This window comes from Puntigrus tetrazona, chromosome 8 (assembly GCF_018831695.1).
Source record: "Puntigrus tetrazona isolate hp1 chromosome 8, ASM1883169v1, whole genome shotgun sequence".
Classification (NCBI taxonomy): Eukaryota; Metazoa; Chordata; class Actinopteri; order Cypriniformes; family Cyprinidae; genus Puntigrus; species Puntigrus tetrazona.
Genome location: NC_056706.1, coordinates 5,503,978 through 5,648,156, shown reverse-complemented (window position 1 = coordinate 5,648,156; position 144,179 = coordinate 5,503,978). Strand labels below are relative to the sequence as shown.

The window sequence follows — 144,179 nt, the reverse complement described above, 5'->3', positions numbered from 1 at the left end:
TCTTTTGTCAAAAACTCTTCATTTTGGTGCCATCCTTCTATCGATCCAAAAAAAATTAACAAAACGCAAAACATGAATCTGGCAGATCTTCCAGACAAATAAATGCTACAAATAACTCAAAGAAGTACATATTGGTTTTTTTTTACATACATACAGTGCATTCGGAAAGTATTCATAGCGCTTCACTTTTCCCACATTTTTTTATGTTACAGCCTTATTCCAAAATGGATTAAATTCATTTATTTCCTCAAAATTCTACACACAATACCCCATAATGACAAGGTGAAAAAAGATTTTTTGAAATTGTTGCAAATTTATTAAAAATAAAAAACCTGAAAAAATCACATGTACATAACTATTCACAGCCTTTGCCGTGAAGCTCTAAATTGAGCTCAGGTACATTCTGTTTCCACTGATCATTCTTGAGATGTTTCAGCAGCTTAATTGGAGTTCACCTGTGGTGAATTCAGTTGATTGGACATGATTTGTAAAGGCATACACCTGTCTATATAAGGTCGCAGGGTTGACAGTGCATGTCAAAGCACAAACAAAGCATGAAGACAAAGGAATTGTCTGTAGACCTCCGAGACAGGATTGTCTCGAGGCACAAGGCTGGGGAAGGTTACAGAAAAATTTCTGCTGCTCTGAAAGTTCCAATGAGCACAGTGGCCTCCATCATCCGTAAGTGGAAGATATTTGGAACCACCAGGACTCTTCCTAGAGCTGGCCGGCCATCTAAGCTGAGTGATCGGGGGAGAAGGGCCTTAGTCAGGGAGGTGATCAATAACTCACTCTGTCTGAGCTCCAGCGTTCTTCTTTGGAGAGAGGAGAACCTTACAGAAGGACAACCATCTGTGCAGCAATCCACCAATCAGGCCTGTATGGTAGAGTGGCCAGACGGAAGCCACTCCTTAGTAAAGGGCACATAGCAGCCCGCCTGGAATTTGCCAAAAGGCATCTGAAGGAGTCTCGGACGATAAGAAACAAAATTCTCTGGTCTGATGAGACTAAAATTGAACTCTTTGGAGTGAATGCCAGGCGTTACGTTTGGAGAAAACCAGGCACCGCTTATCACCAGGCTAATACAATCCCTACAGTGAAGCATGGTGGTGGCAGCATCATGCTGTGGGGATGTTTTTCAGCAGCAGGAACTAGAAGACTAGTCAGGATAGAGGGAAAGATGAATGCAGCAATGTACAGAGACATCCTGAATGAAAACCTGCTTCAGAGTGCTCTTGACCTCAGACTGGGGCGACGGTTCATCTTCCAGCAGGACAATGACCCAAAGCACACCGCCAAAATATCAATGGAGTGGCTTCACAACAACTCAGTGAATCTCCTTGAGTGGCCAAGCCAGAGCCCAGACCTAAATCCTATTGAACATCTCTGGAGAGATCTGAAAATGGCTGTACACCGTCGCTTCCCATCCAACCTGATAGAGCTTGAGAGGTACTGCAAAGAGGAATGGGCAAAAATTCCCAAAGACAGGTGTGCCAAGCTTGTGGCATCATATTCAAAAAGACTTGAGGCTGTAATTGCTGCCAAAGGTGCATTAACAAAGTATTGAGCAAAGGCTGTGAATACTTATGTACATGTGATTTTTCAGTTTTTTTATTTTTAATAAATTTGCAACCATTTCAAAAAATCTTTTTTCACCTTGTCATTATGGGGTATTGTGTGTAGAATTTTGAGGAAATAAATGAATTTAATCCATTTTGGAATAAGGCTGTAACATTGAAAAAGTGAAGCGCTATGAATACTTTCCGGATGCACTGTACTGCCATTGAAACAATACAAATCTGGTTGTGTGTTTTCATGCCTTGCACATTTGGTTTTCTATATTACATGAAAGAAGCAAATTCTGATCATTTAGATATTCACTGCAAAAAGTGATATAACTGGTTATTATAGTAGTTTTAACATACCTCGTCTCCACGGATCAGCTCGGCTCCACCCCGCTCTCGTGCCTGACTGCTCTTCATGTTCAGTTCTTTCTCCACAGCCGCCAACTCCTCACGGGCCTCCTGTAACTCCTCCACCTTGCTTTCCTTCTTCCGGACTATAATAGCAGCCTAAACACACAAATGTACTTTTTACACATTTATTTATTAAGCGCCCCTATTATGGATTTTTGTACATGACCTTTTATGAATAAACAAATATTGCAACACACAATCCTGCAATGTTTAGAATCTGAAAGAGCACAGTGTATAAAGTTATTGTATCAAGAAAGATCTGATTCTGAAGTCGTTTTCGAAATGAACCCCAAGCCGAACCTATTGGAGCGGTAAAAGCTAACAAACACTGCTTTAAATGAAACTGACCAATCACCGGAGGGGTTTGAAAAAAAAATAGCATTTGGCAGTCATTGAACAAATAAGGTAAAAACAAAAATGCATGCTATAAAAAATGTTAATGCATGTTAACCTGTTGTTTAGGACTCCCAAAACCAAAATATGAACCTTTCATAACCCATAATAGGGGCACTTTAATAACTTTTTGCTGTTTTCCTAATTCAAATTTTAACAAGGATATAAATAGGTTTTAGTAATTTTATTTTTAAAATATTTTTAATATATTAATAAAAATGAAATTATAAAAAAGTTAAATTCTGCACTATTTCTTACTTTCATTGGAGATGAACAAGACACTAAAGACTAAAATCATGCAGGAGCACATTTAAATAAAAGTGAGACAAACTCCACACATTCTGTAATTCATGTATATTTTTATATAAACCCTTTTACCCAAATTGGCATAGTAATAAACAAATGCAATTTGTTTAAATAATGCTTTAACGTTGTTTTTCTATGTAAATGTGCTAGATGGCTTGTTTGACAAGATAAGACATTCAAAATAGAAGACTCGTGTTTAAAAAAATTTCCCAATATTAAATGCAAAATATGTTGTGTGCGAGTGGCTCCATAGACCCTTGTAAACCACTGTCTGTAGGAAGATCAGTTGCCTTGAACAAAGGTCAATTATACAGTCTTGTTGTTATACAAAAATATTTGACATCAGAATGTCGCCGCTGTCCATTCAGAATCAAGAGAGACGTTTAATAGTCTATGATAATGCACATCTGGCAACTACATATGAAACAAATGCACATTGTTGTATTAGCAAATCAGAGAACATCAAATATTCTTTCAAGTTCAAAGACATGCAGGACAAGTGCATCATGGATGCGAAGGTCACATGGTCACCTATACCCTGCGCTTCCATTCTGGGCACGCTGGGCTTCAAAGGGCTTAAGGGGCATATAGTAAAATCACACAGTACTCAACTCTGCATGAATAAAGATTGCATGCAAAACAAAGTTTGGGCAGAAATCTTCCTGCTCAAAATAAAACCCGACCTCTCAGGTAAAAGAACAACACCTGCTCAAGCAAATTTAATTTAAAACATTTACCTGCTGTCTGAACAAAGAGAGTTTATCATCCATTGGGTCGTCACGCATCATCCTCTTCTCAATCAGATGGTTGATCTCTGTGTTGGTTTCTCTGATCTAATGAACAAAAGACAATTCATTACTCTATACACTACTTTTAAAAGTTTCAGGCCAGTAAAAGAAAGATGCATTAAACTGATCAAAATTGAGAGTGAAAACATCTATATATTTCAGTGTGTTTTATTCCAAATCAATCAATCAATCAATCATTTTTATTTATATAGCGCTTTTAACAACACAGGTTGCATCAAAGCACTGTATAAAGCAGAAGAATACAATGACAGGGATGTATAATGACGAGAGTGAACAATTTGTTATTAAGTGCAGAGACGGTCTCTGTAATCAACTGGACGATAATCGCTAGAAGTTAAGTGTCCCCAACAAAGCAGAACAGAGGCGACAGCGGCAAGAAACCAAAACCCCATCCATACAGAATGGAGAAAAAAAAAACCTTGGAAGAAACCAGACTCAGTGGGGGCTAGTTCTCCTCTGACCGGACGCCCAGCACTTAACTTTCAGTTCAATTTTAAACGCAGCTGTGTCAGATAGTGTAAACGACTTTGTGTGTGTGTGTGTGTGTGCATCAGGATCTGGTGATATGTCCACAGAGCGCATCTAGGTGTTCTGGTCTCTGATGAACAATCTCTGGGTGCTGATCCACCATCTAGTCTGGATACAAACTATAAATGCTGTTCTTTTGAACTTTCTATTCGTAATCACGACAAAACTGCACAGCTGTTTTTACACTTTCGTTAAGCAGCACATCCGTTTCCAACACTGATTAAAGTCATTTTTGTAGGATGACGCCTACATGTTTTAACATTAACATATTCACATTCATGCACACCGACTGACCTTGTCCTCCAGCTCCCTCAGTTCTGCTTGGCCCATAGCAGGCTCAGACGCCACCTTCTGTAAATACTGCACCACCTTTCTCATGTTCTCCATCTCTCTAGGCAGCTTCTCAGACACCATGTAGGAGTTGAACTTGATGTCCTCCTCGAGTCTCTTCATAAGGCCTGTGATTACAAAGTACTAAAGTCATCTTGTTCTGTGCCACAACACTGTGTAATAAGATACGGTGGACATCACGTTGTGGAGGTCTGAAACTTGCAATGCGAAAACAAAACAAACAAATGCACTATGAGTCAAAAGATGAGTAAAATGTGCACAAAACTAGCGTGAGTGTGCACCAAGTATGGAAGACATGACCCATTCTTAAACTGAGTAATTCTGGGACAAGTGTCTCTAAGTATAACAACTCACTCTCTGGCTTTTCATCTGCGGCTGCCTGCTGCAAGTCTTTGAGCTGGATCTGACATCTCTGCAGTCTCTGCTCTGCCTGGAAGAGCTACACCAGAGACAAAACACAGACTGAGCTATCGGGAGACAATAACTGATTCTGGTTGTGGAGCTCTAGTGAGTTTCTTCAGATATAAACGTACAGCTGATGTATTTGTGCATTTGACGTATTTGTCTCTACCTGGTTCTTCTGCTCCTGTTTCTGATGAGCAAGAGATTCTTCTCTTTCTTTTTCCACTCTTAACTGTCTGGCCAGGTCCAGCATGCGTTGATGGTTTGAAACTGCCTCCACCTAGTGGAGAAGAATAGTGTGACAAAAACCAGAACAAGTATAGTCGTTTTACATTAACTATGCTAAATAAGTGAATTGTCTGGAACAGATATGAACATGGTTTTTTAAAAAAAACCTGGCCTTGCCAGTTACAATCAAATGCGGGAATTTTCGGATCCAATTCAAACTAATCATCGCATTCAAAATAAAAGTTTTTTTATGAGTGCGTACTGTGTATATTTATTATGTATATATAAATACACACACATACAGTATATATTTTGAAAATATTGACATATTTACATTCACATATCATAAATATATTTAATATATAACGGTACATATTTATGAAATATACACATGTATTATGTTCACACACATCAGTACACACGTGTATATTATGTAAACTAAATCTTTTATTTGGGATGCCATTAACCGTTTCTCAGCACTAGTCAGAAGTAATTATTTTATAATTGTTAAATATTTAATAAACCTAAACCTATTTGGGGTTTTTTTATCATATGCAGTGGTGGTCCTAAATTTTGTGTGGATCTAAATGCGTTCATTATTCCATTCATGTTTTTTAAACAGTGAAAGCAGATATTTAATTAAATCTGTAAATGGGTTCATTTGCAGGTGCAATTCCATAATTTTATTTATTTTCACAAACAGATTCTACAGGATTCTGTCTTTCTTACCCTCTTTTTAAGCCGCTCCACCCTTTTTATGAGTTGATCCTTCTCCTCCTCCATCGCAACAATGTCCTGCAGCGACACAGTGTTATTGTGTATATAACGCAAAACTCTACATGACCAGATGGGACTTCAGCAACACTGGCTTTCTTACCCGTCGAATCTCAGCGGTGGAAAAACCTGAGCTCTTCAGCTGTTCACACTCTTTGTGGATGTTCTTGAATCCCTCCACCAGCTCCTCATACTATGAAAACGATAGAAACAAACATTATAATAAAACACAAAAAATAAACATCCATTAATGTAATGTAATCTATAGAAGGTACACAAATAGGGCACAAACAAGGAAGTTAACGCTTTATTTTACGGTTACACCTATTAGTCACTTATTAGCATGCATTTTACTAATTTTAGCCATTTATTAATGCTAATAAAGCCTTATTCTACATGACCTTATTTAACACACCTAAACCTACCCAAATACCTAAACCTAACAACTACCTTACTAACTAACAAGTGTTAACAAGTGATATATATTCTAAAGTGACACCAAAAGGCAGTTTGATAAAGGGTTTTTTTAAAGAAAAAAGTAAGCAACCATGATTACAAGTACACAATATATCATTTAAAAATACAACAAATATTATGAGCTTTTTTTTTTTACTAATCATTTCATTATTTACCAGCAATACACATTTAAATTAAATGCTTTTTCATTTCTGATAAATTAAATAAATATTAAACACTAGTTCGCATTCAAAGTACCTTGTGATATAGAAAACAAAACAGAATAAAACCAAATAGAATACAATAAAAAACAATGTTTTTAAGGCTTAAAAGAATAGTTCAGAATAGCTGAACTACATTAGCTCAAATATTTTATTATGCTAAACATTTTCTTACCCTCAAGCCATATAAGATACAGCATGAGCTTGTTTCTTCATCTGAGCACATTTGGAGAAATTTTGAATTACAATACATCACTGGATCACCAGCGGATCCTCTGCAGTGAATGGGTGCCGTGAGAATGATCATTTAAACAGCTTTTCAGTTCACCGGTTATTAACTAAAGTTTAGTCTTCTGAAGTAGTCTGAAGTTGCGTTGTGGATTACTGTGACGTTTTTATCAGCTACTCTCAATCTGATGGCACCCATTTACTGCAGACTATCCATTAGTGAGCAAGTGATGTAATGTTAACTTTCTCCAAAGCTGTTCTGATGAAGAAACAAACGCATCTGAATCACAGACTGCCTGAAGGTGAATACACTTTCACCCTTAATACTTATTTATTTAACTATTCCTTTAAGCCATATGTTCAGTATAGTAATACCTGGTGGTAGGTCTCAGCAATGATATCATCTTGAAGAAACTCAGCAGGAATCTCTAGTTTGACGAGGAACCTGGCCAGGTACGCTCTCTTCTTCAGCTCTGGAATCCTCTGTAACAGCCAGTGCAAGATGGGGTGCACCACAGGCTTACTGCCCGTCACCAAACCCTGACGGAAGCTGCTTCTGTCAAGGCACGCGTATATCAAAGATGATTAGATATTTAACACTTTTAAAAAGCACGAGAGCGAAAATAAAACCTCTGAATCAATCTTTCCGTTTCTTTCTCCAGAAAACAAACCTGGCCCCCCGGCTAAGCTACAACACCATACCCATACGGTCCTGAGACCACTACTTTACATATTCTATACTGTTTTTCACTATTTCTGTCTTACACTTCAGACATTCCTCCAGGAGGTTTGTATTTCAGCATCCCCAGAAGAGTAAACATTCTCTTAGCTGTCTGCTCCGGCAGTTCCTCACGTATATCAATGGTTTGCTGAAAGAAAAGTTAAATGGAGACAAGTTAAAGCGTTAAAAACAGACAATTAGAGGAAACACACAGGATAAAAATAAACCTGACAGGTTCTGTATAGCACACCAGATTGTTAAATATAAATATATATATATATATATATATATATATATATATATATATATATATATATATATAATAATAATATATATATATATATATATATATATATATATATATATATATATATATATAATAAATATTATATATAAATAAATGTAGTATAATAATAAATATTTTTATATAAAACAACTAATGACAGAGACACAAAGATTGTATATTGTTATATATTATATTATTATACTTAGAAAAGGTTGCTTATTTTACTTCGCTTTTTTATTAATAAAGATAACATTTTCACTCACCTTTGGATCAATTTCAGCCAGAACATCGTTTAAAGTCTGCAGCAACTGCATTGGCTCCAGAGAGTCGAATGTAATGAGATTGAAGTTTTTCTTAAAAGGCTCTCTGTTGAGCTGCTCTACGATAAATTTGAGCTGTTCGCTCATCTTGGAGGGTTCGTGGATTTCAAACTTAAAAACAACCTCGCCTGATTGCGATGTTTAGACTTTTCTCAACTAACGTTAGCTAATTGTCGAGCTAATTATCGATGTATTACGTTAGTTCTCTGGCCGATGTCACAGAGTGTCGTTTTTGATTTGACTTTAGCAAAATTCAAAAGGATAAATACTTGCATTCGCCGTGCAACTGCGAGTGCCGTTAACACATCAACAAAATCTGCCTAGGAACCGTTGTCACGCAAGGCCTGGTTGCTACCAGGAAGTTGGTCATCTGAAGAGATTTCTCGTTTTTTAAAATAAAAGTCTTTAAAAATATTTTTCATGTTTCTGAACTATAAAATATTAATAGAATAATAACAATAATACTTGTTTAGAGAAAATACAAAAAATCATAAATGTAACACATGAGAAATAATACATGAAAAAAATTTCAATTACTATCATAATCAATCTTTAATCTTTCAGAGTATCAATCTCTGTGGATTACAGAAATGTGTCAGTGGATCGTTTTATTTCACTTTTATTTATTTTATTTAGTTCAAAATATCCACTTGTTACTAAATAACCAGCCTGAACTCACAAATACTTAACTTACAAATTAACTTATAAATAAGACTTGTAAGTATCTGCAATGACACGTTAAGTAGTATTTAAAATATTGACAATTTTACCTTTAGATCCAGAGGGTTCATATATAAATTGTACTGAACACTACATATTGACCTGATAAGCATCTTTTTTTTTTTTTATCTTGTACCATTTTTATTAGCATCACAGTTATCATCATCATTATTTATATATTCAAGTAATAATAACGATGATGATAATAATAAATGTTTATTAGGTTCAAATTATTATTATTGTTTATTTTATCATTATTATTAACTTGTTATAAATTACAAATTATTTTAAAAGTTTGTTATAAATGTGTTATTATTATCATTTACTAGTTATGAGTTACACATTATCAAAAAAATAAATAAAAATGTTACAACTGTTTTCTGTATAGAACTTAGGTTGTTGTTGGTGTGTATTTTTTTTATTTATTTTTTTAATTAAAATTTTTTATTTTACAAAAGCAGATTTGTACGCTATACAGGCACTAAACCGAACAGCTAGAGAACAGCTAGTAAAATAGATTTTTTTTTACAGTCGAATTGGGACAAAGAAAGAAATGAAATGAGGGGAAAAATAAAACATTAAAAAAATCGTTCCCATTAATTTTCCTTTGTGTTCGAATGTGTCACGAATGCACTAACACACATCTTCGCAGTTTATCTGTGAGTAACTGGTGTTGTGAGGTGGATTTGGCGCTGCGTGCTGCTCTGCGCGTGGCCGTCTAGCTCTGTCTGAGGCGCGTGAGTGCACGGGTACATAGGCATTATCTTCATTTCCAGTTTCATCGGCAAATTACAGAATGCGGAGGTGAAAACGGACGGACTCGCCGATCGAGGCACGAACCCTTGACGGTATATGCCGGTACCACACCAGTTGGTGTTATTTTTCTTATCTGAAAGCCGGTTCTGAGCGAGAATCACGCATGCATTCAAACAGAGGATTATCGCGGAGGAACTGCCTTGAAACCATGAGCTGCAGTTGGGGGACGGAGCTGTGGGTGAGTACAGCCGCGAGACACTGAGGCGAATGCATCTGCAAGATATTAACCGATATAGTGCACAAAATGTTTAGCATCTCCATTACCAGTGTGCATATGGCCATTGGTATTAGATACATAGCCCACCGCGCCACCCATTTTACAGTGATGCACATCGCAGATTCCAGCTACTGTTACTGAAATCTTTCATTTAGCGCCGAATCTTTTTCATGCACGTCCAGATATTTTATGCAAACAAATGCATGCTCTCTAAAGCCCGTTTAAGGCAATTATTAGCCATCAGCATTGACTAAATACCCTGGATGGCAATAATCCTGGGCTAATACTGTCTTTAACCACATGCAACTGAATGAGGCTGGAGCAGGTGCACAGGTTATTCCCATACATGTCCTTTTTTTAGCTTTGATGTTGCAATGTGTACGCAAGAAAGTAATGGCGTGATATTGTCTCACCGCACGTTACAGCTTCTATTATGATCTTAAATATTTCATATTTTCAAGACTGTCCGTTGCTGGCTGTAACATCATGCAACCTTAACCTAGTAACAACACCATAATGTAGGATAAAATATTCAAGGTTGTGTAGCCTGTGGTTTAACATCTGGGCTGTTCATCAAAACATTTAGACCATGCAAGTTTCCACTTAATCTTAATATGTTGCAATTTGCTTAGAAGAGACCGGGGAATTTGGAAATATGGGGTAAATCGTAACCATGAAATAAGTTATGGGGTGAAACCATCTTAAATAGCCACCACCCTCTTCAGGTGACACTAGAAGCTTGTAAGCCTTTGTAAAATATTACGAGGGTAATATTTCAAAAGGATTTATAGGACCAAAACCGAGTTTGATTTGTGGTCATGTTAATGGATGTTAAGTGACAGAACTTGTGTCATCTGAATCAGCAAGTTTCATTTAATCTAATTAAAAGCCTTACATCATCGCATTTATACGATATGGGATGGTATAAAAGTTATTTAAACAACCACACTGAATTACAGCATTCATACACGAGTTGATATAACAACAATGCCCCCGTAGTTGACTATAATTAATAATTTAATAAGGAAAAGTTACACTTTTCACACGTTTAAGACATTGTTCATTAAACGCAAATGTTGCAGTGGATAAAACAGTTAAATAACTAACAATAAGCAATAGGGCCGATCGTTATTCAGATTGGCTATTCGAATGGTAAAATGCTCTATAAGCTCTATTATGGATGTCACAGGAGATTCAGATCGATATGTTTTGTAACAGTAACCTAGCGGTTAATAGGTTTCAAAACAAGTTAAATGCTCCGTGATGGATGAAGTTTGTACTGTGTATATAGCGATAAGAATTAGGCTTATTACGGCTGGAGGGCCAGCAGTGCTGAATAATGGATCTGACACATCGCCAATGTCAGAGAATACTGCAAACTCATGAAATTATATGGGATGGCTTTCATTCGGAGGGTATTTTGATATCTCTCCTTTGGGCCCTCTTTCGCAGTTATATCAAATCCATCAGAGGCAAAATCTATAATTTCTATCTCCTAAAGTGTTCCGTTGGCACCCTACCTTCATTGCAATTTCATATTTTGTCAACGTTATATGAACGCGAGACGCTTTAAAGGGTTAGTTGGTCGCACGTTAACTTTCGGTCGGGTGTTTTTTCGTCTTTTGCAGGATCAGTTTGATAATTTGGAGAAACACACTCAGTGGGGCATTGAGTTTTTGGAACGCTACACCAAGTTTGTGAAGGAGCGGTCTGAAATTGAACTGAGCTATGCTAAACAGATCAGGTAAGATAAAGACAAATCTGTGGCTCATATTTGTGGTTCTTTAGTTTAAGGCAATGTTAGGATGAAATAGATGTAAAGTGCATCTCCACGGTAATATATATAAAAGTAAATATGAATGTTTTAAAAAGCATCGATTCTGAAACAGCTTGGGTTTCAGCTGTAAAGCAGCTCTACAGAAGAGAATAGCATCATTATTTACCTAAATTCAGATTTAATGTTGATTTACTTCAGTTCAATGCCGATGAAACTATTCTGGAAACAGTAATGTTATTATACAGCTCAATTCAGTTTGAGTGTTTTGTTGTAATATAATCAATAATATTTTTTTAAATGTTATAAAATATTACTAACAGTGCTGGACAACGATTAACTGCAATTTATCACATCCTAAATAAATATAATACAATATATAATATAAATACGCACACATGCATGTATATGTGTAAGAAAAATATGTTATATATTAAATCTATATATAATATAAATTATATCAATATAAATATATACATGTAAATATTTTCACAATATATGCTGCATATATGTGTCTCTATATCTACATAATAAATATACACGCATATATTATTTACACCCAAACTTTTATTTTAAACGTGATTAATGGTGAATAATCGTTGCCCAGCACTAATAACAAAATAATAGAATTTTGAAGTGGTGTGGTTGTATACAATATAATTAATTTTGCTGGAAATTCAATAAAAATGAATGGCTCATGTGACATTTGCTATTTTTGGATAATCTAGTGAATATTTTTTTTGATCCTGACAGATTTTTGTCTAAATATACCTGCATTATAATTCGCAGTAATATTCAATTTTAAATATTCAAAATACTTTTATGAGGTGTTTTATGAGGATTAGGTATTATGTATGGTGTTATGAGGACAAGGTATTATGTCAGTGAGAACAAACATAAAACAGGTCACATGTCCGACGTGTATTGCCATGGATACTGGGTTTCCACGGCTCTGACCCACATTCTATTATCTACCACTGATTCTGTAATATTTCTTGCTGGCTGCATTTTGGGTTTATTAAGCAGTCGTTTCCACTGGAGATGTTGACCCCGAGGACGCCGGATGACTTACCAGCATCATCTCAAAGACATACACAGAGAAACCTCAGCGTTTATAATAAACCCCACAGCTGGAGCTCACAGCAGCGCTGCTCGCAGTGCAACAAACAGGCCCTCTCTGTTAGCATTTTCTGATCGCATAAGAGAAAATCCTCTTTCCCTCAATCCGTGCGTTGTTGTTATTTTTAAGAACTGTGTCAGACCGTATTTCGCTCTCAAGAAAGAGTCTTCAATTCACAGCATCTCCCAGAGGCTTTTTTTTTTTTTTTCTTTGTTTTGTTCAGATCGCAGCCACGGGTGAAAGATTTATTAAGCGCTAAGCGCATGTTAGCAGATAAACGGCATCGACGTGGATCTGTCTGAGCGAAGAATAATAGTCCTTTAAAAACCGCTGGGTTGGGTTATTCTAATGAGGATTTGTTTATGGCTTTATCAACCTCTTTTCCCGTTTGCCGTTGCGTGTTGACGCATAGGGCGGCCCATTTAGGCCAATCGTAGGGAAACTAGCAGACAATGAAGCGACTGCATCGGTGTGGTCTTGTCAAGAAACTGCAAGATGGTGATCTGCCTAGCAACACGTCAGACTCCTGGGAGGTACCGTTGGGTGTGTGCGGAGAGAGGGAGAGATAGAGTGAAGGAAAGCTGCAGGAAAAAGCATCGAGGGGGCGGCACCATCAGCATGCGCTCTCACCACCGTAATTGATTTTAAGCCATTTATAGGCCCTCTTGAAATTAATCACGGGATTGTTTGTGTATAAAGCAGTGGTTTTCTTGTTTGCACTGTGTCATTTTTTCTTCTTCCTGTACTGATCGACAAAGGTCAGCCTCATGAATCGGACGCCTTGTTCAGTGGGATGATACGATTACTCTGACGGCGACAATATTAGCTTTCGTTGGTGCTGCAGTCTCGTGTTGCACCACAAGCACCATTAGATCTTATTTGTCAGCGATGTGCGCAATTTCACTCATTAAAATGAACGGGAAACAAAGACACCTTTAAAATCAAATGTCTTGGTTTGCTTAGCTTTTTTGGTGGAAGAAATGTTTGCTACATTTATGTTAGAGTAACCGTTTTTTAAATTTCTATGTAAATGAGCAGTTTATGCACCACTGATGACCAAGCATAATTGCAAAAATAACTTAAAAAATGACTTAATACTCACTCTGTCTGCCTTTGGTTAAGCAAAGAGATAAAACTCTCACCATTGGTTCAGCCAGTGTTGAGAAGGTTCATACTAACGCAATTTACATATTGCTCGTTTTGAGTTGCTTTATAGAATAAAGTGTCTCATCTTTCTTATTATAGGAATCTGTCCAAGAAGTATCAGCTCAAGAAGAACTCTAAAGAGGAGGAGGAATTCAAGTGAGTCAGAACTTTGTGGCAGATATAAATCATACACATATGTTTTGATATGATAACAGTTTATGTCATACCGCTGTTTAAAACTTTAGGGTCTGCGAGATTTCCGTGGTTTTTAAAGTCTCTTATGCCTAACAAGGTTTTATTTATTTAATCCAAAATAATTTTTTGTTCATTTAGTTTTGATTTGCAAAGCTGAATTTTCATTGTGTGCAAAATGTAATTTGTCATTATATAAGCCAGTATTCATATTAACATCAGTATCGGCCAGACCACTACTGTTTTTGGTTTTGAATTTATTTTAAGCTTCGTTTTGCCACACCTATAATGTCTCACCTTGCTTTTTTTGTGATGGATCACCTTTTTTACCTTTGTCCTATCAGGTATACCACATGTAGAGCGTTTCTAATGACTTTAAATGAGCTGAACGACTACGCGGGTCAACACGAGGTCATCGCCGAAAACCTGTCCACTCAGATAATCGCAGAGTTGAGCCGCTACACTCAAGAACTGAAGGCTGAACGCAAATCGGTACGAGCACGTCTTTTCCACACTTTCATCATTACGACCATAACCGAAAACCGCCTACTCCCGGTTTTCCAGAGGCCATTTAAAGAGTCGATCTTTTCCAACCAAACGATCAAATCCCTCAATAACGTAAATCGACACGCGCGAAACCACAAAAAATAATTCCTTCTCTGTTCTCCAGCACAGCGCTCACCTCTTACAAATCCAGGGTTAATCGCATAGGAATATGGTATTATTGTGTTTATGATTTCTCCCAGCTCCGTGGAATGAAGCCAGAACCAATGTGGGTCATGTATTCAGGTCAGTGGAGTTTGAGAAGGTCGCCCTCCCCCCCAGCTCTCGGCCTCTCTTGTCTAAAGGTTCTCGCGCGGGTTCAGGAGCCCTCTGTCTGAGGCTGGTGGCTGGAAGTAATATGACAGCGGAGTAAAACGCCACCACGCTCGAGCTGAGGGAGGCTTCGTTCGCCTCCGACCTCCGCTGATGCATTTTGTCTGTCTTTTGTGCTCAAATGTCACACCGAGAGAAAGTGGTCTTTATGTATTTTTCATAAAGAGAGCTATGGTATGCCGTGGGTGGGCAGACACAAGCGATCGCCTGTGCTGGTTTGTCAGTGACGTGTACGTTAATGAGAGCCCCTAAATAAACGATTTGTGTTCCAGCGAGGAATTCTACAGTCAATTAACATTTATTGTACATGAGTACGTCTTTGCTTCCGTAATTGAATTCTTTATGGAATGACGAGGGATTTGGATTCGGCGATAGCTCTGGAATATAATCTTTCTAGCAGCTGCTGTCTGGCTTGATTGTCTCACATTTCGTTTAATCAGCTTAGATTCCAATTAAATGTCTTTTCAGCGTAATATTTTAAAAGGACATGTAACACAAAAATGAGCCAAACTGTGATAGTTGTCATGACTCTGCAAGAACTGAAATAGAATTTCTTAATATGAAATGGAGTGCTTTATTTAAAGATAAAAATGCAGTCTCTCATGGTTTGTGTCGAGTATAAACAACAAGCTGTTTAACAGGAGTGTTCATTTAGTTTTTTAATATGAATAATAACCAGATTAATCTCTTTTACCACCAGGAAATACAGTCTCTGATGGGTTGTTTCCAGTATAAACAGCCAAAAATATAAAATAAATAATTGTACAATATAAATAATACCCAGATTAAACCTTTTTACCACCAAGAAATTCAGTTAATTATATATATATATATATATATATATATATATATATATATATATATATATATATATATATATATATATATATATATATGTGTATATATATATATATATATATATATATATATATATATATATATATATATGTATGTATGTATGTAAACAAGTATGGACTACTATTCTGATGCTTTTTGCTCACTGTCCAGTTTGAATGGAAAACCTCCTTTTAGGTTTCATTAAAAAATAAAATAATGAGGTTAGGGACAATGAATAATGTATGATAAAATGTACATTTTTGGGTGAGCCTTCAGTATAATTGTTGGCAAATATGCAGCAACTATTAGTTTTCTAACAAAGTTGTGCCCATTTTGTTCGTATTTTCTACAGAGGAACGTAAACTGTAATTATGCAAAGTACTTTCTATTTATCAAAGAATCCTAAAATGTGTAGCTCCACAAAAATATTTAGCAGCACAGCTGTTGCCAACATAAATGATATTAAGATATGCGCTTTATGCAGCAAATATATATATTACAATGATGAGTAATGACGTTTATGTATTTCAAAATGTATTTTAAATTGTAATAATAAATAAATAAATGCATGAATCGCAAGCAAAAGAGAATTTGTGCTAAATTTGAGATGTGTTTTTTGTATCTCTTTCCTCAAGCATTTCCACGATGGCCGCAGAGCTCAACAACACATTGAGAATTCCTGGAAGCAGCTGGAATCGGTGAGTCAATTTAACTGAACAGAACATAGTGTTAATATTCAAATATTTCCTGATACTGGCCTCTCTTTCATCACCTGCCTAAGATACGAGCTAGGACCAGTCAGCCTTGTACAATAAACACTTGTTTGAAATGAGCCACAGGTGCCTGTAAAAGACGAGCCTCTTTGAAAACAAACTATAAAGAAGCTACAGCTATAGGTTTTAATACATAAAAACATAAAACTAAGGGTAAATATATAAAGTAGAAGCAGCGCTGCTACGTTTTTCGGTCCCGTGACAGTGTATAAAATCCAAAACGTTCATTTCTCATTTTAATGCAATGTGTTTGAATGTTACGTTTCTGTCTCTTTCAGAGTAAAAGAAGATTCGAGCGAGACTGTAAGGAAGCGGATCGCGCTCAGCATTACTTTGACAAGATGGACGCCGACATTAACGTGACTAAAGCAGATGTGGAAAAGGTATGGATCGCATGCGTGCGTGAGAAGAGACAGATCCTATCACAAACCCTTCATTCTCCATGACTGCTTTCATCCTTTTCTGTGAGTCTGTGTGGATGAACCCTCTTTGAAATGGGGCGGTGGTGACGGATGCTGATATAAGCCATGTCGAGTTTGACTACGAACCTGCCTTCCTCATACCTTATACCTCACCTGCTCCTACCTTACAGTACCTTCCCAGTATTGCAGAAAATGACCTTGGACAGCAAGCACAAAAAAATATTATCATATTGGTACCTGCTAATGCTTTGTTGTTGTTGTAGTTTTTTGGCATTGGGGTGATAATATATCAGATAGTGTATCATACATTACTAATTAGCAAAATTACTAATTAGTTTAGTGTTGCAAGCTCTCCTTTATTTGTTACTCGCAAGTATTAGGGTTTGAAGACAGCTTTTTCAAATTTTAACTTTAACGTCATGACGTCACGCTAGATTTGGGAGGCTTTAGTGCTGTCAAACAATTCATTGAGATTAATCGCGTCCAAAATAAATGTTTTACAGTATATGCAGCATATATTTAGAAAATATTTACACGTGTACATGTCTATATTTATATTCAATATATATTTTAAATAAATATATTTAATATATAAAATAAACAGTTATCTGACATTTATGTATGCATGTGCGTGCATTCATATATGCATAATAAATACACACATGTAAACAATAACTACAATTAATTGTTTGACAGCATCAAGTTTAATTGGTGTGTTTCAGTCATTCGAGACAAAATGATTAGGGAATTTTTGTTAAAATGAATCATTAGTTCAGAGAAAAATATATTAATTAGAAGAAAGAAAGATATATATATATATATATATATATATATATATACTTTATAAAATTGAATAACAATTTTATATAACATATAATAAAAAATGTAGTACTTATAATTTACTAAGCCATCTAAAAACTATAAATACTTAAAAATACTCTGAATATATAATTTACAAAATGAATTTTTTGATGTTCAATAATGATAGAAAATAATAATGAATAAAAAATAAGCTCACACGCCACGGAAACAAAGCTAGCTTTGACAATAGGAAACAAAGACAACTAATATGGCAGCAGCCATTTGTTTTGAATCTAAGGTCAATTGAAGAGATTTGGTTTTGCCCATGTATAGATGTCTTCTTAAGTAACCTGTTATTAGTGTGTCTGTGACACTAATCGACTCTGTCTTTGTTTTTTAACATGTCTTAAAGCGGTGTTCTCTGAAGGTAGGTTTGAACCAAGAGTCGTCTTTGTCGGTGGGGAGTTTGTTAACTTGTTCGGTGTATTACCCATATCAGCAAAGAGTGTTTGTCGTAATTCTCATTGTTTTTCGTTTTTTAGCTTTTGTTACGTTCACGTCTATGCTTGCAGCGAATCTTTCCTGTATTCACCATGTACAAATGTACAGAATAAGACTTGTCATGGAAGACGTTAAAATGCATTACGATTGCGAAAATGGGCTACGTTGTAAGGGTTACAGCGGAGACTGATTTCACAAAAATCAATAGCTATTACCGCACAATTTACTGTCAACCACAAAAAGTCCTGAGTCTGAGAGTCTGTGCACACTGTCTGGTTCATGTACATGCGGTTGTTTATTTACAGTGGCCCCAAAAAGCATTTTGACACTTAAAAAAAACCTATGAATTTCACTGCATTAAATTAAGTGGCAGAAGCACACTTTTAAATAATTAACCGTAGATATGCTGTTCACCACCGATAAAATATATATGGAGCGTGTTCATAATTAACATGATGAACTACGTCTGTGGTTATTTTAGGAGAACTTAATTTTTTTTTTAAATCACCAAAACACCAGCTGTTTAAAAGAAAAGTGATTCTGAGAAAAGCATTGAACTATTTTGCATACGCAGCTAGGTTTTATGTTTTGTGTTTAATGCAATGACGTTCACAAATTTTTGCGGTTCACAGAAGTGTTCAAACGCTTTTTTGGTCTGCTGTATGTGTTTAGTTAGTATGCATGATGATTGGATGTCTGGTGCATTTAATTTGGACCATTTTGACTTTTGTTTTGGAACAACATTGAACATTCCTTGTCATTTTTTTCTTTTTGTGTGTGTGTGTGTGTGTGTGTATGTGTGTTTGTTTTCTCACACACTGTTGGTACACCACCGTGTTCCTCTTGCCAAAGTCTTCTTCATCAGTAGCACACCACCATACCATTCATGCTGTTTGTTTACTGTATATGTAATGGAGTACCTAACCTACATTACCCAAAGTGTGCCATATACAATCAGAAAGATATCCCACAATGCAATGCATCCCATTTCCTTCCATTTCTACAGAACCTGCACATGCACATACAAATAAATGCACATTTATCATGGCCTCGTTTTAGTAAACTGTGGTCATGTTTGCAAATGTGTTTCCTCGTTTTGAACTAATTTGTATTGTAGCGACTGTTTGCTAAAATGCGAGAATGAATTTTCAATTTTGAATGAACCTAAAGTACTATCAAAGTACTTATTTTGACTTACTATTTAAACAAGACTACCATGAGTTATAGTAACAAAATTACTTTTAAGTTTTCAAAATAACTATTTAAACACCATTAACAAAACATGCAGCTTGAAATATTTAATGGATTCTATTCCAAAGCAAAATACTAAATATGTATAAATAATTACGTATGTTTATGTATGTATGTATAAATAATGTAATATGTATATGTATGTATATATACATAAACATTTAATTATTTATATTTAGTAGTTTGCTTTTAAATAGAATCCATATTAAATATTTCAAGTTACACACACACATATACACACACATTTGCACTACTTGGATTTAATTTGATAATTTAATTAAAGGTTGTTTCATTATTCCGCTAGTTTTTATTTTGTTAACAAAAAAAATACAAACATTTCAAATTATAAGTGAAAATATTGAAATAGCTTCCTTGCAGCAAGAGTGTAATCATAAACGATACAGTATATCACTATTTTGTTATTAAAGCATCATTCTACAATGTTGCCTGCTTATATAACATAAAAATGTACGAACACCATCATGTATCAGTCCTGCAGTAAATTAACCAGCAACCTTGTTATTGGATAAGGCACATTTTCTGTTTTCGTGTATTGTTGAGTGGATGCTTACTAAACGTCGTGCAAAGCCAATTATTTACATCTCATACTCATATCTGAACGAAACGGTCTGCTGGAAATCACTCACGTATCAGTTAAACTATGACTCGCAAACCTGCTGAATAAATGATTGATAAACATAGGACTTCAGCTGTGTTATTTTCCCCCCCCGAGTACATTATTCGATTATATTTCCGTGTTTGATTTGTGATGTTTGCGTTGTTTGTCCTCTCTCGCTCTTGCGCAGAGCCTTTGGTTAAGCGCGTAGATCTCTGACTGTATCGATCTGAAGCTGACACCAGGCTACGCTTATATCTTTCTGTAATCTGCTAATTGACTCTAAGTGTTTGTCGACTTGTGTCGTGTCACAAAGGTGATCGTTTTTTTTGCGTCAGTCCTTGCCCTTTTCGTTCTGATGTCAGCCTTGTGGAAAGGATCTTGATGTCTTTTCCGCTGTCTGTCTCTCGTGTTTTCTGTCTATCTAGGCGAAACAGCAAGCTCAGATGAGACATCAGATAGCAGAGGACAGTAAAAACGAGTACCTGACCTACCTGCAGAAGTTCAACAAGGACCAACATGAGCACTACTACACGCTTATACCGCATATCTTTCAGGTACGCGTCTCTCTTGAGAAAATCAATGCGTTCTAATATCTATAAATGACAAACGGGTTTATTTTTATGCCAGATGGACCATGCTGATGTGTTTTTTGGCTTGCAGAGGATACAGGAGATGGAGGAGAGGCGGGTGGGCCGAGTGAGGGAGAGCATGCGGGTGTACACCGAGGTCGAGCGTAAAGTATTGCCCATCGTCAGCAAGTGTCTAGACGGCATGACCAAGGCAGCTGAATCCATCGAGCCTAAAATGGTACGTTAATGGCTGCAACTCCTTTGTGCTGAAAATGCACCGTGGTTCCGGATTACATAGCCATCTGTTGATCAGCCTACCGCTGGAAAATCCCATTCAGCGAAAATCTTTTCTAAAGCCATAAAATACTTTTTTTTTCAGGCGTGGATGAGAATCGAGGTTCTTGTTTAGAGTTGTTTTTTCATTTAAAAAACACACATCTCTGATCGTCTGAACTCATGAACTAGTGACTCGGTTCTGTCAAAAAGATTTGCGAATCAGTCTTAGTGCACGAATATTACACTTCGGATTTAAGTAGTAATCTGAGTCTAATTCCTGTCCATAAAAAAATGCAGTTCTTTAATGAATAATTTTATTTGCTCAAGAATGTGCTTTTTTTATGCTCACCAAAGCTGCATTCACTTCAATCAAAAATACAGCAATGCTGTGAAATATTACTACAATAATGTTTTAATATATTTTAAAATATTATTTATTCCTGTGATGCAAAGTAGAATTCAGTATCAATATTCTAGTCTTCAGTATCACATGATCCTTCCGAAATAATTCTAATATGCTGATTGGCTGCTTGAGAACTATTTCTTCTTATTATCAATGATAAAAACAGTTATGCTGTTTCATATTTTTCCGTAAACCATTTATGTAGAATTTTAAGAATAATACCGCATTTGTTTAAAGGTGCCAAAGAATGCAAAATTGTATTTACCTTGGCGTAGTACACAGTTTTGAACTTGAAAGGACTTTGAGCCTCATTCACCATTGTTTCCTCCTCTTTATGTAAATGGCACAGACTGTGACATTACATTACATTGACTTTGTATAACGTATACCAACCCTTGTTTTAGACCTGCAGAGCCAATTCATGCAGTGTTGCCAGATATAAAAAGATTAGATAACGATATCGCTGGCGCTATACTGCAATGTCCTACTATATTAACTCAAAAAAGTAGAAAAGACAAGTCCAAAAACGCTTACAACAGCTGGATCTGGTAACATAGAGGTTGTGTCCGCACCCTCATTCACAGCCTCCCTCATTTCAGTTTGCTGAAACAGCCAATCAGAGCAGAGCTCAACATTATTATTCATGACCTTTCCAAATAAGGTAATAACAGACCCATTCATTCTAGGGACAAATTTTAGGGTTGTAAATGGACATTTAAAACCATTTTTTGGATCATGTTTGCCCTTAACTAAGCCACATGCCTTCTAGGTAGATATCAGAGAACAATTTAAAATACTGTATCGATGTATTCTACGGCACCTTTAAAAACAAATATTTTGTGACATTATGTCTGTATAAATGTCTTTACTTAAATCACTTGTGGTCATTTTAATGCATCCTTGCTGAAAAAAATTAATAAAAATAAATGTAAAAAGTAGTACACTGAAAAATTGAAAAAGGAATAAGAAATAAGGGGGAGAATAATTAATAAGATTTAATACGATGGCTTGTTAATGCACTTCATCACAGATAGGATTATGATGTGTGAAAGCAGAGTTTTCCAGTTATGGGGGGAATTAACTTTTTCAAATGAAGCCGGCAGATGAATAATATACCAGTTCAAAATGCTGACTGGATTTCTGTGATTAATGCTGGCCCACTTACAAGCTAACGAGGGGTGATCGTCACAGAGCGACGTCGTCCAGGTTACCATCAATAATTTACAGCTGCGGGGGAATTGCTGGCAGCTAACAGGGCTGATGTGCTTGTTGTTTGTCTCATCTGCTAAATCCCGATCCAGCGCTCATGTGGCCATCGCCGTCCTGTCCAAATATGGCAGATGGGGAGTCTAATTTCCACCGCAGCACTAATTGACTCATATGAGCCGGGTTTTGCAGCAGATTTGAAGTGGCTTAGCAACAAAGACTTAAGCCTCTCTGTGGCTTCTGGACTGTGTGTGTGTGTGTGCTTGTGTGTGTGTGTGTGTGTGTCCTTTCAGAGATGGCGTGCTGGCCATATGAAGTGGACCGCCATAAAAACATCCAGCTGTAGAAAGTCATTTGTTTACAGTGTAGGGTCATGGATGCCACGTATACTGTATATATGCTAAAAATAGTTTCTTGGTCTGACCTGAACAGCAGCAGTGGGATTAGACGGAGGGGATTTGCAGCAGTCTTATTTCTATAGTGGATGTGCGTCTCATTGTCTGTAGTACATAATTATGATGTCTGTTTGAAGGAGGGATCTGTGTTTCCAGTGTTTCTGTGTTTTAGTGTTTCCACCCTAAATCAAGTTATTTCATTGAATAATTTAATAGAATGAATATCTTCAATATAATATAATGAAGATAATAATATATATATATATATATATATATATATATATATATATATATACACACACATATATATATATATATATATATATATATATATATATATATATATATACACACACACACACACACACACATATATATATATATATATATATATATATATATATATATATATATATATATATATGTCCGTATGTGTGTGCTGTCAGACATCCAAACGCAATTAATAACAAATAAAAAATGCATTATTTTTGTGTGTTCTGTATATATTTGTCTGTATAATATATATATATATATATATATATATATATATATATATATGTATGTATGTATGTATGTTCATATAATTTATACTATAAGTAAATATATGCAGTACATATATATTATGTAACTGCGATTAATTGTCTGACAGCACTAATATATATAGGCAAGCATTGCAAGCTTTTGTTTATTTTGCTTTTGCTTTTTGTTTTATTTGATGGCAACATAAAGGAGGAGATATTATATTTTTGAAATCATTTTGGAAGTAAAGATTCCAATGACCCCTAAAAGAACCTTTCACTTCTCTGAATCAGCAAAGAACTGAACAGTTCAGTTTGATTTCGAAGTCAATTCAACAAAAACATCTGAAGAATCTTTCCAGCTGAATGACTTCATAATGCATTGAATGTTTTCATATTGTGCACAGGAAAGTTCTGCAGAAGGTTATATATAGATTTTAACTATAATCGCATATATTTCATATCATATTCAAATGTATCAAGGTGTAGATTACAGTGAACAGAAGGTGTGAACAGAAAGTGACGTATCTTTCTTAAATGCAACAGTTTGTGCCATTAAATAGAGCGATTGTAAACGTATCTAGTTTGAGGTTTCATCTTAAACTCTTTATTTTTCTGCTACAGCACAAAGCCTGACATTCTTTACTGCTGTTTTTAATCTCAGGACAGTAAGCAAGTTGTAGAATCGTACAAGTCGGGCTTTGAGCCGCCGGGTGATGTGGAGTTTGAGGACTACAGCGTGTCGATGAAGAGGGCAGTGTCGGAATCGAGCTTCCTGAACGCTCGTGGAGAGAGCAGACGCCGGAGCAGAAGCAAACTGTGGCCTTTACTCAAGAGAAATAAGGTACAGGTTCAGACGGGTGTCACAAATAAGCAAACAAAAGAACAGGAACAAACTCAATAAATAATTCATGCTAAGTAAGTTTCATCGCTATTACAGAGTGTTTGCAGTGGCTATTTTATGCAACTAGTTTCATGCGGCTTGTTATGCACTCTTGTAGTTTTGATTATATCGTTTATCTGTTTATGCATTAGGAAAGCAGTTGTTTTAATATTTCAACTGTATTTAAGCTTGAAAAAATGAATACTCTGGATCGTGAAAACCTAATAAAATCACAAATAAGCACATAAAAGAAACTGCGGTGCTTATTTATTGCAAGATTTGTAGATTTAGTAACCGAATATGAATCATCTTATTTATGTTCAGAGAGTTTTATTGCTATTTAGGAGTGTTTACAATGACAGTTTCATGCTGTTTGTAATAGAATTTAGTTATTTTGATGATTTATAAGATTAAATATATTAAAATAAAATGAAAATTAATTATATCAATTATCTTAAAATATTACGATTGGATAAAGGAAAATATTTGAACACAAAACCTACGTGCATTCACTTGAATAAAGTTTGTTGTAATGCAAGAACATTTTCTTCGCCTTTGAAAGGGTGTCTCTCCTCATCTTCTCTTTTTCTGTCTTCCTCCATTCCATTTCTCAATGTGCTCCATCACACCTTCATCTGTAGCTTATGTCTTTGTTAGCGTCGCCCGACAGCCCCCTCCCCTCCCCACCTCCCGTCCCCGGACGGCCTCCCCAACGGCCCCCAGTCCCCGCAGCAGCCCAAGGAGCCCCTCAGCCAGCGCCTCAACGACTTCATGGGCACCAAACACAAAATGCACTGCCTGCGGAGCCTGAAACGCGGGGTAAGTTCACGAGCCGCCAACGTCACCTCAGCGTCTCGATCTGATTGGACGACTCCAAAAATTCAAAACAAAAGTTATGCGTGGATGTGCGTCTCGTTTTCATGCTTTTGATCAACACCATCCTCAACATATCCGTCTTAACAGCTGTGTAACTATGTATTAACCGTTTCCTCTAACGCATCTTTCTTGTCTTAACATTCACAGCTTTCTCTAAAGCTGGTAAGTCTGACTTGCTATAAAATCCCTAAGATCTGCCTTTAACCTTTTCACATTTATTTATTATTTTATTTTGACATTTCCTCCAGTTACAATGCTTAAAGAAGTTTAGATGAATAAGCAAACTTGTCGCACGAAGCCAATTTTTAATTTTTGTTTTATCTAATATGTGATGGGCAGAGTTTTCAGGGACTATATTTTAACATTTTACGTTTGTTTAATTTGCTACGTTTCACTCTTAACTTTCTGTCTGCCTTCAGGGAACAGGCCAGGAGGACTACAGTCATCTGCCTCCTGAGCAGAGGAGGAAAAAACTGCAAGCCAAGCTCAATGACATTAACAAGGACGTCCAGAAAGAGATGGATCAGAGGTAAATCATCCAGTAGCTGCCGTGCTGGGAATAGTATCAGCCTTACTTTCTGCCAAATACCTCATCATCATGCACCAAATTGTTTATATATTAAACGGCTCAAACGTTTGGAGTCGGTAATAATTTTTCAAAGAATACCTTTATTCAGCGAGGATGCCTTAAATTGATCTAAACTGTCCTTTTTTAAAAAAGTTTCAGTTTCACAATTAATATTAAACAGCACAACTGTTTTCAATAATAAATGTTCATTGAGTAGCAAATCAACATATTAGAATGACTTCTGATGGACCGTGTGAAAATTCAGCTTTGCATCACATGAATAAATTACATTATAAAATACAGGATCATTAAAAACGCTTACTTTCAATTGTAATAATATTTCACAGTATTACAGCTTTTACTGTATCTACGATCGTATAAATCAATCTTTGAATAATTTCAAAAACATTACCCACAAAAAAAAAAAAAAAAAAAAATTACCAACCCCAAAATTTAGAACAATATATTACATAATTGTTACAGATGTGGTTCATATGCACATGCCTCTTGTTTTTACTAACACTTCTTGTAATTCTTTGCAGGGACGCCCTGACTAAAATGAAAGATGTTTACATTAAGAATCCTCACTTGGGGGATCCAGACAGTATAGATCCACGGTTAGAAGAAATCACACAAAGCTTGGAAAAATTGCAGCTTGAGGCGCATAAATTTGAGGTGAGGCCCTTAAAAGTTGGTTTAAAGCATGAATTTTGTGATCCAAGAGAGTTTTAATGAAAGTGAATGACGCAGTTTGGCCGTTAATGATTAGAAATGAACCGAAGAACCTGTCGTTTTTCTGTTTTCAGGGCTGGTTGATGGAGGTAGAGAGGAAGTTGCTTGAAAAGGGATCCGAGTCTCAGAGAAGACAGAGCAGTCATTTTGACTCGCAGGGCAACACTCCTCTTACTAACAACTACGGTCAAAACCGAGAGAGGTACTTCAGTCCCTAGACAGCAGGGCTACCAAACATCATGCACTGAAAGAGACGACACAAATATCACTGGCCTCCTTTAACGAGAAGTTTCACAACTCGCACAAACGCGTTCCTGAAATTTTTGACATTGGCAAAACTAGCAAGTGGAATTAAGTCAAAAAGACAAACGTGGTGTTCGTGCTGTTTAAGGCTATCAATACTATCATTAAGTGTGTAATCTGACTATAACGTCAAAGTTAATTTGGTCTGTTTTACGTATTGCATGTCTTCTGCACATAGTCCGGATGGCAGCTACACGGAAGACCCCAGCACAGAGACCACGATGCAGTTCAAATCTCGCAGTACCGAGTTTGATGACGAATTTGACGACGAGGAGCCTTTACCCACCATCGGAACATGCAAAGCACTTTATCCGTTTGAAGGTAACAGAAAAACACGAACTGGATCGTCTTTCCGAAGGATTTCCGACTCATGTCAGGAATTCTAGGGATTTTTTAAAAGTTTCTGGGGCCTCATTTGAGCTCAGATTTGATCGCAGAGGGTTCCTTATGCTTATATCCACGAAAGCGCTCGTATTTATGAAAACGTCTTTTTGCGTGGAAAGGCGCTTAGCATCACGTCAGGGTTTGAGCACACGTAATCGCTTTTTGTTGTCGGAGTATTGCAGGTTTTTGAAAATGAAAGCTGTTCTTTCAGCTCGCTGCTCTAAATTATGATGATATTTTATGTGTTAATGATATTGATTATTAGCAGAGGGTTGAAACATTGAGCTGTGATTCATAGATCTGAAAGAGACTCGTACGCCCCATTTCTTTTCGTATGTTCATGAATTTTATGTACGCAATTTTCTTCTAATACTTCTAATTGTTTACAAGCTAATTTGACAAATATTACCTTTAACTGCCGCAAATTTTATGTAGAAATTAGATTTTATATGTAGAAAAATGGCAAACAAATTTTAATAAATGTTAAAAAACCTAACAAAAATAAAATAAAATAAAAAATATATATATATATATATATATATATATATATATATATATATTTTTTTTTTTTTACTATAATTATATATTGAAATATTTATAAAAGGTAATTAAAATAACTTACTAAAATAATAACTTCTCGTTTTTATGAAAATAACTAATAAATTAAAAAACTTTTTTATGCTATTATTATTGTTTACTTTTAGTAAGTTATTTAGGATGAGAGTAACTATATGTTACTGATTGCATTCAACATTAAAGTAATATACGAACAAGTCAACATTTTATTAGATAAGGCTTATATAATAATGCTAATATACATTTATAAAAATATATATATATTTTTTTGAGTTGGCATTGTTTTGGAAACCCACATTCCCCGGTTTTGTTTCTGCAGGTCAGAACGAAGGTACCATATCCATGGCAGAGAGCGAGATGCTGTACGTAATCGAGGAAGATAAGGGTGACGGTTGGACCCGTGTCCGTAGAAACGAGGATGAGGAAGGATACGTGCCCACATCCTACATCAAACTCTTTTTGGACACGAATGCCAAAGGTGCTATGACATACATTTAATCCCACTTCACTGAACACCCGGAAAGCGTTTTTAGTGAACGCAGTTTAACTAGACATCGTGAAAATGTTCTCAATGAACAGAGGAAGCAGACAGCAGCGTACTTCCTGTTTTTACAAGTTCAAGTTGCCATTGTCATTTCTCCCTTAGACCTTATCAGTGTTAAAGAAGTTCTGCATCCACGAGGGTACAGTCAGTTAGGCAATAAAGACAGCTGCTCTGTAATTTTGATATATCTGATGGAAACGGCTGCTTTACCAACATATCACGTTCATATTTAGCATTATAGCTTGGAATTATGGTGGTTTTCTGCTATAACCAAGACGTGTAGATACTCTTGCTCATATTTTTAACGATCTACAAGCAATCAAATACTTTTAGATTAAGAATGAAATGATTAGAAAATATCAAAAAGCTAATATTCCGAAAACCTTCTGGCAATAAAAAGCAATTACTTACTAATATTTTGACCTTCAAACTACAGAATAAGTAGCAATCTTGGTGTTTTTAATTAGAATAATTTTTTAAGACGTCGAAATGTCCGACTCGAGAGAATCTTTCGCATGAGAGACGGAATAGAGTATTTTCTCAGGTACGTTTACTTTGGTGTACATCCTTGTACCTCAAAAAATCCTGAACATACGCGGGATTTTATTTTTTTTTTTCTTCTTTTTTATTTCGCTTTCCCCCAACGGCAAAATCGCATCCGATTTCAACGCAAATCATTAAATGCGAAGAGCTGAAGTAATTAATGCATGCCTCCGTGAGACTTCTTGCTAGCTTTGCAGAAGAAAAAAAGAAGATCGACTTTAGAAGTAAAAAAAATATACTCGTGAACCCGTAGTTAACGCGATGCCTTTCAGTGTAGTGAGCGTTGAAGCAATAATTCAAAAGATGCATGATATTAGTACACTGACCAGCATGGAAAACTTGAAGTTAAATAAGGATTTTCCAGGTGGTGGTGGCGGTGTGTATTAGCAGTGCTTACAGCAGGAATACCGCTCTATGTGCATGCCGTAAAAGCAGATAGGCTATTTATTGCTGCGTCATTTGTCCGTAGCTTTATCAGCAGCTGTTAAATACGCTTGATATTGTCGCGAGCTAAATACCTGCAGAATTTTCGTATGGTTTTATACCGTCTTTAATTCTTTAATTCACGTTTCATCCGCGCTCCGACGTCGAGCTTCGCGGTTTACCGAACGTTTTTTTTGTTTTGTTTTTTTTTTAACCCATTGCTGTCTGTGAATCAACGGTTGTACAGGAGTTCTTGTGCAGCATCTCTAACATGTCTTGTGTGATTTTTTTCTTTTTTTTTTTTTATTTGTTTCTTTTTTTTTTGCTTTTTGTTTCTGTTCCTTTCTTTGCAGATCCCTAAAAGTGTTTGGCTGGCACAGGAGTGGCAGGGCAAGCGTCCTTGCGTGAAACGTCCTCCTCTTGTAACTGTAGTCAGAGAGCTGGCAAATGGGGGACTAACTGAAAGGATATTCCATTTTTAACGCAACCACTTTCGCTGAACCCTCTCGTCTGCCGATAAGAAGGCAAACCGATCTTTTTCATGACTAGCGTGCTGATTATTTGCAAAAGCTTGCTTCTCGTATGGACCTAGAGTATTTAGCCTTGTGCCGTAGCTGCTTGCCGTCAGAGCCGAGCCTTTAGGTTTGTTCGCTGAGGCACAGAGTAAGTGCCGTGTACATGTCTCGTTCTCGCCTGGCTTGCTTCGGAGCCAAGAGGAGTTTCTCACGAAGACATTAGACTCGATGAATATTTGTCAGTGCAGACTGTTCGGTTATGTGAAAACTATAAAAAAAAATGTTGGGGATAAACGGGACTCGTTTTAAACATCATAGGCTAGCATTGTTTTTTCAGTGTTTGCAAGGCGGCAGCGTATTTAAATCCTGCTTTTTTCTTCTCTTGCCTCTCCACATAGATTAGATCGTAGAAATTTAAGATTAAGCTTTTTTCCTGTTGTATATTCTTATATGTGTTTGCTGTTCAAGTCGGAGATGGTTGCATCAAAAAGCTTGTCTTTTTGGAATTGGTTATAATACTATTCAGAAGTTTGGGTTAGTAAGATTAATACTGTATAAAGCATGTGCTTTAAATTGATCAAAACTGACAGTAATGGAAATAATAATGTTTTTATTTATATATATATATATAATGATTAAAAAAAAATATATATATATATATATATATATATATATATATATATTTTTTTTTTTTTTTTTTTGAAAGGAATCTTCAAAAACAAATTACCATTGTATTCACAAAATTTCAACATAAATGTAATAATGTTTCTTGATAAATGGTTTCTGAAGGATGGAATAATGATACTGATGATTGCCAACAGATGAATAAATTACATTTTAAAATTGATTTATAGTAATATTTATTTTATAATAACTATTGTTTTTTAAATCAAATAATGCAGCCTTGGAGAGCATGTGAGATTTATTTAAAAAAAAAAATCTTACAAACCCCTACTGACGATAGAACGCTTTTAAAATTAAAAGGAAAAACTGTGTGAATGTCATTGTAATATTTGCATACTGAATTATTTCTTTTCAAGCTATAATTTTACCGTAACACTTTTGCTGCCTTGCAAGCACTGGTATTTCCGTCAGGAAATGCTAATCTAGTCATTATTATTAACATGATGATGAATGCATAATGATCCCCTACATTTTGTGTGAGGTGCTGTTGTAGATGAATAGTTCTCTATGGCAGGTGGAGCGGTAAGCATCTTTTCTGGTTCTCTTACTCTTTCCTCCCAGAGAAGAAAGAAGTGTCACCTCACTCACTCACTCTCTCACTCATTCACACTTTCCTCCTGCGATGTGCACACACACACGCCACAGCTGCTCGCTCTCTTTCTCACCTCCTCTTCTGTTTCTCTCACTGTCGCTCTTTTTGCCTCTTCTCTCAGGCATATTTTCTCTTTCTGCTCTTTTTCTCCCGTTTTTCTGCATCCGCCCTGTTTTGACAGGCTGAAATTAGTTATTCACAGATGCGAATCAAATATTTTTTCCATGCAACCATTTCCAGAAACAGTTTTTCAGCTAATTTGGTAAGTCTAACCTAATCTGAATAAGATTGCTTACAATATATTATTTCACAAATAACCTAAATACCACATATATCCCACTGCACCCCGATTAGATTGTAAATTTACTTTTTTTTTCTTTTTTTTTACTGATACTGAAAAAAATGCCACTCACATTCACTGCAAACCAAAATTATTTAGATTTATTTAGAACGAATTTGCACTTTTAAGTGTTTAATAAATATCACAATTAAATGGCAAGTAACATTTAATTAAATGGGATTTTTAAATTTATTTTTTTTTTAAGTAGAAAGAAATAATTATTTTTTTACAGGTGTACTATGGTCTAAAAGCCAGGACGCAACCATGCAAAGGATGATTTTTTTTTTTTTTTAATAAGTTAAGTAAAGGATTAAATGGATTTAAGGGAAAATAATAAGATCAAAGACCTTTTTGTAATTCATTTGAACCTTTAAAAAACGCACAATAGTAAACGTGTGCGTAATACGTGCGTGAAAAAAACAAAACAGCAAAATGTTTCTTGTCTCGCCACATTCAGCGATGAGTTTCGTGAATCATTTAAACGTTTCATCTAATATTCAAACCGAAAACAGTCCAGTAGTTTGCATCACAGGATATTACGGTTGCTTGTTTTGTTTCAATCATAAAACGCTCAAGATATTAAATATTTAGCTCGTTCACCCATAAAACTGAAGCATCGCCCCGTAATTCTTATTCGGTGTCTGTGAAAGTAAGGTCTGCCTGCTTTGATTTGACATTAAACTGCTGAATTTCTTTCATACTAACAACAAACCGAGCAGCCTCACTCTCATTTACTGAAGAGACACTTTGGCTATTATTATCAGAAAAAGTCTGAAACGTCTCTCAGCCAATCAAACCGGAGGACTGCGACCAACTGTTGCATAACCGTATAACTGGAATCCATCAGAATCAGTTCACGAAATCCCAGACGTCCTCTATTAATACATGTATCTGAATAGCCCCTCTCTCTCTCTCTCTCTCTCTCTCTCTCTCTCTCTCTCTCTCTCTCTCTCTCTGTCTCTCTCTCTCTCTCTGTCTGTCTCTGTCTCTCTCTCTGTCTGTCTCTCTCTCTCTCTCTCTCTCTGTCTCTCTCTCTGTCTCTCTGTCTCTCTCTCTCTCTCTCTCTCTCTCTCTCTCTGTCTGTCTCTGTCTCTCTCTCTCTCTCTCTCTGTCTCTCTCTCTGTCTCTCTCTCTCTCTCTCTCTCTCTGTCTCTCTGTCTCTCTCTCTGTCTCTCTCTCTCTCTCTCTCTCTGTCTGTCTCTGTCTCTCTCTCTCTCTCTCTCTGTCACCCGACGCGGTGGATGTGGCTGTGTATGGTGTAGCTGTAGTGGTGCAGTCCAGTAGATGTTGATGGTGGTCCTCAGCTGGTGCTGTGTTTCGACGCATGCATGCTTGCCCTGTCTCTGTGTGTGTGCCAGTCTTAGGGGGCCAGTCTCCAACTCTCCATAAAGTTCAAGCCTTCGCTTTCTGACGGTTGAACTTATGCTTTTTGAATTGTGTTTGTGCCTGTTTTTTTTTTTTTTTCTTCTTCTCTACTTTTATCTTCTTGAGTGTTTTATTTCTTTTGGAAAATATATGCATGGTCTTACGTCTACACATCCCCCCCCCCTAAGTTATTCTTTTGAATTGTTTACACTGTTTTAGATTCTTTTGTCGAGTCTCTATGAATGATTGCTACCCAGGGTCCAAGATTAACAAGCACCAAAGCCACGCGCAAGTAAAAAAAAAGTGAGTAAATTAAAGCGTACATGCCTATTGGTTGGTAACTATTATGAAATATAATGGGTTATGTCTATAAAAAAAAACGCTGGTTTTATGGGATTTAAATATGTAACCCTATTACTAAGATTTCTCTTATTCTAGTACGTTTTATATATCATGCACCAAAATATAAGAAAGCAAATCACAACTGTTCTTTGCAATTTATACAATGATGGGAAAACAGCTTATATCATGATTGCATTGTCATAGGAAATGTATTTTGAATAAAAAGTCACAAAATAGATTTTGTTAGCACATAAGAAGTGCTTAGGGCCGATAAAGTCTGTCGGTTGTTAATTTTGGACCCTGTCAATATCATTCTGATTTCATTTTTGATGTTAAACACAAGTATTTACCTCATTCAGGATAGATTTGGGCTGCTCTTCAATAATAGGTTCTGAACGTGACGAATATTGTCATATCCATTCATGAAGAAACACTACTGCAGAGCTGAAATGTCTGTGTTTTTCTGTATATTGTGCTTTTGAACTTGCTGGATCCCTTCCTCGGAAGACCTCATGAACATAAAACTGCCAAATCAAGTGCGAAAGGCTTGTGACTTTTTTGCAAACGCTAACCAGTATAGTAGACGACGAGTTGAGTTTTTTTGTTCGTTTGTTTTTTTTGAGTTCAATTCAAATCATTCATATTGTAAAAGTCGAAACTGTATGCCTGTCGAACTGGGCAGTTTTTATGTAGAAGTTTAACAAATTAAAGGTCATTTTAAAACGGTTCCGTTCGTCCTGTTTATCGTCTTCACTGAGTGGTTGTTGGAGATCGGCGCTTCTCAACTGGTTTCAAACCCTCATATCAAATTGCAATCCAGTACCAAAATTGTATAATATTGAAACTAAATGATTTTTAATGGTTCGATATATTCCAATAAATCTGAAATAGATATAAGGTGGAAAACCTTTAATGTTTATGAGTACTTGTACTAAAATGACTGATATTAAAAATGAAAAAAGGTTTAAAAAAATGTAAAAAAAAAAAAAAATGACTGATGAATAAACTAAAATCCAAACCATAATGAAAAACTGAAATACAAATAATATGATTAAATATCACAAAAATATTAAATGAATAAATACAACTAATATAAACATTATTTTTAGCCTGCTGGCTGCAATTCTTTCTGAAACAGAGCCATCAGTTAATAGCAAACACGACCACAAGGAGGCATCATATCCCAAAAAAAGTTTGGGAACATTTCTAAATGTGTTTTTCATCTGCAGCACTACAGTACATTGAAAAATGTGACATTTGTATTTCAGATAGAAGGACTGCTGCTCTTAAATGTTATTTCATATTTCATTGATTTCTTCAAAAGTCGTCTTCAATCACCTCGAGCTCTTGCACGTATCGCTCAAGTTTTACGATGAACAAAATGAGACATGCCACAATGTTATTGCAGATACTTGAGTAACAAATAAGTGGATGAGATGTTTTGAGACGGCAGTGATTGGGGTTTTAAGGGCCTGCTCTGAATCTTACGGAGTTAGATTATTGCACCAATGCAAGTTTAATCAACAACAACAGTACGTGTCTTATAGTATTGCAACTGTGCTGGAAGTAAAATTAAAGATGGAAAATAATACCTTAAATTTAGAGCATGAAGTCTCAACTAGTCGTGTAACGTAACGGCCATTTATTCGATGTGTTTTGCAAACAGTTACGTAAAACCTCAGGAGATCTCAGCCTCTTCTCAGGAATCTGAAGAAACATGTAACAGGTCACATCCTCAACCGTCCGGCGCGGGAACACGGTTTGCTAAGCAGTGTTTTGCCCGAGCGCGCTAACAGGAACCCAGAGCTTCAGATGAATGTCTTCCTTTCACTCCTAAAAACGTACCCGGCCGGCGGCACGAAGCTCAAAGTTGAGGAGGCTTCAGGGGAAGAGGGGTGTGATTGGTTCAGCAGGTGAGGGCTGGGAATGCCAGATAAAGAACAGAATTTCTTGCATCACTTCCGCTGTTTGTTCTTCTCTCTATTTCTAAGCGATGGAATGCTTCGCCCGTTCAGGAGGCCGGGAATTCAAAACAAGTTCATTAAGTTTGAATAGCGTCTTCTTTTTAAAGCCGCCTTTGACCACCCCGCCCTAATATCACAAAGGCCTTTCCACAATACACGTCCTTCGGCGTCCAAGAACTGATTTCCTGCCATGAAACCCCTCTTCGTTTGACTGTTTGTTTTGGTACCAAATCGATGGGACAAACTAACGGACGCTTTAAGTGTCTGTTGTTCACATGTACCGTAAAAAGGTGGAGTGGGTAACAGGAACTGGCACTGCCAAGTGGCCAAACACAAGCTTACGATGGCAATAATGAGGATAAATGTACACAGTCAGCGCCCCCTGCTGTAAGGGAGTGCTCTCGTAATGAAATACTAGCGTACTGCAATGGATTTATTAAAAATACTACGTGAAAGAGTGTTGTTATTTAAAGATACATTATACTATTAAAATAGTTTTTGTTGATTAAAAAAATTACATAAAAAACTAACAACTGAATGAAAAAAAAATATTTAAACTAAAATGAGAATATAAAAATAAAAGGTCATTGAAAATAGTAATGCAAATAAATGATAAATAATAAATCTGCAACAAAGTGGGGCGGGCTGGCCATTGAGAGCACCTGGATTTCCTGTGCATGGCCTGGCAGCCAATTTGTATATATATATAAATTTTATTTTTATTTTTTTCTGCCGTATTAAACTGAGTATTTCTGAATTCACCATTCAATAAAACAGTGGAAATAGCACACAAAATGTTTATAACAGGCTAAGGCAGACAACAACAACAACAACAACCCTTACCAAAATTAACTTGGTTTTATTAAAAATAAAACCAAAACCATAGTTGATATAGTTAAAAGTACACTCTTAAAACAATTCCAGAAGAACCCTTGTCGACATGCTTCTATAAAGAACCCTTAACATCTGAAGAACCTTTCAGTTTCACAAAAGGTTCTTTGTGGTTCTTCAGAAGGTAAGAAAGATGACTTTGACTGAATGGTTCTTTGTGGAACCAAAAATGGTTCTTCCAATGCATCACTGTGAAGAATCTTTTAAGCACCTTTATTTCTTGAGAGTGTAACCACAAATTAAGAACGGGTCTCCTACACGGTTTTACCAAGGTACTGGTAATACCTGCTTATACAAACGGTAATCAATTCGCTAAATTTTACTTTACATGACCCAAGATTTGCAAAAACATGTTCAGCGTCAAGATTTTTTGTAAAAATATATTCAAGATGTAGCTATTGTTGCACTAATGCAGGCGTTTAGGCAAGATAAAACAATAATACATGGTTCTAATGCAATACTCTTTTTTTAAAATAAATGTACGTATACCATGTGCGAACATAGATGGTTATTTTGCAATATAGAGATGTGTAAGTGACAGCTACAAGAAAATTAGTGGAAAAAAGGAAATTGAATAGACTAATATGGAAAATGGAAGTTGAAGAGATAACATTTAACTTTGCATGACCCCCAGTCTAGGGAATTTTTTCAGAATTAGTCGTGGATGTGTGAGATGAGATGAGTGCGAGTTCTCCCGGCCTGAAATTTTGTCCCAGTCCACCCCTGACAACAAATCATCTTCTGAAAGCGTATCCAACTTTATCACTTAAACAAAATGGTGCTAAATAGCACTAAAAGTGCTTCATTGTCTCATAAGCACAGATTATCTTTAAAGATATAGCACCTTAACCAACCCAAAGAACTGCTGAAGAACCGTCACATGTTCTTTATAGATGCTTTTTAGCATTTAAATTGGTTTTCCTATGATTATGAACCACTACATAGCAACTTGAACACTGGAGAACCAATTTGTGTGTGTGTGTGTGTGTGTACACAGCATGTACTATATAGCAACAGCTTCATGTGTTTTATGCACATCTGCTTGATGCATTATCATAAAATGACTATAAGGAATGAGGATATTATAAACATTGAGATGATTTTCTGTAAAGCAACTTTGAAACGGTGTGCATTGCGACAAGATCTATATAAATGCAGTGGTGAACAATATTCTTTTCACCTGATAAAAATGGTTTCAAGTTCAATTTCTGTCTTTCGCTGCAGCGTGTCAGCAGGAAATATCTGTTTACATTTTAACAATGAATTTATAATAATGAATAATAAAAAAATCTTCAGACACTGCCAGAACGTGATCGCTACATTAGTTGGCCATCGATGAACATGTCAAACTAACGATTTTCGCCTAGGATTATAGGAATGTTTTAAGCTAAAATCGCAGAGTATGAGCCAGGTTTAACACAGTCTAAATTGTAGTAGTCTCCAAGATGTTTCAAGAAAGTTTGTTAGGTCTTGCTTAATGCTATGAGTATCTCTGCTAATTTAAAGGTGACCTGTTTTTTGAGACTTTGGAGCAGTCTTGCAGTTTAAAAGTTGCTTGTTTTATCCGCTTTAGATATAAATGCATTAGATGAAATGATCTTTTCTCAGTATTGACTTTTTCACTTTTCCATGTCCTTTCTGCAATAACCGACAACTATAAAGTGATGAAATACCCTCCTTCATTTTGAACAGTATTGTTGAGGGGAAAACAAAAAAAAGCCACTTGGAAAACGTTTTGCTGTAAAAATAGTTTCAGTCTATTTTAAGCGCACTTGAAAGGGCCGCATACTTAAGGCGCCTATTTAGCGTGTTAAAAGTTTTAAGGAAAGGGTTTGTATTTGTAAAATGATGTTGGTCCCTGCCCACGGAAGCGTTTCATAACAGCAACTCTAAAGCAACGTGGAATCTACTTTCGATGAAGCATAAGGAGCACACCATTGTGCTTTGGAGGTCTTTAAGAGAAACACTGATTTTCTCCCGCCACTTTGGATTTGGCACCATTTTGTCTTTCTAAAATCTGTCACTCACTGCTGACGCAGATCCTTTTCCTAAGCGGGTGAGATTTTTATTGTTCGGACGAAGCAGACCCTGCTATCTTCATCCACCAGCAGCTTCCTGTTTCCTGCGACACTGGAAACACTGCATTTCTCTCCCCCTCCTCGTGCTAACCTTCAGGCATAAATTAAAACCCGTTGGCCTCTTGTTTTTACTTTACTAGCAACGGTTTTCTTTGCGTTTATATTTTGTGACATTTTATCAAATGGATATTTACCACCCCGACTTCTGATTGGTCACTCTGTTGCCTTTAAAACTATAAAATACTACTAAAAATAGCACTAAATATATATATATATATATATATATATATATATATATATATATATATATATATATATATATATATAAACAATGTAAATATAAAGATAAAAGCAAATAAGATAGAAATACTATAATGTGCATGTAACATACTGTAATGTGCAAAACTACATGTAAGTTGTAAAATTCATAGATGAGGTAATTCTAAAACTACTTTTTTTTTTTTTCTTGAGTCTGCCTAATTTTCCACTTCAAAAGCATGCTACATTCTTCCCAGAGTTCCCTGACAGACTCCAGCAGTTCTAGAAGGATGAAGTTTGTTCTTTACAGCGGTTTTATCAGTCCCAAACACACACAGGAATTCCGGTTTGGGGAATGACCATCCTGATTCCTCACTTCCACAGGAAGGTTCAATAAAAAGAAGCCCTAACACCGCGAAAGCATTTCATTTCTCGCATGTCTGGACGGAGCAGTAAAGGCTACAATGACCTGTTTCTGGAGCTCAAACCTGCTTCTATGGACCTCCTCGCATCTCAGCTGGACCAGCATAGACTCGGAAACAGATACATAATTTTCAGGTAGAGTTTACAGAACTAAGAACTTTGGGTCACACTTTATATTATATGCTATTTGGGGGATTCTAATGAATATAGTTATAGTCAATATTTTAGTTCATTACAGTAGTCTAATATTTGATACATACAGACACTGCAATGGTAAGCATTCAGTTGGCTATCGAAAAAAATATGTATCCTAATGCATCTTGTAGGAAGTATAATCATATCATTATGCGAGCGACTTTTTCCTTTTCGATTAGAAAAGGATAATATTTTTTATAATTTTGTTTAAGCATTGTTTTGTTGTTTTACGCATTAAAACACTTTAGTTTAGCATTTTAGAAACGTTTTTTTAATTTGTTTTAAATTACGCTTTATAAAATTGCGCCCTCTTTTGGCAAATCGTAATATTAAGAAGGGCGTTGAACCGTTAAATGATTTGTTTTCTGCATGCATTTACCTTCAAACAATCGTTTTGTGTCTTTTTTAAACTGTAACATTTCAGCGTTATTATCTAACAATACCGCATTGTTTAAAAAAGTATTACATCGTGTTTTTCTACTGCACCGCAGCAATGGATGGATTTAAGCTTTCGTGATTAATCGGGCCCCTGAGGGCCACCGATGAAGAAAAGCCAAGACCGAGATGTAACTTCTCGAGATGCAGAAGGTAAAGTATGCAGAACTGTAACAAGCCATAAGCATGTTTACGTCATGCGTGTTTTAAAACCGTACACTCGGTTCAGTTTTACAAAATCGCGCCTTGATGAGAAGAGAGGAGCCCTTTCTGACTGCTTCACAGTCCATTATTACTTTTGGTACGCGCTAGGCCAGACTCAAACTCGTACCGTGAGTAATAATGCACTGTGGCAGTGTGTTTGTCAGCGCGGGGAGAAACTCAAAACAGGTTTGGAAGCAAATGAATGAATAGGAAACATAAAGTGGCATAAACGCACACTTTACACTCCCATAAAACCCGTCCACGAGGGGCCCTCTGACATCTGTACCGTTTTCATTTCAGGCTTGAAAAGAAGAAGTCAACGGCATACAATCCAAGGAGTGGAAATTTTGAACGACAACTGTTCATAAAGGGCTGCATGAAGCATTTAAAAGCAGCTGGTGAATAAATTCCAGCTGAAATCAAGAGTTTGCCTGGATGTAAATCTGGGATTTACTATTTATTTATTTTTTTTTAATGTATAAGATAACTGTAATGTGTTAAAGTTCTTGAAGTGGTTGCGTGATGTTAGGCCTACTAATAAATAAAATCAAGGAAGAATGCATTTAATAAAGAAGCAATAATGGTTGAATTATTTGTCATTGCCTATAGGTTGATGGCTCCGTGGGGTCTGATGAACGTGCTAACTTTGTTTGCTTTTGTAATAAAACTAATCTCATCAGTAATGCAATAGTAATGCAAGTAACACAAGTTATGTAATTGGATTACTTTTGTCAAATAACTAAAGTAACGTATCTGAACATGTACTTCTCACTTGCACAAAAACGGATTCAGTATTCCTCAAAATGAATAAAAACAGACACAATCTTGGAATAATTAAATGTTAAATAACACAAATACTGATAAAACCAATTTAGTGTCTTTGCAACTGACCTCTGATCCAATTTAACCGTGCCAATAAGCAGAAATGACCTTAGATAAATTATGTTTTATTCATTAAAATGCTTTTTTAAAAAACAAAAAGTGTGTACAGACATGATTTTGCATAAAAATAGAAGTTCTATAAAGAAAACAAGCCCATCCTAGTTGCGAAAAAATAAAGTTCCACATCATTACATACTTTTTAAAAATGGAATTATGTGATATTGTTAAATTAAGTATAATAAAAAAATATATATATATATATAAAAAAAAAAAAACCCGCTGGTGCAACTGATGCAGTTAAAGAAAATGGTAATGAGTAAATCATGTTTTTTACCAAATAAAAATGTAGTTCAGTTATTGGATTCTGTCTTGAACTAAAATGGTAAGTTGCCACATGTTTAATAAAACTATTTATGTATTATGACTCAGGCTACTTTAAGAACAAGTAACAAAGGAGTGTGTTTCTTTATCTTATTTTCATCTTGCAAATAAAGAGTTGCAGAAACTTATTTTGAAAAGTGAGTATGAAAACCATAGATAGATAGATAGATAGATAGATAGATAGATAGATAGATAGATAGATAGATAGATAGATAGATAGATAGAATCTATGATAAAAACAACCAACTAAACACACATGACGTCACTTAGTTACAATGTTGATAGTAACCAAGCGTCCAGAATCAAACGAAAACATGAACGATCTTTCTACAGAAGAAGGAACAAGAGCGGAGCCTGAACCGTCGTCTAATATCACTGAAAAAACCACAAGCGATGTCTACAAAGTGGATAAAAACTTGCCTGGTCGCTTTAACAATCCGGAGTGTTTCAGAGGATACAGGTGAGAAGAGCCGTTCCGCCGCGGTGCATCACGTGGGATTTACGAACGATCCTAAAGACATTCATTAGTCATTTCAGATGCGTTTGATTAAGAGTTGGAGCCGAACGTCTCAGGACAGTCGATCGCCAGGAGCAGGATTGGGCTCCCCTGCATTAATAAAAACCTATACGGATTCATATTTATGTGTTTAGCTATTTAGTTGCATAATCCTGCCCCTGGAGGAAATGTACCAAACCTACTTGGAAGTTTCTAGTAACGTACATTAATCCCGAATATCTTGATTAGTTTCAGGTGTTTGGGCTGAAGCTACGTGTGACCCTGGAATATTTGACCGAGATCCTATTTGAAAATCTTAAAGCGCAAAAAAAAAAAAATACAAACAAAACATTGAGGAAAAATGCCTTAAATTTAGTAATGCATATTTCTAATTTAATAAGTTTTTGTATAACTATGTCATAAAATGTCTTAATGTAATGTGATGTTTACTTATCCTGTTTTTTGTTATTTGAAAAAACGGTAATTTTGACTCATACAATTGATACAATATAATACATACATGTATATATATATATATATATATATATATATATATATATATATGTATATGTTTATATATATATATATATATATGTATATATGTATATGTTTATATATATATATATATATATATATATATATATATATATATATATATATATATATATATATATATGTATATATATATATATATATATATATATATATATATATATATATATATATATACATATACATATATATATATATATATATATATATATATATATATATATATATATATATATATATATATATATATATATATATATATATATATATATATATATATATATATATATATATATGTATATATACACACATACATATACATACACATATATATATACATACATACATATACATGTTGTTAATCTATTTTACCTATGTTAGAAATAATAATAAGCCTCCTTATGCTTTCCAGCCAGAAAATGATCAACCCTTTATACCAAACGACAAATCAAACATACGGAAGCAAAAAACCAACAGTTCATGAAATGCCGGTGAGTACACAGCACAAACTGCCCTACTCCTTATGATTGTTCAGGCAATAGTATATACACATTCATTTTTTGTTCATATATACACCGTTCATTTTTTCAGACAGCCTTTAACGGAAGTCGCAGGAAGTTTTCTGAGCATCTTCTGAAAAGCGGCATGTACAAGGACAACGGCTTTAACACGGCACTGAACAAGAGTCGACTCACTGGACCCAATGAAACCACTGCGTTTCACAATAGAATCAATTTTCATTACTTCTACCGCGCAGATGGGAAATCACAGTAAAAATAACATTGATTCTATCTCTCGCTTGTACACGATAGCTAATTTGTGATGCTAGTAAGGATTTAATTGCAATGTGTTTGCTATTTGGTTGTTTAGAAGAATGGTTACTTTACCCTCACGTTGTTCCAAACGGCCTTCTGTGAAACAAAAGATATTTTAACCATGGTCCGTGCAACGTCAGTGTGCTTAAATGTTGTTGGTTCCCAACAGTCTTCAAAATATCTCATTTTAATACCAGGAGGGTGAGTAAAGTGTGACAGAATTGAATTTTGTGGGTGATCTCTTCATCTTACAGCCCACTGGATGATGGATTCCAACCTGCGGGGTTAATAAAAGTACACAACCAAGTCAGCAATGTCAATATAGTTTATTTTATTTGGTGTAGTAGAGTGAAATTCCACAGTAGACCTGAACGTAAATGTCCAGGGAATATTCTCTGGGCGTGTGACCCTCACACACAGTGGAAGCCATCAAAATATAATCCACGAGTTTTAGAAGCACTTTGAACCAATATGCGGAGGTAAAGTGGACCAACGTACAATCAAGCGTGTTAAAAACGTAATGCGGCGGGGTTGAAATAAGACAAACCGTGACCACAGCAATTTCAAATCACTCGAACCAACCAGCAGTCGACTCGATTGGTGAAGCATCCCTTCGGAAACTCGTCGGGAGGATACGGGCGGATGGTATTAAGGGTTTTGGTGTTGACTTTTCCCTGTTTTTCCTTGGAGCTGTAAGCAGCAGAAGTATTGTCCAGAGGGCTGGATTGTCAAGTCCACAAACCTCCAACGTTATTCGTAAAGTAAAAGGCACTTCAAAACGTTGTAACAAAATCCAGTGTATTGTCTTACATCATACACACATGATCAGAAATGAAGGAATGCGAAGATAGTATAAACCTTGAAGAGAGTGACGTTTTAAAACAGTTTTGCTTCATCAGGCTTATAAAAAGAAAGTAACAAAAAGCTGGTCTGTAGCACACGACAGGTTTAAGGTTTTCATGGAGCGAAGAGACACAGAGAGACTCGTGGCGAGACGTTTCTGTTGCGTTGCAGAAACTTAAAAAATTGCATAGGCAAGAAAACATGATTCTCTGATTACAAGGAGGGAAACAAACTAATGCAAATATATATATATAGAACAAAACGATTAGATTCTATCCTCATGGACAGAAAGTTGAACTTCTCTGAAGAAGACATATATATATATATATATATATACGCGTGGGAAACTTAAAAGCAAGTGGGACTTCCAAGTCAGCAGCAGTTTTGGTGCAGGGCGGTGGCCCCGGTGGAATGGTGAAGCTGTGCGGTGAGCCGAAGCAGAGGAACTCTACAGCTCAGTGTCCTGATACTTTTGTGTGGTGGTGTAATAGCCGCGCTTGGTCTGCTCTGCCAACGGATGCCGAAACTCCTCTCCGGGCTCCTCGCCGAGGCCCAGCGGGCGGCTCTCCGAGTACGGCAGCTTGCAAGGAGGCGTCTGGGGCTCTGGTCGCGCGCTGGAGCTGGACGCAAAGATCATGGAGAGACTGAGTTCCCGTTTATCCTGCTAATTTTTGTGGATGAAAGCCAGACAGTTCAATAGGGAATTTCGCGAGCGCGATTGGGAATTTCACAAGTCCGAGTCGTGAAAAGTTGCTCGGTTTTGAAAGCAACTCCTGTGTGAGCTGTGCTTCATACGCCAATACAAAATTTTGCTCATGTGACCACACCTTCTGAACAAAACCAGACTCTTACCCGATAGGTTGTGGCCTGCTGTGGTCCAGTTTCTGAGATTTCATGGGGACGGCATAGATGTCTGGATGTTTCTGTGCAATCTCCAACTGAAAACAGGCAAATCAAAACACCAGGATTGATAACTTAAGGCAGAAAATTTAATTATCAGAACTAGCATTTAATCAGAACTGGTTATTTATAATTTGGAAGGAGGCATATTTGATTAGAAACTATTTTTGTATGATGAATTATGAAAGCTCTTGATCTGTTTTCAAGACGAAAAGTAGTGTAAATATGGATAAAATGCTATACGTGACCCTGGACCACAAAACTAGTCATAAATAGTGCTGTTCTAATATTTTTTTTAGTAGCAAAATGCATTACTAAGAACTTCATTTGTGCGATTTTCTTAACTTTCCAGATGTTCATACAGTTATATGTCCAAGCATTGCCCGAATCATACATACATCAATGGAAAGCCTATTTATTCAACTATAAATCTCAATTTCCCTTGAAAATTTACCCTTACGGCTGGTAATGTGGACCAAGGTTCACATATTTAACCAATTAATAAGTATACATATTTTAAAAGTGCCACTGTGTTGTCAACCTGCATACTGCAGCATGTAGATCAAAATTTAAAAAAAATATTTTTTGAACAAAAGGACTTGATATTAAATGTAAATCTAAAATTTACACACAAAAATATAGAGGGTAAAAGCAAAAGACAACTACACGACGAAACTATGTATTAAAACAAAATAATCTTTTCACAAAAACAAAACTAATGTGATGTGCTTCACAAACAATGTAGGTCAAATTTACTAATTGATGAGGTCTAGTGAACTACTTTTGCAGAAGGAAGTGTTTTGAATTGTTACTGTTCACACAAAGCCTAAAGACGGTGAACACTCACCCTGGCGTTCTGGGCCTCTTGGATCTCCAGGACTCTCTGTGTCCGGGCCAAGTGATCCATTTGCTCAAAGGCTTTCACTTTGCCCAGGAAAGACCTCTGAGAGGGATCGTCAGGGCTGTCCACCAGAGGTTTGCTGTCCCGTACCGGTGGGCTGTTTACGAGGCCTCTGGAGCTGCGGGACGCGCAGGTAGGTTTGAGAGCTGTGGGGGGAGGCAGGGGTTTGGTTTTTGCAGGAGATTCCTGGCTGCGCGGGTGCTCGCTGCTCGCGGGACTGCTTGAACGAGAGTCGTAGTTTCGAGAGGGGTCGTACTGCCCCCGTGATGCCTCCACTTGAGACAGCAGTTTTACCTGAAAGACAAGGAAACATGAAGCACAGCACTACAGAACTGAATCTGGGGCTTCCTACTACACTGTATAATTCACAATGAGCTCCAGATTCCACACACAAGACCTCCTAACACAAAACTACCAAATCTAAAACACTAATTGCTTCAGTTTTTCCTAAAACTACTAGAAACACGTTATAATTAAGGTGCAATTCGAAAACATGAATTAACGCATTAGGACTCATGAAAAAGTTACAGTAGACTAAACCTAAGCTATTACCTATTTAAAGCAAAAATAAAAAATAAAATGTAAATTTCTCTTTTTTTTAATGACCTAAAATTACAAAAAAACTGAATAGAAAAGCTAAATAGAGATGGAAATGTTTAATAAGAAAAAAGAACTACGCACATAATGAAAATGAAATCGAAATGTAAAAATCAAAGCTAATTAAATTTAAATAAATATCACATTAATATGTAAATAATACTAAATAACCCTATATTTAACAATAAAAAATTGTTATCTATGCTGTTATTTTCTACATATATTAATAATGTTTCAGGAATTAAGGGCTATTCACACCAAAAAAGATAACTATTAACTTAACAGTACAGATATAGTTCTAAAAAAAGTTACAGCTATAAAGATAAAGACACAGAAAAACGATATCATTGGAATCACTTTCAGAACGATTTTTGATACCCAATCAGAATCCATCCTTTTATAATGAGCTTGAGACTTAAAAGCGTGTGCTTAGAATAAACAAACACTATCGTTTGCTGTTATGAACGATAATACCGTCATCTTTATAGTTATCCTTCTTGGTGTGAAGGGCCTTTTAAAGTGTATTTTAAAAATATATTAATTAATAATAAATAATATAATAAATATACAATAGTCCTATAATACAAATTTACACCAACTAGATTTTAAAACCTTTTTTTCCCCTATTTTGCATTGTCACAGTGCACTTGCATGATTAGTTCAAAATCACCTAGATGCTGAGAGTGGCTTTCGAGTACACCATACTATTTAACTAATTTGGCACAACAGTGAACACGGCTCTACGGCGTACCAAAATGTGTCACTGAGCTGCTGCGAGAGGATTCTGAGCTGCTGGAAAAATGGTTGAGCCAAATCAGGCCGTTCTTCTGCATGAATGCAGGTGCAGTCAGGAGAAGAGCTGTGTTAGTCAAAGTCAATTTACAGTCTTTACTGCAAAGAGTATTTGTAAATGCAAAAATAGATGCACGTCACGTAATAAAATATCAAAGCATTACATCCTTTTAAGCGTGGCTTAAGTGTCCACTGCATGCAAACGTATCACTATCTTGATGAATGATGTTTTTAAGAAAGGAAAGCCATTGGGGAGCGTGACACGAGCTCACCTTTGCGGGGTCAGGCAGGAAGGTGGACATTAAGGGGGGACTAGCCTCTGTCAGCATCTCTCTGCTGCCTACCCGCCGGATGCGACCTCGAATCTCTGGGCTGGACTTCCTGAGGATCTGGAGGAACAAGAAAGAGAGAGATGACATAGAAAGATGCCTAAGCAAGGGAATGCCTTTATGCACACGCACACACAAACACACACACACACACACACACACACTTCTAATTTAACATTAACATCCATCCATCCATCCACTTTTGTTGTGACCTATTCCTTTTTCCTAACTTTTCACGCTATTTTAAAAAGCTATTATTATTATTACTATTTAATTGTATAGCCATATTTAACAATTAAGTATATTCATAAGGCCTTTTAAATGAAAAACATTCTAATAGTCCACAAAGTTTTAGGATTATTGATATACTGTTATAGTATATATTTGTGTATATATATATATATATATATATATATATATATATATATATATATATATATTTGATACTCTAAAAGCTCCTTCATTTTTTATATTTTTAAATTTTTATTTTAGTTTAAGTTTGTCATTATTATGTGCTTTTGCCAATTTTTTTTGCCATTCTATTTAGCTTTGTCTGGAAACATTAAAATTTTCACTTTCAATTTTATTTTAGTTTTGCAATAAGCACTTTTGTCATGTTTATTAAATGTTTATAAAATAACAATTTATTAATAAATCAAATGTAATAATATCTTAAACATTACTTCTATTCAGCTTGCATTTTTACTTCAGTTTTAGTTTTAGTACTTTTTCAAATAGCTGTTAAGGAAACATTTCAAGTTGCTCAAGATTATACATTGATATACATAGCTTTTTATTACATTTATAACACTTAAACGATCATAACACTGGTTCCCTGTTAATAATCAACCCTGCTAGAATAATTAGGATTTACATTACTCTCTTGAACACATTTTTAGTGATCAAGAATGTTGTAATTCCAACATCTAACAGAAGGGGGCAGAAGTGTCTGCTTTTTGCATTTTACAGATGCACTTAACGTTCATCTGTTTTTGGAAAGCATGAAATCCAAGTGATTTGCCATGCAAACTCATTACCATGCACTTCCTGCATTTACAGCATGTAATGCGTGCATGACAAGTGTGCGCTAATGTCTTGTTCTCAATTTGAAAATGCATTTCCCTTGCCGGCTCGACCTCTGCTGTCGTTCCTCGAGCTGACTTTGTGCTGACTTAGGCAACTGTGAGGGATGCCTTCGCAGCAAGCATGTTTAAGTGTGTAGATGTCAATGCGTGCGCAAGCAGTTCACCCATCACCGCGAAAGACGCATTATCCATACGCGTCTTCAGGCATAATAAACAGCCCACAATGTTTTGGAATTAGCACGCACGGTCGTTCTGTGGCAGTGGGAACCCTGTAGAAATGTTAAACTTGTGCTCTAACCTCCTCTGGCATGACTGGCTCAGAGGAGCGGCTAATGGCCGACACCCGCTGGCGATCGAGCGGCTCGTCCGTTTCGTTATCCGTGTAAGTCCCGCCCTCGTCCGCCGTGTCGTCGTAGTCGCTGGTCAGCCGGCTGTCCATGCTGAGATAGTCAGCGCTCATGGCCGAGAGATACGACATGCGGTCGTCGTGAACGTCAAGGTCCCCCTCCGTCCCGTCCAGCTAAAAGAGACACATGATGGATCTTGTGTACAGAGAGGAGCGAAAACAAAAAACACAAAAACAAAACAGAACGAAAGCTGTAGAGCACCACCGAAGAATGATGAACAGTAAAAGCACAGAAAAACAGGAGGAATGACTATCGTGACTTTTTTTTAGAAAGGAAAGCATGCATTAGTAGGTAAACTACGGGTTTAACTGTAAAAGAAAACTGTCAGGAATACTGGGAAAGATAAAGTGGAAAAAAGGGGAATGAAGGAGTCTTAAAGTAAGGAGATGCTGTAAAATGTTGCATTAAAGTCAACATGAAATCTTTTTTTATGTACTGTACATGATTCATCGTGTTAATATTTTAGATAAATTTGATTTTTTTTAATTTATTTTATTTTATACTTCATGCACACATACATATATATACACACACATGTATAATATATATATATATATATATATATATATATATATATATATATATATATATATATATATATATACACATTTCTATTATTTTTATATAATTATTTTAATATGTAATTTAAATAATATAATATTTGTGTATTATTTCTGTACTTATAGCAATAATATTATGTTTAATTAATATTAGCATAATCTTGAAAATTTAAAACCATGCTGGATCTCTATTTTCAATTATTTACATTTATATTTATTCAATTAGTATATGCTTTTATCCAACGTAGCACACGACTGGGCAACACAGCGATTTCAGTGACGTCCCAGCTTGCATTTACTCTCATTTTAGATTAGTTTTTCACTCAGAAATACATTCGACGCCAGAAACACAATGGTATGCAAACTGCGTTTCATGTTGACTTTAACAGAAGGTTTTGTTTCAGAGTGGATAGAAGGTGGTGGAGAACTATATTGTGCATTGTTTTTACCTTCCCCTCTGAGACCCACACAGCGTGGGTCTGCTGGTCTCGTATAGTTTCCTTCAAACTGCCGTACCAGGCATCATTAGCCGAGTTCAGATCAATAACAGCTAACAGGCCGAAGGGGGAGGGACAGAGAGAGAGAGAGAGAGGAAATCAAAACATTTCGATTTGGGTCAACTGTTCTCTAGGTTCGACTCGATCTATTTATCTCACGGCGTTTCCATCAGCTGCTTTTAATCACTTGGAGATTTTCGAATTGGAATCTGCGTCCAAGTCGGTTTATATTGATATGTGCCAATCACAAAATACGACAGCTTCTGGTTGCATTAACACAATTCAGTTTAGAAGCATTTCAATTATCAGAATCCTTTTATTGTATATATTTTTTTAATTTGCATGCCACCCAAGCACAGCACACGCTTCTGTAATGCTCTTTGAATTACAATTAGTAATCTAATATTTTGAATAAACTAATTATAAGCCTTTAATGATCCAGAACGATACGGGGTTGAGTGTCTGGACCCTCAGGACTAACCGGTAAACAGGTGTGAGCAGGTTTTCCTGAGCTTCAGAGCCTGGTCGTAGAGTTTGCGGGCACTGCGGTTGGAGCTGGGGATGATCCTCTGTCTCATCGCCTTCACCCCAGGTTTGCTGTCCGGGCTAAAGAAGATAACTATGGGGTACCACTGCGTGTAGTTTAGGGTGTCCACCGCTTTAGGGGTGACGTCCAGGAGAGCGTGCTTGTCCTGCAACAATGATGGAATTGGTCACGGTTCGGTACTGAACCAGTTCGATACGAACATTTATGACAAACGAAACAATAACTTTTGATTGTTCATTTGTTTGCATACACTATTACCTGTTCGATGATCTGTCGTATAGTGTTGAGACGAACCACCCCGGAGGATTTCTCCGACCCCGCATCTTTGGGTTCCGTTTCTGATGTGCCATTCAACAAAAACAATGAGTATAATCAAACTACTAATAAGAACACCTACTAAACATGCACAATGCAATAATAAACAATTAACTGTGATAATTGCATCTAAAATAAAAGTTTTTGTTCACGTAGTATGTGTGTGTACTGTATATGTATATTTATTATGCATATATAAATACACATTCATGCATGTATATGTATATTTAAGAAAAATAAATATTTATACAATAAATGTATTTATATATTTATACGAACGAAAATTATACGAACATAAATATATACATGTGAATTCATCAATTTACATAAATATTTTTAAAACGTACTGCATGTGTGTATTATTTAGATATACATAATATACAAAGCCCACACATATATATTTTTTTAAATAAAACGTTAACTAAACCTCTGGATGCTGTTACACTAGACTTTATCATCCATTCGTCCCTATTCATATGTACAGAATGTTTATGGACATGCAAAACAGATACGCAAGAATATGCATTCAATTATTATTACAATAAATTATTATTAATAAAAATAGTGCTATTGTCTATATTTTTGTATTTCTATATTTTATATATATATATATATATATATATATATATATATATATATATATATATATATATATATATATATATATATATATATATATATATCTATATATATATATATATCTATATATATATATATATATATATATATATATATATATATATATATATATATGTATATATAGATAGATAGATAGATAGATAGATAGATAGATAGATAGATAGATATCAACTATTGTTTAGAATCCCTTTTATATAAAAGCAATAATATGCATTATTGTCATAATAATTACTATTTTTAGAATATTTCAGAAAATGTGCTGCATCATTTTACTTTTTATGATTTATATTTACATTTACAGACATTTTTTTTTTTTGTTGTATAGAAAAAATGTTAACTTGGCTGTCCAAAACTCTCATTCACACGAATACAAGTTTAAAAAATGGCAACTTTAATTAATTTATTGTTAGATTATGTATATAATGATATATTCATGTAAAATTTATTTTTAAAAATATTTTTATTAAATGAATAGCATGACATCATGTCGTATTGCTAATATCAATTAGAGTCTAAACTTTGCACGCTTAAAAAGCAGCGTGAGCATCCCTTCGGACATTATTGATGGTATGGCAGAGACAGCGGCATCAACTCACTGGCAATTACAAACTCGTCTGGAAGGTCTCCGGCCAGTTTTTCACTGGCAGCATCAGCAATCGGTCCAAACAGCACAACCGGCCTTCGAAATCCCGCTATTGGAGAAGAACAAGGCTTACAATCAGAATTTCACAGCAGAGCTAATCTGTTCTAGCCTGACTAAATTACAAAATGGTTATAAACGCTACGCAGGAAGGGTTTAAAGAGGATTAAAGAAGAGTCTCGATTCAAAACAATTTGCTTCACCGTGGTTTTTGTCACATAAATCACGACGGTTTCATTGGGTGATTTTTCTTGAACAGCGTGTAGGGAGCAATCTCTCTGCGATGAGGCCATTTTTCAAACGTATAAAAAATTTCTCAGCTGTCTGTGTAGGTATGCAGAGACTGTCATTAGCGGTATTAGGCCGGTCCGCATGTGACTGATGTTGTGTGCAAGCAGCCATCACGTTATTGTTTATTGTGTAAGTGATACAGGTACAAGTAAATTATGATTTTTGCCATCCATTGCATCAGTTGTTCCTGATGTGTTAACTTATCGTAATGTGTTTTCTGGATGCGTTTTGGTGGTGTATTTTCTATTGCGCTACATCAACCCTAAATATAAAACTACCCCTTTTTAAGCGTTTTATGGGGACATAGGCAGTGTCCTCGTAAACCACCATCACATTGTAAGTCAACTCAAATGTTTGGAATATTTGAAGACTTTATGGTTACACTTTATTTTGACAGTCTACTTTAGGCATTCTACTAACTATAAGTAACTTTGTAACTACATGTCAACTAATTCTTACTAATTTGCAACTACATGACTACTAACTGTCAGAGTAGACTGTTAGGGTAGGTTTAGGGTCAGTAGAGTAAGTTGCAAAGTTTCTGATAGTATGTTGTGTACCGATCGAAATAAAGTGTTAGAAGATATTTAGCAGACAGTCTACCAATATGACTGCTAGCTGACATGAAGCTGCAAAGTTACTTATTGTTAGTAGAATGTCTAACGTGAACTATCGAAATAAAGCATTGTCAATTTTTTAAGGTTGTCAAATTAATTATCTTGTTATTTTTTACAGTTGAGAGCCATGATTGCTACTATATTTTTAACGCGGTACATTACAGAGGTTTGCAAAACAGAAGCAAGAACGTATAAATTAAATGGATCGTATGAGACCGTAAAGAAATATTACAATAGGGTTTTTTTAACGTATAAAAATCTGATTTGTTTTAGTTTTTTTTAAATCAAATAAATGCTATTGCTAGCATAAAAGACTTTCAAAATCATCAAAAAACATTCCAAACATATGATCTGATTTAATATATGAAAATACATAATTTAATTTAAATTAACTGACTAAAATACAATAATAAATGACTAACGATTACTACTTTTTGGTTAATTCACAGTATCTTTCTCGGCTTCTTAACTGTTAATAATATTGGTAACACTTTACGATAAGGTGTCATTTGTTAACATTAGTTAGTGTATTAACTAACATGTTCAAAAACTCTATTAATCTTTGTTAATGTTAGTTAATGAAAATACAGTCCAATACAGTTCAATGCTTATTCATGTTAGTTCACAGTGCATTAACGAATGATAACAAACTTTTTAATGATTTTAATAATGCATTAGCACATGCTGAAATTAACATTAACTAAGATTAATAAAAGCTGTAGAAGTATTCTTCATTTTTAGTTCATGTCGCTTACGCTGTTAATCAATGTGAACTCATTGTAAAACGTTATCATAATCGTAATGCTGTCTACAATTAGAAAAGCACACTGAACTGTCGAATAACCTTTCAAGCACACTTTGTTGTTTTTGTCGTACTCTAGCACCCACCTTCTCTCAGCACCACCCTCTCATAGGCAGGGAAGCGGGTGGAGACGGCTGCAGAGCTCTCCTCTCGGCTCTTCCGCACATCTTTCTTCTTGGCCGCCCTCTGACCACGTAGCCTCCAGAAGTCGGCCCGGTCACTTCCCGAGCCCTTATGTGTGTTCTGGACATTTGCCATCTGCTCGGCTCTGATCAGGACGAGAGCGGGGGTCATGCGGCAGCAGGGTTATGCAAAGAGTCTGCTTTCTCTCCAATGTAAATAATTCATATTCTATTCAATGTCCGTGCCGTTACCGACTATTAAGGTTTACACGCCATTTATCTTTTACTATCAGGCAAAAATTGTCCGTTCTCACCTGCTCTTGTTGGGAATGATGCCCTTCTCTAGTAGCTGGTTGTCTTTGCCCAAGCGGATGGCCAGCCAGTTTCCCAGCTTGCCGTCGTATAAGGTGTCCACCACCTTGAAGATCTCTCCCCGGGAGAAGGCATGACAGTGAGGCAGCTCTTTCTCATACTCAAAATGAGTCCGGATGAAAAATGAGTCCCCTCGACCGGACACCAAGATGTCTTCATAAACTAGGACACAAAACGACAACATAAGCTCACAAACGCGTCTCAGACTTAACTGCATGATGCAAGCGATGTCCATGTTTTGTGGTCAGCTAAAAATGCATTTAAATTTTGTGCGCAATACGCATCAGAAGGTTGAGACTGAGACGTGAAACAAGGCAAAAAAAGTGAAATTGTTATTTAATATAATTAAATAGATAAAAAAAAAGAAAAAAAACATGTAATGACAGAAAACTACTGTAAATATATGAATTAAATCATACAATTTATATAAAATACAAATAACTACAAAGCATAATTACAGTGAAAAATATTTGCAGTAAATAAAAGATAAAAAATAGGTAGAAAATAATAAAAAATATAAAAATAAATATATTGATTATAATAAAGCTCAAAAGCTTATCTAAACACACAAGTATATAAAAATAATCATAATGAAATAAAACAATATAAATATACCAATCTAAAATAATATACAAATATACCCATAAATAAATTACATAATTACAATAACAATTTTACTGTAAGTATAAAATAAAAATTCAGACAAATCTTCAAAAGATAAAAATCTAATAAAAATAAATAAATCATTTTTTAAATTTTTATATATAATATTCATTAATTGCTATAAGTGATTTTCAACCTATCAATATCTTCTGTATGTGTATTACTTTATTTCTTTACTTTAGATGTAAATTTTAAATAGGTGACATTAAAATTTAATTCACCACTTTAATTCAATAATTGTTTTCTGCAATATGATGCAAGCTTTCCATGGTTGCTGTCATTTTATCAATTGTAAAGTGCTAAAACTGTCAATGAAATAAGAAACTTCAGTGCCGTTTGACGTAGGATTCACAGCGTCAAGGATAAAAGTTCCTGCGGTCAGATTTCCTGTAGCGATGCCGTCACCCTCTTGATTAAAGCACTGACACCACATCTGTCTCAGCTCACACCAAATGAGCTTCAACCCCTGACAGCGCCAGACCTCGCCTTCCCACAAGACACCCACACCGAGAGGAGATGGAGTAAGAGAAATAGAGATGAAGACAGGGAGAGAGAGCAAAAGAGGGATGGCATGACAGGAAAAGAGGAACGGAGCAGAGAGAGCCATGTCAGTGCACACAGCAGAGGTCAGTGCTGACGTCTTGTGATGAAGGGTTAGGAACTTGTTTTTAGACTTCGACAGAAGTTTCATTATCGGGATCGGACCGATCAATATTAGCACTGGGTTTTCATGCGAGCATTTAGTTCCTCACAAAACAGGCAAGAGGAGGCAAAGCTCACAAACACGAAAATCTGGATTTTGGCATGTTTGTGCATGTGAGCACATGACCACGCTTGACACGGCAGTCCCTGGAAGAGCCAAAACTGGCTGCGACTGGTTTTGTAGCGATGAGCAAGAAGAAGCCGAGGCCTCTCGACAGGCTCTGTGTGTGCGGGGGGAGGGGAAGAGCTCCCAGGCCCATTCACGCACACAAACACTGATGTAACACTGGTCCCTAGTTCTCCCGCTGGACGCTGTGATGTAGGGCTTTTCAAATATGACAATCCTATTACAAAGGACACTTTATAAGAATAAAATAACCAGTATTCACACGTACTGGAGATCATACTTAATCCATTATTATTATTTTAAATATTATTATTATTATTATTATTATTATTATTATTATTATTATTATTATTATTATTAAGGTGCCTAAATAAGCAAATAAATACATAATAGAACAATAAAAATAATTTGTAATTATAATAAAAACAAAAAGGTGTTATAAAAGTACACAGAAAAAAATAGATACAAATAAATAAATTGTAAACAAATACATTTTAATAGATTAAAAAAACTAAAAAGTATATATGTAATAGGCAAAAGAAATGGGTGGAAAAAACGCACAGATTAAAAAAAAAAAGATAAATATATTATTATGTAATAGAATAAAACCAAAGGCGCGTTTTAAACAATGAATAAATATATAATTAATTAATAATACATAAATACATAAAATATGTAACTTGAATGAAAACAAAAGGTGTTGTGAATAACAAATAGAGTAAATAAATATATTCCGTGTTTTTGTGCTCCCTGAGGTGAAGAGAGGGGCGGTTTTGTGCGTTTAATGTGTGCTTTTGTTTTTTTTCACTCTCACCCTCAGTTTTATTCTGTGCCAAAATGGTCACGACCTCACCCCGCGGGATCTCCAGCAGGAACAGCACGGCCTCCTCTCGCACAATGCCCCGAAAGTCAACATTATTCACCTTTAGGGACAGAACGATGACACACAAATACTCTTGAAAAGGAAATGTGGCAAATGCAAATCAAATTTAAAGCATGTTCTCTCCTCCTAAAGGGGTCATTACGTGGACAACTGTACTAATAAATTGACGTCATGTTAACTTAAAGCTGCCTCCCTCTCCGGTCCACCCAGGCTATTTCTGAAAACTATGACGAATACATAATAAGCATAATAAGGTTACATAATCATAAGAGTGGTCATTTACAAACAGATGATTTAAAGATACATAAATAGCTCAAAAACAAGATGACCTGAAATGATCAGAACGAGAACATTAGTAAATCATTCAGCTGTTGTTTTTGTACCTTCATAATCTGATCCCCCACACGGAGACCTTCTTCTTCAGCTGGACTGCCCTCCTGAACTCCTGCTATGAATATTCCCACATCATTTCCTCCAGCCAACCTCAAGCCAACGCTTTCTCCTTTCTGAAAGCTCACCATCACTGTGTTGGCCCTTAAAAAGAGAGAGAGTGTTATTAGTTAACATCTTAACTGTAAACCTGTCAGATTTTCTGCGACATCACTTCAGAAAGCACCAATCATGACAATTACATTTGCTTAGGGCTTTATAAATAAATAAGTTAATAAATAGAATTGTAAAAAAAATATATATACACATATATACATATATATATATATATATATATATATATATATATATATATATATATATATATGTGTGTGTGTGTGTGTGTGTGTGTGTGTGTGTGTGTGTGTGTGTGTAGAATAAATGTAAAATTAAATATTGAATTTAAATAAACTTATTAAAATAGATTAATTTATCTAGTTCGTCTTAGTTTGATATGGTAGTTTGAATTAGATTTTATTTTCACATTTTCAAGTTTTAAATTGATTTTTAAGTTTTAGTAATTTTTATGTATTTTGTCCTTTTTTTAATTTTTATTTTTTTTTGTCTATCTTTGATTTATTAGTTTTAACTTCAGTTATTATAGTACTTAAACTAATTGAAAACCATGCATCTATAATAAAATGTTTTTATTTTAATATTTCATATTTAAAATAGTATTTTATATAGTATTACATAGTTTCAGGTTGTGTTTATTTTAATAAACCTGGCTGATACAATACTAATTGTTAGCAATTAAGTCAAACTTTAAATGCTAATAATTTTGTCCGATAAAAAGGCTAATTTAGGAAAATGCACTTTTCCAAAACATAACAGGAACCCACTTAAAAGAATGACTTCCATATAACATATCTGGAGAAGAACAGGCTTAAAAAAATTTTTTTTTCCTGTCCCGTTTCTATTTATCCTTTCCAAACACACCAAAAGCCAACTGCATCGTCATGGCTTGTGATTTTTCAGCGGGGTTTCCCTGCTCTCCAGCTGAAAGCAGCTCTCTCGTCCTGTGCACTGGAGCTCTGGTCTTAAAGCAAAGCAGCTCCGTAAGCAAGAGCAGGACACAAAAATAACCTCTCCCAGTGGAAACGAGCAGCGGCAGACTGTTCTTCCTCATGAATATGAAGGAGCTGACGGAGAGGATGATTAAGAGAGAGAGAGAGAGAGAGAGAGAGAGAGAGAGAGAGAGAGAGAGAGAGAGACAGAGAGAGAGAGAGAGAGAGAGAGAGAGAGAGAGAGAGAGAGAGAGAGAGAGAGAGAGAGAGAGAGAGAGAGAGAGAGAGAGAGAGAGACAGAGAGAGGGATTGCAGAGGTATTCAGCCCTCGACCTCTCTATTTCATTTCCTGTGCCTTGTCTTCCTGTGCACACCAGTGAGAGAGTTTAAACAGACAGTTCACCGCCAAAACGAAACTTCTGTCATTAGCTGCTTAGGCTTATGTTTTGTTCGGAACAGATCACTCACTGAAACATGAAGTGGGCAAATAATTACTTCTTTTTACCATTCATTCAAAAAAACAAAGTGTGCGCGATGAGCTCTGTCTCCGGATCGTAACTCAGCCCTCAGTGAGTCCTCGGGTTTAGTTGAACAAGTTCAGTGAGTAGGATCATGCGTGTGGAGGGCTGAACCTGCGGGATATTAACAGCATCCACTCACCCGTAAATGGCCTCATCCTCTGGGCTCGGTCTGAGCAGGATCTTGGGTGTTGTCTTTATTGCTGCTGCAGATTGAATAAAAAAAAAAGTATCTAACGTTACTTTCATTCTGAAACAACTGCAAGCAGATACATTCTCTTTACGTCACACCTCCCGATGACAAGTTAAAAACAAATATACCATGAAATGTCATATTGACAAAAGAAAATTGATCAGTTTCCACAAAAAAGCAGCACATATGGGGTAGAAAATTATTTCTGAATGATCATATTACACTGAATAAATGACTACACTGAATATATGACTACGGAAATATATATTAAAATAATTATATTTCTCACAAAATTACTGTATTTTTAAATAAAAATGACCTTTTTAAGTAAAAGAGGCGTGATTGAATGGAACAAAATATAAAAAGCTTACCAACTTTTTTTATTTTATATATATAAATATATTAAATAAATAAATAAATAAATATACAGTTTTAGTGATTAATTTGGGGATCCTACACAAACCTGATGGCAAAAGTAAAAAAATCATTATAGATGTTTTCTTTTATGCATTTTGGTGATTTTAAATCACTAACATCAAGTGAAGATATTTAACCCTTGCAATGTTGCAATTTCTTAAAAAGTTTTTAGTCAGCTTCTTTTCTGGTTTAATTGGTCAGCAAAGTCTTACTCTCATTTGGTGCTTGACAAATAAGCATTGGCAATCCTCCGATTTATTAATAAACCAGACTTTTGGGTCTCAGACTACGAGGTATACGGAATCTTGTTCTTACGTGGTGGTTCTTCTTCCTGTGCTTCTACTCTCTCCTCCTGAGCTGGAAGCGGCTCCTCTGGAGATTTGTAAGGAGAGGAAGTAACAGCAGTCTTTGCCAATCTACTCTGAGAATCCTCCCTGAAAACACAACAACAATGTAGACGTAACGCAGCGTCTGATGGAGAATATGCATTAAAAAGAGTTCTCACTAATTTGATTTTGAATTCCTTGAACTATTTGTAAAACAGTTTAACTAGAAGATGCTTTCTTTAAGTACCACTTCGTTTGATATTTTTCGTTAGTGGACAACACTGACTTTCGTTCATTGGACAAAACAAACTTTTAAATGGTGAACTATCCATTAAAATGTCCAAAGCCAGTTTATTACTATTTTTACGTCATATCAGGAGCTGGTCTTCACCTGGCATTTTCTCGCGCTACATCATTGGACGAGTGTGAGGAGAGGTCGGACTGGCGCGACCTTTGGTCATCTTGAGGCGAGTAGGAATGGTACGACTCCATCTCGGAAATGTCTGCAAGAAATAAAAGTCTACAATGAGAAGCAACAGACTTTTCTTCAACCTCTAGGACGAGAAAGAGACGAGGCCCAGGAGAGACGGAATTAAATGGACCCACAACCACAGAGAACAGACCACCGTGTTACTGTCGACTTGGTGTTAATTGGCCAAGATCTGCCCCGTTATAACAATCAGTTCTGCTTCTACTGTAGTTTTATTTGACCACAGCATATGCATGCCCTTTTGACCAAAGACACAACCCGAATCATGGAGATTTACAATGCCTGTGTGACTCAAATGCCCAGAATTTTATAAAGCTGTGGTGGAGAGACTAATAGCAGCGTTATACAGAGGCAGAAGGTGCGTCGGAGAGGTGTGATTAATCTTTAGAAACAGAACACCCTGAGAGAAGCAGAGAAAAAGGTCAGGCGGAAGTGACATCTACAAGAACTGTTTTGGAAAGCAGAGAGATGTGTGCAAAAGCTGCTAGTGCTCACATACATTGATGCTATGTCAATAGATAAAAGGAATAGTTCACAAAAAAAAAAAAAAAAAAAGAAGGAAATTAGAATCTGAAGAGGACTTTACTGATTCATTTTTAAATCAAGAATCATCAGATTCACTGAGTCAACCGGGGATTTGATCAGAAATCATGCAGTCTGAGACTATTTTGACCAGTTCATCCTGAAAGGATTTACTGAAAAAAGAAACATTTAACTATGCAGATTTTGACTTTAATGATTTATTTTTAAGCATTTAAATAAAAAAATCTTTGGATTCACTGAACCAGTCAAACGGTGAGAAATGTCTGATTCGAGAAGAAGTCATTGTTAATCAACTGTTCATTTGTCGTAAATCAGTCATTAAAGCATTCAATGATTCAATTTCAGCATTAGCAGCTCATGTATATTTCAATTTTTTTTATGCTTTTGTGTCCTGTCCAATAGAAAATTTCTGCATGAACGTTCTTCTAAATATGAACATTTTTGCTACACAAACGAAAGAAAGTATTACTGGTTTTGTAACAACGCAAGGGTGAACTATTCCTTTAATTTCCCGTTCTAGAGATCTACTTTGTACAGGATAGTTGGGTAATTATCTGATTGCAAGTATAACCAAAAATAAGCAGGGCAAGGAAAATGAAGTATCTCTCTGAAAGAGAAAGCAGGACAGAAGTAGTGACGTCCGGGGAGGAAGAAAAGAGTTACTGTGTGGTCTGCTGGTGATCTAAATGCATGTCCAGTGCATGGCCGCTGGTGGGAGGAACCACACGACTGTCCTCCAAATCTACAACACACTCCATCCATTACAGAGCACAAGAACACTGCCGCCCACCTGCTTCAGAGCTCGGGGAGGGTTAATGCTCAGATCTAACAGAGTAAACACAGACAAACATGCCCACTGTGTATGAAGCACAAAACTGGTAACTTTTTTTAATCCAGGGAGAAATCTGTAATAAATGCTTTCATGCAACGTTAACGTAACGTTTAGATCATATTTGTTGTATTTTCTTAAAATCATTAAATCTCCAAAACCACAAAAATGATTTTGATATTAAAAGAAAATAAATATTATATATATATTTTTTTTTTCAGCATTAATATATATATATATACATACATATTTCAAGCATATAGAATTCTGCACTATTTAAAATATAAATACATTTTTAAAGACAATGCAAAAGAGATTTTTTTATTAATTTAAAATTAAATTACATTTAATTAAGAAATAAATTTCATCCAGCTGCAGCTTTTATATGCTGTGTTTAAATATCTGAACATATCTTGCAAAAATGGTGCAAGTGTCACGATATCGTAAAAGGAATCAGCTTGTAAGTCCCGAAAAGAAGATTTATCATCACTTCATTGTGTAACTGGAATATTTGCTTTTCTTTTAAAACGATCCCAAGAAAATCAGAAACAGCATTTCATTATATGCATAATTTATTCTTATTAAGAAAATTGTTATTTTTTTGTAATTGTTTACTTAAAGGATTTCCATTCGGATTTGGCTATCAGTCAGATTATTTATGGATTATTAGGCTGCATGTAAATGTAGCGTCTGAGGACTATCAGGGAGTATTAGGGAGCTGGTGTTTTCCAGGCTGTGGGGGAGAGAGGCGTGTTTCCATCTGTTGGGTGGGGATGAAATTACAGTCCGTCTCTTAAGAGGGGGAGGACAAACCACAGAGATGAGACAGCTGTGTGTACATTCCCTGAATACAACCCAAAACAGCACCTCTGCTTCAGCTACAACCACCATCAGAGCTACTGGGACAACAAACAGAGAGAATGACATGTATGACACAGACAAGAGACCAGGACTGGGTGATATCATAAAAAAACAATAAATTAATTAAAAAAAAAAATAATAATAATATCTTAATGTTGGTGCATTTGCTTTCAAATTTAAGTTTCATGATTTTTTTTTTTTAAAGATTTTCATAATTCTATTAAATATAACATTACATGTAAAAAAATGCAGATAATACTTATTAGTACTAATACTAAATATTTATTCATTAGTAATTATATTTTATACAAAATCTATCTATAATCTATTTTAAAATCTATTTTCCCCCATCACACATACGGAGAGACACGCACAATAAAACTATTACATAATTGTAATTGTTACATTACATTTAACAAACTCGTGAATGCTAAGATAATACTTAGTACTAATACTAAATTCCTAAGGTATATCTAACTGGGGTTTTTTTTAATCACACCGAGAATAATTATAAATTAGTCAAAAAATACATTAAAAGCATAAAAAAGTACTCGTATCACACCCACAAAGTATTAGTGAAAACACATTTAAAGCATTATTAAAAATAGTACTTGTGTAATAATAGTGATATACATTATGGATATTCCTTATTTCTCTCAGACTTAGTAGCGACTAAGAATAAATATACCATGTATAACGTGTTTGAGAGGCAACATGAAATCAGAATTGTACTATTAATTTTTACAACCATATTTTCATTGGATAAAAAGCATAGCATGCTTCACAGCAATGAATCCACCCCACATTAATTTCTCACTGAATATACTGATTTACATTAAACCCAGCGCTAAATGTGTTGTGCATGCATGCCGTCTTCAAACAAAATCGCCTGAATTCCCATAGAACTATGAAAAGCATGGGCATACCGGAGTGAATGTCAAATAAATGGAGGATAAAGACATAAGAGACAGAGCTGATTTACAACAGCAAGCCTTGAGCACCACGGTTCAACCTATCCAAGCACGTCACGCTAGCAAAGTCACGGCTTCTTGAATACAATGAACAATAAAAAAATGAGGAAATAGCTGAAAGCTGGATATCACATCATCTAGTCAAAATGAAAAGTAGCGCACAATGGCGCGTACGAGGCAATGAACAGTACGTGCTGCGTTTTTATGGCAGGGTGTAAATCACGTCTTGATTCTACTTCTCCGGCACAAAGCAGCGCACACACACAATGCCCGACTCATTTTCCAGCGCCGTTGAACACATACATGAAGTGGAAATGCATGAAGCCGTAACCGCCCAGCCCCACTCGACAAACGGATGCTTTTTCTGTACCGAAATGTACTTCCTTCCACCTGCATTTAATACCTCGAGGATGACGGATCTGAAAAAGCCATATGATATCCAGCTGTCCCACCCTAACAACAGCTGAAGAGTATGAAATAGCATCTGAGAGACCGTGTCACCCTTTCGGACACACAGGATTAAATAAGTCACCACCACACAGACATAACATTGAGTAGACTTATTTATTGATTAAAGAAGGTATTAAAAAAAAAAGAAGGTTAGCATAAAAATATAAGAGCACAGTGTGAAAGTTTTACAGGTTTGTTGAGGCACAGACATGATTAAGGATTAAAGGCAACCAGACTTTATGTTGTGTCTCTGCGGTCCGTCAGCTAAAAGTATGACATATCTGTATTATCTGTAAAAAGAGAACACAAAAATAGCATTTCTGTTGTAAGCATGCAGTTTGCTTTTTCTCACTTTTCAGCTGCGTTTCTAATTTTAATTTGAGTTTCAAACTTCAAAATAACTAAAAATAAAATAAACAACTATATAAACATTAGTGAGGATTAATTGTGATTAAATCGCATCCAAAATAAACATGTATATTATGCAAATAAAAAAACAAATGTGTACTGTGTATATTTATTATTTTTCTGTGCATTTAATAAATGCATAATAAACATTGTACACACACACACACACACACACATTATGTAAACAAAAACGTTCATTTTGGATGTGATTAATCACTCGACATCACTAATAAACAAATTTAAAAATGCAATGATTTAACTACAATTAAAATTGAAATGAAAGATTTTGTATTTAAATCAATTTATTTAATTTTGATTTTATTTAACATTTTATTTACATTGTTTAAAAATATAATTAATATATAATATATATATATATATATATATATATATATAAAGATAAAAGAAAAAATATAACAAAAGTATTATTAAAAAGTGAAAAAAACACATGTATAATGTATCTGAATTTGTACTATTTTTATCAATTCAGATCATGTTAATTATAATATAATATGCTATGGCTTTTGCTTTTTGATCTGACTGACACCTTCTTAAAAGCTGCATATATCAATTAAAAAAAGATGTAGAAATTGTATGCACTTTAAAGTAAAGTGGAGTAAATGATGCTGCTATCAAAAATGCAGCTGGATCTTTTAACTGAAAAGTACAACTTTTTTTAAACACAGCTACTATATTGAGTGTTGCAATTCCTCCCATTCGTTTTTCCACAAATGGTTTGTCTCACTATACTATGTCTGATGCGGTCCACTAGTGGGCAGCTCACCCGAGACGGTTGTTAATAGCTGATATAAATGGGGGCTGTAAATCTCAGCTCTTTGCTAAAAAGCTACAGTCCGTATCTGACAATACAGTCTTGTAATTTCTAAATGATTGTGTTCCCGTTAAATATACTATCAATCTACACTGTAACTATACGGCCAGAGGAAATGTTATTACCCGTGTCCAACTGCATTAACACTACATCACCTCTATAGAGGACCAGACTCATTAAATCCATGGCATATAGCTGAAATTATGCCACTGGATGATAACCCTGCTCTCATACAGACAGTGACAAATTGGGTTTTGTGCTTCAATTCTCATTTAGAGTCTATTAATAGTAATTCGCATAATTAACAGTAATTTATTACAGCCTCGGTGCCTAGCGAATGTGTACATGATATTACTAATCTGATATATCAGAACCTATTCACGCTACCTGCTTTTAATTAAAGTGTGGCGCTGGAGAGCAAACAGCCAGAGGGTGTGCACCACGGCTCAGGAAGCGCTGTAATGAAGACTAGTCTATCAACAAATGCAGTGTGAAAGGAGGAGCTTACCGTCAGGCTCCGAGTCGCTGTCTGCCAGGGCAGGAATGCGCACCAGAATCTGTCGGTGGTCTCTTTGGACCACCAGTTGCAGCTTGCCCCGTGATTTCTCAATCAGCTTGCCGGCGTCACTCAGAGAGAGGTTCTCAGTCACAGTCCCATTGATCTAAAAAAAAAAACAGAAATACAGACATGTCATTATTGTTTCAAGTGTAATACTGAGTTGGAGTGAGTTTGTATGAATGGTTGACGGATACAACATATATTAAATACTAAAACATTGTTTTTTTTTCTGTCATTAGAACAAAAAAAACTTTTCTGATGCTGTGTTTGCTAATGATATTCCTTTCAGTTAGTAGACTTTATTAAAATGTAATATTTAGATCCATATATGTGCATGTCCTTTCAAAAATTTTAATAAATGAAATGGATAAATATAAAAGATAAAAAACAGGGTTATTGCAGTTAACTAAAATTTAAACCATAAAGCGGTTAAAAAATAAATTTGTGTGACTGTTAACTGAAATCTCAACTTAAAAAAAAAAAAAATCATAATATTTATAACTTAACATGTGAATATATTACAGATTTATATTATTATATTTTAAGTTTATATTACCTATTTACCTATTACCTTTTTTTGTGCATCACTTTGGTCATCAGCCACTGTGATTTATTCAACTTTAAATTGTTTACTAAATACCTTTATAATATTTATTTATATTCTGAATACATTTTTTTTCCAGTTGTCATTTAAACACTTCAGCTTAAATTTGACAAAATTAGTGCTTATTTATTTTATACACGATTTATTTTATTTCTTTTATTTCCGCTTAAATGACACAGTGGTGTAAAAATTTTGTGGAAGAGTGGAAGAAATTAAAAAAAAAATTTTTATCTTTTGCGTTCTCTCAAAAAGATATTTGCATCCCCTCACAATTTTTTTTCTGATATTTATACATAAAATATTATTTAATTTAAAAAATAAAAAAACATTAAAATGTAAATATTACACATGTTTTTTTAAATATTTTTTTATTTACTTTTTACTTTTTTATTATTAAAGGTGTATTTCATTTAGCAAAAATAGTTAGGTCTTAATAGTATAATTTAGTGTAATGATTTTAAATAGAATTTGCAAGCAACTACAGGTCATTTCTGTGATATTCTCATGACAATTTAACAGATTTAATGCATGAACAGCTACTGTGTGAAGAGTCTGATAGGTACCTTAAGAATGATGTCGCCCTCCTGGAGATTTCCATCTCTGGCAGCCAATCCAGTGCTGGTCATCTCTTTGATGAAGATCTGGCTGCCCAGCCGGAGGCCGTACTCTACAACAAATCAGAGCGAAACATTGGCTCCGTGCAGCAAAAAGCTAACATGAACCTAACATGAACCTAACAACCATGACGACCTTGACCCTTTTAAGTACACAGCAATCCCTGCGGCTGTTAGTTTAGTGGCCGGCTGAATGGGTCAAACACCACAAACAATTTAAATGGAAACTGAAAATGTGAAAAAGTATTGATCTGACTGATCACAGCTCTCTGCAGAACGTGCAAGTACCACTTACAGAACTGAACATGATCAAACACTTTCAGTTTCAATATTGTTCTAAAAACTAAACCCAGCTCTAAAAAAACCCAAATGGTTCCCATTTCACATCTCTAGGCAAGAAAATCTTTGCCTTTCTGGGCTGTGGGTTATGAAGGGCTGGTGAGGAAATCAGAAGAGACGGGCCGCTTTATGTGAAGTCACAGGAATATGTGTCTACTGAAATCTGACAAGGCCATCATAAATAAATCAGATTTAAATATCATCAAAATCCAAGGAGGACAAATAGGCTAAGAATGGATGTTTGGAGCTCCAAAGAAAACAGCGTGAAAGGATACGAGAGAAAGAGATTGAAAAAAGAAATGGGCAAAGGCTCAGATTTTTCCCAATTTTTAGCTTGTGCATTATTTCCACAGCATCTGACCTGAACTCTACTGAGGATATAAAAGTTCTGTAAAGGGGTCATATCAAGTCATAATTGCACTTTTGAGATAAAAATTATAGATATAGTAGGGAAAGCATGCCGTTATGCCCAACAAGCTTCCTAGCTATGCTCTGCATAATCTTCTAAAAGATGGCAATATTTGAAAAAAAACTGTTTAAGTTTATTTTTAGGTGCTTGTTCATTTCAGTTTGATCACACTGAGCACATTTTATCACTGTTTAGTGAACCTGTCTGAATATAATGCAGCTTCAGAAAGGGTGTTATTAAAGGAAGGGCTATTAAAAAATATATAGGACCTGACAGAGCACAACTTTACTGAAGGTTTTTCTTTTAAAGAAATTGCATTTATTTGTTCCAAAAATAATATTGTGAAATATCACTACAATTAATTATATATATATATATATATATATATATATATATATATATATATATATATATATATATATATATATATATATATATAAATACACACACACAATCGCACTGTTAGAAATATTATTCTATTTTTTATTATATATAAAATACATTTTTATGGTGTACTACTCCCCAATGTTTGCCATAAACACTGATCCAACTTCAAGACTTTCTTTTAATAACGCCCATAAATTATAAACGCTTTATCAAAGATTCTTGAAATGGTGCAAGAAACCTTGACAATAAAAACAATAATAAAAACAATGAACAATATGACCCTTCTTAACTGTTTTAATAATTTTTCAATCACCTAATCTAATATATATATATATATATATATATATATATATATATATATATATATATATATATATATATATATATATATATATATACTATGCTATTAGCGACATGGTAATCCAGCAACTCTCACCTTCATTGGGCCTGTTTTTCACCAGCATGACATTGATGGGCGGCTCCAGGGGCTCATAGTTGTACCGCTCTTTTCCTCTGTCTCTCTCTCTGCTGGGTGATGGAGAGTGATCCTGCAGCCGGTCCCTGCTGTGACTCCTGGTCATCCTGTCATCAGTACGAGTGTCATACCTCCGTGTGTCGTAGCCTTGGTCCCTCCCGTAGCTTCCGGCAGGGCTTCCTCCTCCGCGTCCTCTGCTGTGCTGCCTGTGGTAGCGAGGCTCCGGGCTGGATCCGCGCTCCAGCGTCCGGCCCCGACTGCCGTCCCTGCGGTAGCCGCTGTCAGAGCTGGGCGACCTCTCGGCGCTCCTGCCTCTGCTCCGGGAGTCGTAGTCCTGGCTGCGGTAATCCGGCTCCAGGTAGTCTATCCGGCTCTTCTCGAGGCTGCGGTCACGCTCTCTGTCACGGGGGTAGCCCAGGCCGCCATTTCCCCGAGGGTAATCAGAGTCTGGGTCACTGTGAACGCTGCGGCTGTCCTCGGGATAATAGCTGGATATGTTGTAATCACGGCTATCCCCGCTCGGGGACGGTGGGCGCTTGAGGACAGACACCTTGCGAGGCCTCTTTACAGTCTGTGAGGAGCAATGAATATAATTAGTCTTTACGCATTCAGAACACCATTATGACAAGGACCATATCTAAAAGTAGACGTTTATCATACAATATGATCATTACATCATGCAAGCCTTTGAGGGCTGCACATACAGGCATAAAAAGAGCTATACTACATATACAGCAATTAGCAAGGCAATAACGCAACCAAAAAAGTAAAATTAATATTTTATTATTATTATCCTGTTATATAACCTTCAATAGATTTCATAATATTCATAAAATAATTTAATATACAAAATGCCAAAGTGTTTATTAAAGTTTAGTAAAGTTTATTATTTATGAATTTATGATATCTTGCATTATTTTTGTATTTAATGTTAATTAGTAAAATCCATTATAGTCATATTTTTACAATATTGCTTCTATTGCCCTCATTTATAAGTCACTTTTAATAAATTCTAAATCACTAAATGCATATGTAATATTCATTAATGGCAATGTTATTTTAGTAAAATAATATAGTATTGTTTTATAATAGTTTGCATTTTTTTTGTTTAGTTTCAATTTTAAAATAAATTTTGGAAATTTATTGGTTACCACAAATATTGATATTAATTTACCTGAAACTATTTGACATAAATGGAGGGTTAAAAATATATTTTAAAAGTGTCATCAAAGATAAAAAAAAAAATGAACTTAAGAAAAATAAGTTCCGAAGTAAGTAAACTTATTCTAGAAGGCCTCTCATAAAGGTCAACTTGACAAATACTTACTATTTTGGCCACTTTCCCACATTTTCGAAGTGACTGCACAGCAAATGAATGAGGCACATTATCCATGGCGATGGTGTTGACCTGTATCACACGGTCATTCTCACTGTCCACAACAAAACAAAATAAAACAAACATTAAATCCACAACAAAACAGACGCATACCATGCTATATTTTGTGGAAACACCTGCCCTTTTCAATGCATTTCTCCTCCATAATGTAGTATATGAGGCATTTCTGAAAATTAATGTTTAGTGGAACATAATCTAGAATCTACTTGAATCAACCAGTATTAAACTGGAACGTAAAAAGTAGGCTGAGATATACAGCCCTGCATGGATGAACTATATTTTTGTATTTGTTTGTAGGGTTTCCCTACAAAAACATGCCATGGCTGCAATGCTCTATTATTAGATAATATCAGTTTACCCAGCCTTGATTACTGTACACCAACATGCACCAATAAAGCATGCGCATTAACACCAAGGACATTTATTAGGACAGTAAACATGGCGATATTTGATTTCATGTCATTTCGAAGAGCTCTGCGTGAAAAAACCCCAATACTTATCAACCTGCCTAAGCTGGTGTTAAATAATGGTTTAGCAATACACTAAACACGCATGCATTAGTAAAGTGAGTGAAGCGTACAAGAGCAGTCCATCGGCCGGTCCTCCTGGCAGCACGTCTGACACAATGATGGACGTCTCTCCCGTCTCTACGTTTGGATTGTCCCGGCCCCCGGACACAGCAATTCCAAAGCCCATCTTAGCGTCCTTAGCGAGAGAAAAGCAGAGAAATGGCTTTCAGTGTGAAAATACCATTAATGCATTTCCTCAGACATATATCGCAGCCAGCCCGCCCCGAGCAGGAGTGTTTAATATCGCTTCACAGAAACGAGCAAATAGCCAGCGGTGTTACACAATCACGTTCGCGAGCTTATATTATGAATCTTTCATAAACGGTGGACTGCTTGCCACCACAGTGCGGTTTTCCAGAAAGCCACCGCATGCCAAAGCTAATGGAGTCATGGTTCCACCTCATTGCTTGGCCAAATAACAACCTGCTGTACCTGCCTCAGAGGAACGCTGAATAAATAGAGTCTAATGAGCGGGTATCACGGGCTTGATGCAATCTGCTCCAAATATATTCAGGCTCAATTACAGCCGGAGATAAAACCTGACAGAACCGAGTAAAACACATACATTGCCGTTCTAGAGATACACAGGTCAACCCGCAATCACAACCATTTTTTGATGGTATTTTTGGCTGATCTGTGTTTCTGAAGCGTACCGGTGTAACACAAAATGCATTGGAATCACTGGCCAAAATGATATCTTTTTGGAAATATTACAAAGCCTGTGAACAGGGCGTTGAGATAGCAAGTTGTTAATTGTGAAGGCACTAAAAAAAAGACATTCGGGATGTCGATTTTGAACTTACATTTCACCAAAAAGAAACATAAGCATTGTTGTGATGGTTGTGAACCGATGTGGATAACAAAAAGCAAACAGGAGCTGGTCTATTAGAGCTGCTTTTCTGTGCTTGCTGAAGTTTATGAGATGTTGAATATTTGTTCAGCTCAGTTGGGTGGGTGAGAAAATGAAATGCTTGTTAAATTAACATGCAATCAAAAGCCATAAATGTAGGTAAGATAGCCTAGTTCCGTATAGGGCTAGCTGGGCACTGTACTGAATGCTAGAGGTATTATTGTAATAAATCAATACAACATTACAGAGTATTGTCAGTATTGAATATTGCTGAAATTTAGGATTAATGTGCCAATGTCAGTACCAATAAGCAATTTTACAACGGCCGTAAAATGCTTATACATTCCAGCAACTAGTTCCCATTTGAAAGAATTTTTAAAAACCACTGACAGACACTTAATTTATGGCCACTGAAAACACATGTTGTACTAAGCCATCATCAGTTCAATATGTCGCTCTATGAATGTGCATTCTTACCCATCTACTGCTCATGCTCACTGGAAAAGCTACGTCCGCTCGAATAACACGGTGAAAAGTAATTTCTATATAACGCCAGTATACTTGTTCCTGTTTGCAGTAGCACTACTGTGCTGGGACTAACTTTTGCTACGGTTACGCGGATCTTACACTACTCCGTCGTTTTCCACCCTCAAAACCAGACTTTTGAAAACACTGCAGACCCCGTTTTACTTTGGGAATGATGGGAAAAATGCGATACAGTGTAAATGGAAACTTCGGAAAACGAACACAGTGCAATGGAAATGATAGGCCCATTGCCATAGCTGTATTATAGAGTGTATTTTTTATTTTTTGGGAGACAATAACTCAAAAGTGCATGAACACTTTTGGATTTACAACTTTATAGATTGTTTACATTCATATAAAATACTAGAAATGGCATAACAGGGGCACTTAAATAAATACATAGCATCTTTATTTTTACTAGATTGCATAGCAAAGTTATTATAGTTTTACATTTTTTTATTCATTTTATTTTAATATTGATTTTTCAAAATGTAAGATTTTTTTTTTATTTAGTTTTTTTTATTAGTTTAGTTTTTTTGTTAGTTTTAGTTTAGTTTTTATTTTGCGAACCCATTTTTTTGGTTTTTATATAGTTCAGTTTCAGCTGTAATTAGAGTTTAGAAGAGTTAACAGATCAGTATAGAAATGGAAATCAGTAAAGTACAGGTCTACACCGAAATGAAGCAGTCAGGCCTTTTCACCGAATAAAATGTAAATAAATTGTATTTCTAATTATGTAGGCTAATTCTCGTTATAAACAAACCATTAACCTAGAAGTTGATAAATGTACTTATTGCTTAGGCATGCTCAATATGGTTATGCAGAATATGTACTTTATAAGTACTAGTAAACAGCTGCTTTTGTTGTTTTCAGGTGCGATATACTAATATAGTATTTCTTATTGGTGCACTAAATGCGATTTTTTCTCATTTATTGTTTAATAAAAACATTGGGAATTGATTTAAAAACAAAAATGAATCTGAATCGGCTGTAAAAATTCCTGAACAGACTCCCAGTGCCTCAAAAGGTGGCCGGTAACTAAAAGTTTATATTATGGTTTGATTGGAGTAAGTAAGTTCAAGTGAATATGACGCGATATAGATCTTATATGCCACAACTTCTAAGCACCCTTTTTCCCCCCAAACTTTCCAAAGCTTACATCTTTCCTTTAATGTGATAAATGAGTCTATTCTTATCTGATCTCAGCGATCTGACATGGCAAATTGCTGAGATGTTTTCCCAGGATGAGCCTGACGTGGAGATGGCGGTGATAGCGTCAGTGTGTTCAGATAGCGTATGTGAACCCTTGCGATCTGTCGTGTGCGAGATAAAAAAAAAAAATGCACATCCTGCTTGATGTTGGAGGAAGAAAGAATAGGAGGAAAGAAGGAGACGACGGGAGGAGAAGGGGGAGGGGTCATTTCTGATGGTCTGAAGCGCTTGTGCAAAGGAAACACAAGCACAAGTTGAGCTGCGTCCCAATTCAAAGGCTGCATCCTTCGAAGAAATCAGACTTCGAAGGCTGCGGTCAGTAAGATTTAATAAAATAATATTAAGCAGGGATGCATTAAATTAATTAAAAGTGACGATAAAAGATATCTAATGTTACAAAAGATTTATATTTCGAATAAACTTGAACCACAGAAACGTGGTCACTGTTAATATATCGATATAATCATAATGTTAAAGATTATACCGTTGTAGAATCATCACGTCCAGTGAGTTTCAGGTATTGTTGTGTGTTTAGCTTGGGTACCGCAGGAGGTTCTAGTCTGTTTGTTAAGAGGGCCATCCATCTGTGCAGCCTGCGTTCTGTGGCCTCTTTGACTACAAGCATGAACCTTCTGGTTCACAGCCTCCCTCTCTTGTACAACACATTTCTAAACATGTAACTCTTATATCTGTATTGAGTAAAGTTGACGTAAAAGAGTTTCATACCCGTTGTAGAGTCACAGTGTACTGCTCCCAAACCGTCTCCTCCATTCCTGTGCCCTGTGTGGAAAAAGACAAGGAAACCATCATTAATCACCAGTCAGGCGTCACTAATGCCAGTATGCTGTGCGGTGTGACATGTAGGGTTGAGTGGCTCATTCACAAATTGGATCTAAATGAAGTGTCCTGAACTAATTATTTCATAATTACATGGATGCACACATAACATTACAGGAATATTCCTGGTCAAGCACAACTTGAGCGAGACAGCATCTGTGGCAGTTTTATAGGATGCACATAATCAGTAGTTCCCTCTTATATAATACAAAACCTAAACTTTTTCCTTTCAATGAAGACAAAATTATGTTCTACAATTATCTCCAATCAACAGAATACCACAGATTCTATCTATTTACTTTAAATGTGAAGTGTGCCATTTTCAAAGTTAAAATATTGTCTTGTATACCAGGTTTTTAAATACCGATAATTTACATTATATATTAAACACACACACACAGATTTAATTAATGTTTTTTTTTTTTAATGAAACTACCATTCAACTTTTGGGGTCAGTATATTTTATCTTTTTATTCAGCAAGCATGCAATAAATAAATGTGTATAATATGTTACAAAGATTTACATTTTAAATAAACGCCGATCAGCTTTTATTGTCATCAAATAACCCTCCAAAATGCATTACAATTTCCACAAAATACTAAGTAGCACAACTGTTTTCGACACTGATAATATTAATATCAGCATATTAAAATTAATTCTAAATGACCATGTGACTTGAAGATCATGAAGACTAAGGTAACGGCTGCTAATGATTTATATTTGACATCACAGGAATAAATAGTATTTTTAAAAACTATTAAAATAATATAAAAAGTTATTTATTTACCCAATATTATTTTTACTGTATTTTTCATCAAATACAACTTTGGTATCTAAAAAACATTTAAAAATCTATCCAAACCCCAACTTTTGAAAAGTAGTAAAAATTTCATTTTTTTAATCCATACTATTTTATGTTACACACTTCACCTTAAAGTTGTAAATAACCAAGTATATTCCTTAAAATGAGATAATGAAAATGAATCTCAGTCAACACATGAAGACCCTCCCCGTCCCCAGCTATATGGTATCGTCCGGAAATACCTGTGAACGTCTCATTATTTGGTACGACTCATTATGCCACTGCATCAAACTGAGGGTCTACCACATATGGCAGAAGAGTGTGTATGAAGGATGGGCCTGTCATTTCCACAGCTCACAAGGACAAACGCAACATTTTTTATTTTTAAAGATAATAAAGACATATGAGGACTGATTCCATGTCAGCTTACAGATCTATGTATTCCAGTGTCCTTAAACACGACGCCAAATCTGAATATCCCTCTTTAGGACACATATAAACAACCGGCCCGACAAATCACACACATATACACACACACACACACACACAGAGCTCAAGGGTGTGTTTGTTACAAAGAACAGACAGACGTACCCATCAATATCGATGATTAACTGGAAACAGTCACAGTACAACCCAACCTCAAATAAACCATGACGACACAAGGTTAAACCATGGTGACTTTGCCAACATGTCCAGTTAAAGCTTCTTAAAATAGAAGTCTTTAATTAAATAAGATTCTGTTTAATCTAAACAATATCCTAATCTACACCTGATTCTACTTTCATTAAAAGATTACTCCCTACCATGTCAAGTCAAACTTATTTTTACTAGTGGTCGGCCAATACTGTTTTTGTTTTTGACAGCCGATGCCAATATCTTGGAAAGCAGGGCTGATGGCCATTATCTTAAATTATATTAAGTAAATTGCATGGCAATCAATATGCTTTCACACAATGAGTTTCAATATGTGTTGACACAAATTACTTTTTTGAACCCATTGATACAACATGGCACTGAGAAAAGAAATGCGTAGAAACGTTATTCTTTGACGCCAGGAACCGATGAATAATCTACTCACCCCCAAGCCATCCTAGGAGTATATGAATTTCTTCTTTCAGATGAACACAGTCTGAATTAAAAAAAAAAACACTGGCCAATTTAGTGTTGGAGGTTTCATGGCTACCATTCATTGATTGCACATTCCACCAGTAAGAGCAGAGATTGAAGGTTTTAATAACAGAGAATTGCACAGTTTTGCTTAAAATATTGCAATGCACACAACACTATGGGTGACATATCAGAGTTCAAAAGAGGACACATTGTTGGTGCACGTCTTGCTGCGCATCTGTGACCCAGACAGCAAGTCTTTGTGATGTATCAAGAGCCACGGTATCCAGGGTAATGTCAGCATACCACCGAGAAGGACGAACCACATCCAACAGGAGTAACTGTGGACGTAAGAGGAAGCTGTCTGAAAGGGATGTCCGGGTGCTAACCCAGATTGTATCCAGAAAACATAAAACCACAGATTTCCCAACTCACTGCAGAATTAAATGTGCACCTCAGCTCTCCTGTTTCCAACAAAACTGTCCGTCAGGGGCTCCACAGGATCAATATACATGGCCGGGGTGCTATAGCCAACCCTTTGGTCACTCGTGTCCAATGCCAAACGTCGGTTTCAATGGTGCCAGCAGAGAAAATCTTGGGCTGTGGACAATGTGAAACATGTATTGTTCTCTGATGAGTCCAACTTCACTGTCTTTCACACATCCGGGAGAGTTAGGGTGTGGAGAAGCCCCAAAGAAGCGTACCACCTAGACTGTTGCATGCCCAGAGTGAAGCATGGGAGTAGTTCAGTGATGGTTTGGGCTGCAATATCACGGCATTCCCTAGACCCAATACTTGTGCTAGATGGACGCATTACTGCCAAGGACTACAGAACCATTCTGGAGGACCATGTTCACCCAGTGGTTGAAACATTGCATCCTGAAGGCGGTGCCGTATCAGGATGATAATGCACCAATACACACAGCAAGACTGGTGACAGAGTGGTTAGATGAACATAAAAGTGAAGTTGAACATCTCCTATAGCCTGCACAGTCACCTGATCTAAATATCATTGAGCTACTTTGGGGTGTTTTGGAGGAGCGCGTCAGGAAACGTTCCTCCACCAGCATCACATAGTGACCTGGCCACTATTCTGCAAGAAGAATAGCTCAAAATATCACTGTGCAGGACTTGTATCTGTCATTCCCAAGACCAATTGCAAAAGGAAGCCCTACACCATACTAGTGAATTATTGTGGTCTAAAACCAGGCATTTTAGTTTCATTGTCCAACCCTTGTAATATATATATATATATATATATATATATATATATATATATATATATATATATATATATATATATATATATATATATATTTATTTATTTATATACACATCTGTGGTTCAATGATCGCTTCATGCTCTTCTCCAAGCACACGGGAGTGTTTGATAGCTGCATCTATTAGCCGATCCACCGATAGACACTGAACAGCACTGTGTTGGCAGCAAATGGGCGTTTACAAAATGGTATCAGTCTGGCAAACTAATAACATTGACAAGCAAATAAAGTTGGATATAATATCACTGGGCACTAACACGGTTTACATTTTTGGGTCCTTAAACCGAGACTTGTTTTATAATGTATACTGCTTTAAGTGAGTATACTGAATGTATGCAGGTAAAGTAGGACGTGCTTTAATATACTACTGAATGATAATCCAATGCACTGTACGTGCCACTTACAGCACCTTCAAAAGAAATGAAAGGCTAAACTGTCATGAATATATTAGGTTTTTGATATACATCAGGGTGTGTCTGTATATGTTTTACAGTTGCTGCATAATTTGTAATTAATTATTAATTTAGTAATTAATTCAAGTTATTAATATTATTGGGTGCTATAGTTCTTTTAAAAGAACCAGGGCTGACCAATCACATTACAGATCAGCTATGACATCCCTCTGATATTAAACTAAGAAGGAAAAGGTTGATGTGCAACTTAAAATACGCGTTTTGATTTTCATTTTCTGCACTTCCCTTTAGCTTTTCTTCACAAACGCACTCTTCCCCTCGTCCCCCGTCGGCGTGCTGCTCTAATTGGAGGACTCTGCCTGCAGATATCTACCCTCAGACTACAACGGAAGCGTACAATTAGTGTGGACATGTGCATTTGTTTGGCTCTCCACAAGCGCTCGGATAGTGCGCTATGCAGCAAATAAAACTAATCCACAGAGATAAAGTGAATAAAGGGCCTGATGCTGATAAGCCAAGACAGCTCTCCTCCTGCGCTGGGCTGTTTTCTGTGGGTGGCTAGTGGAGATATTGTTCATAAGACTGTGATGAGAAAGACAGATAGCGAGAGAGCTAAAGATGCTGCATCATTTGAAGCAGGGGTGGGAATCTTCAGGCACTTCACGATCCGATTCGGATTCTGGGAGTCACTATTCGATTCCAAAACGATTCTAGATCAACATTTTTCACCCAGTTAAATCTTCTGCACAAATGCATCCTTACAACTTAACATCTTAAACAACACTGGGGTTTCCATGCTTTCTGTTTATAGTTTGAATATCTGTGCGTCAGTAATGCCATCTTAAAAGTAGGGGCGTGATTCTTGGTTTCTCAATTCCATCAATTCAATTACAGTTATCACGATCAACTCAATAATCACATGCTTCACATTCTCAGTTTTCAATATTACAACACATGACTACAATTTCCTATAAATCTTAAATAACAATATAAGCAGGCTACATTTTAAAACAATTATTTGAAATAGGTGTTCTTTAAGTATATGAATGTTTACAAACAATAGTTGTTTTTTATTCCTTCAGCATTATTGCCGTTTGATTATTACTTACGCGATCATAGACAGCGACAGCTTTAACAGGCTTCATTCAGACTAACGATCTATTTCTGAAATACTTAGAATCAATTCAGAATCGTTGTAGAGTGAAATGCGATGCATCCGTGAATCGTTATTTTTTTCCTCCCAACCCTAATTTGAAGGCAGTTCAGGCTGCTCCTATAAAGCATTCATCTCCTTGTTCTGGAAATATGTCGGAAATTTTTACAGCTAAATGGAAAATTACAAAGCTGCTTGCTTTATAAATCAAAAGAACGCCACAGGAATGTCCCCGAGGGTTATCCAAATATTAAAAGAAACAATAATTAAGAACACTTAATCTAGTTTGACTGATCAAGTTAATAAACAATGCCTTTATCAGCATATGAACATCAACTAACAATTCACCCTCATGTTGTATGATTTTCTGGTTTGAAAATGTATATAATATCGTAAAATTGGATGAATTATCTAAAATCACATGACAGGATTGAAGAACTATGAAGCTGGGGAAGGGTTTCAGCAAAACTTTACACTTCAGTTTCATATTCCACTATAGCATGACTTCAGAGAAGTTATTTAGAGAATGTAATCATATCTGTTTTTATGAAAATTATAGCCACTGTTAAAGCAGGACAGGCCCATAGATAGCTGCAGGAATGAAGTATTTTTGTAAGACAAAGCCATAAACAAGCATTCTAGGTCTATTGTCCTGAAATCAATGGGTTTTTTTAACAGGTTTTTTGTTTACATGCCTGAAAAAAGGCCTGTGGTGAACAACTTCAAGATATTTTCATGTTTTATTTTACAAAATAAAACATCAGTAATACACCCTTGAGATTTTTAAAAGCATTTACTTGTCTTGAAAAAGGCGGTTGCTATCAAGTGGCTCAATGGGAATACAGTTTCTGTGACTCTTTTCCGCTTTCCCAGCTCCAATACCTTTATAATAGTACTCTCTACTTCGAAAAAGATTGCTTTAAATAAATGCTTTGAATTGTCAGAAGCTTAGTAATGGTGAAGCTGAAGTGCAACCGTGGGTGTAGTGCGTTTATAGTCTACTTTCAGCTTTTAACTTATGGCAACTGTACTTACGCTTCAAAATTCACAAAAAAATAACGTATTTTATGAAGATTATCCTGATAAACAACAATAAAAAAAAAAAACCTTTGTTGGTTGCAGAGCTATTTTCTGCAATAATCCAAAAGCCACAAGAAAAATCCTACTGGGTTTTTGTCAAGCGAACCGGAGCGATACAAGCTTGGGTTGGCCTACAAAATATATCACTGCAATGTCCTATTGCATTATATACGGTATTGTTTAATATGTCTAATTACACTGAAACTCCTAGAGCACACGCTCCAGATGTGTTAAGCCTTGTTTACCATTATGGTGAGGGACGTTTAAGTCTAAAGATTTTACACACACACACTAGGGCTGTGTGAAAATAAAATAAAATCCAAACCCTCAAGAAAATCAATTAAAGGTCTAATCCAAGGTCTAATCTGATTTGGATACACTCTCTTGTGTTGTTGGGAACCAGAATCTACGTAATACAGCCTTATTAGAAATATGATTGTATTCCAGATGTTACTGCCAGACAAAAAAATATATATAATCTACACTATAAAACGAGTGCACTGGACAGAAACGATCATCAAAAATGCCTGAGTTTGCACACTTCCTATCAGAAAAGGTTAAAAGTATTGTCTTTTGACCATTATGGGCGCGTTTAAAGTTTGACTGCATCTCACGACTATGTTTACGAAAGAACATCCGTGTGCATGTGTGTAAAACAACAAACTGGTGATTTATTCCTGTATATGCTTTTTTGTGATTTGCTGGACTAGTGACTAGTTGTAACGTTAGCTGAATGTAATAACGTAGCTGTAAAATGTGTTGCCTGATGAAACTGAAACGTGTATCTTCATCATGACTAGATGGACACGGTGAGGTTGTCTTTAGACGTGAGATCTGATTCACCTCATGGTAACAATCCTGTCAGGTCCTCCATCCTTGTGTGTGTACACTGTACAGTTCGGCCAATCTGGTTTTGTCTGGTAAATTCTCTGAGTCGGCAAAGCAGAGAAAGGGGAGGTAACCTTTCCCCGTTTGACAAAATACAGGGAAGATTCAAGATCGGGCCATCTGAGCTTTCATTTTCTCAAAGGTGGCTTGGTTTATACCTATCGCCAAATTCTAGCGACCGGGGGACCATAGGCAGGCCACAGGAACTCCTATTAAATGTTAAAAAACGTCATAAAGTGAAATTTTCATGCCATGGGACTTCAATAAAATACAAAATCCTATACTTCAAATGTTTAATGAAACCATCCCTGAGAAGTAACCTAAAAATCCCTCCATCTCTTTCTCCAGTCTTATTTAGCAAGCTCCTCACAACAAGGTCAAGACTCGCATCTCTCCCTGGCTTGGCTCAGTCTCAGAGGGACAGGATCCTGTGAGCGGCCTGAGAGGAGGACCCTGCTGGTCCCGATACGCTGGAGACATGTCTGCAACACTGTTTCCTGTCGACAGGCCCATCAGCATGAAGCCGTCCACACCAAACAGACCCGAGAGAGCAGGGCCGCCAGGACGGCATGTAAACTCAACCTGCAGACCGCAGCCTGTCACAATAACATGTCTGAACAGCCTGTCCACACAGTAGATACAACAGGTTAGACGTGTGACAAGGAAGGAGGTATGTGATGGCGCGCGCGCACACACACACACACACACACACACACACACACTAGAGCAGTAAATCGGCCACCACACTTGTCAACAGAACACCTGAGCAAACACATAAATAAAACTGTATAGTGAAAACACCCCTCCATATGACAGGGAGGTCCTGGTTTATATTTACCAGCGGTCAACCACTATGGGTTTTTTAATAGCCGATGCTGATATCTATAAAGCAGGGTGGTCAGTTATAGTACTTATAAAACTTAAAGATGACAAATGCAACGTTTACAAAATTGTAAAATCAAACGTACAGTTATTTTGGTAACAATTTACAATAAAGCGTCGTTGTTGACATTAGTTAATATATTATCTTACATGAGCAAACACAATGAAGATAACTTTTAATACAGTCATTCATTTTTAGTTCAAACTGAATGGGTCAAAACATGAATATATAAATATGAAAAGAGCTATAATATTAATTTGCCACATTCTCTTGCCTTCCCTTACTTAAGGGGAAGTTCACCCAAAAATGACAATTCTGTCAATTACTCACCCTCATGTCCTTCCAAGCACTTAAGGCCTTCGTTCATCATTAAAGAGATATAGGTGAAAGCCATTAAGTATTCTTTTAGCTTCATAAAAATATGGATGAACCGCTAATGTCATGGACTACTTCACCAACATCTGTGCCTTGAACGTGATTGTTCCCTTGCTGTCTATGCATGGTAAGAAAGAGCTCAGATTTCATCTAAAATGTCTTCATTTGTGTTCCAAAGACGAACAACGGTTTTATAGGTTTGAAATGACAAGAGGACGAGTAATTAACAACAACATTTTTATTCTTTGAGGAACCATCCTTTGAACGTAGCATCTTAAACGCATCCAAACCATGTTTTCTAAACTAGAAATATTAAACATACTTGCAATACAACAATGCCTAATTATAAACGGTGTATAATGTATATTTCAATATATGAAAAACACAGTGTAAAGTTTTTTATTTAAACAGATTCGCAAAGTCACCTTAACTCACAAACACTATAACAATTTTGCAACTTAAGTTTAGGAGTTTAAGAACAAAGATTTGAATGAGACATCTATCCTGTCCGATTTGCAAGCTTAAATTAATCTAACGACTTCAGCAAACGTGCTGGGGAAAAAAGCATTAAAATAACCGCCACATTCACAACGTAGCAACGTGAACATACTCATCGTCTAGCCCAAATGCGCGCACACACACACACACACACACACACTAATCCACAAACGCTCTAAAAATACTCCTCACACCTGAGGGATACAGAGACCCAAACACCTGCTCCCCTCTGCTTCTCACGGTAATGACCGAAGCAGAAAACCCAGACAGAGGAAGAGTTTAAACAGCACGGCAGATGGATCAACAGAGGCAGAGCAGCCGCTGCCAGCAAAAGCTACGCTATGCGACAGGAGCCAGTGAAGTCCACACGCACACACCTGCACCTGCATTACCGGCTCGAGCACGCCAACCAGGGTGCTCCGTTCAAACCCTCGATCTGCGATTCACTCGCTAACGTTAATTCCGCAAAGTTTCGTTTCAACAAGCAACATCAGACCGGCGCGGCACAAAACCGCAACTTTCCCCCGGCACGAACGCTCCGCCGACACGCTACACGCGGCACGTCACCAAACTTTGCACACAATCACAAAACACGCCCACTAACGCCATACAAACCAAATCGAGCCTACTGCGGGATCTAGGAAAGGGGGGTAGAAACACGACAATCTTCTCTCTAAGGTGGCAGCTGATGGAAGGGTTTATCCCTGGAGGATCAAGCCACCGCGAGCGCCTTTTTTTCCGTCCCCACCAGCAGTCTGAGCAGGCATGACGCATGCCTGGGTGAGAAGAGGATGATGAAGCTGTTCCTTAGCTCCTCGGTCTCCCCCCGCACCTCGATTCGCGCCCCTCCGCGCCGCCTCCATCTCTGGGCTCTCTGCAGGCGCACGCAGCAACCAAAGGGGAGCCAGTTCACGCTCATCTCTCCCCATGGCCACCCGACCTCCAATCTAATTAAGCTCTGAGGCGGAGAAGATTAGGCACCCGGAGAGAGAGAGAGGGAGAGAGAGAGAGAGGAAGAGGAAGAGGGAGAGGGAGAGGGTAGAGAGAGAGAGAGAGCAAGAGAGAGAGAGAGAGGGACTATAAATAAGACTCACGGAGCCACGGCGAGTCCTGAACGACTGCACAGCGCGTGCCCACTTTCGGCACAGCACCGTTTTCATGTCTGCGCTCTCTCTCTCTCGCTTTCGTTCTCTCGCTGTGATTCTGCCGGCTTCTCTTCTTATGTAATCCTAATACACAACTGGCCTACATTTACACACACACACACACACACACACACACACACACAGATCAATACCTACATATTTATGTGTGTACTGAAGAAGTGTATACAATATTAGCCTATGCACACACACACACTCTCTCTCTCTCTCTCTCTCAAGAAATCCCAAGAGACTGCAGCGATCCGCAGGACAACGGTGTTCACTTTAATATTTCAACACAGCGCAATGCTGAGGAAACTTTACAACGTTTTTAAAAAAAGCTTTAGCAGGGTGGCATCCGCTTGCATATGTATTTGTAACACACACACACACACACACACACACACACACACATATATATATATATATATATATATATATATTTCTAGTGTTATGTATTTATGAGTGAAATCAAAGTGTTCTGGTACTGAAACTGAAAATAATTGATTTAATAATAAATTACGTCATTACGTTTTTTTAATAATCACTCAAAAAAAAAATCACTACAAAAGCTGTAGTGTAAATGAATATTTAAGGCATATTTCTATTATTATTTAACTATAGTATTTAATGATTTAATCACATTTTAATTCATTGTTGAATATACATCAAGGGAAAAACCCTGCTTTTATGACAGATTTATTCAAGCATGAATTAAATAACAAAGACAACAATTAAGTATAAATATAATAATATAGTTTATATATTTTAGCAAAATGCTCTTCCTCTTCAAATAGTTTAAAATTGCTTAAATTTAGCAATTAAAACACACCAAAAACTAAAAATCAAGACATGTTTTATAAATTTAAAATATTCCAGACTTTGTTTCATATAATAAACAACAAAAGCTTATTGAGTTTATTGGATGCAAGTTTTGTTCACACTTCACCTGAAAACAGCAAAGACTAAAAGCCAATGTATGCTTTGTATTTTACGCTTAAATTGTGTGCGACACAAATTAGACCACCAGAATAGTCTGCACGCTGACTTGGTTTTGCACTTATGAGTTGTTCCACAAGGTGGCAGCTCTGGCCTCACAGAAGAGAACAAAACTAAAGAATACAAAATAGAGGACTGAGCACTTCTGAGGGTGTTATATGACAGCAGCAACTTTAGTTGAAGAATACAAAGACATTTTTATCTTGTGGAGAAAAATAGAGCAGACGCTGGACAAGAATTTAAGCTATCTAGTTTCGTGTATACCTCAAATGGAGCATATTTTGAAAGGCCGCACATTCAGCTAGCATATGGGTAAAAAAAAACGATGCACCATCAGAGAAGGACCGATGAAATTTGGCCACCCAAAACCGCTTCGGCAGAATTAAAAGTGGGGTATGTATTACGAGTCGGGCCGTGTACCAAAACAAACTTGTAGCCAATCAGCAATAAGGGGCGTGTCTATGTCTATGATGTGGAGGAGAGAGCGTTCAGTGCACCGGACGGATTATAATGAGTTCTATAGTATTTTGTCGCACTTATATCTGGTGTAGACACTGGTATGGCTTTAATTCACAAAACGAATCACTGTCTGGGTTACGCATGTACGTGTGGAGCGAAGATATCAAAATATGGGCAAGACCCTTTTGGGGTAGGGGCGTTTGTTTTGGTGATTTGAAATATTATTAGAAATCACTTACCCCACCTTTAAAAAAATGCGTCACTACTTAATGCCTCAAAACAAAATATGGCTCATTGCAAATCCCCAAAACGTCTTGCAAATTAAATAATCAATAAAACTATTGATAATTAAGCACCTTTGAAAACTAGTTGACTGGTTGATTAGTCGAGGAAAATGAGGAAGCGGTGGAAACACCCTTTTTATCTATTTCCCAGCATTATCTTGATGGCGAAGGCTTGCTGTTACTCGAACCTGAAAGAAACAGCCGGATTTGTAAACGTGAGCAACTGAGAGTTCTGGAAATTCCAAGAAAAACATTAAAAGATCAGGGGTCACGAGCTGACCGCTCACGACACAGTCTCTGTTAGCAGTGAAAAGAAGATTAGAAGGTTTTACGCCCACTAACAACTTCCTGCCATCACTGTCCATATTAGCAAGACCCCTAGTCCTTAACAAGTACCTATAAGTTGATTATAAGAGGATGACGACCCGCTGATGCACCCAGCAGCTAATACACGCACACACTATTATGCCTGAACCGACCCATAAGATCTTCAATTACAATATAATTATACAGGCCTAGGCATTTTCACATCAGACATATCACCGATGATTATAAATCTACACATTGCCTTAAAAGCTGTGATGATTAATATTTTAGTAAAAAAGCAATGTCTGAAGAACATTATGTTCAAAAGAACACGCAAAATAAAAATCGTTTGTGACATTTGATGAGTTTAAAAATCTCCACATTTTTAAATAGTTGTATTTGTATTTAATAAAACATTTATTAATTCTTCACGACAACTTTTTTTTTTAATGAATCACTATATCGTAGCCCTTACACATCCGTAACTTGGACCAGATGTAAAAAAAAACATCAGATTAATGATCAGAATAACCGTTTGCTAATATAATAATATTACACATTATAAATAAGATTTAAATTTGTGCATTCGACAGACACTTCGTTCAAAAGCAACACCGAACATTCTGTTAATTTTCTTTAAACAGATGACCTTGATAGCACTATAGGAATGTCGTAATGTCTTAGCAATAACAGCAACAATGTGTATTCACAAACTGTTCCATAGCAAACATGATACAAGTGGTTGAATTGTATTACTCAGCACTAACAGGCACTAATTTAAAAAGTAACTAAAAAAGCCTTGACATCATTCCTATGAGAAAACAATGAATCCCCAACAGAAAAAAAAAACAACAACTTACTGGAGCACAGTCACTCTCTCCTCAGAACAGTGGGGTGTAAAAATAGAGCGAGTGAACACTTAAACTTCCAGAGAAAGCAGCACAGGGACAGACATCCACAGACTGATGCTCTTTGTTTGAGCCGGTCCTCCAAAATAAAGCACTAACTGTCTCAGAAAACAACGAGAACAATGGATGCAGAAAGAACGTCTTCGTAATCTAGATTGTTGAACAAGAATCTCGCTGAAATATGTAATACAGAAATCATACACTGTGTCGTTTGGAAGAAAAAATACTTTAAAAGACTGCTGTGAAAATAAACACAGAAGTAATATCTTTCTAAAGACCATCTATAAAAAAAAAAGAGCCTTGAATGAAGATGAATCGTGATTGTAAATGTCCTTCACGTTTCTACTGTGCAATTTAACAAATACATATTGAACACCACACACACAGTCCATGACATAACAAGCTGAGAGGAAGCCTGCGTTCCTCAGTGAATTCAAAGCGTTTCTGCTCAAGCTGTGAGCGGACTATTAGCACATGATTAAGAGTCTCCTTGAAATTCATTGTCACTTTCCATATGGTTCCTCCTGTAATAAAACATTTCTCCTTTTCTGCATGCGTTTCCTTAAATAAAAGACAAACCCCATTTTAGAACCTAATAGACCATAACAAATGAATCCTACAATTAATGCTGATACAGTTATGGCACATCGTGATAAATCTAACGGCATTCATCTAGAGCGAAAAACAGCTAGCTTAAAACCATACACTGCGGTTCGAAGTTTAGTATGATATTTTTTTTATTTAAATTTAAACAAATTACTTTTATTCTGCAAGAATGCATTGAAACTGATCAAAAGTGCAAGTAAATACACTTATAGTGTTACAAAAGATATCAAATCTGTATCAAATAAAGGCTTTCATCTGAACTTGAACTATATTAATCAATGATAATAAAGATAAATATTTCTTGAGCAGCAAAACATCATATTACAATGATTTCTAAAGGATCATGCGAGAACACTTGCTGATGCTGAAAATTCAGCGCATTTATAATCACATGTAATTTTTAAATATATATATTTTTATATATACTTTTTAAACGTAAGAGTTGTAATCTTTTAAAATTTTATAGTATTTTTGATGAAACAGTTGCACCCTCTGTGAACGTGAAATGTTTTTTTTTTTTTTTTTTTTATTAATAAATTTGAATGCCATGCAAGTATATACTGCTACAAAAAAAGAAAGATAAAATAAACATAAAAACAACTGAACTCAAAACTCGAATAAGACTTGGATCAAGTGACATGAAGTGAATCAGCACTGTTCTGAGAATGCATTAAATCTACGCCAAGTTCATGTCTTATTAAAAGTTGTCTCTAACCACTCTAAAATATTAAACATAGTTCTGTTCCTCACAAATTAAAAAATCATGCAGTCAGAAAGTATGGAAAACGGTCAGCATTTTCACTTCGACGTCATCAAAGCAAAGCTTAAAAAATTGATAGAAAACTGTCCGAATGCATTGACGTTCTTAAGAGACGCTTCAATAAAGTCCAGATTGCCACTGACACTTCTATTAGACAATAAATCGAGATCAAAGCACTGAAACACAAGCGCATTACCCAGGTCCACATCCTCCTTCCGAGTCCTAAATCAGATGACCCTCTTCTGTTCTGACTCATTTGAAGCGCCGCTTCATCTTCAAAGAAAAACAAACGGTGCCGTTTCACCGAGCAGCTGCCACATTTTCCTCAACCGATGCCCAACGACTTCCCATCCTGTTATGAGGCTTTTACAGCGTTGTCTACATCTAACAGACGGCCGTAACGAGGATCCGGTGTTCAGTAGTGGGCCATATTTAATCCTCGGCGTAGGATCAATCTTTATTTGGATGTATGGATGGCCCAGGCTCGTCTTTATATCACGCTGAAGTTCTTCAAATGGCTGGTTGAGGGGTGTCGGACATAAAAACACGTCCAAACTGCTACGAGAGATGAGGAGAATTCTTCAAGCGCCACTCCTTCCGCTAATAATACAACAGCTACCGATGCCATCCCAGCTTCCGTGTCATTACCGAAGGGATGACACTTCACTTAGCCACGTACACTCCTGCTATGTGATGTAAACGATACCATGAACAGGTTTCTGGCACTGGATGTTGAAACATTATACACACACACACAAGCACACACACACATATACAGAGAAAGAGAGACTTAGCATCTTAGAATAGCAACTCCACTACACCCGATAATTGCCTACTATGCAGCCGGAGGCATGTTAAATGGCGGTCATTGAAAAAAAAGAAAAAGAAAAAGCATGTAAAGTGGGTAAAATGTAAATCAGCCCATGCAGAGGGAGCTTTTCCTGGCCGTTTATCAGTCGTGTCCCCATGCAGCTCATCTGAGTCCGGGCTAAAGCCTCCGAGCAGAAGAGCTACAGTGAAGACTGGAAACTGGGCCGAACGCCTATCGCGAGTGTTTGGTATCTGCGCTTGCTATCCTCCCTCATGCTGCGTCCTGCAGGGTGTCGGTATGAACGCGAAGGGCCAAAAAGCGAAATGTTAAAGTTTGAGGTGTCTCGTGTAATACATTTCTGAGTACAAATGTATTTGTGTATACAATGATCAGTTTGAGGGTCATTTTGAGGTCGGTTTGTTCTGTTTTCTTCACTTTATAAGAGCGTACGTCGATCTATGTTTGGAAGTTTGTTTCCTGACAATATTATATTGATCAGTAACAACACGCACAACTGCACTGTTTTGTTTATGGGGTATGCAGCGGAAAGTTAATTTACACAATATTTCAAAAACGTATGGCGCCCGTGTTATTGTAGAGCCGCAGTTTGAAGGGTGTGAGGGTACTCAATAAATAAATAAAATTCACACAATGATTCAACCATAAGTTTTCTAAATGCTTGTAGTTTTTTGAGTATTTCCAGTCAAGCAATTATTCCAAGTAAAAAGAGTGCAAATAGTTAGACAGGGGTTATTAGCAAACTTAAACTAATACCACACCAAAAAAGGAGAAAGTTATTTAAAATAAATATTAACAAAAAATAAAAATAAAAAAGTAGATTTTTTTTAAAAAACAAAAACAAAACAAAATTAATTTAAACTTACTTTAAAACATTTTTTTTAGCTCATTTACCTATACAAAATATTTTTTTAAATAAATACATTTAAAAAAAAAAAGACAAAATAAAATTTGAATGAAAATAGAATGTTTAAAATAAAAATTAAGATAGCCTAATTATTTACACTTTGGAAGAGAGATGATTAAGGATGCTTAAAGATTATTAAAACACTTCTATATTGAAAACCATCATTAAAAACATTAGGCTCATTTCTGCTGTTCAGTTTACAAGAATCACACCCTTCGCATGCATACCAAACATTGACCTATTGTGCTCAAGTATATAAAAGTGCATGCAAGTGATGAATTTTATAGAAACGGAGATGGACGGGAGGCATGAAGCTCTGGAGTTCTGGTATTTTTAGGGCAGGGTCAGGGGTGACACAATCACAGCGACTCTGCATGCCAAACATCCAAAACCCACAAACATCACAACCATTCTGACACTGAAGAACATGCTGTAAGGAGATCTGAAGGTCACAGTGTCGTCTTCTATGAGGGTTTCCAACCTCGCCGCCTTATATAGAGCATTCCTGCTGTGCAATCTGACGCTACTCACTAAAATTTTCAAAAGAAAATGTCTGGACAAGTGCGGAGCACGGCGCCGGTTATTCTGCCACGGTGATTTTACATCCCTGGAATGAGGAGGCGTCTAATCCAGAATAGCGGCATGTTTCCCATGGCCTAGCGTGGGATTGGAGAGTTCACGTACGCCGACGCTCACGTGATCTTATTATGATGGGTTTTACACTGATGCATAATTTGTAGAGCCTTCAGTAAAATAACTTGCAGCTCTGAGAAAGAGGTCACGCTAAACAATGATAGTAAAACAATAGTTGTCCAACCATGATGAGCAGATAAAGAGCAAAGAGGATGTGCAAGGCTTGCTCATCCCAAAAAAATGAGGTCATTAGGAAGCCAGGCTTGACGCACACCCAAACATCTATTCAATGAGACAAACTCCCAGGCACAGACTAATTGTGTACAGCACAGACTAATTTTACCCACTTCCCATTTGACCCGAACCTACATTCCACACACATGTATGCAGCAGACTCCCCTTAGAAATTATGCAAAGGCCTAAATTACGGAAATCTTCAGATGTTCTCATGTGTATCCTGTTCGGTTACAACTCAATTTCTCAAGCGCATTCATCAAAGTAAACAGATTGTATCACAGGCTGTTATAATTGCGTTTAAGTGAGTCGGGATGCCACGTGACACTTGTTTTTAATGGCAATGCGTTACTAAAACAATCCACCGGGATTTGATCATGGAGTTTTCAGAACGTTCCAAAATTCCAGCAAAGTTCGGATTCAAAATACCGCCCCGACAAAAATGCAAACAAAACATTTGCTGCGAATGGCTCTCCGTTAAATGATACATACAATCGTGTTGTTAGATCAGCTGACTGCAAAGAAGCAAAGAAGACCCAAACAAACCATCAAACAACAAAACAGGTAAACCCAAACAATCACGTGTAATAAAAGATTAATGCAATTCTAAATAGTAAATGCCAACTGTTATATATTACCAATAGTTGATACTTTATTTTTGTTAAATACTTAATGTAATTGTTAAAGGGGTAAAGAACAAAAGGTCCACTTTTGGAGAAAATATTGTATCGCTCTTAGAACTCCATCACCTGCTTTCTCTGACAAAAAAAATAAATAAAATTAAATAAAATAAATAAATAAATAAATAAATAAATAAATAAATACACACACACACACACACACATATATACATATATACATACATATATATATACATACATATATATATATATATATATATACATATATACATACATATATATATATATATAAAATATATTCCATTTTGATTTATTGTAATCATTCTCATGGAAAGAATGATGGAAACATTTTTAAAAAATTAAATAAATCCTAATCAAAGACAGGTAAGGTTTAGCAGGTGCAGTGGATTCTAGCAGATTCAGGTTTTAGCTCAAGTTCTTCTTTTGCTTCACGCGATCCACTCATTTCAGTAATTAATGTCAAACACCAGTATTAGTCATGAATGCATGCGCCTAACACAGCTCATGCCAAGCTTCCCACAGGTCAAAAGTCCAGCTATGAAAAAGCGCCATTTCACAACAGCGTTCAGACAGCTCAGGTCGAGCCTGCGCTGCATCAGCCGGTGTGCTGTATGCTTTTCCCCTCAGGTATCAGGTGCACGCTTACAGCCATAACCAGTTACCTGATGCAGAAACCTAACAGCCATGCCGCGCAGCGCTTCTCAGGTCGAGCCCAGATCCTCAACTATCCACATTCCTTCGCTCTGCCGAGTCAACGCATTAAAACAAAACAAACAAACGATGAAAGATAAGGAGGTAGCAAATTACACCTGTATACTTCCCACAATGCTTTGCATAACAAACGAGAGAAAAAAAAAAAAAAAAACAGATCTGCCTTTAGGGACTTACAAGGGCACAGGACTCTGCCCACACCGCAGGTTACGGCCAATCAGGTGAAGGCTTTCTGATGACGAGCTGAAAGGTAATATGAAGAACACAGGAGACTCTCTTACTTGCAGCAGTCAGACGACACAAACCTGGAGCTTACGGAAGCGGCGCTCCCTCCCTCCGCTTTCCATGAGGGATACCGAGACATTTCCGAATGATTGAGTAGAGCTCCGCTGGGAATTCGAGAGCAGTCACTAAATAAAAGAAACCTCAAAACCAAAGCGTGTCGAATGCCAACAGCGGGGGAGAGGGTGGGGTCGGGAACATTCGTGTCATTTTTATAAGGACAATGGATTCTTATTGACATTTCAAACCTTGTGGTCTTATTCTGGCATAAGAGCTTGTTTTCTCCCAGCTAATGTGCTGAAGGATTACAACGCTTTCTGAGAAAACGCTTTCTTTTTGAGCTTATATATTATGAGCACCAAAGCATGTTCAGATAATGTGAAGTAAGGGACAATAGAGAACCAGTACTTCCATGCTACAATAAATATATACAGTTTCAAAACAATACCAGATAAAGTAATAAATTAAGCAAACGGGAATTTTTTTTTTTAATATTTTTATATTAAATTAAATAAAACTAAAAGTGTAACAAAAACAAAGTATTAATTAACAATTAATTTAGTCACAATTAAATTAAATTATAAAAAAAATGTATCTGATAAGAAACCATTATAAATATGTTCAATAATGTGCATATTTAATAAATAAGTGCAATGATGTAAAACTGTTTTTTTCCATTTCAGTTTTAAAGACGACATATTGTAGAAAAAGTTTTGTGACCCTGGATCACAAAAACTGAGATTTATACATCAACTGAAAGCTGAATGTTTTTTTTTTTATATTACGATATTTGGCTGAGATACAGCTATTGGAGAATCTGGAATTTAAGGAATGAAAAAAAATAATAATAATTGAAATTCTGGTTTTAATGTATTTAGGAAAAATACTAATTATCTTCATGGAACGCGATCTTTACTTAATATCCTCATGATTTCTGGCATAAAAGAAAAAGTAATCATTTTGACCAATACCAGTATTTTCATGGTATTTTGGTATTTCAAGATTTTTTTATATCCATTAGTCCAAAAAGCCACGACAATAACACAGTGCTTATCTAGGTCCTGTTGCATTACATGACAAAATACAGCCAATGTTTGAAGTAACACCCTATGCACACATACTGTAACGTAAGAGCACCGAAACAGGATCAAGTCCCGCACAGTGGAAATGTAGATCTTGGATAATCTTGATATTATTTCAATCACACACACTGTATAAGCATGCTTAATAGATATCAGTCCTCAAACTCCCCTCTTCCTCTGAGAGTCTCTCCAGCATGAGAGCTTCATTGTTTCAAAGAGCGTTTATGGAGAAACAATGCTTAGCTTTCACTGCCAGTGTCTCGCTGCACTAGTGTAAACAACTCTTTTATTCATCCACCATCCCACGTTCTCCAACGGCCCGCTCCTGTCCTCTCCTCTTCTTCTGTCTGTCCGGGGTCACATCTATGACATACTCTAATTGCTCAATAATTAGATTTGCGCAAATGTTTGTAATTCCCAAAGCATTAGTGGGTTTTTTTTTTTTACCACAAATAAATACAAAGGATGTCATAGGTTTAATTGAGGCAGAAAAATATTTTAATTAATTCACCACAATAAGTCCATATTCAATAATGGTTTTTGCTGTGTGTGTATATATATATGATTTATTTAATTTGACTAATACTAAATTGTTAATAAAAAAAAACTATACAGACATGTTAAACAGAAAAGAAAACAAAAATTTTAAATAAAATTATGAAAGTGGAAATTTAAAATTCAGAAAACTGAGTGATGACATTTTAAGCATTAAACACGATTAAATTAAATGTAAATGGGTCAATCATTTACAATAAGATATATTATATTTATTCAGATAATGCCACTGTGACTTTACTCACACTATTTTACTCAGAAATGAAAATTATGAATGGTCTAAAAACGCAACTGAAAGACTAAAAAGAATAGGTTAGGTAAAGTATTGTTCTTTATGAATGTTTTTACAAAAACAATTACAAGTCATCATCCCTGTTGAAGTAATCCCACCTAGCATTCGCTAACGAACCATATTCTCAGGGGAAATCAAAATAGGCCTTCTAAACAACAAATCTGCCCTCCGGCTAAAAGAAGCCCCTTTTTATGACCAAGTAATTGCAGAAACCTGAAACTGAACTGATACACATCTGCTTCAAATTGGCACTAAGGTAAATTCAATTAAACCATAAATTAAAGCAACACCCCAAACTGATGAAACCCTTAATGGGAGAAAAGGAAAAAAAAAACTTTCCATCACAAGGTTACGAAACTTAAATTAGAGGCAGCACGACCTGGAATTACAAAACGTTCACTGCATCCACAACACATGACTCATGTCAAATATGATAGAGGAGGGCAGAGATGCACTTCCCAGAAATGTCTGTCATCAACTAGCGATTAGGACAACGTCTGGAGAGCCGTAGGGATCTAATGATTTTTCTCTGTGCACGGGGTCGGCAATCTTTAGGGTGCGGTACAGTTCAAAAAGGAAAGCAATGCAGCAGAGGAAGCAAGCTGTAAACTGTCCTCATCCTGGACATTTTTAGATAAGCCCAATCTAATTCCTTGTGCCCAGGGAGGAAATAACAACTTCTGGAAAATCATAAGGCTTTATCTAAGAAGTCCATCCGAAAGAAAACAAGTGGAGCTTTTTTCTTTTAAACTAAATTTTGATGAGAAGACAGGAAACCCCACTCTGTGTGTCCAGCTGAGATCAAACGATCAGACAGCTTGCATGAACTGAACTACTGATACATGCGCATGTATACAGGAAGTACACCCTGGTGAGTGGGGCAAAGGCCCAAAATATCCAGGGCAGAGGCTCAAACTGTTCCATGTCATTTAGAAGTATTATCCTGCCACAAACTACAAAGAAAAACACAACTACTTCGGGCTAAAATGTTTAAAAATTGCCTCAGCTTGGTGCCTAGGAGCTAGATCCATTCACATGCACCAAGAAATATATTATCGTCAGCACCAATGCATGATAACATTCAGTTTATTTTAAACATGCGTCTGTTGCTTTAAATGCTCGAGCGCTTTAAAAGTAGAATAGAAAATCACTCATTAGCTGGGAAAAAATCTTTTTGAAAGTGATTTCAACAATAACTGTCATTGTTGTAGTTTTAGTATGATCGCTGCTATACTTTACAATTTTTTTTTTTAACTATATTGGTGTTATTACTTTATCCTTGGTGTGTACAACCTTCGGTAGGACCATAAACAATAATAACACTGATCATCAATTATCACCAATAATCAGAAACAGCCAGATTGTCCACCTCAACATTCCATATTCTTGATGCGGTTCTATTTGTTGGTAGGATGACAAAGTTGTAAAAGTTACATTTTTGGCCCGGTCATTGGTCTAACAGAACACAATGTCAAAATGTATGAGATCAAATGACAGTGGGCAGGCTTTGCTGTCGCCAAACGTGAATTCCAGTACGATCCTTCAGTTCGTAACATTCAAGGAGCGCAAAATAAAGCTAAAAGTTAAACATCTGAAAATGGTTAAATGACCGACTTTTGTGACATACACCACTTGCACCGCTTTGACTCAGCTGAATCATGCGTGTAATTCATGTAAATGATAACGGAATGAGACGAATTTGATAAAACTGGCATGTGAATAAAACAAACCTATGTGCATATATAAAAAATACAATAATTACAAACAGTTCAAACTTCTTCCACTGTTATTAAATTATTAAAACCGTCTAATTACTGAATAATTAATATAGCATTACACCAACCCCTCCCTAAAAACATACAAATAAAAATAAATAAATAAATAAATAAATAAATAAATAAATAATAATAATAATAATAATAATAAAAAGTCCACTCCCAGTGTTAAAGACTCTGATATAGCCTAGGCTCTTAGCAAGAACCTTGATATGCATAAGCTGAACAAAAGACCTTTTATTAGCGAATTATAGTTTATCTTCATGCAGATGCAAATTACAGCTCATGCCCTCCAAGAAAAAACTGAAACAATCACTGTCTGCCGCGCACAGCGTTCAGACTTTAAAGTGGGTTGGCAATTTAGGTGTCAAAACAGATTATTAACACATACTAGCGGTTTAATTAGTCGAATCCTTTGAAGCGAATGTGAGCGACAGGTGGAACCATTGTTTCGTCCGAACCACTACAGCATTGCAGCCTGTGCAGGAGGAATGTAAACCGAGTGCCCTTGCGCCTGGCACACAGCGTTTGCGATAAACCAGCTGCGATAAGACACACACACACACACGGTGTATGTGCAGACGCAACACAGCCTCAAAACATCAGGATGTCTTGACGCACACAAAAACAACAAAATGTCTATCATCAGAGGAAATTATGTCCGAATATGAATCTGCAAACAGAGGATCCTAATTAAAAGGTATGATTGAAGCGGAAAAACCAAAGCCAAGCAGCCTTGCGGGAGATTAAAGGCTACTAGCCAGAATTAAAAGCCTTCTAGTGGATTAGGCCGGATTCGAGTATGTTGCTCCACGTGTTTGGTCAGGGGGAGCAAGTGGCCCCTAGACGAGGCTGATTAGATAACTGTACAAAGCTAAAAACAATACAACAGGTAATTCTAACAGCTCTCAGGATTTAATAATGCGAGCTTTCATCACTAAAATGTAACTTGCAATGTATATATATTTAGTAACGTACGTGTGAAAAAAGGTGCACTGGAAGCGCAAAACAGTCTAATTATATTTATATTTAACTTCAAAACCTATGAGCTCATTAAACAAACATGCATGTTTTAAAGTAAAAATGTGGTAATATATCCTATATATCTGCTGTTGATGAATTATGCCAATTACTGATAAATTATGCCAATGTTTAGTGCTTATATGGTACCATGTTGTAGATGGGAAAAGTGAAGCATTCACATTTTAAAATAAGAGTCCTGGCGTATTTCAGGCCCTGCTTATCCACCTTTTTCCTCAAAGCAGAAGTAAGCCTATGGGTGAGGCTTCCCGTTAGACACAAAAAGAATCACAATGTGCAGTAAACAGTAAAACCAGTGCGTGCATAATTAAGATAATACATAAAAATAACATGAGAAGACACGCCAATTTTCGCAGATGAGACTGGAAGCTATACTAATCATTTTTGTCAAGAAAAAGGTAGATAATCAAAAGTTCTCCATTACGGATAATTTTTTTTTATTATTCCTATTATTATTGGAATGTATCTGGCACCAGTGTAAATTCTTTCAGCTATTTAGCAAATATTATTTAATATAATGATTTTAATAGGATGTGAACAATAATCTGTTTATTAGTATACAGACAGTTTATAGTTTAAAGTAGACCTAAAATAATTTCATAATTGTTAAATACACTTTGAAGCTGTTTAAAAAAAGAAAATGTAGTGTACATTTTATATTATATTAAATAATTGAGCTTTTTAATAATTCCTTGCATCCATTTACTAAAGAAAAACACTTTTTCGGTTCACAAATTTTTTTCATGTGCTCCTATTTTTATTTTCCTCCCATTTTACATATGCTCCTCAGGAAAAAGTAAGCGTCAAGCCCCAAGTAAGAACGCATCTAAACTATAATTTCACCAAACAGTAAATATTCAATCAACTGTTTTTCTCATTTTTTAAAATCTTTTCCAGGAATAACAGCGTTCATGGTTATCATAGCCAGGTTTTTTTTTTTTTTTAATAATCCAAAACACTACATGAAACAGACAAAAGTGGTTAAAATGACTCGTGCACTATATTGAGCGTATTTAGAAGTCGTTTGACAAACATGCAGAAATGATTTCCCTACACAGCAACTCTCAAACCTCAATTGGCAAGTCGCGTTCAGCTTCAACGCGTGAAATGATCCATCACCATTCAGAATCAATGACACCAAACTAGGCGTCGATACGTTGTCATGTGTCTTTTTAATTTGAACATGGATGCAAACGAGGTGGATGTGTTTGTCGTGACTGTATAAGTCACCTCGGTTTAAATGTGAAGAATGACAAACGAGATTTCCACTGAATGGTCTGGTCCTTGCTATATATATATATATATATATATATATATATATATATATATATATATATATATATATATATATATATATATATATATATATATATATATATATATATTTCTGGTCCTTTTGGAGCCTGAGAAGTCACAATAAACGGTCACATTATCTTTCTATATTTCTATTCATATTTTGCATTCCACTGGGGAAAAGAAACTGCATTTGGGAACAACGTAAGGTGAAGTAAATAATAACAGAATTGACATCTTTAGAATGCAGTTGCATTCGTGCGTATTCTACGCAAACGAGTCCTCAAATTCCATTACGTTAACTTGAATGCGCCGAACATTGCGCACAGAAGTAGCAAAGACTTTAAATCAGTTTTGCGAGTGTGAGTATAAGAAGATTGGCTCTTGAGAAGCTATAAGTCTGGGTGTGATTATAACAGCTCTTCTCATCCTAACATCAGAATCAGGCCTCTTCTCTTCTGAATAATGAGGTCCGATAATCTGCAGCCCAAGCTGCTCTCCTGCTGGGCCAAACCAGACAGAAAATACCAAGCCAAATGAGGAGGCCGCTGGGGTGAACACAACACCTCCACACTGAGGCGACAACATCAGCTGTCCGTTCGGATGAGGCAACAAGAGGCAACATAGGTTGAGTTGTGCATTTCTGGGCAACATCAGCTTGGCTGGTTTATAACATGCCTGGAATGCCCCAAAATGCATTCTACGTAGGCAGCTCGCTATAGGTAATGAGACGCAGCCGTAGTTTGGCTCAAACAGAGTCAAGGTGACCTGGTCTCAACACTCACAGAGGGCTCCAGAAATAGTTTCTGCATCACTAACAGTTTAAAGAAGTTATTTTCTGATGCAACAGTAGTTGAGCTGATATGAAATCATAAATGGGAGCGCTGATGCAAAGATTGAGTTATAGAAAAGTTCAGTGCCAGTCAAACATTTGGACAGACTTGACTGAATGATTTAAAGTTTATCCTGACAATATTTTTACGTAAAAGTTTGTAGACATAATATAACATAAATATAAATCTCTACATAATAGAGGCCATATGCTTGTACCTTTCGTATTTTTTTTAAATAAAAAAAGTAATAAGTAATCACTACACCTATCTTATTTTTTTTATAACCATAACAATTTGCTGTAGACCATTTATATTTCGTAACAGATAATCATCCGGATCATGATTTTATTCATGTGGGGAAAAAATATACATAATTTAATTTTGCAAATGCAAAAATAAAATAAAGATTATAAATAGCTAAAAATATCTTCATAGCTGTGAAGAAAAAGCAATCAAAAAAAGCGTCTAGGACACTTAAAAAAAAAAAAAAAACATCAATCAATACGGTTTTAAAAGCATCCTAGCGGAAAACAACTGAAGAAATTAAGATCATTTGCATTTGTTTAACATTTTGTGCTCGCTATATAATTACTTTACTTTCTTGAGAGTTATTTCATAACTTTATTGTATAAAATAGGATAATAATAAAATAATACTATATGTGTGTCCAAACGTTTGACGCATACTGTCCAAAACCAAATATAAAAAATTATTTGTACTAGTACTTTTCAACTTTATTTTACAATAAATTCATTTAGATTGTATGGTATATACTCAGTACTAACTTTGTGCCGTTTGAAACAAAATGGAAATGAAGTAATTTATAAAAAATCTGGAGTTATTGTAATTATTTTTGAAACAACACTTGTGCCTGTGGTGTTTCTGTTTTATATGAACAATCCCTCAGAACTCTTTACCGGAAAACAGGAGACCAAACGACAAAAAGTCAAACTTCAATCCTGACTTTTCAGGCCAAACGTGTCAGCAACTCCCAAAACGAAAGCACAACAACAATCCCCGTTTTGTCTCTAAAAAACAGCATTTAAACGCGGGCGTCACTGAATGGCAAGGAAACAGCTAAATGCCATTAGAAATGCGCATTTAAACGTTTCTAAAAGTCATTTGTTTGGGATAAAGTTGACAGGAGAGTGCGGATACAGTAGCGCCCGCCCTGAGGAAAACTCAACAGGTGAAGTTTCACAGCGCAGCATTCCATTGGCTGGAGCGACCTTATTATCATAAAACAAAATAAATATATACTATGTCTCATCGATATGTCTTGTATTCTAAAGCTTAGGTTTTATTTTCACAAATAAACTAAACTATTCCGGGGGGAAAAACTACATGACAGTCCTTCAGCAGCGATACTTACAACATTGTCGCTTTTATTCGGATAAGCAACTCTTCCTCCACCTTTCACGGGCATCCTGATTTCTTTGTCCAAAAAACTACTTCAGCGCTGGAATAATGGCGATTTTTTTTGCTTCTAATCTGTCGTCGTCGTTAACCTCTTGGATTCAGCATGGCTTTGAGCAAGAGATCCTTGTGAAATCGTCCCTGGTGGAGCGATCAGCGTCTGAGTACGCGAAAGCAGACCCTGGGAAACATATTTGCTGCGAGCGACTTTCAACCCAAGCCAACCTACTTCACGATTGTACCAACAGCGCAAAAGGGGTGTGCGATGTGCTCGCGCGCAGCTTATCTGTAAACCCCGCGTTGAAATCTAAAAATTCGTAGTTAACGTAAACGATACGCGTTTAATGTAATAAAACACAATTCGTTGTCGTCTGTTAGGTTAATGTAATCTTTAATGTACGCGTTTGTTAATGTGTCATCCTCCCCCGCTTGTCGAATGGTTGCGCCCAGCGGGCAAACATTGATTTAACTGTTCCCTGAGAGAGTTGCATGATAACACACTAAACCGTGTTGACTGTCAAGGGCAGCTAACTACTTTAAAGCTTCTCTTTCGTGATATCTAATCTGTGGTGATGCTATATAAAAGTATGTCATGTTTAATATAAACACGGTTCGTTACAAAAGTTTAACGGGGAGTTAGGAGTTAAGGTGATAGGTGTTTATCTCAGATACAGTAGCTATGTTTTTTTAAAACAAGTCAGATATTGATGATAGTCATTAAAAACCTAGTGAAAATGATCAATTGTCAGGTGCACACAAACCTAGAGCAAGACAAATTGATGGGGGGAATGTTTTCTTTGAAAGATTATAAATCAAAATCAATGTTCCATAACTTACTTCTATATATAAGCACTGTTAATCTTTCATAAGTCTTGCAAGTAGTGTACACATTAGTATGCAGTACATGTGTTCTTCTGGAATCAACTCCATGACCTTATACCATGCTCTGCCAACTACATATAAGAAGTTGAAAGCACACACTTCTTTCTTTTTTACTTTTTTTAGAATCAACATCAACCTGTAAAACAAACCAGGAATCGAGGAACATTTTCAAAACTAAGTTAAGTAACATTATAAATGCGCACGGTCTATCTAAAGCCCCCAGTGAAGCACGAGGGACCGAACGACAAAAAGTGTCAAAACGCCAGGCTTGATTTTCAGAGCAAACACGTCAACCCTCTCAAAGCCAGACTCCAAAGCACTACAACAATTCCCTTAAATCTTTTCATGAGATACTTTCACGAGGACCTAAATTTATCTGTTCAGATCTAAATTTAAAACATCCGAATTGCAAAAGGACACGCGCCGGAAGCCTCTGACTGATATCTGAGCGTGAATGCACGGCTAAAATTAAAAACGCTAGAAGCGACGGATCATAAAACAATGGAAACATGATGAGTTTTATGTGCAGTATATGAGCAGCGCCCTGCCAGAGATACAACTATGGCCTCAATGGTCCCACTCAGAGCTGCGTACCATCAACAGAAACACCCAGCGAGCTTGTTTACTCATACATGATGAACTCTGTCACAGAAGTCTTTTGTCATCTCCCAGCATCCTCTCTCACGGATGATGTCACCACAAGGGGTGGCGCTTCAGTGAGCTGTGTTGGCCGACAACATTACGGATCCGTGTGAGTGATGTCATAATGTGTGTTTAGTGAAGTATATCATGTTTCACATGCATTAGCATTAATCTTTTATGTCATAATGTGTGGTCAAACGTGGGTTTCTCCTACCTGCTCTATCTGCTGTATCTGTTGTGGGAGCGCGCACATGCGATGGAGTGCGTTAAGTGATGTTCTGGTGACTGACCCCTTGCCGTAATCGCGACAGCGAGTTGCTGAACCAGTCTGATTCAGCGACCGGCCTCTTTATCACAAGTGGCTTTACAGATCACAGCTGTCTCGAGGAGTATTGGCTTCTGGGGTTGCGTGCCATGAGGAATGGAATTGAAAAGACCTTTTGATTCCGTTTCAGATGCTGAATTTGAGTACAGAACTGTCATTTAAATTTGAATTTATAGATGCATGAAGGAATGCCATTCAAATTATTTAAAGAGAACATCGATCTACAATCTTTAAAAAAAGTCCTTTATTGGCGTCCGTGAAGAATCTTACACATCCATTGAATGTTTTCAATGCACAAAAGGTTCCTCATAGTGAAAAAAAATGTTCTACCCTAAAATACGTTTTTTTAAGAACTGCTTAGTGGAAAGTTCTTCTATGTTCTTATAAAAAATGCTGATTAAATGCTGATTTTATTTTGCCCACATGGAATACCTCATAATGCTTACTAATAGCTCCTTTCCGGTATATAACACCCACTTTTAATGATAATGTATTCAATCAGGTCCTATATTTTTTAGCTGAACATCCTGAAAGAGGTTAAATTTGTTGCAAATGGCAATGATTTCATTGATATATTTCATTATGAATAACCCATAAACATGATATCAAGCACACAACTTGTGAGGTTCTTCCAGTAATGTTATATGATATTAATAAACAACAATGGTAACAATTAAACTGTAAAATGTGGTTAAAAAACACCCAATTTATCTGAAAGTCATAATATGAATATATACTCAAACCCGATTTTATATATTTAGAAATGTCCAGGATATTTTTGTGGCACTTTGCCGATCTTTAATTAATCTAAACAAATGAACGTTTTTCTATTATAAATAACCTTTCTGTGGAAAGAAAAGTTTCCCATCATGTTAAATGTTCTTCATGGAACCATAGATGAGAATAAAAACAAGTGTGTATTTCCACTAAGTGTAAACAGCCTGCCTTGTTGTCAGAGGTTGTTTACACTAACTCCGCCTACCAACGCTCAATTAGGCTAGTCAACATTTCAAAAGATGGTCAATAGTTTTCATCTCTAGTGGTGTAGATGGTTTAACGTGATCTCGTATTCATTCTGACGCGATTGACCAGGGTTCGAATACTTTTTTTTCTCTCTTTTCAAATTTCAAATCACATTAGAAAAGCATTTATTTGTAATAAAAATGAAGGCAAAAATCAAAAAGTTGAAAATAAAGCAACAGGTAGACTTAAGGGAGGTGTATGAAGGGCTTTATATTGTCTCAATAAAGTGATATCCGTTTAATAATTGGATTTAAAAATAAAACTCACACTCAGTTACATATGCATACTGTTTTATAATGTACTACAATACTGAGGTGCAGATAACTGCCACTATTTGCAATAAATAGTACAAATAGTAGAAAATCTTGCTATTTTCATTGTAAATAGCATCTAATTGCTAGATAAATTAGCAGTGGCTTGTAAAAGTGTAAATAGTGATAGAGGCTAGTTTAAACTATTTACTATCTACACTAGTTTAAATAACCTCTATCTCTGCCCAATAAAAAAAAAAAAATTTCTAAGTAATATGGCAACATTTGAAAATGTTTATATTTTCAGTCAATTTGACACTATTGAACTTAGTTTAGAGGAATACAATCTATATGGGAATAATTTACAATTATATACAGTTTGAACTTATGAATTACAATGAATGAAAATTCTGATGGCTATTCTGTTGGGGACACAACCTCTCTCCAGCAGACCGCCTTGAATTTATAATTCATAAAAAAAAGAAGACGCGTGGAATAGACTTTTTGTGCGGCACAGGTGCATCAAGCGTTTGCACAAAAGCCTGTTTCTGTGGCCCGGATTGAGTCTGTCACTGAAATGAAAGGGTTCGAGAGCTGCTCTATCCCTCGGCGCATCCACGTTAGGTGTGAGAAAAGGTGAGAAAAAAAACAAGGGTTCAATAAAATCCAGCATATGGACCTAATTAGCACCTACAGAAAAAGCATGTCAGAAGAGCCGCATAAAATTGCATAAGAGCACTCTGGAGTGAAGATGCGGCTCAGAACGAAGACTAAAGAAACATTGCGATCCAGTGAAATAGTCAAGCGTGGCCTAGCGGGCATGTTTTGATTCGGCTGTCTTGCACATACTAATTAGAAAAGATTAACAGGCTGTTGAGCTCACGCAGTGGAGATGAAGTACAGTGTGGGGCTTTGCAGTTATCTCTAGTTTCCTAAAGCCCTTATTTCATTTTAATCAGAAAATGGGCACCACGGTCAACATGGAAATAAGTTAAAAAACTATGATGGTCCATCAGAGGAAAATATATAATATATATATATATATATATATATATATATATATATATATATATATATATATATATATATATATATATATATATATACAAAGAATCTAAATGATGTGTTATTTTAATGAGTTTACTTAGTAGTGTGCATGACGTAGATGGATATTATGCAAACACATTTGTTTTGTAGTAGCCCACGGGGTGAGTTTTAACCCCCGTAAAGCATACTTGCATACAAAGGCATAATTTGATATGCAAATGTTATCGTCATGATCAAAACATTGCAGAAAAACCTGCTCAACACAATCTACTGGCATGCCTTTTGTTATTTGATTGACAAGTTTAGACTTTTCAGCAAGTAAAAAGTCAATTTAGTAACTGTACGTAAATAATTAAATAAATAAAAAGTAAAAAAAAAAATAAAAAACATAAAAAGTCTCTCCCTTCAGGTCAGGTTCATGTGTTTTTGATGTGTAAGAATAACTTTACTTCTATTATATTTTAAAATGAACATAAAATACGGAAGCAACTTATAAGTTTACTTTGCTTTAATTATTCATGAACATGCAAAACAATTTTGAGGAATGATTATTTGATATATTATTGAGAATTTGCGTTTATTATCATTTATATGCGTTTTTTGCTATACTGTTAAATAGATTTTGTTGAGCTACACTGAGCTGTCAGAGTTTCATCCTATTTGTTGGCCATACTGTATAAATATCAGCAACAGTTTGAGCCTCTGAATAAAATTAAAATCCATATTCTGATCATATGAGCTAAAATATAAAACTATATTATCAAACATGACACCTAACAAAAACACATAAGCGAATTTTAAGAATTTCTCGAAAGGTTTCATAAAAAGCTCTAAAAAACATTTTTTGACTATTACGTAACAAATCGGGCTTTGTTGACAGTATAAAAGCTCCTTTGAGAGTAAACCAACCAATCGGAGTGCACATGCGTTGCTCCTTAAGAAAGCCCACCCTCCGGATATCACGCATGATTATAGGCCAAAGGTCAGTAATAATGTTTCTTCCAGGACAGCACAGGCCTGACTCTGAAAGTTTAAAACCGGTATTGCTGCTGAAATATGCATTGACATGAGGTATGAAGGGTGTGCCCTCTAGATTACAGTGCCCGCAGCTATGCCTGAATGAATAATACATCTCAAAAGTGTGAGGCAACCTCGAACAGAGACAGAAATAACCAAGATGAATGAATGAATGAATAAATAAGTCCACATAAAGTACATCCGTTTGAGCCAATGTCCAGGAGGACAGCTGGAACACAGAAGATATGACACAGTCTAAACATCATCATATAAAGCATACTTTAGATTTATGTATAGCATCTGAAGCTGTCTTAACTTGCGGTTTAGGTTAACATTGTTCTGAATAAAAGTGGAATGGCCGGATCTCTACATTGAGAATTGTTCATGTAATACCACTTGCAAACACAAGAGGGGCACTTTTCACATGAGTGACTAGACCCCATTCATTTGATTAAGAAGTGATGTGTAAAACTTTAGATTAACTTACAGAACTTGATTTGCACAAACAAATCTGTCAAAACCATATTAAACAGTAGATATATGAGTCACTCTAGTTCTGTGTAGTACTTTTTGAAAATATTATGCTTGTGCTGTAACCTATAGAAGCTCTACAAAATATAAAATAAAAAAGGAAAAAAACACACACACACACACACACACACACACACACACACACACACACACACACAAATATTGCATCAAAAATTAACAAAAGACTAACAACAAATAAAATGTTGACCAACTAAACTGTAAATTATTATTATTACTATTAATTTAAATTTTTACATTTAAATTATTCGTTTAATAATTAAGTGAATTAAACTAAATTATTTTGGAATTTACTCGTGATAACTTAACTGGAACAACTTTATTGTAATAAAAGAAAACTATTAAGGTTTCGACCTGTAAAACTGAGCTTATTTTTCATCCAATATATTCACAATATTTTTAAATGAATAGTAGGAATGACTCATATCTCATCTGACTGAAAACCTGAAAATTATTTAACAAACGTTTTAAAAGCCAAATATCTGAACACGTATCTTGTCATTAACTGCTGGAGAGCAGTGAGATTTATGTTTTCATAGACCCTAATGAGAAAATAATAAGGCTTTCAGACCCCCGTGATGACAACAGCTGATTAGTTCATACACAGCAAGACTATGAGACACATCCTCCGTGGCTGGACAGAAAGCAATGGACGGATGAAGGTCACCCTGGTCATCTCCTTTATGCTTTTCCCTCTGGGTCAGAGCATAAATCATAGCTCTCAAATGCCAGCTTCAGTGAAAAGTCTAAATCAGCAGACATATTAAAAGGCCAACCCAGCTATTGTGTCCAGGCAGAGATGATACAGGTCACATCTGTATATTATGTCAGCTTCGGTGGTTCTAACAAGTTGTTCTAACATTCATGATTCAGACTTCTTTGCATGCATTATGTATGAAAATAAATGTTGTTGCAGACTATTGATGGGGGAATAAGGGATAAAATATGAATAGGCAGTGCTGTAGTTGACCTAATTGCAAACGTTTGTAAAATTAAAATACTTTCTCCTGTACTTTCTTAATTTTTATTTTATGCAGCATTGGTTGAGACTGAAATTGACATTATGATACATTCTGTAAGTAAACAGCTTAGGTTTTATCGTCACATTAAATCAATGCAAACTGGAAAAAAATTACATAAAAAAAACACGCTTCACCTAAAATATATATATATAAATTTGAATGTTATAGCCACCAACTTTAATGCATTTATTAAACGTCGCATAGAAATCAATGGGAATTGTGCTGACATCTGTAGAGCACTAAATTATAAAGACACCAAGAGAGATGTACAACACAAAGGACTACATTACACCTCTATCTGAACCCAATGGGTCTGTTATTTCAAGTTACACATTCTAAGTCAGTTTGCCAGATGAATTAAACCATCAAACCGTTCCTGTCTCTGCTCACTGAATAGAGATTGAGTAAAATGTCACACGAAGGACACAAAGGAAGATTGTGTTGAATGCTTATCGACGGCTTAGACCTTAAGTCAGAGATATGCAGTCTGCATGATTTCAGTTGTTTGTATGCTATTGATCAATGCCAAAATGACCTATGTATGTTGTTCTATGAGAAAACCTTTAATCAGAAAGAGATTTCGGCAAAAAACACAGAGATGATTGGAAATTAAATGATGCGGTTTTAAAAACAAGATGTTTCCGCTAAGACTCTGGTGCTGTGACCCTTTATGTGGACCCTGTGGCCCTGTTGTTCATCACGTAAGGTCTGTGACACAACAAATGGAAATGCTCTTGGGTGAAAAACAATTGTTCTGAAATAATAGCATGATGGATACATCTTAGCTGCAAGAATGTCGAAATAATAAAACACTTTTGGGTCGGATTTATTTCAGCCCATCATTGACAGAACCAGAGTTCACTTCCTCCACCTACAATCCCTGCCAGACCTGGGACTCGAACCCGTGACCTTTGGGTTACATGTTCAATTCTCTGACCACAACTGCCCCCTATATATGGATGTGGTTATATAAGAACTAAATTACAGTAAATCAACTTTTTAATTAAAAAGAATATGAAAAATATAAGGTGACATGATTAGGTGAATTTCAAGAAGCATTAAAAAGAAACAAAATGAATGGAAACATGAAATACCTGCCACGTCGGTGTTAAACTGCGTACAGATGTGCGCCGTAACTCTGCGACGTACATATATTGTGGTTCGCTGGTCCAGTAATTGTTCTCCCTGGAGTAGCTGGAGGGGAACAACTCTGAGGCGTACTGGTCCCTATAATAGAACATGCAGATTAGCACACATGCTAGCTGACGCCTAACCTGGATTACTGCAGCTATCAATTCAGTTTAATTCCATTCATTAAGCTCAATGATTGATTGGAGATTGTTAAAGCAATTATGGCTTCCATGACAAGAAAAAGTTATGTTAAAAGTAATCCAAATGTATTAAAACCACCCTGATGTCACTTGATCTGTGTAGATAGATGATAGACAGACAGACAGACAGACAGACAGATAGATAGATAGATAGATAGATAGATAGATAGATAGATAGATAGATAGATAGATAGATAGATAGATAGAAAGATAGACAGACAGACAGACAGACAGACAGATAGATAGATAGATAGATAGATAGATAGATAGATAGATAGATAGATAGATAGATAGATGACAGACAGACAGACAGACAGACAGACAGACAGACAGACAGACAGACAGACAGACAGACAGATAGATAGATAGATAGATAGATAGATAGATAGATAGATAGACAGACAGACAGACAGAAAGACAAACAGAGATAGACAGATAGACAGACAGACAGACAGACAGACAGACAGACAGATAGATAGATAGATAGATAGATAGATAGATAGATAGATAGATAGATAGATAGACAGAGACAGACAGACAGACAGACAGACAGACAGACAGACAGATAGACAGATAGATAGATAGATAGACAGACAGACAGACAGAAAGACAAACAGAGATAGATAGATAGACAGACAGACAGACAGACAGACAGACAGACAGAGAAAGATAGATAGATAGATAGACAGACAGACAGACAGACAGACAGACAGACAGATAGATAGATAGATAGATAGATAGATAGATAGATAGACAGCAGAAACAGACAGACAGACAGAGAGACAGAGATAGATAGATAGATAGATAGATAGATAGATAGATAGATAGATAGATAGATAGATAGATAGATAGATAGATAGATAGATAGATAGATAGATAGATAGATAGACAGGTCTATAGCAAGAAAGTGTCTTTCAGAAGGACAGTGTCTGTTTCTACAGCTCCTATAATCTCCCACACACAGTGAGGTGGCGGTGCATGACGTGATGTATGTGGGCTCTGGCCTGAGGCATTGCCATCCAGGGCCTCGTTAGTAAAACCACAGAGTTCAGTCCATCAATCCAGAGGCAAACGAGCCGCTGCTTCCAGACAGACTCATTTGATACTGGACCATTGCAGATAACCCGGGCGGTCCAGCAAACATAAACACTCTCGCACACTCCCGTACTGCATTTTGCCACACATACAAAAAATGACTTCTGACTGACACACCTGATGCCAAAAACCACAGAAAACATAGTATGTAAAGAGATGGACGCACACGTATGAATGTTCGTTGAGGGCCATAGGCCGCGTCTAGCAGCAGTCAGACTCCTGGCCCCGGGCAGCAGGTCTAAGACACAGGCGACCGTTGCCACAAGCTGTGCAGACGCACCGAGAGCCCGCTCGGCTGTAATAGGATGTGACAGCAAAAGTGGAGATACGGGCTGAAGCTGCCCCGCTGAGAGGGGTGTAGGGGGCTGGTTAGCAGTGCTAGCAGTCACACAATCTGTCTCTCATAATGGAAGAAACAGAATAGACAGGACAAAACAGCCCACAACACGAACTGTCATCCCAAAAGAGACAGAAGAAGTGGAGAGAAAAACACACGACTAGGGAGAATGGCCCCTTCACACCACAGATGACTCAAGAGGAGATTCATGAGATTCAAGAGTCTGGCATTTCATTATCGGTGGCCAATGCTGATGCTGATACTTAGGGAACAAAGAGGTAGATGATAAAATGGTTTACTAGTATCTTGGTGATGGCATTTTATTTAAATGAGAACATAAACATACATCTTCTATAAAGCTGCCTTGAAACAATATGTATTGTTAAAAGCTGCTACATAAATAAAGGTGAGATGAATTAAAATAACATTTGACCAACACAAATTGTTACAATACATTTTGTCATTAGTTTGGACAGTGTAGTTTTGCAAACTAGAAAAGTGTGCTTGTGCTCTTTTTTCAAAATAAAAGTCACTGGGTTTCATATTTCAAATAGAAAAAAAGTTTTTTTAATTGTAATAATATTTCAATAAACAGAGATATTGATAGATTTTATCAATTAAATATTTTTTAATGCACCGGGAATATTGTATTAAACTAAACACGTCATATCATTTATATGTAAGTTTCAATAGAAATGAATATTTATTTAAATTAAAATTTGCATTTAATATTGTGACAAAAAAAGGTAGACTTTATATAATGTATATTATATTTCATTCACAATCACATCCATACACGTAAAGATGAAGGCAGAAAGAGGTAACAAGAACATACATCAAATAATCATCAAATACAAATATGTCAAAAGAAAATTTCCTAAGGACAAAACTTTAACCTTATTTGACCTCTTGTCTGAGTTAAGAGAGAAAGTAAAAGGCAAGAGTAGATTGTGTGACAGGAAATAGAAACACTGAAGGTGACAGATCCCTCAACCTCAGAAATCCACCCCAGAACACATCGGTGGCGGTCTGTGATAAATACACAGCGCTGTCTCGTGTGTGTATTTTTGTATTGCCGGATGCCAGCAGAGCTGCGTGTGAGAGGGGATTTTGAGTCGGCAATGTCACGGCCAGACATCAATCTCAAACTGACAGCGGAGATCAGACTCTGATGTGACACCTCCCTATTCAACTGACCCGCAGGGCTCACCCGAGCCTCATCTGCTCTGACTCATGAAAAACAGCCGCAAACACACACACACACACAAAACAGACGGCAGGGCAGACAGCCATAGTATGACAGAAAAACACCTCCAAGGTCCTGATTCAATAAGCCTACCACTGAAGCGCGGTGCTGATGATGGTGTTGTGGCATTGTGCCACTATGATGTAAAACATGATGTCAGTGATGCTTTATGCTTCATATAACATAAACCTGACTAAGTGCTTCGATTCTGTCAAGAGATACAGGGCTGTTTACAAGCGCAATGATCGCAGCCATAAAAAACCATATCAAGAATCAGCTTGATCAGAATCGGAAAGTATGAAGGGCTACAGTGAGGATTATGGATTTCACAGGAATATATTTTACATTTAGGTGAACTAACGAGCCATTATTACTCAGTTAACCTTGTCATTTACAATTATGCAATTTGAGAGGCATTTATCCATAGCTACTTGCATCTGTTCGTGCAACTAGTAATTGAATGTATGACTCTGGCAAAGCTATTTTATTTGTCATAATCGCTATTTTAATTCTCACAATGCGACTTTATTTCTTATTTGAAACTTTCCCACCATAACCTGTTTTATTTTGTATTATGAGGCAGAAGCAGGCTTTTGTATTTTACTGTTCACAGCCAATTTCATACATATTGCAAACAAAAATTGCAAAAGCTTTAAAATAGTCACTAGATTTGCCAAAGTTTACGTGGTCTGTTCAAAAAATTGAAAGAAACTACATACATTTCTGCTGATGTAGTCAGCTTTTCCTTAGCAGCGCATCATAAACAGGTTTCGTGGTGCAATTATTTTTTTTGCAGAAAACATTTATTCAACATAGCGATCTGTTATTGTGGTATGAATTATTTCAGATAAACATGCCACTAGATAGCACTAAAAAACGGTAGGCCTTTATTAAACAGAATCTTTTTATACACAATAAGATGATTAATTTGCTTTCTATTTTTAAATATGTTTTCAAATGAACTCAATCTTCAGTTTCACATGATCCATCAGAAATCATTCTAATATGCTGATTTGCATGATAGAATTCATTATTATCATATTTAGATTCATCATTATCAAATAATAAACAGCTATGTTATATAAACTGTTACATAAAACAGTTATGCTGCTAAATACTTTGTATCAGGATTTCAAGAGAACAATATTTATTTAAATCTTAGTGGCAGTCTCTGATCAATTTAATGCATTGTTGGGGAGCAAAAGTATTAATAAAACAAATGAAATCTCACTGATTCCAAACAGTTTGAAAGGTCTTCATGTAAGGAATAACTTATCTTTTTTGATTGACAGGCCAATTTACAGAGACAGAGTGCATATAAAGATGCCGTTGTGCGTCGTGATAGTATGTACCAAAGCTTGTCTACTCTTCTGCTACACACTCAAAAGTGTGTACTTTTTCTTTATCAAAAGAGTACATACTTTAAGGGATGCAGCAACAGAGAGAGAGAGAGAGAGAGAGAGAGAGAGCATGTAAATTACCTCTGTGTCTATGCATCACTCAAAAGTGTTTGGCTAAAACAGCGAAATGTTAAGCTGAAATTTCTTCACTAACAGCGCCGATGTTACCTCACTTGTAAGAAGTCAAGGTGTTTTTAAGTTGAGCATAAAGTAGCAACATTAGAGCGTATGTTAATGAGCTAATAGTGAGCAAGAGAGATAGAGTATGTGCTTACCCTACATAGCAAAACGCAATTTTGTGGCAAATCATCTAAATTAGCTGTCATTATTATCATAGTGATTACTATTTTTATTTGTTTGGCGAGTATCGTTGTGGTTTTCTGATCTAAGACCTTTGAAATAACAGAAACCATTCGGCGAAGTGATACGGTAATGCGGAACTATGCTCGCTGTGTGGTTTCCTGAAAATAATTGCACACCTTTAAAAGTTCGTCAGCCAATCAGATTCAAACTTCGCAGATTGCGCAAGCGTTTCCAGTAGCTACACATATAAAAACTCTTCATATTACACACATTGGGGTGCATAAATCAATGTAAGAGGACAGATGTCAGCATAACTCTGCTCCCTATCTGAATTTCAAACCCTGATTGTTAACGCATGAGCAGACCCACAGACTAAAGGGATTTACATGCCAGACCTGTCAAAATAATACAAGCGTTTCTCTTTTTTTTCCCTTTGAAGCCCAGCGCAATAACTGACAAGAAAGCCTCCACATGCTCGTAAGGGAAAACTTAAGTCGACCGTCACACAGACTTGCATATAACTTTTTTTTTACGCACAAAGGAAACCGTATCGCATTCTCTTCTAGGCATTTACTCAGACATTAAGATTCCAGCAAAAAATGCATTTCTCAGGTGATACCGCGAAGTCACGTGTTTGTCCTTGAAATATACATCCAAAGTACAGTAACCTGCTGAGAAAGCCAGTCGTCTTCCGCCGGCACTGCAGTGCACCTGGACAGTGGTTCACAGCCAAATGCCAGTCATGAATATTGGTGCCAACTTCAGCCAGACTCCTCTGTGTCATTCCTCAGTGCACCTTGCCAACAGTTCCAGCTACGTTTGCCCAGAGAGGGCCGTTTGATTGACAGCGTGGAGCACTCAAGTACTGCAAATAGTCTGCACACATTTCATTTGCGAGATTGGATATCATTCATCGTTTGTGCCGTCTGACGTGAGAAAGTGTTGTGTCATCTCCGCGTGCATCCGCCGTGGTCTGACCCATAAGGTGATTATGTAATCATGGCCCGCGGCGTTCTCAGTACAGCGGTTCAGAAAAGAGTAATTATGGGCATTGTGTCCGTACTGCGAGCATGTCCCGTTTCCCTCCACCATCTGTCTACGGTTAATTACCTCTGCTTTTCTCTGTGATCAAGATGAGAGCGGTGGGGGTGTAGAGAGAGCTGGAAAACATGAGGGAAGATACCAAGGGAGGATCCCGTCTACTAAACTGATGTCATACTGGGTAATAATAAACAAGCAATAGAGTATCAGTCGTGGTGGTCTAGAATAACAGCTCCGCCTTCCTTCTTTGCATAAATATCAGGGCGGCGGTATAAAATATAGCCACTCTGTGATGTAGAAAAGTGGCATGTTTAAACGAGCCGTTTTACGCCATAAAGAATATCTCTTTGGTTTTGAGACTGTCTTTGCAACTTTAGGGATCTTATGTGCACTACAGCTTGCAACACAAAGAGAAAGGAAACCTTGAAATCACACCATATTACCCTTTTTACATTAGTTAATGTATTAACTTGTAAAAAACAAAGAACAATGCATTTATCTCAGTATTTGTTTGGCTTTGTTAACTAATCTACTAATGTAATAATCTACTAATAAAAGCTGTAGAACTATTGTTTCCTAGTTAACTAATGAACTAGTGTATTTTCATTAGTGAAGTGTATTTAATTATTCAATGTGCTAGTATAAAAAAACTTTGAAAAAGAAAAGTACACTTCATTATTTATTATTAAGTGTCAGAAATGTAAACTAAACTATTATTATGTCTATATTTATAACAAACCTGTAAAGCGTTACTGAGATTAAATTACAAGAGACCTCAGTGAAATGAGGCGAATGCCTTTTCCTGACAGACATCGGACTAAATCACAGTTTAAACATCACAGGGGATCTCCAGAAGTGGGAAGGACACAGCGCAGGGAAGAACCGAGGAAAGACAGAAGGATCAGGAAGGATTAGAGGACAGAAGATGATGAGGAGAGGGGGCAAAGGAGGCCATGGGAAGAGAGATAATGACCCATCTGTGTTTAACGGGTCACATGATGACTTTTTGTACCAGCTATAAAATCAGGAGAGGGATTTTCTATATCCCTGGTAGCATATCATAACCAACAGGTCAGAGTTTAGCCGGTTAGCTTGTGGCGCGAGCCCCTGCTGGTAGAAGAGCATAAACCAACGCATGTGTTCAAGCAGCAGCACCACGAGCATTTATTATTTACATAAACCGGAAGCGAGCGCATACATCGTAACACTCTCTTCAGAATGGTTGGGCACACTTCAAAGTCTGCGTGGAATCAGAATGAACTATATTTATATTAGCTCACATATAAGTAAAAAATTGCGGCTGAATGCTGATGGCACACTTGTCCTTGCTACGCTTCTGGACGTCTGAACATTGCAGTTGTGTTGCTGTCTATGGAGGGTCTGAGAGCTCTCAGGTTTCATCAAACATATCTTTTCTTCCGGAGAAGAACGAAGGGTTTACGAGTTTTATTTTTGCGTGAACTAAACCTTTAAGTCATCACACCTTATCACTATGCATTTCCTTTCAAACAATTCAGTGTCATCACTGAGACAATTTTTTATTCATTTAAAGGAGTCACATGCTCATTTTCCACAAGTTGATATGATTCTTAAAGGTCTTAATGAAAAGTCTATACCATACTTTGGTTAAAATTTCTCAATGCTAGTGTAAAAACATATTTTTTTAACCTGTCAAAATTAGCTCTGTTTTCAGCAAGCCATTCTAGTCCACGTTGCTTTAAATGCTAATGAGCTCTGCTGACCCCGCCCCTCTCTTCCTTGGGATGACAGGCAGACTGTAAACTTTAGCCGGGAAACTCATTCATTCATTACAGACATTGATGCACAAAGGTTTTGCATGTCTAATGCATACAGCAAAATGTAGGCCTATTTCCGCTGTGTCTTGCATCATCAACCTGAACTAAAGTTCAATTCAATTCAGTTGCATGTAGGATGCAAATTTCCAGGAATGTATGCACTGGCCAAGCAACTGCCTTTGAAATCAACGGGAAAGCTGATAGATAAATTCCTCAAGTTATTATAGAGTTATTATAGAGCACCTTGATCTTAACAGCTGGAAGTAAGAGCCTGCAGTCCACAGGGTTCAAAGGTCAGACGCATTCGGCCCGGTCTGCTGCTGTTTGCAGCAGCGTCGAGCTGCTCGGTGGGAAGATGCTGGCACAGTGACGCACTTAAATCTCTTTAATCTTTCCCATAAAACACAGGAGAATGTCACATCCCCCACATGAATCTATTAAACATGCCCGTCCTCCACAAGTAATGTGACATCTTTCTGGAAACTACAAATGACATTCCAGCATGCAGAATGATTGATTGAGTATATAAACATGAAAAACACCTTATTAAATACTAATCAGCAGAGCACAGGAGAACACATAAATGTGATTCACCATCACTGTGTGTGTGTGTGTGTGGCCAAATATGCAACCTTTACTTGTGCCCTTTAAATATTCAAAGGTTAAAGGGCACCGCCTGAACCTCACAGTAACAGGAGTTACACTACAGGCTGTTAATGAGAAAATTCCCCAAAAATATGTTTTTTGCACTCTTGAACAGCTATATATTGCATATATATAGGATTTCAATTTAAACAAGCATTTGATTCTACTTTTTCTACTTTTTTGCCAAAAAACTGCTCTCCTGTGAAAAAAAACATCCAATCCTATTGCCAAAAAACAATGTATAATAATAATAATAAAATGTATTTTACTTCATACTTTTGATTTTGGGATGGAATACGGTCTGGACAGGTAGTTTTCCACCACTACACTACGCATCAGCTTATACATCTAAATAAATGCATACTCATGCATCCCAGGGGAATATTGCAGAAGTCCACTGGCATCCACCTGGAAGAAATAAATTGCGTGGTTGTCTTGTTTCAGCAATTCATTTCAAGGTCAAAAACATTTTCAAAATCTTGCTTATGACCTCACTGTGCACTTCACCCTATTTAACATTCATTATAATGACATTCATTATTTACAAGCTCATCAAAACTTAAGTAATGAAAACATGTTTAAGCTTGTCTGTTCCAAGCGGGTTGGCTTTACTGGATACTGGCTGCTTACAGAACCACAGTGTCCTGACACATATTGACGCCCGCGGACAAGCTCGGCATCCAAAAAACGGGACACATGATTGCTGTCCCACAGGCTTCAAACATTTCAGCCTTGGGAGGAATGTCAGCAAAGATCAGCCGTTCTGTTCAGCACAGACATGCAACTAATGCAAATTGCTTTTGTTTTTTCCAGCTTTAAAAGTAGCTTTTAACTAAAGTTAAAAATGGTGAGTAATGTCATGCAGCCATTTCACCGGGTCATTCGGGATCAATGCAAAGTCTCAATCGGCTTTGGGTTCATTTGCATTTTGCAGACGTTGTGATATTTTCCAATGCTCAAAAAAAAGAACAGTCTATTTTGGTGTACCACTACACCTTTGGGACTTTAAACCCCCTTGAACCACATTTTCAATAACCTTTCAGGCACTGAGGCAATCAGACTTGACAAATATGGACAAGAGCAGCATCAATATTTAGCTAAATGTCTCTTTTTGTTTTCCACAGGTTTAAAAAAGTCCTACAGGTTTGAAATAACATAAAGGATGAAAATGATGATGACAGAATAGCCAATTAAGTGAGCATTACAAAACACATAAAAAACATCTAAAGAAGGCATTTGGAAAATACATCTCAAAAAAAGAACAACAACCCCCAAATTGTTATCTGATTTTACCCAGATTGACAAGAGCAGCATCAACATTTAGCTAAGCTTCTACTTTTATAATCCACAGACAATTGAAAGCCATACAGGTTTGAAATATAACAAACATTTCATATTTTTCCCCTTCAAGCAACTAGGTGAGCATAAACAACCTACTGAATAAACTCCATTTAAAGTTTTTTTTTATTTTTACAGCTTACATGGAAAACAGGCCTACAACATCTCAACAAGGACAACAGCTAAAAATTAGCTTGTGATTTTGCCCATACTTGAATCTTTTCTTTTTGTGTTCCACAGATTAAAAAATCATTCGAGATGACATGAGGATGAGTATAAGATCGCATAATTGCCGTATTTTTGCCTTTAAGCAAATAAGTGAGCATAACACAAGACATACTACTATATAAACATCAAAGGAAGCCATTTTGACATGGAAAACACGACATCTAAAACATGGCAACAGGCCCAAATTGGCTGGTTTTGTCATCTGATTTTACCCAGATTTGATGACGAGAAGAGGACGAGAATGGTTCGCCACCATCTCATTTGAACACTATTTGTGGCGTTTCACAAAGGTCATTTACAAAAAAATATGCCACTGTCAATCAGGTATCTATGAATATGATAGGCGGAGATGGATTGGAATGGATATGTGGCTCAATTATGCAGAAGAACAGCTCTCTGGAGACAGAACGATCTATTGGACCTCCGGGAATAAACAGTGTTGGATGAGTTTAGCTGGCCTGCTACATCACAGTCGTAGATCTACACGTCCAAATTGATCAATCAATATGGAAGCATTAATCTGGCCAAGCGATGTCGTAACACATCCAGGACAGACTGATTAGAAAATGAAATACGTCCTCCCTCTCGCCTTGAGCTGGGAGATTCACGGCGTATGGGATGGGAGGGAAAATGCCTCTGCTTCAACCCACACACAAACATATATTACACATTAATGAAAACAACAATGTTTAAACAGAATTACTGGTGACAAAGTTAGGCTGCGCTATTAAATTATTGACTCTGTAATTACGTCTATTTAAAAGTGAAAAGTGCCAGGAAAGTAGGCTGGAAGTGTAATGTGAAAACATCAATTTTGCTCTTTATTTCATTTTTAATGACAGTTTTGCAGCGCTAGGATCTTGTATGTGGGACTCCAAAGCAAATAAAAGCAAATGAATGTCTGTCGCTGGGTGGTCAGAGTGGATTTATCGCTTGTCAACGCTTGCTGTTTTCTCCTCTGAGGTCACAAAGACACAGTGGCTTGTGAAAGAGGCACCGAACTTGTCATTCCCACGATCCTTAGCAATTACTAGACAACACCCCACATAAAAAGGAAACTGTCAATTATGAACAAACATACCGTACAACGAGTCTCCAAAGCTGCAAACACAACATTTAAAGGAACAATTCACTCAAAAAGTAAAATGCACATTCATTCAGGTTTGGCATCAGTGATGCAAAATGCAAAATTAACTGATATAATGAATATAGAAACTGTCAGAATACTTACTGATGGATATTTGAATGTAAGCGAATGAGATAAGAACCACGACTGACCACTTGCTATTACTGGAAAAAGCCATAAAAGTTTTTTTTTTTTTTTTTTTTAATAAATGTGCATTTAAAAGTTTTGAACTTTGAGGTATGTAACTGTCAAATAATTAAAAGCTTACAAAATAAAAAAGTGGTTCAAAATAAAATAAAAAAATAAGGTGGGGTAAACACACACACACACACATACTGTACATATATTTAATAATATACAAAACATATCAGTTATCATTTAAAAAATTAGAGTACAGCACATTTAAAATGCCACATTTAAAATAGAATAAACAATCAAATAATTGGATGCAGATATTAAAATGAAAATTAAGACATTTATTTCAAAGCACAAAAAATAATTTGACAGACTTGACAAAGCTATCACACGTCTTCAGAAGATTTGAAACACAGAACTCATATGGACTACTTTTTCATTTTTTGTGGCTTGGCAATCTCAACACTCTCATCTTATTAACAAGAGCAGCATCCACATTTCACCAAACGTCTCATACAGGTCTGAAAAAACACGAGGGTGAGTAAACGATGGCAGAATTGTAATTTTGTTTGGATAAACATTGTGAGTGCAAAACAACACAACCTACAGAATAAACTCCATCTAGAGCTGTCAGCCTGGTTTCTAACAAGTAGAAGTGTCATCAAGAAGTCTCCCTCAGAGTTATTTGTCATTAATCTAGAGGTTTCTCTCTTCGTCTCTTTGTCTTCCCACTCCCGGTGGCCACATGTTGTGACAGCTAGCTGCCGCCTCACAACACATCAAAACACCCCTGCTTGCCAAGAAACACTCGCACCAAGACGATTCCGACAACGCCAGACAATAAAACACCAAAGCAGCGAGTTGCAAAGAGCAAAACTAAACTGTTAAAGAAGTTAAGTTGCTCTCCCGAGGAGAGGAGAGGGGTCTCTCTACCTTTCCCTCCGCCCAGCAGAAGCAGATGTTGCTGGAGGTGCTGAGGATATCCGTAATGAAGCCCGAAATTCCCAGACGCATGGTGGCGGCTCAAGAGGGACAGATGGACGGATGGAATGAAAGAGTTGGAGATGAGAGAAGAAGGGAGGAGAGGTTTGGGTCTCTGGATGTTGTCAGAGTGGAGAGTGAGGAGCGAGTGGAAGAGAGGAGGAGAATGAGAGAGAATGAGAGAAAGAGAGAGAGAGAAGGTTGTTGCCTCCACTCTCTAGCGCAGGACCCGTACGCTCCGTACACACACACACACACACACACACACACACAACAGGTGCAGCCCCGAACCGGCCAGCCAATGGCAACTGTCCTCCCCCTCCTCACACACGCACACACACGCGCACAAACAGAGTCATGAGCCCTGATTCTAGCTGACATGCCCTCTCACACACACATAAACATGCATCCAATAACACAGTCAGTGCTCTGCTCGCTGTAGGGTGTCTCTGTGTAAATCTTCCTCAGCATGTGGATGCAACATACAGGATATAGAGCACACGCTAAGCTCCTTCTAACAAACATGTGCTCTCAGAAACAAAATTGTAAAAAAAAAATATACAGATACAAAGCAACCGAGTGACATTTATTCATATATTTATATATTTATCCTATATATTTATTTAAAAACTGTGTTTTTGGCCCATATAATGACGGCAGTGGGATAGTTTAAAATAACGTTTGCGCTCCAAAGGAAAACGTCAGAAAGGTTCGTATTGACATAAAGGTCAAAAAAAGATGAGACGTGTGTTCACGCATACATTTACGTTCAAATGTTTGGGGCCGGTAAGAATATGTTCATGCTTTCGAGTATGCTCAGAAAACCTGCATTTATATGGTCTAAAATATTTGTGAATATTTTCACAGTATATATTTTTTTCTGTTTGGGTGTATTTTAGTATATTTGAGTCAACTGTCTGGATGGAGAAATTGTGAGAAAATGTAATTTTTTGATGCATACATCTGGCTATCAAGATGCTTGATAAACTATGCCAGAAACGGTCAACGTTCTGAAAACGTTTAAATAATGCATTAAATATGCATTCATTAATAATGACGTGATGCGTTACTACTGCAATGCATAATCAAACATTTTCCCTGTAGAATTTTCACTTTTAGTAACAACAAAATACATTTCATCAACATATAATTCTTTTTTTTTTTTTTTTTTTCGCTTTTTTAATTATTTTTGCGACTGGACTTTTAAAGGAATCAGTCAGCTGCATTTAATAAAGCAGGTAATAATCCCCTAGACCTTAACTTTTTACTATCTTAATGTTTTTTTTTTTTTTTTAAAGAATCTTAATTTAATTTAATTTACATTACACAAACCCACTGAACTTAGACTTGAGTCATATAGAGACCAGAATATAGTAAAGTATTGTGACCTGGGACAATAAGCATCCACAAAGAAATATACTAATAAAATGCTCCCAACTCCGTTGCAACACACCGGCTCCAGCTCACACAACATTTTTTGCAGAGTTCAGCACCACTCATATTTTCTTCATAAATGCAAATATCAAGCCCGCTGCTTGTTTTCCGGTCTGTGTCAGAGCGACAGGACTGAACCGCTCTAGGAAGGGTTTGAGTTTGTCTCGCGGGACTCAGAACGGGTAAACTGACCCCTGTGTGACATTTCCACTCGGAAAACTGAAACAAACCCTACATTCACGTCAAATGTCACACCTCTCAAGCATCGAGTTACATTTGCTTAACTTTTACATCTACTGAACGTAGTATAAAGGGAAAAACAATCACTCGGCTAAAAATATCTGAAGCCTGAAAGCAGGATCCTGAGCTGAAACCATTCACTACATGAGATGCTTTGTACAGTACTTGTCACGACACTCAGTGGGAGTCCTTTTCTATCTGTCAGCTTTTCTACAGGAAGAAAATATACCAATTTAGTATGTAAAAAAGAGAGAGATCGATCACAATTCAAAAATGAAAATAGGCACTCAAAAAAATCAGTTTTCTCCAGAATTTTGAGCACCAGGTTATAAGTCGTTTTACACTAAATGTAGTTAAACAGAGTTTTCATTTTATTTATTTTTTTCATATTTGTCATCCTTTCCTATCAAAATGCTTTCTACGGATGCGAAAAGTCAGAAAATCGAAGCACATCAGTTTTTATTTTTTTATGACGAACAAAGATTTTCCGAGGCAATATGTGAACGTGATCGACACAATGTGAGGTTGTATTTATTTTTAACGCATAAAACAATGCATATTGAGATGCTTGATAGTGCTTTGCACAATTTCATAATACTATGTTGCTAAGAATGTTCATCGACTAAATTCGATGAAGTCTGTATGTAAAGTGGTGTCAAGCTTTTGATATAATTTACCAAAAATAATAAATACATTTTTTAAAAAGTACAATCGGCAATTCACCACACATGCACATACACAATATATTGCGCATTTAAATGTCTTAAGATGCATTTCTTAAGCTATCAATATTTAACATATATTTAAAACACTATACTTCAGTGTTGTATTACCTTGACTATAAATGAAAACTAGTTAAAGCAGCTTTGTGAGTGTTTCTAATCTCTTTTCTGACCAACAATTGGTCTCTCAATATTTTCTCATGTGAAGTCGCAATCTTTGTTTTTTGGCAAATGAAAACGCAAGAATGTGTAGAATCCATTCACCACAAACGAAGCTCACCCAACTACGATGACTTCTGTTTCTGAGAACCCTGGAACGGTGAAAAAAGGGGCCACAGATTTTAGGCAAGACCGAATATTTCAAACATCAAAAATGTGCAACAAATTCAACGAACGCCAGCTAAAAATAAAATCAGCTTTGTATTTTCATGACTTCATTCCAGATGAAATATTCCATTAGGACACAGAATTCCATCTCCTATAAAACCAAACAGTGATCTGGCGGGAAAACAGCATTTGTCTTTCTACTCCATGGAGACTAGTTTGAGTTCATTATCATAAATAAATACATAAATAAATAAAAAAAGAATTCAAGATTGATGCTATAAATAGAGAGCAAAAAAAAACACACATCAGCACTTCTGCGAGGTGTGATTCTCGGCATCGAGCCATCTTTTATTTTCCTTCGCGCTCACCTGCCCAGTGAACACACACACGCAGACTGACACAAACACACACACACACACACACTTACTCATGAGACTTCCAGAGTCTTCGAGGGGGTGGAAGGAATTCTCGTTTGTTGAGCGGCACGATGCCAACAGCCGCCTGCATGACGGTAAAAAACTTCTTGTACTTCATCTCGGACGGCCGATCGCGAGAAACAACAACCACGACACGCTCCCCTACAACTGCGGCTCTGTGGACCTTGTCCAAACATGTCTTTTGTCTTAAAAAAAAGGAAAAAGACATTAATTTAGAGATTTGCGTGGCTGTTATCCTTACATAATTCAGGGAAGACCTTTATAACATTAGACAAATGAAAACGGAGCAGAGGGATAATTGTGTTACTAAGCCCACAGAGATAATGCAGACTCTCCATTCTCTTTAATCCGTGACTGCGGCTCAAAATGTCTTTATGTGCGTTTAACACTGACCCCGCAAGAAAACACACAGCCTCCCTCACTTATTATTCCCGCTCTTATGGCGTTCAAATGAACGGCGGCAGACGGGACGGATAGGGACGGACTTGATTACGAGCGCGGGCCTGGTTAAACCCAAATGAGTGAAGGCGCATGTACGCACAGTCTCGGCCGCAAACACGTGTAACATCAAGTGAAAAAAAAGCGTAGGATGAGTAATCACTTGTCTGGGTTGTAGGCACCGAGCCAGCGTTGGGCTTTGGAAATGAAATTACTCGATGGCGGTCTGTGCGGACGGATTATGTTCGCGTTGGTTACAAGCACAAAGTGGGATTTCGCTGTCAAAGAGCTCGAGGTGAGATGGGGGGGAAATTCCACGAATTAAATCTATGAATAGGTCTGTTTTGGCCGCACAGATGCATCGCAATGAGCCGTTGGCAATGAAAGGATTTGAAAGCATTTTCTCACGCACATAAAAACCCATAAAAGCTTATGATGCTGGGGAAGTAATAGGCTATATGATTTAATAACCATAAGATATTATGCATGGATGACTGCATTAGGTGCTATAGAGACTATGTTGTGCAGCTCCGACCAGTGTTTGCTCAGTATTATTAGTTATGCTCGTACAGTATAATGTTCTTCTTATACCGGAGTAGTAGTTTTTCAGAAAAGCACACATTTGGACATTTAATGCATCATTGGATTAATGACATCTAAAGGTGTAGGTTAGTTTTAGGAAGGTTTACTCCTGAAAATAGAAATAATTCTCTCATTTTCTCAGATACTTTAGTGACTTTGTTGTGATATTTTGAGAATTGTTTTGGAAAAAAAAAAAAAAAAAAAAAAAATATATATATATATATATAAAGTCTGATTTTGCTGAGAAAATTATAACATCATTTTAACTTGTGCATTGCTGTAAGTAAATATATATATGGCATTACCTTTTGCATTCAAATCATTCCAAACTTTGGGGTCACTAAAAATGTTTTCTCTTTTTTAAAAAATACAGAAAATAAATAACGCTACAAGACATTTCTATAGGATATTGTGAGACTGAAGACCTGGAAAAACATGGCTGATGTAAATTCACTATAATAATTCTGAATATGACTGTATTTTTGTAAAAAAAAAAAAAAAAAAAAAAATCTGATTTTATGAGACTCAGAGATCTACAATAGACATAAACAAATAAATATGTATCCATACTTTGTAGGAGTGACCCAAAATGATTGGTACTCATATTCTTTTGATATGGGACAGTGAGCACACATATCAACACCGAAGTCCAGCTGGTTTAATGGTCAAAGTGAAAAGCAAACATTAATTTTAAATATTTAAATAATTTTACAAGCCTCACATTATTTTGTTCCGTAGAACACAAAAGTTCCAATGCAATGAAAGTCAATTTTTTTTTGGACCCCTTTGACTCGCATTGCTTTGACAAATACTTGAACAACATAAGGACGAGTAAATGACGACAGAATTTCTGTTTTTAGGTGAGCTATCCCTTTAACTTTAAAAAGTTTGATCTACATATGGGTAATAGCCAATGCACACATAATATAAACACTTTAAAGGCCAAGGATTCACCTGAAAAGAAGGTTATTGGAAGCATTCGATAGACTGAAAAGTGTTTCCAGCTTCATTGAGATCGATAACTAAACCGCTTGATATGGATATACACAAGGTCAATCTCATACACAGCACAAACAGTATCAAGTAGAGAAAGACAGAGATGGAAACGGTTTAGGAAGTCATAGATAAAGAAAAAGAGAAAGAGAGAGTGTGTGTGTGTGTATGTGTATGTGTGTGTGTGTGTTTGGGGATCATCCTCATTTGATTACAAGTCATGATCCTCTTGCTGGGAGTCAGCTGGTCTGGAGTCAGCAGTATTATGAGAGCATGGCTGTGCATTTGGCTCAGGTCTGCTCGCACATGTGCAACTCGGCTTCTGCTAAATCAATCAATGCTGAGACACTTGGAAATATTAAGCACTTGCATTTACATGCAAATATGAAGCTTAAGCATTGACCAACAAGCTCCCGCTGCGACATTACAGATGCCCTGCTGTGTAACATTGGAGACCTTCATGCATCAGAGTCATTTCTCCACATGCACTAACTTAAATTAAAGCGAAAGTGAAATTTACAGCATGAACTTGCATTAAGATTGAGAATTTGCAGTGACAGTAGGCAATTGGAGTGTTTCGTCTTGGTAATAAAATCTGCCCTTACCACATCCAGGCATTGACTTATGCATAGCATTTCATCACAAGAGAGCTGTGTAAAAAAAAAAAATGCATTAGACCTTAGTCAGGATGGGCGCCATATTGAATTTTACACGGATGAAAATGAGGCTGTGATAGATTGAATTACAGTCAATGTCATGCATTGTCTAAAGGTAGATAATGTAATAATCAACAAAATACACAACTTTCAAAAAATGGAAAAAAAAATTCCTGGAAAAATATTTCCCTCTAAATTTAAAAATGTTACTTTATTAGTTACTTAAAATGCATTGCATTGCAATGCATTGTATTGATCAAAGTTTGATGAATACATATACATATATATACACACACATATATATGTGTGTATCCTCTTATGGATAAGATATCATACAGTAGGGGTTTGGAATGACCTGGAGTGAAACATTTTTGGGTGAACTATTAATACAGGTCAACCAAAAAGCAATGAAAGCGATACAGAAACAGTGTACAGTGTATTATGGCAGAGCTACTGTGTGTTTCATGACGGCAGTCACAGGACTGAACTGTATCTGTGTTGGTTCAGTGCCAGTGACAGAGGTGACCCTGTCACAACACTCTGTCTCTTTAATTAGTGTGAGCACCCTGAGGATGTGCTGATTACTCCTTTCATTACGACCGCTAAGAGCTGAATAGCAAATGGGTGACAATTATCCGCTTGTGTCGGTGTCAGGCTGTGAACTAATCACTGCTAAAATCAATTGATACAGCCCCGATTGGCCAAAAATATGCAAAATATGCAAGTATCTGACTGCAAAATGCTTAAAGTGATTTACTCAAGGGAAACGTGTTCCAGAATCAACGTCTCAGCTAGTCTCATAATGACATTACGATCAGCCAATCAGATTTTTAGGTTTTGTTTAACGCAAATGTTAGGTCCAATTTTAGGACAATTTTGGCACATGCTAGTTAGTTTCTAACGGTAAATGTAGCCAAAAACTGTTTTTTTCATCACTGACATCAATTCAGAATCGAGTATACTAGCTAAGTGAACTATAGGAACAAGGCACAAGAGTTGAAGTTGTGTGGAGCGCTAAACATGAGGCACAACCTTTTGATATGTGAACGAGACGAACGCATCAGCTGGCTCCTCAGCAAGGGGAGGAGTGTCAAGGACGAAATCTCCTGGAGAGAAAAAAATAATCTATCGCCGCAACCTTGGGCTGCTGTTTTTGGCCAATTAATGCAGCGCTTTGGCTTCACTCCACAGCTTACTGTACACTGCAGCTGTGAGCACGAGAGTGTGGAAAGTGCACAGGGGTCGTTCCGGCGATGAAATATGGAATTCTGGGATTGAAGGGAACAGTTGACCTCTTCTAAGAGTTGGGCTGAAACATTGGACACCACCTCACTAGGAAGGGCAATGATCATATGAAATCAGCGAAATACAAGCTGCTTCACGCGCACTTTCAGCAGAACACGTATGTAAGCGCAGTCACGACTTTAAACAAGGGGTATGTGCTCACTGACTGTAGAGGAGACCGGGGCTAGTTGTCACAAGGGAAAAGTCAATCTTAGAGTAAATCTTTTGAGTCATTTACTCAATGTTCTTCTTCTAGCACTGCGACATCTTGCTCTGATCTACCTTATGTACGGTAAGAGCCAATACAGATTGCACATTCATTTGTGTTTATACATGTAAAGCACATCTCAACTGTATGACATCTCCATTATAAAATCAAGGAAAGCAAATCGCTAAGCTTTGCGATCAACAATTTCAACTTGTGATAGGTAAGTTTCATCGCCCGCGCTACCAATTTATTTCTCACGTCTAAATATAGTTTCAAATCATTATGTCAGAGTCACAAATGTGATTTATTTTCAGACTTCACCCAAATACGTGCATAGCGTGTGTGTGTGTGTCCTCACACTTTCATATTGGCACACTGTGTTTCACTCATCTTGAATGGAGAGCCAATGATTTTAAACGATGCATTAAACCACAGAGCTGCTAAACAGTAGTCTCATGCATCTCTATTAAATATCAAAGGGCGCACGCCACCTGTCATACCACCAACAGAGCTGCAAATGATGTAAATGATGCCTACGAGACTCAGATTGGAGAACATTCACGGCAGTCGCAAGCCTTCGAAAATAGCCTACTTCAGAAGGGCCTTGGATAATGAACATTTTCAAAGGTTCATCTGATGGACACCTCGGTTCGGACTAATCACTATAAATCTGCTCAAGGTTTGCCAGATTTCAAATCACATACTTCCAGGGGGTCCAGGAACAGCTGAGCAACTGCCATTGAGATGAATGGGAATGCTAACAGATTGCTTTCTCCAGGTATTAAAGACCTTCACTAGCGGCTGTCGTGTGCTGTGATTCAAAAGGCAGCAGATGGGAAGTCCATTTCAAGCTTTTAAGAGCTTTGACAACATATATTGTGTCCGATGAATATAGTAGGGATGAACTAATATTAAAAGTCTAGTCTAAATCTAAAATCAGTCAATTTTCAAGGGAAGTTTGGCATTAGAACATTGTAATGTACAGTAGTAAAATAGAAAAGATTTTAATATGTTGATGCATTCATATCACAATTGTTGCCTATTAATATTTTTCTATCTACATTTTCATTGCACACACAAAATCTAATTCATTTTAAAAGCACCACAGCTCATAAAAGATTTAATAAATATATTATTAGTAATGTACTAATAATACAATTGTTGTTAATAATATAAACCAGTCTATATTTTCAATTATCCACATTTTCAATAGACTGTCATTTTATAATTCTACATAATTTTAAAATAATTTTAATTGTTACAAATTAATGTCAGCACAACAACACTGTAATGTACAGCACAGTAAATAATATTCATTTTAAGATCTGCTAATAGCATACCAAAAATTATTTTAATTCTATATTGTCTAAATAAATAGATAAATGTGTAGCAAATAATTGTTATCTAGTTATTACTGAAAAATAATGTACAGTATAAAATTTCATTTTAAGAGTTACATTAAATTACATTACATTTGTCAGTCTTATAAAAATAAAGTTTTAAAAAAGTAACAAATTTTGTTACACTTTTGTCCAGCGTAGTGGTCACACTCCCCGCTAACATGTGTGTTAAGATAACTCATATCAAAGTATGTTTTGCTCTTCCAAAATGTGACATCTCTTCCTCACCTGACTTCGGTGGGGTTTTAGTTATCTCACCTCTGACCTTCTGGTGCTGACAGCGTTCCTATTAGACTCGCTCCACTCTTTTATGTCAGACACAAACACTAAACGGAAGATCATCTGTAATACAAGCACACAATAATCTACTCAAATAATGCATTTGGATAACCTGAAATATACAAATACAAAATACAACACAGCATCCAGAACTGAGTGGAATATCTACTGTATGTATATATATATGTATGTTGATTTATCACAATGCCAATTATTATTATTTTTTACCAGAGTTTCACTTGCTCTCTGCTTCTTTGCGTCTCAGCAGATGCTGCTCAATCAATAAACCTGAACTGAAATATCAAAAATAAGCGACAAAAGAAAATCACCTTGGTATTGATGTAACAAAGCTCGGGAAATCACGCCAGACCATTCTCTCCGAGTCATGTGTCATATTAACAGCTTCAGATCGAGAAAGCTTGTTCTCATTCCCTGAATCCGTATTGCTTCGCAGCCTTGAGAAGTGTCTGAAGCTAATGCAGGAGTGTTTATTATTGAGAGCTTAAGCTTTTATATATCAGGGTCAGTGCAATGTCACCTCTGATGTGCTTTATGTCCTGGGGAAAAGAGGCAGAAACTACAGAGAGGCAGTTAACATGACATGTCATTTTATAGTGCAATCTCTAGAGGATCCTTGAAAATATATTGTATTATTATATAATTATTATACCTGTACCTCAACATGGGCCTTTAAGGAAGGAAAATGTTTTATCTCCTACTGTGTAACTGTATTTGTTTTGGTTCACGCAGAGATTATACCCAAAATTAACAATCGCCAAGAGTAACTGATGACTCATCTGAATCATTTTTTATATCAAGAGAGATTTAACAATAGTCCACTGACCAAAAATATTAACAGCGAAGCTCATCTTGTATATGGTGCTGCAATTGACATAATAAAGCAGCTAAATAATGTCACTATTGCAGAGACTAAATATTATATGAAATATATAATCTTTGACACTTTAAAATAAAAATAATGGCTGGAAACATATACAAACAGCGAATCGTTTTAATTTAATAATTAATTAATAATAATTAAAGTGGCAAAAATCGTTATTCTGAACTCAGGTACTAATAAAAATGAAAGCTATTTCAGCATTAATACGTATAAAATAGGTTCAATATTTCTTATTCCTAATCAATATAAGTGAATTAAAAAACGGTGAAAAAAGGACATGATGCCTAATCGCGGCACTAACATACACTACCCCATACGTACATATTTGGTCCTTTTATTACTAAAATCTGATTAAATGTCAATTGCAATTTGTCAGCAACCAAAATAAATTACAAATAAATTAAAAACCTTTTTTAAATTACATTATTGATGATCTTAAAATATTAATGTAAAACTTTTCCAGTATTTGCTTTAGTCTCTCAACTGATTAATGGTACCATGAGGCCTGTGGAGGAATTAAACCATTGAGCTTGCCTTGGAGTCTAGAGCTGCCATAAACCTGAAGAAAAGTAAGACAAATTGCTGCATTTGGGCGGAAATCAGAAAGATTCATTTATTATCCTTTTCGTATCGTCAAAGCAGAACACACGTTTTTGCTTCTTTTTTGAGACCCTCTTAAGGTCTTGCGGAAGACCATCGTAGGCGGAGCTACTTCTGCCCATATGTCCATAGTTTATGTCAATGACGAACCACGCAGATACAGTCCGAATAGTCAGAGTATAAACACTTATTATAGGTGCACCGTAGTGATTCAGGACAAGACATGAACGCGCTTTGGAAAACTGATTCGTGGTGTACTCGCGTAGTGCACAGATTTTGGACATTTTGAAAAGTCGTCAAAACTACCTAAAACACGCATAAATAAGCAGACTACAGCAGCAGCACCTTTGATAACTTCGCATAATCAAGAAATTAGATTTTCAGATTTTCAGCCGAACAACTCATGCTAATTAACATCCAACAAATTCCAATTAAGCGGTTTCTTTTAATGTGGAATTAATTCCGGACAGCCCACACGATCTGCACACGGTACAGCTGAGTCATCTGAAGAGCATCAGGCCTTTTATTTGATTCAGGGCAGTAAAAATAACAAGAAAGGACAAAGCTCACCTGATTTGAAGAACAGGTCCTTCTTCCTCTTTGCAACATTAAATCCTCAATTCGAAAATATCATCATCATCAGGGTTGTTTTGCTGCTTGACATAACAGGTCACGCGAGTTTATTTTCCCTGGTCGCATTGTATTTTTAGCTCGATGTTTGCATGGTATTCCTGAATGTTTACATTAGTCGACATTCTTCTGAGAAGTGCTCTGCCGAGGGCGATGTCTGATGTCCAGCAACGCGGCGAGATGACAGTGGAACATGTGTGAGCTCGGGGAATCTTTCAGACTTCCTTGGCTTGTTTGGAGCACAACCACTCAATTGACATCAGAGTTCAGCGATAAATTCATGTTCCCATGGAAACTTCATGCTATTTTTGGGCCCGCGAGTCGAGCTCCATAATAGACATTTGCATATTCATGTCTGGACAAAGAGAGACAAGATGCTCGAAGCGTTTATCATCGGCCGTGAGAGCTGATTGAATAGCTGCTCGTATCATAATTAGGTGCCATTAGTACTAGGAATAATCTGGCATCTTGAAGGACCCTTTAGCTCAAAGACGGAGTGTGTTACGGTTTTCACAAAGATTTATAAGCAGCTGGTGCAATTACTATGAGAGGCTTATCTCAAAGGTAATTGGTCTCGAATCTTCATATCAAAGTGTAACGCTGAAATCAGTTGAGTTTACAACACGTGAGCAGACGTGAAGTTAGAGAAGCAGACCTTCGATTCTCAAACACCTGCTGAAATGAAACGTACAGCTGAAAATACTGGCAAAAAAAAAAACATTAACATTTACAAAAATAAATAACAGCTATGTTTTATTATTTTAGCATGTGTTTTTTATTATTATTATCATACATAATGTAATATTGTAACATTATAAATTATGAAATATTATACTAATTATAACTGTAACACATAATTTATTAAACATTCATGAACCAAAATGTATAAATCGAAATACTAATACATTTTCTTGCAATAAAAAAATACAAGAAATGTTTATAATATAAAGTAATATATTTATTTAAATGGATTTATGACATTATTATTAACAACATTAATAAATATTGAATGTGATATTGCATTAGAATTTATGAAATATTAAGTAAAAATCTAAATAAAAAAAATAATGAATTCTACTAATGATACTTTTAATATTTAAGCAACATTTTAATAAATCATCATTAATATACATGTATTATTTTTAGCAGTATTAATAACTATTCATATATATTATTTTGATTTATGACAAGTATTAAAATGACATGAAGCATCACATTTTATAATTCAGAATGTTATATAATTTCGAACAATTATTACTGCTAAAATTGGTCATAAACCACAACGTGTACACAGTGAAAATAAAACAACGTTCTAATTTATTTCATACTATATTTACACATACATCGACGGACGAGCACATCAGACATCAGCATGGTGCCATCGTTTCATCACGTGCAACCCAAATGAAGACATCAGACGTATCAGCACAGTGCAGTCCATCTCATATTTTAACTTCTGCGTGGACAGCGTGTCAAGTTAATGTTGCGATATATGGGCTGTTACGTTAAGGAGCGTCTGGGGAGTAATGATCGACTATGTTGTATCGCCAGAGTTAATGACACAGCTTTAACAGACGGGCGGGATGATGCTAAATTGGGCTGGTATTTTTAAACCATCTGAGGGTGGCGGTGAAGCTCTGAGGAATATGATCAGATGCGATGCCGTTATTCACAGATAATACTTGAATAAAAGGTTCTGGCCGGGGGGCTTTCAGAGCAAAAACTTCTCCATCTGTCTGTCATAATCCCCTTCTTTTCCTACATCTAGCCGGCAGCCTCTAGTTCAACCAGGGCCAGGCTAGCAGATAAACACAGCCTCCAAAAAACAATCTGTGTCCATTTGTTTTATTCAACTGGTTTAAGAGCCATTAAACGTGATCTCTTTAATCTGGTTTTAATCTAACCAGGTACAGGTTTAAGGGGATTATGAGAGCACTTTCTGCCGTTCTGAGTGCATTTTAAGCTTATAATTGCGTACAGGTTTGATGTAGACAAATAAATCATCTCTACAGTTCACCCGAGGACTGCTTGTTTTGGATTTGACGGACATTTTTTGGCTTTATTTGTAGATCCGCAAGCAAAAATTGGCATAAACCATTACAATATTGTAATCCAGAAGGTCTTTTTGAGCACTGGTTACAGTATTAAGGTCTTCCCAAGACGTTCACGAGAGTCAAGAGAGAGAACTGGTGTGGAAAGGATCTATAACAGTGTCTGTTCTTCACATTGGTCTCATCATGAATGGATGAGATGTGACAGATCTATATTTGATTTGAAGATGACGGACAACTCTTTGGAGAGCAGATTATGTAATGCCACGCCATCGTGAGCGTACACCCATCGCTCCCCCGTCCAATCATAACGTTTCGGCCCGCTGAGAAAAAAAAAAAAAAAAAAAAAAAAAAAAAAGTCTGATTAAGCTAAAACTGAACATATTTGCTCTCATTATATCACACTGTTAATATTTGGTGCAAGAATAGGGCAAAGAAATAATACTGGCACAAGAAATTGATACTGAACTATTTTATTTACAACTGATTAAGCAGTTAAGCATAACATGTGAACATTGAGATCAGGGTGTCTAACCTTGTCGGCGAAGAGAGCCAAATCTGTCGGTTGGGTGTCTGTTTGTTGATAACGTATGTACCATGGTCAGAGCCCACTTTCATTGTCAGCACTCCATTCTGTAAAGAAATTTAAAAACACATGTAATCATACGAGAGCTTCAGTCTGAGGTTTTAACATTAAAATGGCACAGCTGACAAGAATAACTAGAAAGAATAAATGGGATTTGCAAAATGAAAAAAAAAATTAAGTTCATTTGCAGTTGAGTTTTTGTTCATGTTAAAAGAACAAGCGAAAAAAAATACTAAGCTAACTAATACAATAAAAGCATGATAACAAATGATTTTTAAAAATAAAAAAATTAAATGTTATATATAATTTTTTTGCAAAAAAATTATATATAAAGACACTCACATACATATATATGCAACATATTTTGAAATATTTTGCATGTATTTACGTATTTATATACTTTAAAACTATTTTATTATTTGCTTATTATATATATATATATATATATATATATATATATATATATATATATATATATATATATATATATATATATATATATATACACAAATGTATATGAAAGTATGTACAGTCAGATCCGAGGCCATGCTCTGAGAATGTGGCTCAATCTTTCAACTGTACCTTGGCTCACAGCTATCTGAATGTTTGATCTAAAGGGACGCAGCATCATTATATCATCCTAGCTGTAGCAACAGTCAGTTTGCAAAACAGAATTTTCTGAATCCCATTTAAGGGGACGTCTGAAGCGGTCTATGTTTGCTAGTTGCATGTGAGGCCATAGGGAGGTGTAAAAATGGGCCGATCAGAGTAAGTAGCTGACAGGAAGCTCACAGCCTGACATTTATCCAGCCAGAGGAGAGCAAGGAGCGTGCATGACCAATCAATCTGTCAGCAGGACCTGCTGGCCACCCACCAGACACTTAAATGAAACCGAAATGAGTGCATGGAATCTTTCACTGGGTTTAAGAAAGTTATTTGTTAAATAAATGAATGAATAAATGCATGAATGTGCTTGTGTGTGTGTGGGTGAGCGCGTGTAAGAAGATTGAAAGTGGCATTACTCCAGCCTTACAATAACATGCTAAAAGCTCTGAGTGTTTACAGCCTTCATAAATCCTGCAGGAGAAGTGCATTTTCTCTGCAAGGTGCTGCAACAAAGGCTGCTGCACAAATGGCTTGAAATAGCTATGAAACTCCTAACAGAAGTCGTGCGGTAGCACTCAACAATAACGCTCAAACAAACCTACTTTGCTATAAAACAAGAAGAGAAAAGATACCATCATAAAAGGTTTAGGACTCTTTTTTTTACCCTACAGAGCAACGACTTAATTGCAATGTTCCACAGAAAGGTTGAGGATATTAAAGTGAAACTTTAAGAAAACAGCAACTGCAAATTATGCAAAAAAATTTTAATTATAGTTTACTTTTTAAACAGCAATGGTCTGTATCCATTGACCTATAAATAATAACTATAATATCATATCTGAAATCAATTATGCACCTACATGTGGGTCCACTCTACATGTTTTTTTTTTAAATTGAAGATCCTAGTTCATTCAAATAAACGGGCTGCAAACAGCCTAACATAGACCAACACTGACCCCTATTGGACATCTAGGCACAACAGACTCTTCATAAGCCTGAGATGTCAAATGCCTGAGGTGCTTTTACATGCAAGGATGTGAAAATATGGGTACGTGTACTTACAGAGAAGACAACGTCATAGTCCATCCCAGTGAAGCTCTCATCTGTGAGGTCTTCAAAATACTCTGCCAATGCATCCAGCGTCTCATCCGCTAGTCTTTCATATTCTGTCTCTTTTAGATCTCTACATAAAACAATATCCGTGTATGTTAAAAAAATAATCGTTTCCAATCATTGCAAAATAGTAGATGCTATGGTGTAAATAATAAAAGAGAAAAATAAGTCGTTTTTTATTAGCTGGTTACTGTATGTTTGTACTTGTTTAAGATTTTAACTATTTAGATTTTTATTTGAATATGTGCATATACAAATATTTTTTGACACTAAAAAAAAAAAAAAAAAAACAGCTTAGAAAATGACAAATATTTAAACAATCATCTTACAATTACCAACACAATGATAAATCATAACACGTACATCTTATTGCATAATAAAATTACAAGGAATATAGATAATGGTAATGTTGAATTATAATAAAGGTAAAATCACAACTTTTATGTCTCACTGCATAAATCGTGTAATTGAAATTATGACAATTGTGTGCTCTGTCAGCGATTAGTTTAAAATTAATTTTTACTCTGAATGAAAACTATTTACCTGAACTGAAGTGCCTTTTCTTCTCCAAGCGGTGTGCTTAAATGGAGCTCCCTTCTCTTCAGAATCCAATAAAACCACTAGAAAATATTGAAATAACGCTTAACGTGGATGAAAGAAGTGAATTTAAACTTTTACACATTTTGAGAGCTGATTGAGAAAGTTTACATTTATCCATTTAACAGTTTCTTGCGACTTAAAGTTGAGGAACACAAGCGATTCATGGTAGGATGGCAATAATAAGCGCCAGGTTTTCTGCCATCACTCAAAACAGCAGACTGGGGTCAAGGAATAACGAGAGCAAAGACATGGAAAAAGTGAAAGCATAAACAATTTGTCTAAGCTTTCACTTTTCCTATATCTGCGCTCTCAATATTCCCAGAGCTAAAATGTAAAATGTTTTACATTGACATTAGCTTTATGTAAATATTCTAGCTTTTATTGAAACGTAAAAAGGCACAAATGATCTGCGTTCGTTACCTGTGAAGGTCCTCTACATCCAGAGGTCCTTGTGACTGTCTGTGCTGAAGATATACTCCCGGATCTGCCGCCACATACAGACTAAAACAAATTAAACACAAACAAACTTTCAAATCACGCAAATCAAGACTATTCTGACAACTAAAACAAACAGTTACGCGAATTAAGGTAATCAGAATTGGACTACAATTAGCATAAAAGTCCAGAATCATGCGACTGTATTGCAAATGCTGAACTACAGCGATCTGCTTACGTTTTTTTAATTAGCACCAACATGTAATAAAGCTAGCCAGTCTGTCTAGACCTTATATAATTACATTGAATAATTATAGCATTATATCTAAAATAAAGAACAGACAAAAGGCATTAAACTTCACTACAGAGAGATCTCATCATAACCCGCCACGGAGCGCAGACTGACGCTTCAGTTCATGCTAAACGTTTACAACCTACTCACTTTAAATCTATTTCTTACCGTTGACAGTCTGGAGACTTGTCGGTGACATTTCCACGTTGAGCTCAAACTAAGTAAATACAGAAAACGACACTTGTTAGTTAACCTTGACATAGCTTCTAAAAGGATGCAAGTCCGCGGCTAGCCAGTGTGGATCGCATATGACGCTTTGACGGTCTTCGCGACATTTCAAAATACGGGTCCCAGCAAAATAAAAGTCTTTTTTTATTCAGGAAGAGGCTTTTTTCTCCGTCCAGGTTTGGCTCGTTTCTTGTAACAGCATTTATACATTGTTTAAAAATGTGAATGAGTAGAACATTTTTGGTTTTTGAAGAATCTACTTGAAATGTATTTTACGTCACTCTAAAGGGAACTAATTGTGTTTTTATGGATAAAAAAACAGCAACAAAAAAACAAGTAGTTTAAGATTTATAGATAGATAGATAGATAGATAGATAGATAGATAGATAGATAGATAGATAGATAGATAGATAGATAGATAGATAGATAGATAGATAGATAGATACCACCTTAAACCACCAGGTGGCGCCAAAGAAAGCGTATTGAAATCATGGGAATGAAAGGTATTTCTCTGAAGCGCAGGAGGAGGCGGAGACTCGCTGCCGTATGACTTCGGTCGCCTTCATTAACGATTCCACAAAGTAGAGGGACACTGAGTACACTTACCTCTAGTGAGCGAAACACTGCAAGTCTCGGAATATCAGTGCATACTCAAATCCGCCTCTTTCTACCTGAAGGCAAGACAGACCCCCCACCCCGAAAGACATATATACAGGTAAGAATTTTTTTTGTGATGTTCGTGGCGATGTAAACCGTGAACCTGTCAGATGGACGTACACCTGTACGTGTTCTTCCGCTCTCATTTAGGCAAGACGTCATATTTGACATTTCCATGTGTTTATATTTTCCAGTTATGCGTACTTCTATAAGTAGGCTACGCATGTAAAAAAAAACTTTAAATGACGTAGCAGCCAATTACAAAAACACTGCGCATTCAGATTTTATCGTTATATTATTTATTGCAAATGTTATTATTATTATTTTTTTTTACATTTTAAGAGTTTGCCTTTTAGGCTGCTCTCTAAGATTGGCAAAATTACGTAATATTGCAGGGAAGTGTTTTCTCAGAGGTCTTGTGAATGTGTTGACTGCATGTTACAATGTATGGAGTGCTGTCTGCACAGATACCGTTTGAGTTTTAAAACATATCTGCATGTTTTTTTTTAAAAAATCTTTTAAACGTTTATGATTTACACAAACACATTAAAGCAGGCTGTCACATGGCAAGTTGTCAGAGGGGTCATATCTCTGTAACTATGCCGGCACAAAAGGTTAATCTGTGCTCAGTGAATTGTATTGTTAGTCTCTGAGCAATAATAGTGAACATCAATATGTGCATATACAGACAACAACTTTAAAAATAAGCATAAACTGAGAAATGCTCACTAAGAAGTGTGACAATTAGCCCCAGTGTATCTATGAAACCTATTTATGTAACGTCAAACTATCCAGATTGAATATAGGCTGGTCTGCAGGAGGCATACGTGTTAAGAAAAGCCATAAAGAACGTACTGCATGTTCATAGCTGTTCTGATGCAGTTTAATAGATCAGATAAGGTTATGAGAAAAGTCTCATAACTTTTACCCACGTTGAAAATAACCCAGACGGCACAGTCTGGACGAGCTTTGTACCTGGAGGCACGAAACCGCATGACAGCAAAGAACAATGAGAGGAAGAAAAAGTATTTCTCCAGTGTTTGCGGTCGCGGTCTCTTTAATTGAAGCTCTGTGTCTCTTGCGCAGATCCTTTTCCAGGTGGCTGTTCCCGAAAGTCTTCTGCAGCAGTGCTAAACTGCACAAGTCTGTATAAGAAGTTTGTCCGATGCTGGCATTTTTCCGCTCTTATGTTGTGCAAGTTTGGCTTATTTACACATAGCAAAATAAGAGGTATGTTCAGAATTAGTATTAACTATCAAGTGTTTACTATTTCTGCAGTCTATATTTTCTGTGTGCATCAAGAGGTCAACGTCTGTTTGGTAATATTGTATTATATTTTGGCAGATGTGGTCTGTCTGTAATATCTCTGAACGACCGTGGATTTCTTTGCAGATAATTGACCTAAAAATAAAGAGTTGATCACTGCTTGCCGCTCACGTGCAACCTGATGAGGCGATTATTAATGTGAAAAGTACTCGGCGTTCTGTTTGCAGACGGGTTCCATCTGTATCCCAGTCCTCTGTCAGAATCGGATCAATAAGCCACATCATTTCATTTCATTTTTTAATCTTTCTGAGGCCTTTCAAAGCCGCAGCTGAATGATGAACGGCAGTCGTGACCAGCGGTCTCACTCCCATGCACATTTTTTTATTGCTCCCACAGTGGCGTGCTACATTCCTCCCCAGAACTCAGCCAATAGACAGCAGCTGACCCACAGCAGATTTACCACCTCTTATATCAGCGTAAGAGAAAAGCTCAAAGTTTATGTTAACTAAGCTGCTCTTAGATCAGCACATGGGATGGGATGGGATGTGACGTACTCAGTTTTCAGCTTGATGTGTAAAATACCATCTTTCTGGCTGGGTTACGCCACCGTAATCATTATTATACCTATACTGGGGAATTTGATGGTGACCTTTTCACTAATAGAGCTACTTTTGGGACAGAAAATATGAAATAGAACATAGATTCTTACGTGTGATATTTAAGGCACAAAATTCTGTACAAAGATGCATAGCTGAATAAAAATCATACTAAAATATACAGCTCTGACCCACTTCAGCTCACTTAGTACAAGTGGCAGCTCTGATGCTGCTTTGGTTCTGTGTAAAATAAATGCAGCCTCAGCTTAGCTTTGAAATGTATTACTGTCATTTTCCTAAAAATGTATTCAGATAAGTACTTTTTAAATTATTTATTTAACATTTTCGTTTCTTCTGTGTTCGTGATTTCATACGTAAAATGATCTTAAGTATTTTCGTTTTTATTATTTTTGTATTATTATGCTATTTCCGCCCTTATAACATTTCCGTCAATGCATTTGCATTGCCTCGGTGCAACATTAAATAGCGTAAATGCAATTTATTATAAATAATAATATACAACGTAATAATATAAATATAAACAAATAATAATGCCGCTTCAGATACAGTTGTTTAATTTTGCATCAGAGCAAGCTGTGTTACTTTATTCACCAGTGAAGGTTATATTTAATACAGGGAGAGCCGAAAGACAATGTTTTGCGTAGGATTTTATGTTCCCTAGTCTTTCACTGCTGAAGGTTATCGAGCCAGTGATTTTGAATGGAAAATCAGCAGATGCAAATGAACGTCTGCAAAAACATACCCGCTGCATCGCTGTCACCTTTCCTTCTATACACATGTGTGTCGCTTTCACTTAAAGAATTACATAATGAAGCTGTAATGATGCATGGATGAGCCAAAGGTTGATGAGACAAGAACCTGTTTCGTTCGAACCGCTGCAGGTCAATCAGTGTCACAACGCTCCCGAACATAAACATAGATCATTCAGTAAATTGTGACTGTAATGCTAGCTTGCGTCGATAAAAGGCAAAGGACATTTCTCCCAATGACCCATAGAAAAATGCGCAGTTTTCATTTGACACGTTACATAACCATGTTCCCTGAGGTTGTTTCAGCCTGTAGGCTATTTAGCAGGCGGTCGTGATCACTTGTGTCTTGTGACATTTGTAAAAGCATAATGAAATGCATTCTTGAATGTTGCTGACCCTGAATGTGTCTTCTTTCGTTTAGAATGTGACGGTAATAGCTCGTTTTAAATCCAGTTTAGATATATAACACTGTATGTTGATGCTTCTCTTGCTGCAAATCATAAGATAGGTGTGCCAAATTGCTTCTTGATCCGCTATTGGCAAGATCAGAGAAATGTATTGCCTACATCAGAGGACTGTCTGTCCTATGCAAAATTCACAGTCAGTATAGAGTGCATTAGTGCCTGCCCACTTTTCAGCAGTATTGGCTCAACTAATATATAAAAGTCTTTGTTAAAGCAATATACGCGGTTATAACTGGCTACAAGGTGAACCATAATATCACAAACCTTTATTTGAAGCAAAAAAAAGCCTTTGAAAATCAGACATGCTGAAAATCAGGTCTTTGTACTGAACGACATTATTCGACGTACAATTACATTTAAACATGAATGACAGTCGAATTGATGCAATGATAAAATGGAAATTAGAAAATTAATTATTGGTAACTGTTGGTGATTATATCTAAAGAAACAATATATTGTAACAACGTATTTTAATATTTTTTCATCTATTTTTTTTTTGCGCTGTCAAATGATTAATCTTGATTAATCGCATCCAAAATAAATGTTTATTTTAAAATAAACAGTATATGTGTGTGTACTGTGTATATTTGTTATGTATATAAACAATACACACCCACGTATGTATGCATTTAAAAAATATATAATACATTAATATATGTATATATATATATATATATATATATATATATATATATATATATATATATATATATATATATATTCATATACATTTACACATAAATATTTTCTAAATATATACTATGTGTTAATAGCAATTAATAATTTTATAGCACAATTTTTTACCTATTTTTTACCTAATAAATTTAGTGTGCGAAACTCACTTCAACAAGTTTTCCACAAATTCATTTAAAGCTGGATCACAGAGCCATTCTTGTTCCATTCCACTATGTATTTTTCCATAGTTTTTTCGTATAAACACACACTAGATGGGCATGTTTGACCAGTGCGCTCACGTCATGTGAGAGCAATCCGTAATTGCATTTGCAAGCACCACTATGTCTCAGTTAAAATTGTAAAGCAATTACTCAGACTAGTGTAGGAAGGCAGACCCACCCTGCCCCTGAATGCCTGTCAATGAGCTTGTTGTAGTGATTGGCTGCTTTATGTGTAGGACTGGACCAACGTTCTCACATTTAGTGTTAAATGTCAGAGAGCAGTGCGTGTTAACTACGCTGTGGGGGAGAGATGAAGGGAACTGCAGGCTATGTTGTTGATCCCACTGGTTTCATAATAACAATGGAATCTAGACATGCATATCCTGTTCTTTTGATTTTCAAAAAAAGCATCAATCGCCTCCAATGGCAACGTGTCCCCAGCGGGCAACAACAGGCTCCTGGAAAGGCTCTTATTGTCAAATACAGTCTGAGGGAGTTATATGTCCCCTGCATCAACGGGGCTTGGTCACGGGGCCTTTTGTTTTAGTTACCATGCTGTGAGTCTCATGATCAGGTTCAGACATCTCATATACCATATACCTTTCTATAAGCAAATGTTCCTGCAACGACCCGAGAGAAATGTTTTCCATATGTCATATGCAATAGAAATTATCCACACCTAAGGTGTTTAATGTTGACCTACATCAGCGGCTGGACTATGACCAATATTTACTTGAAATCCCTCCAGAGAATTTACATAATGTTGACCTTTCAAAAAATTGGTTTGAAGTATTACGTTTTATTTAGACATGTTTTATTTCATTACTGTAAAATTTTCATATTCATTTAATAGTTTGGTGTTGGTAAAAAAAATGTCTCTTATGCTCATAAATGCTAAATCCATTTGATTTAAAGCTGTAAAAACAATTATGTTTTTTATTTAATTTAATATATTTTAACATTTGAATTTATTCCTGTGTTACGAAACTGACTTTCCAGCATCATTATTCCAGTTTTCGGTGTCACATGATCCTTCAGAAATCATTCTTGCATTATGCTTATTTTGCACTCAAGAAACATTTTTATTATTATGTTGAAAACAGTTCTGATGCTTAATATTTTCCACAGATTAACCACAGTTAATAGATTCTTTAATTAATGCACGGTTCAAAATAGCACTTATTTGAAATATATTTTGTAATATTATAATTACCCTGCGGAAAAAAAGCTGAAAGAAGTAGCTGGTTTTAGCTGGTCTCCCAGTCTGTTTTATATTTGTGTGTGCCGTGTATATTAGCATAAATATATATAAATACACACACATAAATGTATATATTTAAGGAAAAAAATTATACATTTAAAATATATAATATAACATCAATTATGTAAATATAAATATATACATGGAAATATGTTCATAATATATACTGTATGTGTATTTATATGCACATATGTATTACATATGCATAGTATACACACATATGTAAAAAAAAACCTTTAATGGCGATTTGACAGCACTAATTATAATGCATTACTGTCACTTCTTATCCGTATAAAATAGTGACCCCCACAATTTTGAAAGATAGTGTGCTGACTACTCCTGAAGATTTCATGGAATAGTTATCACCGTATATGCTGATTCAAGTATTACAGAGGTCATTTAATTCCATGGCTACTTCACAACTTCCTGTCTGCAACATGCAATGACTTAACGGGCACAGTAAAGGGAAGTGCATAATGGTTTTCTTATCACAGGGCTGGACCTCAGCCAGAATGTGAGTGGAACAGCGGGTCCAACTCCATCCTGGGTACACCATTATCAGATAGCAGTGTGATAAAAGTGCATAAAGAGGCTTATTATGTACCAGGTAGACATCTACTTTTCATATCTTTCTGTTATGGCTCATTGGCTTTCAAAACCTTTTTGTTTTATACCAGAAGTGTGAATTGCATTTTAAATGTTTGTAATTCTTTGTAAATTGTTTTTTTTTTTCTTACTGTATATATCTGTTGGAAAAATATGCTTACTATATGCAAGTCGATTGCATAGTACTATGAATACACATACGAAAGAATAATTTGGTTTGGAATTCAAGTACAATGGACGCACCGATTCAAGTTAAAAGAACCAGTTCACAACTCGTTCTTAAATCCTCAGTATGTTTTGAATCACTAAAATGATTCATTATTTAGAGATTTAGACTGATTAAGAGTCTTTTGTTTTAGAAACGGACCACACCGAATATGCTGCATGTAATTGATTCACTTAAAAGAGCCAGCTCAATTGAGTCATTCCCTGGAGAATCAGACTATCTAGTTGTTCTGCATGTTTTTGATTCACCATAAACGGCTTACTTATGGTCAAGTCAAACCTTTTAAGAGTATTTTACTATGGTATGCATTGTTAAAAAATATAAAACCTGGGTTTAGGTTTGTTCCTAAACCTAATTGCATTAATTGGTTGGATGTCTCAAAAAAAGGTAACTCTACTGCCCCCTCAAATGCTGCTACCCTTGCATTAATACTTGGAGAAGTGATCGTACAAGCTGTTTCACCTCTCTACCTTTCTTTTTCCTTCTCGTTTCTCTCCGTTGACTTCCACGGCTAATCGCTCTGCCCTTGCTACGAGTCAAGTCTTTCAGCAGTTGGTCTGCTTGATCACCTGGCTCACATCGCTGTGTGCTCATGCTGAGTTGAACTCGCCTGGAATAGTAAATAGAAGTGTAGTCTGAATGTCGTCCCGTCCATTTACTCACTTCTTTATCTCACACTTCCTCCTTTTGACACTCCCCTGCTGCTCCTCGGAGGTCTTCAGATAAGCTGCACGACACCTCCAAATAATTAGTAGTTTTTTAATTTTTGCTGAGAGAATGGAAATGACAGA

The 144,179-nt window shown here is 36.3% G+C and overlaps 6 protein-coding genes across 14 annotated transcripts in view; 3 read left to right on the top strand and 3 right to left on the bottom strand.

Annotated features, from left to right (window-relative positions):
- ift81 (intraflagellar transport 81 homolog) overlaps positions 1-8,346 on the bottom strand; it is an 18,694-nt gene extending 10,348 nt beyond the window's left edge. For both annotated transcript variants that reach the window (XM_043247191.1, XM_043247192.1), the window contains exons 1-10: positions 7,943-8,346; positions 7,438-7,541; positions 7,048-7,228; positions 5,871-5,960; positions 5,723-5,788; positions 4,935-5,045; positions 4,718-4,802; positions 4,307-4,470; positions 3,413-3,508; positions 1,926-2,072 (exon numbers count right to left, since the gene is read on the bottom strand). In XM_043247191.1, the coding sequence (XP_043103126.1) occupies positions 1,926-2,072; positions 3,413-3,508; positions 4,307-4,470; positions 4,718-4,802; positions 4,935-5,045; positions 5,723-5,788; positions 5,871-5,960; positions 7,048-7,228; positions 7,438-7,541; positions 7,943-8,086 (1,188 nt within the window). In that variant the 5' untranslated portion in view covers positions 8,087-8,346. The remainder of the gene's footprint in view (positions 1-1,925; positions 2,073-3,412; positions 3,509-4,306; positions 4,471-4,717; positions 4,803-4,934; positions 5,046-5,722; positions 5,789-5,870; positions 5,961-7,047; positions 7,229-7,437; positions 7,542-7,942) is intronic.
- Positions 8,347-9,399: 1,053 nt separating this feature from the next.
- On the top strand, positions 9,400-29,608 carry fnbp1a (formin binding protein 1a). Its single transcript, XM_043245988.1, is given in 17 exon segments — positions 9,400-9,713; positions 11,381-11,496; positions 13,892-13,948; positions 14,329-14,476; positions 16,333-16,395; positions 16,749-16,853; positions 20,490-20,618; positions 20,725-20,871; positions 24,096-24,275; positions 24,956-25,002; positions 25,004-25,133; positions 25,338-25,352; positions 25,610-25,719; positions 26,301-26,433; positions 26,565-26,692; positions 26,972-27,114; positions 28,073-29,608. Coding segments are annotated over 17 exon segments (1,905 nt in total). The 5' UTR covers positions 9,400-9,638; the 3' UTR covers positions 28,252-29,608.
- An 8,976-nt stretch (positions 29,609-38,584) lies between these two features.
- Positions 38,585-42,985, top strand: c8h9orf116 (chromosome 8 C9orf116 homolog). Of its 2 annotated transcripts, none has more exons than XM_043246135.1 (5): positions 38,585-38,850; positions 39,402-39,498; positions 39,850-41,272; positions 42,273-42,351; positions 42,452-42,985. In XM_043246135.1, the coding sequence occupies exons 3-5, from the start codon at positions 41,088-41,090 to the stop codon at positions 42,632-42,634; spliced, it is 447 nt and encodes a 148-aa protein (XP_043102070.1). In that variant the 5' UTR covers positions 38,585-38,850; positions 39,402-39,498; positions 39,850-41,087; the 3' UTR covers positions 42,635-42,985. The 2 variants fall into 2 exon arrangements, 1 of the variants encoding a protein (XP_043102070.1); XR_006251542.1 differs by having other exon boundaries at positions 38,587-38,850; positions 42,456-42,595.
- Positions 42,986-42,989: 4 nt separating this feature from the next.
- On the bottom strand, positions 42,990-100,044 carry LOC122349970 (tight junction protein ZO-2). 4 transcript variants are annotated; one of them, XM_043246131.1, is made up of 24 exons: positions 99,801-100,044; positions 82,930-83,080; positions 73,246-73,299; positions 69,944-70,068; positions 69,295-69,397; positions 67,929-68,538; positions 66,307-66,410; positions 65,089-65,242; positions 59,588-59,699; positions 59,186-59,304; positions 58,403-58,466; positions 56,690-56,840; positions 56,238-56,346; positions 53,874-54,093; positions 53,524-53,705; positions 51,684-51,779; positions 50,392-50,471; positions 50,068-50,278; positions 49,539-49,639; positions 48,421-48,642; positions 46,981-47,097; positions 45,266-45,613; positions 44,371-44,456; positions 42,990-44,138 (listed from the first exon to the last, which is right to left on the bottom strand). In XM_043246131.1, exons 2-24 carry the CDS (start codon positions 82,993-82,995, stop codon positions 43,967-43,969), a joined length of 3,606 nt encoding a protein of 1,201 aa, XP_043102066.1. In that variant the 5' UTR covers positions 82,996-83,080; positions 99,801-100,044; the 3' UTR covers positions 42,990-43,966. The 4 variants fall into 4 exon arrangements, with proteins under 4 accessions (XP_043102066.1, XP_043102067.1, XP_043102069.1 ...); XM_043246132.1 differs by lacking the exon at positions 82,930-83,080; XM_043246134.1 differs by lacking the exons at positions 82,930-83,080; positions 99,801-100,044 and adding an exon at positions 91,227-91,311.
- Positions 100,045-132,035: 31,991 nt separating this feature from the next.
- On the bottom strand, positions 132,036-136,742 carry fxn (frataxin). The gene is made up of 6 exons (XM_043246153.1): positions 136,587-136,742; positions 136,112-136,192; positions 135,635-135,711; positions 135,041-135,161; positions 133,322-133,419; positions 132,036-133,109 (listed from the first exon to the last, which is right to left on the bottom strand). The coding sequence occupies exons 1-6, from the start codon at positions 136,677-136,679 to the stop codon at positions 132,971-132,973; spliced, it is 609 nt and encodes a 202-aa protein (XP_043102088.1). The 5' UTR covers positions 136,680-136,742; the 3' UTR covers positions 132,036-132,970.
- Positions 136,743-137,213: 471 nt separating this feature from the next.
- pip5k1bb (phosphatidylinositol-4-phosphate 5-kinase, type I, beta b) overlaps positions 137,214-144,179 on the top strand; it is a 34,731-nt gene continuing 27,765 nt past the window's right edge. For 2 of the 4 annotated variants that reach the window (XR_006251650.1, XM_043247692.1), the window contains exon 1: positions 137,214-137,361. The gene's annotated coding sequence lies outside the window, so the exon portion shown is untranslated. Of the gene's footprint in view, positions 137,362-138,389; positions 138,534-143,050; positions 143,164-144,179 lie in introns of those variants that run through there. The other 2 variants (XM_043247693.1, XM_043247694.1) reach the window with 2 other exon arrangements.

Excerpts from the sequence above, each read along its gene's own strand:
- c8h9orf116 (XM_043246135.1), top strand. The coding sequence starts at position 41,088 with ATGTTGATAGTAACCAAGCGTCCAGAATCAAACGAAAACATGAACGAT. Across the intron at positions 41,273-42,272 it reads GAGTGTTTCAGAGGATACAG|CCAGAAAATGATCAACCCTT; the intron begins GTGAGAAGAGCC and ends TATGCTTTCCAG. Across the intron at positions 42,352-42,451 it reads CAACAGTTCATGAAATGCCG|ACAGCCTTTAACGGAAGTCG; the intron begins GTGAGTACACAG and ends TCATTTTTTCAG.
- LOC122349970 (XM_043246131.1), bottom strand. The coding sequence starts at position 82,995 with ATGAAAACGGTGCTGTGCCGAAAGTGGGCACGCGCTGTGCAGTCGTTC. Across the intron at positions 70,069-73,245 it reads ACACTGTGACTCTACAACGG|GACGCTAAGATGGGCTTTGG; the intron begins GTATGAAACTCT and ends TCTCTCGCTAAG. Across the intron at positions 65,243-66,306 it reads AGGGCGACATCATTCTTAAG|ATCAATGGGACTGTGACTGA; the intron begins GTACCTATCAGA and ends TTTTTTTTTTAG.
- fxn (XM_043246153.1), bottom strand. The coding sequence starts at position 136,679 with ATGTCAAGGTTAACTAACAAGTGTCGTTTTCTGTATTTACTTAGTTTG. Across the intron at positions 136,193-136,586 it reads AAGTCTCCAGACTGTCAACG|TCTGTATGTGGCGGCAGATC; the intron begins GTAAGAAATAGA and ends AATTTGTTTTAG. Across the intron at positions 133,110-133,321 it reads TGGCTCTCTTCGCCGACAAG|CGGGCCGAAACGTTATGATT; the intron begins GTTAGACACCCT and ends TTTTTTTCTCAG.